The 121,896-nt window shown below is 34.5% G+C and overlaps 1 protein-coding gene and 1 non-coding gene across 13 annotated transcripts; both read left to right on the top strand.

Moving 5' to 3' along the window:
* Nucleotides 1–7,233: 7,233 nt before the first annotated feature.
* LOC105042316 (uncharacterized) lies at nucleotides 7,234–61,544 on the top strand. Of its 12 annotated transcripts, none has more exons than XR_012139618.1 (6): nucleotides 7,239–8,524; nucleotides 10,222–10,297; nucleotides 27,322–27,361; nucleotides 28,910–29,056; nucleotides 31,175–31,305; nucleotides 60,821–61,134. XR_012139618.1 is itself a non-coding variant. In XM_073253605.1 (5 exons), exons 1-5 carry the CDS (start codon nucleotides 8,244–8,246, stop codon nucleotides 31,207–31,209), a joined length of 579 nt encoding a protein of 192 aa, XP_073109706.1. In that variant the 5' UTR covers nucleotides 7,241–8,243; the 3' UTR covers nucleotides 31,210–34,139. The 12 variants fall into 12 exon arrangements, 4 of the variants coding, with proteins under 4 accessions (XP_073109707.1, XP_073109709.1, XP_073109706.1 ...); XR_012139617.1 differs by lacking the exon at nucleotides 60,821–61,134 and adding an exon at nucleotides 43,039–43,866; XR_012139616.1 differs by lacking the exon at nucleotides 60,821–61,134 and adding an exon at nucleotides 33,621–34,139 and having other exon boundaries at nucleotides 7,242–8,524.
* A 33,610-nt stretch (nucleotides 61,545–95,154) lies between these two features.
* Nucleotides 95,155–95,261, top strand: LOC140856736 (small nucleolar RNA R71). Its single transcript, XR_012140340.1, has one exon. It is a non-coding gene; the product is annotated as a small nucleolar RNA R71 (small nucleolar RNA).
* The last annotated feature ends 26,635 nt before the right edge of the window (nucleotides 95,262–121,896 follow it).

Raw genomic sequence — 121,896 nt, 5'->3', positions numbered from 1 at the left:
CTTTTTTTAATGTCTTCCAAAAATAATTAAGAAGCTTAAATTTTTGTTTTCTTTCTAATTTTTTTAATTTTTTATACATACATTTGTTTTCGAACAATTTTTTTTTTCATTTTGAAGAGTCCCACCAAAAATCTAATTTATTTCAAAATTCATGTGCTCTTGAAGAAAATGTTATGAACATATTATTTTTTTTCTTTTTGTTTTGTTCATGTGGAGATCTCAAAAGAAATAAGAATTTTTGGGGTGATTTTTTTTTTCGAGGGTGCAAAACAGTTTTTGTGTGCATAGTGAATTTTTCTTTTTGAACAAAATATTTTTTTCATTTTCAAAGAGTCTCTCTAAAAATCTAAATTAGAAAATATTATGAATGAATTTTTTTATGAATTTTTTTATATAAATTTTTTTTAAGAAAATACAAATGGATATGGTTCTTTCTAATAACCTTTTTCTATAAAAGATTGAGGATAATGAAAATTAAGTTGGGAGGTAGGGGTAAATAAAGTAATTAAGTCCTCGAATATGATAATAACTAGTCTTATGTACCTGATTTTATCTTGATTTGAAGTCACGCAGACACTCTAATCTATGATTGATTAACGATCTAGAGAATTTTTGAAATATTGATGATCCAATTATTAAGAAAATTCAATAATGATCAGGTCTAGAATAGTATAAATTTCTGAGTGATTTTAGAATCGTCTTCTTATCTATTCAAATAAAGAATCTACTTTGTATGGGTATGATTACAAAATATCGATGTATACAAAAACATCCCTAATTTCAAAATAATAATAAAAAATAAAAAAATAAAAAATAAAAAAGAATAAAAAGTAGGTCTTAAGTATATCTCACCGAGTAACAGGGTTCCTTTGCCTAAGTATTGATGTTTGCTTCAAAAGGTGAGAGTACAAAGAGACTTCTTGGTATAATCAGTCTTGACCCGTAGCCTTTTTTGACTCGAGTCAATAAGCTCGAAGGATGTTCTATACCTCATGTCCTAAAGTCAATTAGTTTGGAAGTCATTAGTTGAAACCTTCCTACAAGGATTGGATAGAAAACTTAAGGGGTTAGGATATTGCACTAACTGTATACACTTTAATAAAAAGATCCAATCGTAAGAAGATAAAACACCTGCCCATATTAAAGCTAGAGGATTTAAAAAGTAAAATAGAGAGTCAGTTAAAAAAAAGCTCTAAAATTTTATCTTCTCTATTTAACCATTATTTGAGATGGAATTAATAATCCGATGACGTATCTCTTAAATCTTTGATTGGATATCAACTGACCTTTGAACTGTCTGGTGTAACTTACATGTCTAAACAAGTCGGTACATACTTCTAATCTTCTTTTTTACTCAAGGACCAGTAAAACTCAAGTTGAGAGGTGTGATAAGTACATTATTTAAAATTTAAAAAGATTAAATTCTTGATTAATTGATTCATATTATATAGAATTTGATACTTTTTGTTATCTTTTATAGCAAATCACATAAGCTACAAGTCCGAAGCCCAAAAGCCAAAAGCCAAAAAAAGAAAAAAAAAGTGAAGAAAAAATCAAAATAAGCCATGCGGTGCACGAAAACCAACCGCACAGTCCACGCACAGCCTACAGAATAGTATCGTATGGTTTATGCATGGTGCATGGGCCGATCAACATCGGGCTCATGCACGGCTCATGGCAACAATGTTCCCCGATGTTTATTGTGACATATAGTGCACGTGGGTGCAGGTTGGTGGGCGCATTTGTGCAAACAAGTTCGTACGTGATGCGGTTTGAGCAGACATAGTTCACGCATGCGAGTGAGCTTGCATGGGTGTGATTTGAAGATAGGTTCAGGCAAGCGGGTGACTTCACATGGTCAGGTGTTCGGGTCCTGGTGCATGGATGCGGATCAATTGATGTAGTTGACAATATAGCTATGATTGGGTTCACAAGCTAGGGTTTTGGAATTCTAATCAAAATAGGAAAGAAAGGAAGACGAGAGGATTTGAGAGTTCATGGACGGCCAGGACTCGGGAGGTGCTGAAGGCTATAAAACGAGGGTACTTGACAGAGAGAAAAAAAACAGAACAAAATAGAACGTATCAGTATGAGATTGGTAGATACCAAACAATGTAGACCTCATCGACTCATCGATCTCTTATAAGTGATCGACTAGATGTTGATGCCTGTGACACTGTTCAGATCACATGATGTTATTCAAATTATGTATCTTAGATCGTCAGTTCATGATGCCAAGTATTTGTCACATCTTCAAAAATTGGACATGTCATCAGGTGGACAAAATATGATCCAACACTTTCCAGCCTCTTCTTCTTCTTATGAAAAACATAAAAATCCCATCACCTAGCCCACCTCTCTCTCTTTATCTCTCTCTATGATACTAAATGATGGTGTTGGAGCTAATACTCAATAAATATGGAAAAGAGAGGCAAAATTTCTAATATTTGAAGGGAGTAACAATCGGATTGAGGAAAGAAATCCGGCATCACCTCCAGCCATGTCCACCATGCCATTGATGCTAGCCACCGAAGAGATGGGGAGTTAGCTTGGAGATGGAGAGATGAGCTGGAGAGGTCAGATCAAGAGGAGAAGAGGGAGTCGGCTCGGGAGAGAGAAGTGGGATGAAGGACAGTGCAGGGCATCAATTTTAGGATGGAGATATGGTTAAGTAGCTGAATTTTATCGATACTTTATGACTTCTGTTGATATATTTTTACATCATAATATATTGATGCTATAAAATATTGTATGTTGCCGATGCTTTACAAAAGCATCGAGACCTGGTGAATTTTACTAATGTTTTATGGCTTCCATTCGATGATAATTTGCGTCATAAATTAGTGATGCTTTAAAGTGTCGAGACTTGGCGATGTTTTTTAAAAGCGGGATGTTGATTTGGAATTTGAATTTTACGGACACATTCCCCTAGCATCGAAAAAATTGAGTCAGTATTTTCCTTATTTTATATAATGAAGGGTCTCCAACATGAAATAAAATATATTTTCTATATAACATAATTTGATCCTTTCAGTCTAATGCTGATAAAGGGAAGATTGGAGGAAGAAGGGATATTGTTCTAAAAGAAAATGGGTGAAAGGATGGCCATGGAAATCAACAGAGAGTAGAAGCAAAAAAAAAAAAAAAGATGATGATTGGAGAGACAATATTGAACAACAACCATTGGATAAAGGCTTAGAGAAGATGATGGGAGATGGGTGGTAGGTAGGATTGATGGATGTAAGTTAGAGGAGTCTCCCATCATATTGATTAAGATGCGGTATTTATATACAAGTTGTCAAAATCAAATGCTAATGATAAAAGAAAAATTTCAATAACTATAGAAAATTAAATAATTATAATATAGAATCATAAAATGATAATACACAAAGGTAAGCCCAGTCATGATGGAAAGGTAACCGCATCTTATATTTTTAATTACAGTTATCTTCTAAAAATGACATGTCACCTTTGGAAGGCAATCAAGCTTGATTCAAATAACTTTATCCTTCTAAAAATAAATAGCAATACTGTTATTATTGCCTCCTATGATAATTTGATAATAATTGGTATGCATTGATTCATCATTGATTATAACATCATCGTAGCTAGACATGAGCATTGGGCCGTGCCTAGCATGGTCCAACTCAGGCCCACCAAGTCAGGGTCCAAACAAGCCGTGCCGGCACGGCCTATCTAGTAAACGGACTGTGCTAGGCACGACTTGTTTTGCTCGAACCCCGATCTGGCACGGCTCTAGACCTAGAGTTTGGTGGGCCGTGTCAGGCACGGTACGTGACCCGTCAAGCGCGCGACCTAATGGATAGCATGTGGATCTGATGGACGATTCTTTTTTTATTTTATTATTTTTTTTAAAAAGGAGCCCAGACAGACTGTGCCTGGCACAGCCTGTTTAAGCCCAAACAAGCCATGCCAGGTACGGAATGGCTCGTAACGGCTAATTTAATTTTTTTTATTATTTTTTAAATTGGATAACTGCTAGTTTTTTTTTTATCATTTTAACCAGCCAAAAAAAGCCTAATTTTAGGGATAATTTAGAAAAACAAAAATATTAGGATTCTTATAAATATCCTCCTCCTCTTCCATTTTCACCGTACTAAATCAATTTTTCTCTCCTTCTCTACTACTACTCCTTGTCTTCAAGCAATATTTAGCAAGTGTTCAATATTTAGCAATTAGCAAGTGTTCAAGTACTACAAAAAAAAAAATTAGTCCATCTATTAAAGCCTTGGAGGTCCTTATTAAGATTCTGAAGAGCACAAGAGGAAGCTTACAAAACTCTGCCTATCTCTATTCAATTTCTCTATTTGGTATTTTGATTAATTTATATTATTTACATAACTCATATTTAGATATGGCATCTTTTGATGAGAATCATTTTGACATTCTCTCGATTTCTGAGGGAGAAGAAACTACTGTTCTTGCTCATTCTAAAATCAATACCGAAGGTCAAGACTTTACCTCTTTTTTTCGAAAAAAAATTTGTGCTATATAGAATGATTTTGAAAGAATCATGATAGATGGAGTTTTAAAAGTAAAATATAAAAAATATGTCAAATTATATAGTTATGCTAATAGTGGGAGAACTGACCATTTGAAGAGACATCAAGAGAGTCATATAATGAATGATACTCATCTTCAAAGCACCTTTAATACACAAAGGAGTAATCTTGTAGGTAATTTTACATATAATCATGAAAATCAAAGAAAAATACTGATAAAATAGATAGTTAAATTATTTTTTAGCTTATGTGAGTCTTTTAATTTTAAAAAGTATGTTCAATTAGTCCTACAACCAGCTTATAAAAAAATAGTAGATATATATTTAGAAGAGTTGCTATGATTAATTTTTTTAGTAATAAAATAAAATTTAATTGAAACTCTTTTTACTCTAAATTCAAAAGTATCATTAACTTCTGATATTTGGACAGCATCTGTTGATAGTTATTATTTTATTGCTATTACTGTTTATTATATTGATAATGATTGACTATTAAATAAATATATTTTTGCTTTTCATGCTTTTGATTTTTCACATTCTGGACAACAAATATCTAATGCTATTTACCAAACTGCATGTTCATATGGTATTAATGATAAAATTATGTCTATTATTTTTTATAATATATCTAATAATAATTCTACTATTAGATTGTTGAAGGACTCATGGCATCCCATTCTAAATAGAAATTTATTGCATATTAGATATGCATATTATATTTTAAATCTTTCTGTTCAATCTGGCATACGTGTGATTCAAGATATTATTATAAAAATTAAAAATAAAATTTTTTTTATTCATGCTTCAAGAAGAGCAAGACTTCAAAAATTTGAACAAATGTGTATAGATCATGGTAGACGGTTTAAAAAATTTAGACTTGATGTAGCTACTTATTGGAACTCAATATATACCATGATACATGATGCATTGATTGAAAAATGATTGAAACATGATACATGATACATGATACATATATTAATAATCGTGGATTAGGTTTTACATTGAAAGAAAATGATTGAAACAAAGATAAAATTTTGAAAAAAATTTTAATTAGTTTTTATAATACCACTAATATTATTTTTGATGTTTATTATTCAACCTCTTATTTATTTTTACAACAAGCATATCTTATTAGTCAAAAATTTGCATAATATAAATATGATAATGTTTTAGAGTCTATTATTAATAAAATAAAATCTAAATGGAATGAGTATTGAGACAGGATATGTCCTATGCATAATTTAACTACTGTATTTAATCTATGTATTAAATTAAGTGGTATACTAATTTTACTTGATGCATGTTCTGAAAATATGATCAAGATCTCGAACCTGCTAAAGCTGAGATAAATCAATTTTTTTATGATATTTATGTTTTATATAATGAAAAAGTTCGTGGATCTAGTGCTTCTCATTCACAAATCTTCATCACTTCTTCTAGTACTTCTCGTTCATCATCTGTTTTTTTATTCATTGCACATAAGAGACATACACATACTTTTTCAAGTTCATCTATATCTTAATCTTTTAATAATGAACTTAAATTTTATTTATGAAATAATTATCATTTTGCATATGATGAAAATTAAATAGAGAGTCTTGATGTATTAGCTTAATAGAAAGTATTAAAAATTAATATTCTGTAATATCCGTCATTGTACGTGATATCTTAGTTGTACCGATATCCACAGTAGCATCGAAATCTACTTTTAGTGCAGATCGACGTGTTTTGGACGAAAAAAGAGTAGGATGATCGATAAAATAATTGAGATGCTGCTTTGCTTCAAAGATTGATTGGATACCGAGGTGAGACTTCAAGATAAAAATGGACATAATACAATATCCGATGACGTTGACAATACAAACACCATCGACGAATGACGATCAGTAAGATTTTCAATTATTAATTTATTATATTTATAATTTTTTAATTTTTACTTCTTAATTATTGATGTGGTCACCTCTATTTCTTCTCTCTTCCTCGTTGTATTTTGAAGGTCAAACTTAGGCCCCCTCCTTCTCCTGTATCATTTTGATTGTTATTAATAAATCGATAGGGTCCATGCCAAATCCCCCACCATTATAAGATGATTTTTTATTTTTACAAAAAAATCTAATATCTTATTTAATTTTGCTCAACCTTTTTTAATTTATAAAATATTTTTAAATTAAAAAAAAAGATCGGGCTAGCATGCGGCCTGTGCTGTGCTTGGATCGTGTCAGGTCGTGCCTAGCCTATGGGCCAGGCCAGGCCTGTCACGAGCTGTATCATGTCTGGCCCGCGGGTCGTGCTAGCCCAGACCCTTATGGGCCGTATCGAGTCTGGATCATGGGCCGTAAATTCTTAGCCCAGCTCGATTCTTTTTTAATGGATTGTATTTGATACGATCTATTACTGTAGCAATAGTATGGTCCGATTCGTATTGGGCCGGACCGTATGATGGCGGTCCAGTCCATTATGCATGTCTGATAATAGCCGAGCTAATGTAAACGGTTATTAATTTTTACATCGATATATCTAATCTATGATAGGCGTTGCAGACTAAAAGTCTACGCAACTTAAAAAAAAAAAAAAAAAAGATAGGTACAACCACCCCACCTGCAACCGTCCAACCGGAGAGTAGGGGCGGCTGATCCCTTGCCGTATAAGAAACGACGTAGGGTGGGCGCCATTTCGGTCGTCCTTATCGGCATTAATTTGGCTACAGGCGTGACACACCCGTTGACAAGTCCTTCCACCGGTGCCATCATTTTTTTATTTTTGTTCCGTAGTCGGTGTCACGATTGACGGACCGTGTTCCTCCTGGGATGAACCTCCTCCTTCCCACCCACCATTTGTTTCTTCCTGTCGTCAGTTCCGGCGATCGCCAAAGGCCAGTTTCTTTTTCTTTTTGTTTTGGGTGAAAGCCAAAGGCCAGGGTTTTGAGAGTTTTTTAACGCCAACCAGAACCATCGCCCTCTTTCTTTTTTTTTTTTTTGTTTTTTTTTATGCCATACCATCGCCCTCTTCCTCGAGAATATGGTTTGGGTTGCTGCCGCTGGCGCACCATCAACGGCTTCGGCTGTCTTCAGCTTTAGTTGGACCAGATCCACTGCTCAGCTGGTAGACCAATCCAACCGTGGAGCAGCACACACTGACAACTACATGGTCCATGAACAAAATCACCCAGAGATTCCAACATCTATAATGTTCTTCAGAAGAAAAGAAAATAATTTTTTCACTAAAATTCATTAATTAAGTGCATATTATATATTTATGCAAGATTCATTATTTATAACCTAATCTTCGACTCATATCAGCAACTACATGGAACTATTTGTTAAAGGCCTTCGATTCATTATGTTACATGGAACTAAAATTTATCAAATAGTGAATCAGTTTGCACATACATATCTATAATATTTTTAAATATGCGACCAGACCAAGTATGCTTAAAATTATGGTTATCAATACTGGGTGCAATATTGTAGTTGGATGAGGAGTTCTAAAAGTTCCAGCACCAACCAAAAATTGTTATTTGTTGATGCACATACAAAACTCCACCTTTTTTTTTGCAAATTAAAATTTTATTATTTACCCCGATGAGGATAAATACGCCACACTCCACCAATGGCGACCTATGCTAAAGCATATTAGTATTTTTTACGAAGACTTTGGTCATATACTAGTCAATTGGATATAGGAGCACAGCATCGTCAGGGGAAGGGGATTATAAATAACCATGACCGGAAACGCAAGACGATGCTACTTCCAACAGTATGATCGTGTTCTTGATCGCGTAACTGGTCGGGTTTTCGGGTGGCTGGACTGTGAAGTTGCTCCCCATCTCCAGGGGTCGGCTTCGCTGCCATCGTCGCCTGGCACTAGCAGTCCAATCATCCTACCCGCGGTGTCTCTGCCGTGCCCTCCGTGGCGGAGCATCCATTGCTGCGAACAAACACCAGGCTCTATCCCTTGCCGGTGCCTGCAACCTCCCGCCCCACGCTCTTGGCCCCTGCTACGGTATGAGTTTTGCATCCATAGATTATCCCAAATTGTTAAAGAGGCATATAGTTGCTTAACCCACAAGGTTTATGACAAAATGTTCTTTTATAAATTCTTTTCTTTCCTATGTATATATATTTCTTTATAACGATATATTTGCATGGTTACCCAAGATTTCCCTTTGTAGCCTTCAGTTTCTTATGTAAATCACTGGGACAGCGAATTCTCCAATGTTAATGGGTTCACAAGATTTTGAGGTAATGATAGCAGAGTGTGGCAAAACACTGAAAAAGTATATGGAAATCGTAAAAAGTGTGGGAAAAGATAAAAGGAATCCAATTATAAATATCTTTCCTGATATACCGCAGGAATCCAACATGAATCCCGCTTCCTGATTTCCACGATCACTTTATTCGTTTCCTCACATTCTACATGTCTTACAATTTCCTGTTTTGAAGACTTCAAGATGCACTTCACAATTTTGAATTCGTTTCTATTTAAACAATTTTTTTCATACCAGTGTATATCTGTCCTATTTTTGGTGTTGAATTTTTTTTTTCCAGACATCTGTCAGTGATGAAGAAATGCGACAAAACTTTAATGGGGCATTGAGTTATTCTGATACACTGGATAGGGATTGCATGCCAAGGCATATGCTTGCTAATTAACTAGATGAGAACTAGTACCGCTTGATGATTTGGAAATATAAAAGAGCAAAATATAACAGAGAGATCCAAGAGGTTGGAAATTGGGTAAACCAGAAATTTGTAGATTGCTTTGAACGTCAACCATGATATTCTATTTATGCATGAAATTGGACATATTCATATTCCGTCTGAATGGACGATTATGTACACTAAAATCAAATATAGTTGAATATTTCATTCTTTGCAAGCATGATCTTTGTAATGCTGTACTATAAAACTATGCACAGCTCTACTGGTCTAATTACGCCAATGAAAAACTAAAATTTATCAATAGTGATGGAATAACTAGGTCACATCTGATTTTTCAACAGAGTACTATATGAGATTGCATTAGAGTCAGCAGAAACTGGCATCTAAGAATTGCCTAGTAGTGATATGCTATCTTGCTAAATCATATTAGAGCTTCGACTTTAGTTTCAACCATTAAGTACTTTCATCATTGGAAAATAGTTGCAGTCATGCCAAAAAGTATTCATGATACATTTTAGTTTCAAGCACTGCTGAAGATGATCCCATCCACATGTCCCTGTACAACAAATATCCTTTTTTTTTTTTTTTTTTTGATTTAATGGATAGTGGAGGAAGATGCCTTGCACTGTATTATATAAAAGAATAGAATACAAGTAGAATACAAGGGAAGAGGTGACACAGAAGCAAATGGAAGAATGTAGAACAGGGTTGCTGGAAGACCCAGCATCCAAACATATAACTACAGAAGATTAAGCGTACAGAGAAGAACAGAGTACGAGGGAAGTGGTTACAGAGAAGAACATGGAAGAACGTAGATCAAATGTTTATCTGCTTCAATATTTTAGTTTCAAGTACCACATAACATAGGTCCAAGTTATGTCAAATTTCTAGCTGACAATTACTTGCCAAGCATGATTCCCCATACTAAAGAAACCAAATTTATGCAAGTTTCCACATATGTTTAAATTGTTAAGCTGCATTTCATATCTTTATAAACAATTTAATAAATTCTTGCTGCTACTTATTTGTTGTATGCAGTTCTGGAAAGACCAAGTCACCAATAGAATCTCCCAAAGAGAGGTCCAAATCATGTACCTTTCACTTCATACAAATGGTAGGTCTCTTGCTTTTTGACATACGGTGAAGTTTCTTATAATAAGCATATGTTAGTCTTGAGGATCTATTCTTCTGTGGATAAAAAATTTATCTGAGAATCTATATTTTTCTACGTAAATATTTTTTAGATGATATTTAGATAGAAAAATGATTTACTCATGTTCTATTCCGTATAGAAGAGTGGCTTCGAAATCTATTACCTATATTCTTTCATATTACTATTTTTCTGAATAAATTACTAAAATTTATCCATATTTTTCATAACATCCTTTATATTTTTTTAGATTTAAATAGTATAGATGACCGAGTTATTGGACATGGAATGATAGAGGCATTAGAAATGAGAATGACATATTTTAGGAATAAAATAAAATACCTAATTTATTGGCTGATGGAAAAATAATTTAGCCATCGCTTAGGTAGGTAAGATTTTTTCCTCATTTCATAGAATGCTATCCATAAAAAGTAACTTATCCATTTTGAAAAACGTGAGAATATGGATAAGTTGGTCGATGAAAAAATCGACTAATTTTTCATGATATTTATCCACAAAAAAATGGGCCCTAAAGTTAAAAGAAGCATAGAATTTTAGCTTTTTCTTGTAGAAAATGTATGATTTTAAGCTTTAAACATTTTGAGTAGGTTTTTGTCCCGATTGTAGAACAAGCTCTATCGTTAATATTCTTCAGTTTATATATTTTAGAATCAAATTTCTCTCCTTTTCCTCCCCTAATAGAAGTCTCATATGGAGCAAAACATAAGCAAATATTCTATTTATTTTCCTCAAAATAATGCTTGGCTGAACACTTGAAGAGCAACACACTAGGCTGAAGGTTTCAAAAATACTTCCAAACTAGTCGAATCTGAAACATGTGCACTCTGGAGAGTTGAGACTAATTCTCATTCCAGCTATTTGGTTGGAAGGAGTTTCACTTTCATTCCAATTTCAGAAGAAGCATGGATGCTTTAATCCTTTAAAATTGAATTCCTACTTTTTTGATATATAGTATTCCAAATCCATTCAAATTCTGATTTTAACTCCAATTGCAAATGAAATGTATCAGAGGATATAGGTATTCTGATTTCCATTCTAATTCATTTTGATTCCAATTCTAATTCTAATCACTCCTGCAATGAGACTTGGTCAAAGATAATATATAAGTACAATCGTTCAAGCTATAATTGCTTTATTTGTGCGAAGACTTCTTTTCTCCAAGGAGACTTGGTCAACTGAACTTGTGACAGAGTTCCTTCTTGCCCTGTTAGAAAATGCTGATTTATTTGAGTACCCAATTGCTCCCATCTTTTTCAAAGTTCAATCTGGCTAAAGATTCCTTCCCTGCCCAATAAGAAAACCTCGCCATCAGGCTGATGTGTTTGTGTTACTCAATTACATTCATCTTTAGCAAAGTTCAATTTGACTAGAGGTCCGTGACGGACTCACCGATGCCATCATTTTCCTTTTTTTTTTTTTTTTTGCCCGCAGTGCGTGCCATAATTCACTACCCTCTTCCTTCCTGGTCTTCAGTTTCCGCGACCTCTGTCCTCCCTTCCTTTTTTTTTTTTTTTTTTTTTTTTTTTTTGTGAATATTAGCAACCATCAACGGAATGACACGTGGAAGACAAAGTTCTCAATTATCCGAAGGTGATTTCTTGGACAAAATTTTTGCTCTCTATTTGATTTATTTTTATTTTATTATTCACTTTTCTATATCCATAGGTGTATGTTATCCGTTGCAAGTCCTGATCCTCGGTTGTTTGTTCTGATTAGAGCTGATCTGGGCACAAAAATATCAACTTTTAAACAGGCCCGATCCAAAGCCTGACTGAAACAATGAATATAGCTTAGATTTACAATCCGGCCCTGATTAGCTCTAGCTCTGATCTTCTGTTATTCGGACCTTGATCTTAGAGTAGACCTCCTCAAAAACTATGTAGGCCGGCCAAGTTTGGCATATGTTGAATGGTGAAATTCTTTGTGCACCGCAGGCGGTGTAAAAAATCCGACGTAGAGTGCACTATATTGTCCGATTGATCCACATAGTCATTGATTTCTAACATGTATTTAATGTTTATAGGTCGATTTTTTCGTTTAAAAATTTTGTATGATGAAAATATTTCTATTTTTTGAAAAAAATTATGATACCGAGGTCATATTTTAACCTTAAATGTCATAACATTTTCCCAAAGAATAAGGATATTTTTGTAATTCAAAATTTTCAAACGAAAAAATAGATCTGCAGACATTAAATACGCGTTAGAAAGTAGTTGGACAAAAATATCTTTTTCATATTATGACATCTGAGGTGATATTATGATATCCAAGATCAAAATATATCTCGGATGTCATAATTTTTTTCCAAAAGATAAGGATATTTTTCGTCATACAAAATTTTTAAACGAAAAAACCGACTTGCAGATATTGAATGCGCGTTGAAAATCGATGACTATGTGGACTAATCGGATGAGGAGGTGCATTCCACATCAGATTTTCTATATTGCCCACTGTGCACAAAGAATTTCTCATGTTGAATGAGCTTAGGGTCTGATTGTTTAGCCCGGTTGGCTGCAGAGGACGAAAAGTTTGAGCCCATTCTGTAAGTGAGTTGGACTTTGGTTTGCATTGACCCAACTCGAATCCAATCCAAACTCAATTATTTTAATTAATAAATATATTATATGTTAGAATTTCGTATCAGAACATGCATGTATATTTTAAATTTTTTTTTCTAAACAACATAGCGGAATAGAAGATTAAAATATTTTTTAATCTAAATCATATATATATATATATAAAATAAAGAATATATGGATCTACATCATATGTTGAAATTTAATACATGCTGAATTTTATGCTGAAATTAAATATGTGATTGAATCACATATCTGTTTCGTAATTTTTTTCTTTAAATCTAGATCTGAAAGAGACTAGGTTCTCTCTTAGCCACGCAAATGTCTGACCTCTATGGATATCCACTCAGGATCAGTCTGAAACAGTCCTCTTTGATGTTGATCTTTCTTCTCCAAAAATAATTATTCTGTGAATCTGAATGAAGCCTGAATCGCGATCAACTCTTTGATATTTTTCTTATTTTTTTTTCTTCTCTTGCTCTTCTTTCCTTGATTATGAAGCAACCAACGTCTGGAAACTAGCAAAAAAAATAAAATGCCCAAGCTCCTCTTGGGCGTGGAGACAGAGGATGCCCAACCTTTGGTCATTGGAACTAGAAGGGAGAAGAGAGAGAGGCATGGGGACTCTTGGGAGGCGTGGAGGCTGCTGCAATTCTGATGTTAAGAGCCTTAGAGAAAGTCCCTTTAAATAGGTAAAAAATTTGAATCCTATTCAAAATCAAATAGTCCTTTAATACAAGTCCTACTTGTATTAGGAATCCTTATTGCTTTAGATATTTGATCTCCTTTAGGAGATCCATTAGGCACCAAATATTGGAGTCTTTGCACCCACTTTTTCACATACCACATAGGGCCTAGAGGATGCCCCATGCTGGTCCCATATGCCCTCTCTTAGGTGGACATGCCCAACTTGATCAAATCAAGTGATGCCCCATGCAAACAATCAAGAAAATTGATTAAGGGTTAATCTCTTAATTCATATGATCTAAAATCCTAGGCACCCAATAATTGAAGCCCAATGAATCTAATTCATTTAGATTATTAGTAAGTAATTAATTTAAATTAATCTTATCAAATAAAAAATTCAAATGCAAAAAAAAAAAATGGGTTCAACCATATACTAGTAAGGTTATTCTGAATCCAATAGGATTTTTTTAAATCCAATTGAAACTTCATAAGCTCAATTGCTTATTTCAGATTTAATCCCTTTGTTGTGTGATCCCATAGGTTCAATTCTATCTGGTAGTGAGATATACTATGATCTCTATCATAGTGTCATTGAAACTCTTTTTAATAGATTGGAACGATTCCACTCTAACTCATCAAGGATTGTCGATCCTAAGCAACCTTAGTGAGCTCTCACAATCCACCAGTGACACCTAGCAATATGTAGTGGCAACTCAATAAACTGAAAAAGAATCTCAAGGTGTAGCTCGCATATGATTTAGTCCTTCTATTGTGAGTCCCAACTAGATAGCAGGCAATAGATAAATCATCAAATCTCATCATCAGTCATATGATAGATTTGATCAGCTCAAGTCCATTTGTGATCCTCATAAAAATTCTTTTCCATCAATCACACTGCTGTGGTCACAGACTCTCGGATTTAGCCTATCAAATCTCATAGGACTACTCCTCTCTATCAAGATTGATAGATTCCATCTAGATATATACCCCACTCCCATAGTGGACCAACTGTCACCAACATCTACTACAATGTCTCATCGAGATCATGTTTATGTGTCAATCAAATTCCAGCAGCCTCACTAGGAGCAGTCGTACCATCATTAGTCAAAAGACTATTCACATAACTACAGCATCGAGATAATCACTGACGATTGAATAGAAATCTTAGTGATCTCTTGTATGTTCATGCTCAGTACTAGTTGCTTTCTAACAACTACCTGCACTCGTCGCTCAGTGTCTCTATATTTTAGACCAAAGACTCATCTATCCTGAAAAAAGTGATCTGTGTGTTGGTCTATCCGGATCAATCACCGTCCTCATGATGATACTATGATCGGAAGTATTTAAAAAATTTATATATATCTCTAATTCTTAATACTTTAAGAATATGTATCGAAGTATTAATTTTATAGATGATTCAACGACACCTTACTCTTGAATGAAAATAAAATATACCCTTTTATTGATCAAATTAATGTATTAAGTACAAAAATGTGTTCTAAACTTATTATAATGTGTCAGCCGTATTGACTTCTAAGATATACATCTAACAATCTCTCACTTAGACTAAAGCCAATGTGCCACTAATCTAAGTCCTATCTTCTCAAAGTGGACTTCTATCTTTGGCTGGCTTAATTACTTTATCAGTGAATCAATCATATTGTCCGCAGAGTCTACTTTTTGCATCTCGACATATTTCTTTTCGAGGTAGTCATGTATGATATGAAACCGCCACTCGTTGTGCTTTAATTTCTGATGAGACCTCGACTCCTTAGCAAATGCTATGGCTTCATTGTTGTCACAAAAAAGTGGTATGACATCCGATATTATTATCCCAAGCTCCGTGATGAATTTCTTGAACCAGAAGTCTTCTTTTGCAGCTCTGAAGTAGTAACATATTCAGCTTCTTTGGTCGAATCCACTATGATGGATTGTTTGGAACTCTTCAAGCTGACTGCGCTACCATTGCATGTGAGCATATATCCTGACGTAGACTTTCTATTATCAGGATCAGACATAAAGTCTGAATCAGTATACCCTCGACTTGCAACTCAAAAGTTTCTCTAAAAATCAAGAATAAATTCTTAGTTCTTCTCAAGTACTTAAGGATGTTCTTCACAGCTATTAGTGCTCTTTATCTGAATTCGACTGATACCTGCTCGTGATACTCACAGTAAAGATAATATCAGGTCAAATACACAGTATGACATATATGAGACTTCCTATGGCCGAGGCATAAGGAATCCTACTCATGCATTGAATTTCTTCAGATGTGGTTGGACACATCGTCTTAGAAAGATGAATACCATGCCTAAGATGTAAAAATTATCTTTTAGAATTTTTCATATTGAATCTCTTCAGCACTTTCTCTATATACAGCTTTTGTGATAGGTCTAGCATCCTTTTAGATCTATCCCTATAAATCTTTATTTCAAGAATATAGGATACTTCTCCTACGTCTTTTATGGAGAATTTCTTAGACAATCATCTTTTGACCAAAGTCAGCATGGAAATATTATTCACAATGAGGAGAATATCATCCACATACAATAAAAGAAATGTAATTGCACTCCCACTGACCTCCTTGTATATACAAGGTTTCTCTTCGTTCTTGATGAAATCAAACGATTTGATCGCATCATCGAAACAAAAATTTCAACTCCGAAAAGCTTGCTTTAATCCATATATGGACCTTTGCAGCTTGCAGACTTAGTGATCACCATCATCAGATGTGAAATCCAAAGGCTGCTCTATGTAGATATCTTTCTCAAGATATCTATTCAGAAAGATAGTTTTTACATCCATCTGTCAGATTTCATAATCATAATAAGCTGCAACAACAAGCAGAGTGTGGATGCATTTCAGCATCGCTAAGGATAAAAAGATTTTCTGATAATCAATACCTTCGCACTGACTATAATTTTTTACCACAAACTTAGCTTTATAGATCTCTATCTTATCATTGGCATCTTTTTTTTTTGTAGATCTATTTACACCCAATGGATACTATACCCTTGGATAGATCCACTAAAGTTCATACTTGGTTCGAGTGCATTGAGTCAATCTCTAACTTTATTGCATCTAATCATTTTTTGAAATCGATATCAGACATCATCTCGTCAAAGATATTAAGATCATCACCATGATCCTTATCTCCTATGAGAAATATTTTCTTTACTTCTTTTGTAAGCATGCCCATGTACCTTTTTGAAGATCGGAAGACCCTACTGGATTTATGAGGTGGTGAAGAAACATCAACTACTGGCTCATGGATAATAGATCTTGAGGATCCATAGCTCTTTGCTCTTCAGTGACCTTCTCTTTAAGCTCAACTAACCTTCCACTACCACCATTCTGGATAAACTATTTTTTTAGAAATATGATATTTTGACTCACAATCACATTGCGATCTTGTAAAAAGTAGTAGTATCTCATTGATTCTTTTGGATATCCTATAAAATAAGCTATTATAGATCTATCCTTTAGTTTATCTGCCATCTGTCTCTTGACATAGGCTGGATATCCCTAAGTCTTAAGATAATGTAGACTCGACTTCTTACTTTGTCATATCTCATATAATATTGTAGGAACGGATTTTGATGGAATTTTATTCAATAAATGAATTGTAGTTAATAAGGCATGTCTCGAAAGATATAAGGGTAAATCAGTGAAGCTTATCATAGACCTGATCATATTTAATAAGATCATATTCCTCTTTTCAGATATCTTATTGAGCTGAGGTGTTACAGGAGAAGTCCATTGAGAGACCATGCATTGTTCTTAAGATATTTCAAAAATTTTTGACAAAGATATTCTCCTCTTCGATCAGATTGAAGAATCTTAATGGATTTACTTGTTTATTTTTTTACTTCATTTCTGAATTCTTTGAACTTTTCAAAGACTTAAGACTTATGTTTCATTAGATACATATATCCGTAACGTGATAGATCATCGATAAAGATGATGAAGTAGCTATAACCATCCTTGACCTGCACATCAAATGGCCCACACACATCGATGTGTACCCAGGCAAGTAACTCGGTGGCTCTTTTTCTATGTCCTACAAAGGGGTAACTTGGCCATTTTTTCTCGAAGATAAGATTCACAAGCTAGGTATGACTCTGAATCAAAAGAGCTAAGGATCCCATCTTTTTTCAGTTTGTTTATCTTATCCTCTCTAATATAGTCTATTCTATAATACCACAAGTACTTTTAATTAATTTCATCTCTGGATCTCTTTTAACCTACAGCACTCACTACTTGCTCGTTTAGATTCACATTCACATCAATATGCAAGTGATCAAGACTATTAATTAAAAGACTACATGCAACCAGTTTATTTCGTAAATAAATGGAACAAAAGTGTTTATTGAAATTAAAATTAAAATCATTCTGTGCTAGCATAGACATGAAAATCAAATTCTAACTAGCTACAGGAACAAATATTAGTCTTTCAAATTTAATCTAAATCTTGATGGTAATCCAAGAGGATAAGTGCCAATGACTTCTGAGCAATTTTTGCTCCATTGTCGATCCAAAGCACTATGTCACATTCCCTCAACCCCTTATTTTTTATTAGACCCTGTATTGAAGTATATATATGAGCACTCGAATTAGAATCCAATATCCAACTAAAAGTAGAAGAAACCATAAGTTTAGATTCAATTACAAGCATACCTTCTGAAAGTTTGTCATCCATTTTAGTGTTCAGGCTCTCCAGGCAGAGTGGATAGTTCTTCCTCCAGTGGCCTTCAGCATCACAGTGAAAATATTTTTTCTTTGCTTCAGCCTTCTTTGAAATGTCCTTCTTTGGCTTGCTCTCTTTCTTCTGCTTTCTCATGGATTTACTCTTCTTCTTCCAACCAGACTTTCTCTTGGATGAAGAAGTTCGCTCCATAGCAATAATAGTATCCCTTGAACTCTTCAAGGTTGCCTCAGTAGTGACCAATATGTTGACCAGTTTGGATATAGTGCAATCAAGTTTGTTCATATAAAAATTTATAATAAATTGACTATATGAACTCATAAGGGGTTGCAGGATCAAATCCATCTGTAATTCCTTTTGTATATCAAGCTCCAACTTTTCAAGCTCCTCAATATCCTTGATCACTGTCATATAGTGCTCATAGACTGACTGTCTTTTATACATCTTCAGATTGAAGAGTCTCTTGGACACTTTGAAGTGCGCTGTGCGGCTCTACTCACCAAACAACTCTTGCAGGTGAGTGATCATGATCTTGACAGTGGGCATATGCTCATACTGACTCTATAACTCATTTGACATGGAAGCTAGCATATAGCATTTGACCCGACCGTCTTCATCTGTCTACTTTTCATATGCCGTTCTTTGCACAACAGTAAGACGGTTTGATAACACTAGAGATTTTTGATCAAGTACATGATCTAATTTTTCATAAGAACAATCCTGAGATTTCTAACTAATTTTTATAATTAGTTTCAGTCAAACGATTGGATTCAAGGATGCAAACTAGAGAGTTTGAAGCTGACATAATTTAACTGCGAGAGTAGAGATTCAAGTTAGATTTTGTACTTTAAATTTATATTTGCTCTAAGAACTTTAAGAAGCAAATAATGACTCCTACTATTTTTTTGGATCCCTTCACTTTTTAGATAAGAAACGAAAATCTTAATGCAACAAGTGGATTTCTAGTTGGTGCTGCGGTCCCACCGATGCCATGCATCTCATCTAATAGTTATTGATAACATGCATACTGATGCATGGACAATTCTTTGCCTAGATGCTTCTCTAAGTATTTTGCAGCTTAATACTTGGTCTCTAAATTATGTGGGCTCATCTAACAGTTATTGACCACACTCCTTAGTTAAATCCAACCCACCATTCACAAGTAGGTGCAAAGCCATCATTGGGCCCCTTACCTAATAGTTATTGGGCCCAACCCCATCCTTATCCTGGAGCAACTCTTTGCTAATAGAGTGGTTGCGTATTCCTGGTGCAACTGAACCATTGTGATCAGTCGAAAACAATCAACATCAGTACCATGCTCGCACATCTACAATAGTGGAAGACTTATGGACTTAATATTTATGAGAAGATTTAAGTTTAGGTCTTATCTAATCAGTTATCATATGACCGATTTAATTGGCATGGGCTAAACCTAACTGTCAAACAATCCTATTCAAGACTCAATCTTTCAAATTGACTAGGTAAGTAAAGATCGGTAGGGGTCCCTCCGTTGCTTTTCTTAGACATCAATAAACCGTTAAGGTCAGCAAATGAAACTAATTAAATAATCACCTCTCAATTACTTATCTTAGATACCAATAGATTAATTGATCCAAATAGGTTAGCTTAAGTGAATCAGGCTCAAGCCATCGAGCCAAATTAGATCTTTAGGTTAATCGATTCTACATATGGGATTTAATCAATTTGATTAACAATAATTACATGATCTTAAACTTAATTAATCTAACTCTAATCAATACTTGACTTGATTTGATCAATTACTTAATCAAATTAGACCCATTATATTCAAATAAAAAATTCTAGATGCAATCTAATTACATGACCTAATTTTTGATTTACCTATAACCAAAATTCTCATGCACAAACATAAATTTCAGATTCTAAAATTAAATTTGAGATTTAAATTCTTTGCATAAAAAATAAGTTTTAAATCATGAAATTAATTTTCAGATTTAATATACAAGCATATATCTTTTATATATATATATATATATGTAAAATTTAGATCTAAACTAAAATTCAGATCATTATGTGATATCATATATCTCATATATAAATCATAAAATATATTAAAATTAATTTTTAAACTTAAATATGTAATTATACATCTCATATATAAATCATAAATCAGATCAAAATAATTTTTAGATTTATGTATGTATCTATATATCATATATAAATGAACTAGAAATCTATCTAGAATAAATTTTGAATCTATCAATAACTTCACATATCAAATATATGATCTAAAAATTAAATTTAAAATAAATTTCAAATTCAAAACAATCATCTATACATCATATGTATCAAGAAAGATCAGATTTTGAAACTCTTTTAATTTGTTAAAATCTATGGCTCTAATACTACTGTTGGAATTTTGTGTCAGGACATGCATGTGTGTTTCAAAATTTTTTTTTTTCTAAACAACGTAGTGAAATAGAAGATTAAAATATTTTTTAATTTAAATTATATATGCATAAAATAAAGAACACATAGATCTACATCATATATTGAAACCGAACATATACTAAATTTTATGCTGAAATTAAATATGTGATCGAATCATAGATCTGTTTCACAATTTCTCTCTTCAAATTTAGATTTGAAAGATAGTAGATTCTCCTTTAGCAGCGTAAGTATCCGACCTCTATGGATATCTACTCAGGATCAGCCCAAAGTAGTCCTCTTTGATGTTGATTTTTTTCTCTAAGAACAATCACCTTGTAAATCTGAACGAAGCTTGGATCGCGATTAATTTTTTGATCTTTTCTTCTCTTCTTCTCTTGCTCTTCTTTCCTTGATTATGAAATAACCAAGATCTGAAAACTAGCAAGAAAGAGGAGACGCCCAAGCTCCTCTTGGACAAGGAGATGGAGGATGCCCAACCTTTGGGCATTGGAACTAGAAGGGAGAAGAGAGGGAGAGGCATGGGGACTCTTGGGAGGCATGAGGGCTGCTGGAATTCTGATGTTAAGAGTCTTAGAAAAGGTCCTTTTAGATAGATAAAAAATTTGAATCCTATTCAAAACTAAATAGCCATTTAATATGAGTCCTACTTGCATTAGGAATCCTTATTGCCTTAGATATTTGATCTCCTTTAGGAGATTCATTAGGCACGAACTATTGGAGCCTTTGCACCCACTTTTTCACATGCTACATGAAGCCTAGGGGATACCCCATGCTGGTCCCACATGTCCTCTCTTAGGTGAGCACACCCAACTTGATCAAATCAAGTGGTGTCCCATGCAAACAATCAAAGAAATTGATTAAAGATTTGATCCTTTAATTCATATGATCTAAAATCCTAGACACCCAATAATTGAAGCCCAATGAATCTAATTCATTTAGATTATGAGCAGGTAATTAACTTGCATTATCTTATCAAATAAAAAATTAAATGCAAAGAAAAAATTGGGTTCAATCATATACTAGCAAGATTACCTTGAATCCAATTAGATTTCTCTAAAGCCAATTGAAACTTCGTAAGCCCAATTGTTTATTCCAGATCTAATCTCTTTGTTATATGATCCCATAGGTTTAATTCTATCTAATAGTAAGATATACTATGATCTCTATCATAGTGTCATTGAAACTCTTTTCAATGGGTCGAAATGATTCTACTCTAACTTATCAAGAATTGTCTATCCTAAGTAACCCTAGTGAGCTCTCACAATCCACTAGTGACACCTGGTATTATGTAATGGCAACCCAGTAGAATCAAAAAAGAATCTCAAGGTGTAGTTTACATGTGATTCAGTCCTTCTATTGTGAGTCTCGACTAGATGGTAGATCATGGATAAATTGTCAAACCTTATCATTAGTCAAATGATTGATTTGATCAGCTCAAGTCTATTTGTGATCCTCGTGAAAATTTTTTTTCATCAATCACACTGCTGTGGCCATAAACTCTCAAACTTAGCCTCTCAAATCCATGGAACTACTCCTCTCTATCAAGGTTGATAGATTCTATCTAGATACATACTCTACTCCTATAGTTGACCAACTGTCGCTAACATCCACTATAAAATCTCATCGAGGTCATGTTTATGTGTCAATCAAACTCTAACATCTTCACTTCGAGCAGTCATACTATCGCAGGTCAAAGGACCATTCACACAACTACAGCATCGAGATAATCACTAACGGTTGATTAGAAATTCAAATGATCTCTTATATGATTACGCTCAGTACTAGTTGTTCTCTCACAACTATCCGCACTCGTCTCTCAATGTCTCTATATTGTAGATCAGAAACTCATCTATTCTGAAGGAAGCGATCTGTGCATTAGTCTATTCGGATCGATTACCGTCCTCATGATGATACTATGACTAGGAGCATTTAGAAATTTTATATATGTTTCTAATTCTCAACACTTTGAGAATATGTATTAAAGTATTAATTTCATGAACGATTCAAGGACACATCACTCTTAAATGAAAATAAAACGTGCCCTTTTATTGATCAAATCAATATATTAAGTACAAAATTATGTTCTAGATTTATTACAATATATCAGTCGTATTGACTTCTAAAATATATATCTAACATTATATGATATTATATATATGATATTTCTTAAATATCTTTAGAGTTTTTGTAAATTATATTTCCAACCTAACTCTTAAATCCCTAATCTTGTTGCCTCCTTGCGTCACTTGCACTATCTTCCTGCATCGTCTGCTCCCCATCTTTATATCATGATTTGAAAAGCCCTCCGTCTGGCCCGATGTCCGAAGCTATCGTGTTTGGGCCTAGGAAGCAAGCTCAAAGCCCATGCCGGGTTAGGCTAAAGCCTAGCTAATTTTAGTTACGTATAGGGTTGAAACCATCCTGAATCTCGATCGACCTGTCTGATAAACAGATCTATCAATAGAGGTCTAGAATTGCCTGCATCAAAGAAAAAAATATGTAACCATGGCCATTCATGTAATCCACGTTGGCTGTGATCATCACAGCCCCATGCCATGTGTGAGGCAGCACTCTAAAGCAGTGCATGCCTTTTCACTTGCAAAACATTGATGCCAATAGAAGAATACCTACATTGATGCCAATAGAAGAATACCTTGAAGTACAAAAATTTCCTCGACTCTTTGATACCAGCTTGAAAATTTAACAATTATCTTACAGTTTACACCAATCTCCTTGCATACTTGGCAGGACAATTTTAAGTGCACAAACTATCAATTCATTGTAGCCTTGCATGCATGCTTTAGACTACTCAATAACAGAGAAAATTCTTTTACCCAAAAAAAAAAAAATAACAGGAAAAATTGTTGCGTTCACTACATGCACACTTGGGTTGGGCCACGCCTGGGTGAGTGTGCGCTAAATGGAATCCATGCTTGCACGTTTTGATGATTGGTGGCATGCACCAGTATAGCCTTTTATGTAGTGCGCACACCAGCATGGCTATGCATATAATGCATACAATAATTTATTTAATAACAAAAATTTTTCAAAATAATAATCACATTAAAATTGTCTAATTGATATCAAATAATATGGAGAGCACCGATGCCAATATTTACAACAAGTATACCTCTATCATGTGGAAGATGTCTATGTCATTTTGCAAATTAACCAATAACTAGGGCTAGAAATGAGTTGGATTGGGCCGGGCCATTCCCCTACCAAGCCCGGCCTGAAAATTTAGCTTCAGGTTGGGCTTAGGCCTGAATTTTTTGAAAAATCTAGGGTCGAACCTAATTCGGCCAGCCCACATTTTATCCTATTCTGGTGAAGATGTCATCTTATTGGCATTCAATCAAACATATGATGTGTAATAGGCGATTAAATACTAAAGAAAGCTATCTTGAGAGGGGCTCCCAAGAAGAACCGATAATAAAGAACTACTAATCCATGATGAGAGAGGAGCAAAAGCAGCATCTAATTGGTGTGGGAGTGCCTAAGGCGAACTAATAACGAAGAAAGCCCCTACGAGATGGGCTCCTCTCTCTCAGCTGGCAAAATCCAACAGCCCTTATGAGTGATGGTGTATCCTGTTGGCTAACAAAGTTTAGACCCAACTAAGTTGACTCCATGTGCCAGTCCAGTCTTCATGGTGGTCTAACAAAGGCCATGGCATTAAGAGAGAGAGAGACTTACTGTAGGCTTACGGGCTGCTAGTGGTGGAGGAGGGGGCTAGTGGTAGGCAAAGGCAATAATGGCGATCGGGGAAGAAACCCTAGGTCTGATTTCTGAGCAAGGACGAGGAGTGGAGAGTGAGGGAGAGGAGAATTAGGCCTTCGTTCGGGCTATATTTCAGACTTTATATGGGCTCGAGCTCAGCCCCGGCTCTGATCAAGTTGATGAATATCCGAGCCCAGCTTGAAAAGCAAATGGGCTCTATGTTTTAGCACAAATCTGATCCAAATATTTTTGGGCCTAGCCCAAAGCCTGACTAAAAGTTGACTTGCCGGATGACCAATAAAAACTTCATATTCATGCCCTAGCCAAAAGCTGATGATTAAATGGAAAGAGAATCTCAATTGATGATTCTCTTTCATTTCTGGTACTTATTTTTAATCCTTGTAATTTGACAACCCAACTAAACTTTAGTTTTTTAAATGGTCAAGCCATCACTGATATTTTCTTTTATTTTATATTTTTGAATAATCCTGACATCCTATCGGACCTATTGCATAGTTCTAGCTTGATTTAGGGTGTCAAGCTAGTGGATTGCTCATCCATGAGCTTATGTTTGGCTTGAAATTTAGCTTGCGCTCACCTTGCTTATTCAGTAAATAACTATGGCCCAAGTTATTCTCTAAGCTCAAGAATTAAACGACCTAGCTTAGATGTGACATAAAATTAACTAAAATTTTCAAACAAAAATATTATATAGAGTAATATTTTATATTGATCATTTATAGTAATTTGGTTGGAGGTAATTTTATTTGGAAATACAAACAAATTTTTAATAATGCCCCTAAATAAATAATTAAAGCAATAATATGTTTTCTTATTTCATTTGTTGGGCATTTTTGACCCACTTCCATAACCATAGTTAATATTGGCTATTCGAAAATTGAAATATATTTACATGAGTTAATAAATATTTTTTAATTAATTATACATATAATAGAAATATATTTCTTATTATAAATATATTTAGTGTACTTTGGTATATAAATAAATATATTGATTATTAATTAAATCCTATGTTATATTTGTTGATAATTAATAAATATTTGTTAATTAGTAAAAATGGAGATAATAAAATAATGTACTATTAGGTGGTGCACGGAGCTAAAAAAAGCTAACTAACTAGATGAATAACATGTGCAATATCAAGATGGGTAACAATTAAATAGAATCAACCCCTAATTAATTGGTATCTTTTTTATATTTGGATCACAAAGAAAAAATATCTGAGTCCATGGCCCAACCATTAGCATGAAGAATTGCCAACAGCTAAATTGCATTCGGGATAACTTAGTTCTGAAGTGCAATGGATTATTAATGTATTCTATTAAGATTCCTTGTCAAGTCCTATTTCAATTAGGATTTTATTTTTATTGATCATTAGTTTTAATGACTTTAGAACTCTATTTAATTATTTCTTTTTTGAAGTGTTTAGAGTTTTTTAGTTTTTGAATTTAGGTAGAGTCAAATATCCCACATACATGATGCTCTATTAAAGGGACCTCTAGATTCTTCTTTGTATATGGAAGAGTGCGGAAAAGTGTGTAGGAAAAAGAAATGATATAGATGGATAATCAAACTCAATATGGATCATTTTAATCACTACGGATATCTAGAAGAATCACTAGATTTAATATGGATCTCTTTCACCACTATGAATACTTGATATGGATTACATCGGCTACTATTAGTAGAGCTTGGCATGATCCAAGAAGAAGATTTGCTATATTAGGAAGCTAAATTGTAAGTCAAACTCTAGGAAGCTATAATTTAGTCATATGATACCTAATTAAGATGATTTTTTTTTATAAAATTGGGTATCTATTTGAGATTTAAAACTTTGGGCTAGCCCCAATCGGCTAAATTGAGTCAAGTTTCCATTATTTGGGCTTCGAAATGGGCTAATAAAATTGAAAGTATTTTTGAAAAAGACTTTGACTACGAGTTATTTTTCAATCTGTGAAAAATTGGATAGAACGGTAGAAGGCAAAGCTAATATACAAATCGAGATCTATCTTCAGTAAAGTTTTAATATTTTTTTTATAAGTTTTTATATTTATCATATTTTTTTAGAGATTGAGCCTTATTAAAGTTAGGAAGAAGAGTCTAACTCAACTTATTTAAGAATAAACATCTCTCTAGAAGATAAGAAGAGTAATCAAATCTGAACTGTATAAGGATCGATCTCATCATTATGAATAGAGGTTACACATCTCAGTTTATAAAGGAAAGTCAATTAATGAAAGAATAGAAGACTTAAGTTCTTTCATCATCTTTTAGTTTTTTTTTGAGAAATTCGAATTGAGTAGGTTGAAGAAATTTTTCCTTCTCCCTGATTAGATCAAAGAGAGAAGAAACACTATTTTTGTGTGTAGAGACTCCTTTATGAGGTATCTTTATAAGTTTTTGGCCTTTATTCCTTTTTAGATAAATTTATTTTTCTCTCCCAATATTTTTCTTTCATAATTTTTTTTTGCGATTCTCTACAAATATATTTGTCTGTTTGGTGTTTGTTCTATATCTTAGGTCGGCATGATCGATTTACTTTGGATAGTGTACCATTCTACATAGTATCAGAGCTTTAGATTATGAAAATTGGTGGTCCATGTGTTTGCCATTCTATATGGAACCGAAGCTAAGATTTTGAGATTGATGACCTATGTATTTGTGGCTCTACATGGTGTTAAAAATATAGATTTAGGGAGTAGTTGAGTAATTTGTGGCTTCGATCAAATTTATTCAGAGTATAAATTTTGGAGCAATAACTTGATTAGTGGTGATTCAATATTTGTAGCTCAGTATGGCTGACGATCTTTCAGTAATTTATTTTGCAGTGGTATAAGTATATGGACTCTTATTTTGGTGATTTAAAAGGTGAGACATCATGATTGGTGCTACTACCTTCTATTTTCATAAATTTGAGATACTGAACTTGCTAACATCAATAAGGCTGCTTTTGCTAATCCTGTTTCTCTCTATAAGTTGAACAACACCTGTTATTTATATTGAAAAGCTCTTGTGAAATTTTATTCGAAAGACGAAAATTTTTGAGATATTTTAGATGAGTTAGAAATGAAGCCAACAGGTGAGATTATGAAAAAAATTGAAGTGTTAAATCTCAGAAGATAATATGGATCATCTAAATTTTAGTTGATAATGAAAATTATCTTCTTATTTAGGATGTAAAGGAGCTAATGAAAGCATGAGTATGCTTGTAGCCATTGACTCAAATTCATACCAGATGAGACATCCCAAACAAAAAGTTACTTGAAAAGTAGATTATGGTTCCATACTTCCTAAAAGATCTTGAAGAAGAATAAAAATGATTTATAGATGAATATCTGAAGTAGGGGGAGCTTGATTGATTCGATGTTGGATCAATTTCTAAAAACTCAGAGCATGATAAGGTTGAATAGCTTGAGGATCAATTAAGTACAAAATAAAATTTAGAGCAAGAAAGACTTGATTAGGTGGATATAAGTTTAGAAAAATATCATGATTGAAGGATAAATTGATTTTGAAATTACTCAAGAAGAATCAAAAGGATGCTACAGTTGTTCTGATTATAGAGATCCACGTTGAGGAATCAAATTATGTAAAAGAATCTTGCATTGAAGCTATTTAATATCTAGATATTTCTTATGGAGATTTAGCCAGCTATGAGTATGAAGAGCTGACTAATTTTGAAGTAGCTTCAAAAATCAAGCAACATAAAGATATGCTTGGTAGAGATAATTCATGTCGTACCTTAATACTCGACGAGATTTCTATTTGATTGATTAATTTTGAAGCTACTCCAAAGTTTAAGCTATTAAAATATTCATTATAAGAGGATTTGATTCCTTACTCAGAAGAAAAGAATTGTATGCAAATATATGAAGCAACACAAGTGGGGACATATACATATGACCAATGTTTTGTTTTTGATTTTATTAATTTGCAGATAATGGTTGATGCTCATACTTACTGTAATCGGTAACTTAATATTCGTTGGGGTAAACTGGATGTCCGAAAGAATCCTGGGATCGTGACCATGGAGTTAATCCTGGAGAAAGTGTTATAGGACATTGTTGTCTTCGAATATATATATCAGAAAGACAGGCCAGTACAAGAACTATTATTTGAGCCAATACAAAAATTTCATTATTTAATTGTTAGTACGACAAGTGACTACATATTGCTGCTATTGCGAGAATGATAATAGTGGCTACTATGATGTTTCATGACATCAATAAATTTAGCATTGTTAGCATAGACTTTATAACGAGGGAAAGTATTGGGACTTATTACCAAGTTCTAATCCTAATAGAATTCTATTTTTAGTTGAACATTACTTTTAATGACTTTAGAGCTCTATTTAATTATTTTATTTTAAAAATTTTTAGAATTTGTGTTCTAATGGATTCTGATTTTTGAGTTTAGGTAGAAGCCAAACATCCCACCTCCATGATGCTTTATTTAAAAGATCTTTGGACTCTCCTTTGTGTATGAAAGAGTTTGAAAAAGGATGTAGGAAGAAAGATAGAGGAGGAATTATTTTTACATGTGGAGGCTCCTTACGAGATTTTGGTATTTTTTCTCCCAATATTTTTTTCCACAATTAATTTTCTCACAATTCTCTATAAATATATTTATGTAATTCATGTTTATTCTAGACTTTGGACCGGCATAATCAATTTGCTCAGGGTAGCATGCCTTCTACATATCCAAGCTGCAAATATGACAAGAACTAAGCCAACATCATTAGAATCATTTTCATGCATATGCCCAACATAATTATGGAGTTGCCACAGTCCACGGTTTGCAATATATTATGAATATTTCTAGGCTAACATTTTCATGCATATGCCAAACATTAATATAGCAACTCCATTAATATGATTTGCTCTGATAATGGATTTGAACTTTTTTCTAATTAAATACAATTTTGCTTAACAACCATGACATCTTGCACCAATAAAGTTGCATAATTTATTTAAAAAAAAATAAAATGAGAATAAAATTGTTTGAACGGGCATGGTTCATTTTATGTATTTTTTGCAAATGGTTTTCGAGTTGTATATTTCACCCCAATGAATGATTGATCTGGTTTCGTGACCTCAACTATTGGATTATATTTTATGCACCTTTCAAAGCATGACGTGAGCTGGGTGATTTATGCTATGGATAGATGGAGAAAGTACAATCCAACTGATAAGGTCGCGAAAGAAAATTAACTATTCTTTCATGCAAAAGATATGGTACGAGTTCTTTTGGCCGAGATAAGATGCTCCAACAAAATGCCAACTTTATGTTATACCACTTTAACTGATTTTCACCCTCAATGACAAATAAGGTTGAAATTGGATCGAATATGGAATGGATATCAATATATATATATATTTATATTTATTTTATTTAATAGATATAAATATTAATCAAATGTAAAAATTTATATCCATATTTATTTTAAATGAATATAGATACAAATCAGATAATTGAAGTATGGATATAAATATGGATATAAGTCGGATAATTAAATTTTATAAGTGCAGAATCAAAGATATTACTAAGAAATATTAAGTAAAATTAATAGAATATTAATATAGTTATATATTTTTCTTAAAAATTTTTGAGTGATATATAAATTTAAATAAAATTATAAATAGAATCAGATATTCTGATACGGATGAAATAATTATTATCTATATCTATTTTTTTTTATAGATATGAATATAGATATAGATATTAGTTGGATACTCAAATTTCTATCTATATATCTGGATAGATTTAAATATGAAAATAGATCCGGATGGATATTATCTGGTTTACTTTGAAGGTCTTATTTTATTATTAGCAAATATCTTTTGCTATTTAATTATTTTTTCACTGGTATCGTAAGTTCATTATTAGTTTTTATTTTCCTAACTTATTGGCATCTTTTTGTTTCATGACTATAAGGGTGAAAGTCGTATGGACATTATCTACTCGGATCCATTTTCGTATTTGAATCAATCTAAATATAAACAGAAATTTGAGGATCTAACTAATATCCATATCCATATCTGTCAAAAAGAATGAATATAGACATGGATAGATAATTATCCGATCCATATCCGAATATCTGATCTTTATGTAACTCTGTATAATTTTATGTAGTATTTATTATTTTTTTTAAAAAAATATACAGCCATATAAATATGTTATTAACTTGATTTATTATCTATTTAGTAATATTTTTAATTTTATAATAATAAAATTTAATTATTTAAACTATATCCGTAATTATATATATATACACACACACTTTCAGTATCCAAATTGCATCCCTGTCTATTTAAAATAAATATAAATATAAATTTTTACATTCAAATAATATTTATATTTATATTTATATTCGTCAAACAAAATAAATATGGATGTGAATATATTGATATTTGATCCATATCCGATTTGGTTTCAGTCCTACATAAGCGCCACAATGGGTCGGTGCATGCTCCACAATCTTTTTTTTTTCATTTTTATTTTAATTTTTTTTTTTGCAACGGATTTATATGGGCCCGCAACCTCCTCGTATCGGGCAAGCATGTATGCTTAGTCCACATAAATTTTGCTCAATGTAAAAGATTAAATTTGAGCCATGTGTTTAAAATATCTAAACGGTTGACCAAAGTCAATATGCCTCCACCTTCCCTTCTGGTTCTTCAGGCGAAGTGCTGGGCCGCCATGCTGGACTTTCTTAGCGATGAACCTCGCCGGTACGCGACTTGCTTGCCCTCGGGATAGAGCACGCGGCGCTACCAGAGTGCGTATCCGCGCAATTGTGATTTTGGTCGCAGGTGCGTGTCAAAGGGTTTATATTAGAGTGACGCTATAATATCTGTTATATATTTCGGTCTTCTCCTTGCTTTATTAGATCTGGCGCGCATTAAAAAATATAGTACAGATTGTTGATTTTATTTAAATGTTTAAAATAAATACTAGATTAATTTGGATATTACTAAGTTATAAATCAAACTAATACATGGTATCATGAATTTGGTTTCTGTAAAACGTCTAAAAAATTTGAGATTTTTGGTTTCTAACTATTTACATATTATGGATCGCAAATCCAGAAAATAGCAAATAACCTATTGTGCCGAAACTATGTTGTTTGAAGTAATGCATGTTCCCTTGAAATGAAAAAGTATAAAAATAAAAAGAAGAAAACAATAAGCTCAAGGCTTATGCTACTTGCAAAGTTAGAAAATTAATAAACCAATACTGATTTTATTAAAATACTACTGTAATGCAATGTGAATGTATGATATCAGAAGATGGTTATAAATGAGGATATAAATAGATGAATATATCTAATTCCATGATATCTTTGGTCCATACATTTAAACCAAATACTTAATAACAATATATTAGAAGTTAAGATAAGCAATATACTTCAAAAATAAATAAATATCCAAAATATAGGATTTGTATACATTCGATATCAAATATAGCATCTATCACTCTTTCTAAAACATTCTAGATCAACTCCATGAAGCTTGGCATCCTATGGCTCTGAAAAGAGATAAAATAATGATGTGAGCTAAGTGCTTCGTAGGAATCCCCCATATATACATAACAGCTTTTAGGAAAAACATAATTTTTGAGAAAATAATAAGATTTATATGTCAACAATCTAGTGAAAATAATAAAATTCATAGGTCAACAAATTGGTAATAATAATTGCCTAACAAATCTAATATATATATCTCATGTATAAACAATGATGGCATGCACATTGAGTTTTTTTTTACAATATAGCAGCTCAAATGCATATATTATATCTCCAAAATCACAATTTCAATATGCAAATTATATATCACCAGGTTAGTAGTTCCATTCAACTGTAATTTAGTTATTTATCATTATCAAGTAGCATAGGTCAGAGCCAATAACATTTATTTCTGGCATTTGGACTAATTATGATCACTCTCTAATCTATGAGTAGCAAACCATGGTACTGCATAAATTTAATTAACTAAAGAAAAGAGGAAGAAATCAGATTTCATTGTACACAAAAGTAATTTAACTAGTCGTATGTCAAGTTGCCTAATAATTATATTAAATGACAAGGGTTCTTTTTAAATGCCCTTCTCCTCCCCTCCATGTTGAGTGGTTACCGGTCACCAACATTGCCATCTGCAAGATCGAGATGAAGTGCATGGTCGTCTCCTCTGCCCCTTGCAGCCACTACCACTAGTACTTTTATTGAAATGGAGGTGGAATCGTCATTAGATCTTGCACCTACTAACCTATTAAGAACAAAATTCTCCAAATACCCTCATAAAGTTGATGGTCTAGATATCTTATGCCATTTTATAAAATAATATTAGGAGCACTGTAGCAAAACCTGCCACTCAACCATATTTGATTTTAGGGTACGTACATAATTGGTCATTCAGATGGAATCAATATATATGCCCAATTTCTTGTATAAATGGAATATCATAGTTGATAGAGAAAGCAATCTACAAAATTCTGGTTTACTCAATTTCCAACCTCTTGGATCTCTCTATTACCTTTGGCTCATTTATATTTCCAAATCATCATACAGTAAAGAGTTCTCTTCTTCTAGTAAATTAGCAAGCTGATGCCTTGGCATGCATGCAATCCCCATATAGCAGGATAACTAAGTGCCCTATTAAAGTTTTGTCACATATCTTCATCAGTAACAAAAAGGAAAAAAATCAACACCAAAAAACGACAGTTATACTGGTACTAAAAACTTGCTTAAATTAATATAAACGAATAGAAAATTGGGAAATGTGCCTTGAAGTCTTCAAAGCAGGAAATTGAGGGAACAAGAAGAAAGTGAGCGTTGAAATCAGGAAGTGTAAATTGTATGAGCAAACAGATATATTACAAGTGTGTCTGGAGAACTGTGGCGAAACTATTAGAACCATGCACACTTTTTGTTCAACTCAATCAAGGTATATATGAATGCGAGAGAATGAGAGGAAAGAGCACACGAAAATATATCATTAAAAAAGAAAAAGATTTTAAGAAACTAAAGAAATTATGAAAGACAATTTTGTTATAAACCTTGTGGGTTCAGCAACTATGTGCCTCTAACAACTTGGAATACTCTATGGATGGAAAACTAATACTGTAGCAGGGTTCAAGAGCGTGGGGCTGGAGTTTGCAGGCATCGGCAAGGGATAGAGCCTGGTCTTTGTTCACAGCAATGGATGCTCCGCCGCAGAGGGCACGGCAGAGACTGGACGTAGGATGATTGGACTGCCAGTGCCAGGCGCAGATGGAGGGCTGAGGAAGCGATTGAGCCACCCAAAAACACGGCCAGTAACACGATCAAGAACACGATCATACTGTTGGAAACCATCGTCTTGCGTCTCTCTCCATGGAGGATTAGAGGCTGCAGCTAAGCACCTTTTACAGGCTTTTAAAAGGAAAGAGAGGACAACCATTGTCCGCTAGTAACAGCAAGCCAAACAAGAGGACCAAAGTGTATGGTCATCTGAAAAAAGAGGAACAAAGTGTATTGTTTGGTTAGGACGATTCCCAGGAACCATCTATCTAAAAAAAATAATTGTATAAAAAAATAAATTTTATCATATTTAGATGGTGGAAAAATTGTTTAAAAAATAATATCAAGAAAAATTAGTATGTTTGTTTTGAGGTAATCCTGAGAATATTGTCAAATTTCCAACAATAATCTTGATCAAACAATTCAAGTAAAAATATTTTCTTTTTTAGTCCATTTATTGTCATTTATGGTATGGCTATATTGAATACTGAAATATATTTACATAAGTAAATAAATATTTTTAAGTTAATTAAACATACATTAGAAAAGTGCATGGTACTTGTTTTCTTGCATTGAATTACGAGTGGAGATGATTTGAAAATATCTTTGGGGACAAAAAACCCTTATACTATATTAATATCATATTAATTATATTATAGATATATCAATATATTGATTAATAATATCTATAAATAATATAATTAATATATTAATATACTTGTTGGGTATAAAATACCCACAGACGAAGTCCTCAGCGGAATCGACTACATGACAACTCTGCCCGGACTCCTACGGGAGCCGGGCTCCGTCACCGACAATTTCAACAGCGAGCAGACTCTGTTCGGACTCCTACGGGAGCCGGGCTCCGTCCTCAGCAGAAACAACTACAAGCAGACTTCGTCCGGACTCCTACGGGAGCCGGACTCCGCCGACAACTTCAACCGCAAGCAGACTTCGTCCGGACTCCTACGGGAGCCGGACTCCGCCGACAACTTCAACCGCAAGCGGACTCCGCCCAGACTCCTACGGGAGCCGGGCTCCGTCCTCAACTCCAACCGCTGGTAAGCCCCTGTCCGGACTCCTACGGGAGCCGGACCTCGCCTCTAACTTTAATTGCAGGAAGACTCCGCCCGGACTCTTACGAGAGCCGGGCTTCATCCTCGACTCCAACGGCTGCAGACAGACTGCGCCCGGACTCCCACGGGAGCCGGACTCCGCCGATAACTTCAACAGCAAGTAGACTCCGTCCGGACTCCTACGGGAGCCGGGCTCCGTCCTCAACATCAGCTGCCGGTAAGCCCTGTCCGGACTCCTACGGGAGCCAAACTTCGCCTCTAACTTTAATTGCAGGAAGACTCTGTCCGGACTCCTACGGGAGCCGGACCTCTCCTTTGACTTTAATTGCAGGGAAACTCTGCCCGGACTCCTACGGGAGCCGGGCTTCGTCCTCAACTCCGACGGCTACAGACAGACTGCGTCCGGACTCCGTCCGGACTCCTACGGGAGCCGGACTCTACCGACAATTTCAACAGCGAGTAGACTCCGCCCGGACTCCTACGGGAGCCGGGCTCCGTCCTCAACCTCAGCTGTCGGTAAGCCTTGTCCGGACTCCTACGGGAGCCGGACTTTGCATCTGATCTTGATTGCAGGGGATTCCATCCGGACTCCCACGGGAGCCAGGCTCCACCCACGACCCCAACCGCAAGGAGGACTCTGCTCGGACCCCTACGGGGGGCCAGACTCCGACCGCTGCCGAACTTCAGCCAGCAGCTCCATCACTCCCTGACAGGCCGCAGTAACGGTCGCAACACTGCTCCACTCCCTACGACGGGTCCCACGCGGCTCCATTACTACCTGACAGGCCACGATAAACGGCCACGATCCTGCTCCACCTCCTGCAACGGATACCGCGCGATTCTCCCATCCGCTGGCAAGACGCGACAGCAAACGCCGCCCCACTTCCCGCGGCAGATTCCACGTGGCACGCCCCAGTGATGGCCACAGGTCTACTCCACTACTCTTCGCAGCAAATTCCGCCTGACCCTGGGCAGCCCACTACCAGGCGGTTACAAACGTCGCCATCAATCCGTTACCTCCTCCGCCTATAAAAAGGGGGACCCAGATACGTTATTCTCTAGGCTCATTTCTTATTTCAAAACTCTGCTAAATTCTCCATTCGAGCGCTCCATTCTTGTTGAGGCAGAGAACTGACTTGAGCGTCGGAGGGTCTTGCCGGAGCAACCCCACCTCCGGTTTAGACTTCCCTTGCAGGTCCCGGCGGCGACCGCGACTTCTCCGACTCCAGCTTCTCCGGCGCAAGCGGATTTTTGCACCAACAATACTTATTAATCAAATATTAATTATTAATAAATAATCAACAAATATTTATTAATTATCAATAAATCTAGCTTAAGAGTTATTAATAATTAATATATTTATTTATATACCAAAACATACTAAAATTTATTAGATAAAAAATATGTTATAATATATGTATAATTAGCTTTAGTTTCAATTAAAAAAAAATCACAAATCTATGAACAAAGTTGCCGGTCCAACCAAATTTATAGCATCATCAAGGTAAATAAAAATGAAGATTGCAGGGTCTTTAGACATTTTAATGATAAGGGAGGTGTAGGAAGGTTAAGTACCCCATTTTGAATGACCACATTTGATGTGTTGTTACTCAAAGTGAACATATGTAAATATATTTTAATATTCAAAATAGTCAATATTAATAATATTTATGTAAGTGGGTCATAAATGGCCAACAAATAGATTGAAAAAAATATTGTTATTGAATTATTTATTCAAGGGTATTATTGCAAATTGGACAATATACCCATATAAGATTATTTCTTACCAAATAAAGTAAACTTTTTGGGTACCATTTTTCAAAGTAATCTTCCCATCAACCAAACGTAGTAAAATTCAATTTTTCCCACAATCATTTCGTAGATAAATGATATTCAAGAATTATTAGATTATCTTATAATCTAACATACCCCTACCGAACGAATCTGAATTTGTTTTAAAACAAGGAGAACCTAGGGTGTGGATATTGTAGAAATAGGTTCTAAATTTGGTAGTTAGAAAACTTGTTTTACTCGCTCTTCTTTTTGCTTATATTTTGCTTCATATATGACTGCTATCAAGGGAGGAAAGCATGTAAACTGAACAATTAATAATACCAAAATAGACATAAGCCCATTGTATGGTTATTACTTTGGTAGTTTTCTACAAGAGCAACAAACAAAAGGGGCACGAAAAGAACATAGAGAGAAGAGCCATGGATGTTTTGGATCTCCATGATGGAATTAAAGGGCCGAGACTAGTTGGCACTTGTGTGAGAGATATGGATGCGAAGTTGAGGCTCAAGGCTTGTTGGTCTCCAACAAGAGAGGTACATAGGATCATCTTTCCAAAGGTCTATTTGGATGACTAGACCCATAATCTGATAGAAATTATGGGTTTGCACAAACACAACCATTAAGCTGGGCTAGGCCTATCCTTATGAATATCGAGAGAACCATCATAGTAGGCCTGGCCGAAGCCCATAGAGAGAAAAGAAAGATCTTAAACAAGCCTAGCCCAACCTGATCTAGATGGTTGTGCAGGCCCAAACATTTGATTCCTATGAAATTTTGGGCCCAGTCATCTAAACAAGCCCTAAATAGGAGGAACAATGAAGATCTGTAATCATAAGGAATTATATATACAAGATGTCCTTAATTGGTAAATATGCTTTCAGAGACTTGATTTTAGGGAAAACATGGTTCCCAATATGTTTCATAAAGCCTAAAAATCACATTCTATGAGATGCCAAGATCAACAAAAGTTGTTTTTAACATCTCATCTGAACACAAGCTTTTGTAATAAAAAATTTTATTACTATTTATTTGGTTAGAACAAACCAACAAAACAGTTGATTAGATCCCTTTTGGTCTAGAAAAAATGCTTTTACTTGATAATTTTTCTTGATTAAAGAAATCAGTTTTGGTGTTTGAAAGATGCATGTAAGGGTATAAACAAGCCAAACATGAGCAAGCCAAGTTCTCCTCAAGCTCATCTCGAGATTATACCTATCCAACTTGAGCTTGGCTTGAGCTCAATTCGAGCTAGGAACTCCCTATTCTAGCTTGACTCATGATGCTTGAATTGGGGCGTGATGAATTAAGAGATGAGAAAAGAAAGACTAAAGAGGAAGGAATGGGAGAGAGATTCATCACTACAGTGAAGGACATCGAAGGAGACATGGCAGCAATGGAAGGTGAGGGAGTCATGGTGTGGTGGTGAATGGTAGTCTAAGGAATCATAGTGGTGGCAATGCAGGATGGATAGAGGGATGACATGGAGTATGGCTCTGACAATTGGATAGTGATGGAGTTTGGCACGAAAGGACGATGATTGAGTGATGGCATTGGTGAGAGGAATCACAGTTATAGGGACATAACATGGGAGGAGATTTGAGGGAGATCTTGGAGAGGGGGAAGGGAGTGTTGATGGAGGAAGAAAGGAAGGTTGTGAGAGAAGGGAGGTGGAGTGCCAAATTTGAGTTAGCTTCATTTATTTCTTGAGCTTAGAAAATAACTTGAGCCCAAGTTATTTACTAAATGAGCAAGTGAGTGCAAGCTAAATTTCAAGCCAAACACGAGATCACGGATAAGCAATCCCCTTGCTTGACACCCTTGCTTGATGCACTCAATTAAGCTAGATATGATGGAATAGGTTAATTAGGGTGTCATATTTATTATAAAAAGATAAAAAAAAGGAAAGATCATTGATGGTTATGTCATTAAAAAAAAGGATAAATTATGTTTTTGGTCCCTGAAGTGTGGGTTGGGTTTTTTAAACATCCTTGAAGTTTAAAAAGCTCAAACTTGATCCTTCTATTTTCTGAACCATTTTAATATAGTCCTTTTTCCAAATTTCAGTCATTTTCTCTTATAGAAAGTCTCAACTAGCAATTACTAGTGCTTACGTAGTGAAAACTCATGCTTATGTCGCAAAAACACCTAATTGGAGATGATGTAGTATTAACCAAAGTGACATGGTATTAAGTTGGTGAGATATAATGATCAAAAACCCATACTAGCAAATAATGTGGTATATGGGTGATGATGTAGTATATAGGCAATGATATGATATGACAGATAAAAATTTTTATTTTGATGATGTGGCGCATGGGTGATAATGTGACATATAGCTAATGACATGGCATATAGGTGATGATGTGGCATATACATACTATGAGATTTTTTATCCAAAAATATCTAATCATTGAGTGCTATGATCATCCATATATCTTGTCATCATATATATGCCACATCATCACCTATGTACTGCATTATCACTCATATACTATAAATTATATTTTTTATCCTTTAAGTTTTATAAATATTTTTATATGATTCTTATTGTTTAAAAACCTATAATTAGGTCCTTTAATGTCCAAGTGTGATTTAACATAAAACTAATATGAAGAGATTTTGGGATCAAATTGGTGGTTGTAGAATCGATTATGATTTAAAATGAAATAAAGACAACAATAGTGGGATTTTTCTTTTTCTTTTTTTTGTAAAATGAGGAGCAACTTGCTTCATTAATATAAGAGGGGCAGCAATGACAACAATAGTGGGTTGATAGATGATGACCAAAGGGTGAAGCTTTGACGGCTTCTCCGGTTGGTTTGGTTGGGGACTATTCCTATTCTTGGTTTGGTTGGGGATGATTTCTAAAATTATTTATCTCAAAAAATAATTGCAGAAGAAAGTAAATTTATCATATTTTGTTGATAGAAAATTACTCTAAAAAATAGCACCTAAAAAGGATTACCATGTTTGGTCAGAGATAATTAGATATGAAATATTATCAAATTTTCAACAATATCCTTGAATGAAAAATTTAAGTAATAATATTTTTTTCTTAGTCCATTTATTAGCCATTGATAGCCTACTTATAAAAATGCTATTAATGTTTGTCTATGTTGAATATTAAAATATATTTACTTGAGTTAATAAATATTTTTAAATTAATTATATGTATATTTAAATATATATTTATCATGATAAATAAATTTTAGTATGTTTTGGTCTATAAATAAATATATTAATTATCAATAAATCATATATTGGACTTATTAATAATTAATAAATATTTGTCAATAATTTATTAGTAAATAATATGTCAATATATATTCATATATTAAATTTATTATTATTTCTGAATATTAATAATTAATATATCAATATATGTTTAATATATTAAAATAATTAGTATGAATTATATAATATAATTAATATAATTTTAATAAAATATAAGTGAGGTTATTTTCATCAAGAAAAGATAATTTTGTATTATATCCACTTGGTAATCTAATATGTAAAAATAAATTCAAGATAGTTTGTTGTGGATGAAATCCATTATAAATGCAGTTTATCTCATAATTTCTTTCCTTTCCCTTTTGTAGAGTAACCTATTGCTTGTGACAACATGAATTATGTGTTTCTCACCCACAATATTTGTAGCTATGGTCTTGGGTTTGCTTTGAGTTCCTTTACGTCAAATTTGCAATGATTATGTTTAATGGGTAATTGGGGACGATACTCCCTTGGGGTGTGATCCTATCGAACTTGACTATGCTTGATAAAAATAAATCTTGACATCCATCAATAAGTCAAGAATATGGTGTTTTTATTAAAAGTAGAAGTATTTCTGATAATGTTCTCCTGGCATAGGAAACTATTAATAATTTATGGTGAGCTCCAGTTAGACATAATTATATAGCTCTTGAAGAGATCATATGATATTGATGGGATCTTCTATTTTTTTTTTCTTCATCGGTTAGGTTTTCAAGCTGCTTGCATAATTAACTAGATTAGGGGGTGCATTGAATTTCCTTTTGCAATTTTGGTCAATGAAACTTCTTCTACTTCTTACCATTCTTCTATTGGCATGCAATAAGATTGTCCTTTTATTTATTATTTATGGAGATGCGCACATTTGAGAATGCTCAAGGTGATGGTAGAAATTAAATAATTCATTATTTGTGTATCGGCCTTGTAAGGTAAAACTATTTATATCTCATCTTTTGTTTGTGGATAATTGTATTTGTTTGCTAGGGATACTCTATATAATGCAAGAACTTTATTGGCTATTCTATGGAATTATTATGCAATTTATAGATAGCTAAAGTTTGGAAAATCTATAGTTAAATTTAGCCCAAAAGTTGATACTCTTATCAGCTAGCATATCAAAAATCACTTACATATTAAAGAATGTGATGGTACATGGCAATATTTTGGCATTCTTATCTCTGATAAGAGGTTGTCTTCATTTGATTGTAATGAGATTATGCAAAATTTTTTAAATTAGTTGGATAGTTGGAAGAGGACGGCTCTATCTATGATGGGTAAAGTGATTCTTATTAAGTTGGTCCTTTCTATGTTTCTTGTTTATTTGCTTTCTTATATTATTATTCCACAAGGGGTGCTTTTGAAGTTGGAAAATATTATCAGAAATTTTTTAGGGCTTAACTGCTAACTCTAGAAGGATGCATCTAGTTTCTTAGGATCATGTTTGTCAATCTACTCAGGATGGTGGCTTGGGTATTTTCTCTTTGGTAACTAGAAGTGATGCTCTTATAGCTAAGCATGTTGTGAGATATCTTTTGTGGCAAGATGGCTTTTGGAGTTTATTTATGAGGGTGAAGTATGATTCCTAGTCACTTGCATCTTTTCCAATGTGTCCAAATAGTGCTTCTCCAGCGTGGAAGAAAATTTGTTCCCATGCTCAAGTTATTTATTCTAAAATTAAATGGTGTGTAGGGGATGGTGGATGGTGCATCTATAAACATGCTTAAGGATCCAAGGTTGTTCTTTCTACCTCTAGCTTGATAGCCGACTTGGTTCGATATTTCCGCAATTGAAGGTACTATTGCTAAAGATTTTATCATATCTGAAGAAACAAAGTGAAATCAACCTATTCCTGCACAAGCTTTCAAAATATTAGAGGGTAGAGTTTTGCCTATGACCATACCGCATAGTGAGATTAGAGACAGGTTGAGTTGGGGTCCATCGTTTGGACTAATGTTGAAAGCTTCTGATCTTTACCATATTTTTTATCAAAACCCAACAAGTTCTAAATTTTACTTGGGTTTGGAGATTAAAGGTTCATCCTAGAGTTGTTTTATTTATGTAGAAATTAGTATAGCATTGGTTACCATGTAGGGCTATATTATCTTAGTGTAGTTTTCATATCTCAAATTATTGCAATATTTGCTCGAACATGGAAGAATTTATCTCATGTTATACTTCATTGTAAAGTTGCATCTTAGGTACGTAGACAAGCTTCATTGAGCATTTACCTATTCTTTTATCTCAAACACTTGATGAATTTCTACAATTATTAAAGAGAATTTTTTCACTAAACATTAAAAAGCCAGAACCTAGTTTGGGTTGTTATATTGCCTATAATATGTGGTTGGCAAGGAGTGATCATATTTTTCAAGGTTCAGCATAGAGTTCTAGATTATTTTTTCTTAAAGCTTCATAAATTCCTTTAGCTGGCCAATACAAAGGGATCTTTGACAACAGGGGCAATCTGTGACTCTCCTTTTATAGGTCCTGTGCTTTCTCAACTAATGTATTTTTCTTGAGAACCGCCACCCCCTATTTCCTTATGATCAATTTTGATAGTAGTCTGCGGGATCAAGGTTATTCTAATGGGATCTAGTTTTATTATCAGAAGTATTATTAGTATATTTATTGCAACAAGTGATATTGGGATTTCTAATACCACAGTTCCCATGGCAAAGTTACAAGCTACATAGGAAGGTTTGAATTATGCTATATACATATTGCAAGCATCACAACTTTGCCTGCAAGGGGATTCTATGATGGTTGTTAGATGACTTTCTGGTCCATCTCTTGCTGGCAGTAATCTATATCCATGATCATAGAAATATTGGATAATGGTGTGCTCTTTGATTGCTCTTGATGTCTCGCATGTTTATAGACAAGCTAATAGTGTTTCTGGTTGGATAGCATCTTATCTAGCTAACCATACAGGATCAATATTATGAGTTTCTATGGCTGGTCTTCTTGTTTAGCTTTTCAGTATTTGTTTTTCTGATTCTGAGTGATGTATTCATTCATATTCAGTTTAATTTAATGCATCCATTTTACCAAAAAAATGACAAAAATATTATCAACATGTATTTCTTTTGAGGTGACAACTTTTTCAAAGTTTTATGGATCTTGCTTGCCAGCTTATTCTTCAAATGGATGATCATGAAGTACACTTTTCCCAACTGAAATACAGCTTCTAAACAGCCTTCTTCTGATGTATCAGCAATAGATGTTGTCTTTAATTTCTTCCAACATCAAAACAGAATCTTTGAAATATGTAGCATTATTATAATTTTTTTATTAACTGATGTATGGCAATATATGGAAGGGGTCTGTAAGGACTAGGGAAGCAATGGTGAAACCTATAGTTTGATGGAAATTCAAGTTTAGGCGTGAGTTTTTAATAAATTAATCTGAGCTGTAATAGTTTGATCCAACACCAAATTGATAATAGATGTGATGAAAAACCTAGAGATTATGAAACTAGGGTTTAACTAGTGAATGGAGATCTAGAACAAGCGTACGAAAGGATTCAAGGGCATTGAATGAGTGGTTTGAGAAGTGAGGTCTGTAGCTATAAAATGTTTAGATAATAATTAATGCAACTAGGGATCAATACTAGGAATAAAACAGGAAAAACAGAACTAGCTATGAAGGGAACAAAGAAGAAAAAAAAACAAAATACAGATTGTGGTGAAAAGAATGAAAGAAAATATAAAAGAAAGATACCTGGCTCTCTTTGGAGCCAGATTTAATCTCACACCAGGTCCAGATAAAACAAATTAACATGTTGAAAATATAGGTATAATGTTAGATAACTGAACAACTTTGAAATAGGTTGCATTTCAATTGCTAATTTTAGCACATATCCTTTAAATGTATTGCAGGTCACAAATTATCTACAATTATGTGATATTTCTCATTTTAATGACCACAGACTCTTAGCTTGATACTTCTACGTTAATTCTTGGCAAAATATGAATTTAAACAAGAAACCCTATTGAAAATCCTATCAGCATTTGGAGGCTGAAAAATGACATGCACGGCAGTTTGATTGAGATGCATCTATGCATACTTATTGAAACCTTCTAGGGGTTAATGTTCGATAATGTGTGCGCTTCCCACTTTTGGTTGATATGGTGTTGATTTTTGGCATTTTAAACCTTGGATTTTCATTCTAAATGCTTAATATGAGTGTAGGATGGCACTTCTATTGCTTTTGTATATAAACATTTTCATAATAATTTGGTCATGCCCCGAATCGAGATTGCGAGCCTAGGGGTCATAGTAACCACCGCATACTCAAAGTGAATTCTCTCTATAAGCATACAAGGCATTACAAATATGATCTCAATGTATCATAGTAGAATTAATAATAAATTAAATCTAAAATTTAACTAACTAAAATCAACTTTAATTTTTTACAAAATTTTCAATGATATTCCAATGATCTTACATCAATTAAACCTCAGATAATAATCCTGTAAAACATAATAATAAATCTATGTCTACACTCGATTGATACTATCAACTCTTATCTCTAAACTCACTCTCAAAACAGTACTCATGTCCATGATTAAAAATCTGAATATAAAAAGAAAGAAGAGATAATGAGCTCGACAACCAGATAAGTAATGAATATCTTGATATTTCTGATATTATCATAAGATATGATATTCAAAACCAGATGCCATGAATAAACATAGGAATATATTGCATGCTAGTTTATGAGAATCAAATCCTTTCAAATATTCACATATATATATAATCATAAATCTAATTTGAGACAAATCATATATAACTCAATAGCCTTTGACTATGACCATATTTATATCTTATGGTGGAGTCAAAGTTTAATAATAAAAAAAGTACCAATGTATAACACCTATTGATATAGTCCACTGATTATGAATGAACTCTTATTAGCAAGATCCACTGATTATCAATGCAGAACCCTAATTAGTCGGATCCACTGAATACCAATGTATAAGCCCCATTGATAGGGTCCATCGAATACTAATATAGAATTTTCATTGACAAGATCCACTGAATACCAATGCATAACCTTCATTGGTAGAATCGACTGAACACCAATGCATAAACCCCATTAGCAGAATTTACTGAACATAGTTAGGCTAAAAGCTAAAATCCAAAGTATACAAAAATACTTGTGAAAGATAATATATATGTCATAATTTTGATCAACAATATGCATATTTCACAACAAATTAATGAATCACAATTTTCCAAAAAATAATTTCAAATTTGCAAATAGTTTTCCATTCAAATATAATTTCATAAATTATACATAAAATAAAGACTAATTATTTACTTTCAAAATAAAATTATTTAAATAAAATTTCTTGAAAAGATGGTTCATTATTTATCTCACAGAACACTAAATTGACAGATTCAATTAATCTTAAGGAGATCCTTTAGAACCTATTATTTAAAATATATTTTAATCAAAATTTAACCATCAATATTTTTAGAATAAAAATTAAAATATTCCATACCCTCCTATAGTTTGCAAAGCAATATCACCTAACGTCCCAATCGATCCAATGAAGAAAATTTTATCCGATCATGATTATAATAGAAAATAGATAGTTCAACAAAGATCAACGATGATCAAATCTATTAGTATCTGACAAAAACTAAAGTAGAGGTCGGTGCACTAATTGACAGTCAGAGGTCAATTTGATCAAGTAGCTTTATATTGGCTCTAGAATTGATTTTGATGAAAATAAAATATTTGAATATATATTTAGATACTAATGAGTTATTGAAGTTCTCAATAAAAGATTTCAGGAAGCTAAAGCAATATCTCAAAGAATCTCTTGATTGCCATCTTAAACATCCAAAAGAAGCAAGAATGAAGAAGGCCACACCATGAAAAACCAAATGAAGATGGTCAAGAGCCGACTCCAAGCCTTGAAGAGTCGACTATAATATGTAAATATCAGATTACACAAGCCTCGAGTCAACTCTCTCAGGAAGATAGAGAGCATAATTTTTGAGATCGATTCTTAGATCGACCCTTGAAGACCTCTAGTTGATTCGAAGACATCTCCAGTCGACTTTTGACCTGATTCAAATCGACTCAACTACGACTAACAGTTTCAATGGCTAGTTTTTTAGACATTATAGCTTTGCATAGAAATCCTCTAATGGTTAGTTTTCGGCTCTCAATAGCTAGAAATCCATTTTTGGATATACCAACAAGGATATATGGGCACCAAAGGCATTAATGAAAGAAAAGAAACATATAGAAGGCAAAAGAAAGCAAAACAAAGGCTAGAAATTAAGCAAAAACTTCTTTGAGCATTTAGTGAGCTTTCAAAAAAGATGATTAAATTTCCAACCACATATTTCTTGAGCATTCAAGTGATTTTCAGAAGAACAAAGGATGTATTTATTGTAAAGCTTTCTCACCATCTCAACTAGAGCTTTATTGAGTTTTTCTTTGCTCTAAAAGGACCTTTATTTGTGTTATTCCTTATACTTCAAATTTTTTGTTGTTATAAGTTTTAATTGGGATTGAACTTGAAGATAGGCTAATCCAAGCCTTGAATTGAATTATGTATAAGCCTAGAAGTGGTTTAGGAAAGATTTTGATTAGTGATTCTAGAAAAAACCAACTAGGTTTGATTGTAATCTAGAGAAAATAATTGGACTATAATTTAGAGGATTATAGTCAAAATTCATAAGAGATTGCCTGGAGAGTAGATGTAGATGCCGAGTTTGGTACCAAACCCCTATAAATTTATTTGTTTACTAGTGCATTGCTCTTTTCTTTTATTTTCCTGCTTAGCATCATCTTATTTGCATACTTTATCCAGTCACCACTTCACACTAAAGTTTTTATTTGTGCACTACAAGTTTTAAAGGTGGATGAGATGAAGTAACATGTCGAGAAGCTTGGAGAACATCTCTTCTATTGCTCGCCTTAACCTTTGGATCCATCCAAAGCTTCATCCATCTCTCTTCCACTTGAGGTCCATGAGAACGTCTTTGCGATGGAGGGTGTTGGCATAAGCATTTCATTCGATAGGCTAATTGCTTGTTGGGTGCCATTTGAACTTCTAAAAATCACCACAAATCCAAGAAAAATGACAAAGAAGGAACTATTTGGTAGGGTAGGGTTTCTGCAAAGGGATGGCTAAGGAAATGAAAGTGAAAAAGTGAGAGTGGTTCCTACGGCTTTTTATTAAAAAATCAGATCTTAACATCTGAGTTGACTCAGTTTATAGGTTAGTCAGCTTAGCATGGGTCGACTATAATTTTTTGAATTAGTCAACTAATGATGGATTGACAAGAATTTTAGATTAGCCGACTCAGTCTAGTACAAAAGAAGTTTCAGAAATAGGCTTTCCAAAAATGATGCAATCAATCAAGTCATATTTAATATATATCAAAATCAATCATTACATATTCAAATACATATCCAAATAAGCATGAATTTAATGAATTAATCATTTATAAAATTAATTTGAATAGAATTAAGCAAATCTACCATAAGGATCATAAAGGCCTAATCTTTTCTAATCATGCAATATCATTCTTCACTTAACGGTTAAGTGAAAATATCAGTAATCTAATTATAAAAATTCAAGCATAACTTTATTATTTTGTACATAATCTCTAACAAAATGATGCCTAATTTTTTTATGCTTTGATCTTCAATATTGAATTAAATTTTTAGTTAGATTAATAGCACTGGTATTATTAAATCTAATAAAAATTTTGCTACAGAAAATATCAAAATCTTCTAATTATTGTTTGATCTATAAGAGTTGAATACAACAATGTCTAACAGCAATTTATTTGGCTTCCATCAGATAAAGCTACTAAATTTTATGCTAAACTATGGGATCAAATTAACTCCTAGAAATTGAGAAGTACCACTTATAGTTTTTCTATCTAATCTACATCTAATAAGATCGGCATTAGAGTAACCAATCAAATCCAAAGAAAAATATTTTGAAAACCATAATCCAACATTTTGAGTATCAATCAAATATCTAAAAATTCTTATTAGGACCATAGCCCCAAACCAACTTTCTAAAAAAAAAAATCCTGATAGAAGGTGGGGTTTATTAGCCTTTATCCATTAGGGATAGAACGCCGTATTTATACGTACTACATGCGGACCTAAGGGGCTTCGCACTAGAGTCGATCTACTTCAAGCTAGATTGACCCTAGCAGCAGGTGAAGCAGTCTGTCTTGCTTTAATCCATCAATCTAGAGATGAGCCAATCCCTACATAAAGGTATTGACCCTCCGAGAATTATTGCTACTGTAGGAGTTGGCATGGTGATCTTAAGCCTTGGGAGGCCACAGGAGGAGTCAGGGTGTTGGCTCTGAGAGAATAGGACAGGTGTGGTCCTAGGATTAGGATAGAAGTGGTCCTAGAGTGGAGGCATCTACGTGCTTGAGGTCTAGGTGGTGAGGATCTTGAGGGACTTGGTTGGTACTTTGGAGACTTGGGGACACAAGGTGGAGCAAAAAATCAGAGCCAAAGTTGAAGACTATAGAGAAGTAGTTTCAAGGGTCTAGGTCGACTCAAATTGAGACTAGGTCAACCATATCTTAGAGAAAGGGTCAAATAGAAAGACAGGTTTTAGGAACCTAAGACTGGCATAGTAATTGAGCTGACTTAATTTTAGACTGAGCCGATTTAGTCATAGTAACTGAGCTAGCTTAGTTACGTGGGTAGAGCTGTGTGAATTTTCTGTTTGGGGCTAGGATCAGGTTGATCCTAGGGGTCTTAAGGCCTAGTTTGAGATGTCTTAAGGGAGCTAACCAAGAGTTTGGACTAGAATTAAATCTAAAAGATGAGAGTATGTGAGACAAGGGTGTACATGAGCTCGGTGAGTACTTTCATATATGGGTTAGCCTAGTGAGGTTTTTAGGCTCGAGTTATTTGACCCATTACATTAGTACATATACAGGTCTTGTAATACCAAGGGATAAGAAAATCAAAAGAAGAGCTTTTTTCTCTTAAAAATCCTCATCGTCACTTTCTCTCCTTTACTCTCCCAGGTTTTGCACATCACCCCAAGGGCATCATGCACGCCCCCTTCCCTAGAAGGAGGGCATGTGGTATCAGGGATCAAGCACGGATATAGGGCTTGATGGCATGTTGTCCTTGAGAAGGATCCATCGAAGTTTTTCTAAGATCCATGCAGTGAATGCAGTCCTTTAATAGTTGGTATCAGAGTTAGGTGATATCAGAGTACTGTTAGTCCTAACAATTGGTATCAGAGCCTGGTGATACATGGAAATGAGGGAGAAATCACAAGGGATGAATCAAAAATCTATAGATTTATTCCATGGTATGCCTCAGATCTATCTTTATTTTTGTTGTGGTTTGGCCAATCAGGATCAGTAAATTGAAGGTGGAGGTTGAGAGGCTTGATGGGAAGGAAAGCTTTTCGAGGTAGAAAGTTTGGGTCGTAGATTTTTTGGGCTAACTTCAATTGGATCCAGCCTTGCAGAAAGAAAGATCGAAGGGTGTGATGGTTAGGTGATGATGTTCTCTAATGAAGATGGGCAGTAAGGGGCAGGTTTGGCATGTTGGAAAAGAGATCACTCAAGGGATTGTTGTCGAAGTGGGGCTGAAGAAGCAACTATTCAGCATTCGGATGTGGGAAGGCTAGGAAAATAGTTAGGGTACATTCAGTGGTTCGACCGGTCAGGAGCCTTGAGGGTGAATGAAGAATAGGATTTGATTCTCGATGCATCACTGCTAGTTCAAAGGATGGTGAGTTTCTTTTGAGAGTTTTGGAGGGGTCTGTAGAGTGCAAAGGGTTCGTAACGACAGCAACGATAGTGGAGGTTCAATAGGAGGCTCAATAAGGTTGTGTTGAGAAGCTGATCTTGATTCAGAGTCTATTTTCTTTAGAAGCTCTAGGTGGAGTCATCATTCAGGTGGAGGATGGTTTGGCATAGGTTCAGAGCCGAGGGGTACAGGGATAGGTGTCTGATTCTAGCACCAGCGATGGTGATGCATTGCATGGATCTATGTAGAATTATGGGCATTGTGGATCGAGCTCTAGGGAAACCATGTTAGATGGGTAGTTTGCAGTGAGAGTGGATTTGGATACCTATGAGGAGGCTGAGGAGAGTCTCGAAAGAGATAGGTGGGTCCAGGATAGGAGAGCTACAAACCCTCCAAGAGAAGTTGAAGCGATGATTGGTGTAGGTGCAGAAAGGAAAGACTCAGATTTTTAAGATTTAGTCACTGATTCAAAAGAGTTGGATGAGCTCTTGTTAGTTTTGGAGGAGCTTGTAGGGTGCAGAGGGTCCGAAATGGTTTCAGAGGGATCCACAGAGTATGAAGAGTCCGAAAAGATAGCGATGGTGATCGAGGTGCAACAACAGTTCCAGCAGGACAGCATTAGATGGTTGGCCTCGGATGACTCATGTACAGAGTCGACTTCTATGGCATATATTAAAAGGACTTCAGTTTCAAGTGGAGCATCGAGCAGAGGTGGCTTCATAGTTGGAGAGAGATTTTGGCATGTGTTCAGAGCGAAAGGATGTAAGAGGAGGAGCGATATCCCAGCACCAACACCAGAGCTGCCCAAAGCCAGATGGAGCAGAATGTAGAGATGGAGAGGCATGGCTCTGAGGAGATCGTGTTAGGTGGAGCTTCAGTTGCAGCGAGTGCCGGCATAGGAATGCTGTAGTCTCTCTAGGAAAGTCCAAGGGAACAAGTAATGCAGCTACCAAGCAGAAGGAAACCTGCAACAAACTTCTAGATGGTGCCACAAAGCAAGCAAGAATCTTTCGCGGTAGAGGCAGTCATCCTAAAGGCCTCCAAGAGAGCGCTCAAAAGCTGAAGAAGGTTGGCAATAACAAGGATGTTTGTATAAGGGGCAGTCAGGATATATAGCGATAGTGGAATCGTACAAGAGAATATTGCCAGATGTGCCCAGACTTGGGGGCACCAAGGTGGAGATTGTCAGAGTTTGTGTGGTGCCCCCAAACCTTGGGAGGCCATAGGAGGAGTTAGGATGTTGGCTCTGAGAGACTAGGACAGGTGTTGTCCTAGGGCTAGGACAGAAGTGGTCCTAGGGTGGAGGCATCAATGGGCTTGAGATTTAGGTGTTGAGGACCATGAGGGGCTTGGTTGGTGCTCCGAAGACTTGAAGACATAAGATAGAGCAAGAAATCAGAGCCAAGACTGAAGACTGCAGAGAAGTAGTTTTAGGGATTTGGATCGACTCAAATTGAGACTGGATCGACCATATCTCAGAGGAAGGGCCAAACAAAAAAATAGATTTCGGGAGCCTGAGGCTGGCACAGTAATTGAGCTGACTCAATTTTCGACTAAGTTGACTCAGTCACAGTAACTAAGTTGGCTCAGTCTCAGACTGAGCTAGCTCAATCACACAGGCAGACCTGTGTGGGTTTTCTGTTTTGGATTAGGATTGGGTTTGATCCTAAGGGTCTTAAGGCCTGATTTGAGAGGTCTTAAGGAGGCTAACCAAGGGTTTGGACTAGGATTAAGTCCAAAAAATGAGAGCATGTGAGACATGGGTGTACTTAAGCTCGGTGAGTGCTTTCATGTATGGGTTAGCTAAGAAGTTTTTTGAGCTTGAGTTATTTGACCCATTGTATTAGTATATATACAGGTCTTGTAATAGCAAGGGATAAGAAAATCAAAAGAAGAGCTTTTTCTCCTAAAAATTCTAGCCGTCTCTTTCTCTCCTTCTCTCCCTCAGGTTTTGCACGTTGCCCCAAGGGCATCATGCACACCCCCCTTTCCTAGAAGGGACCGTGTGATATCAGGGATCAAGCTCTGATCTAAGGCTTGATGGTTGCTGTCTTTAAGAAAGATCCATCGAAGGTTTTCTTAGGTCCAAACGGGTGAAGGTGGTCCTTCAATAGTTGGTATCAGAGTTAGGTAATACCAGGATGCTGCTAGTCCTGATAGCCACATCACCAGCCACATAAATTCTTTATGGGACTTCAAAAGGTGTGCATTAGAATATAGTCAACAATCCCCCTCCTAGTGACTATCCAAAGGCCGAACGAGACTCAAACCTGTAAGCTCACTCTGATACCATGTGTTAGGACCGTAGCTCTTAATTAAACTTCTAAAACAAAAATTTTTAATAGAAGGTAGGGTTTATTAGCTTTTATCCACTAGACACAGAATCTCGCATCTATACGTGCTGCGGGCGGACCAAAGGGGCTTCATACTGAAGTCGATCTGCTTCAAGATAGATCAATCTTAGTAGCAGGTGGAGTGGTCAATCTCTCTTTAATCCTCCAACCTAAGGACAAGCCGATCCCCCCATAAGGGGTTGACCTTTCGAGAATTGTTGCCACAGCACCAGCCATATAAATCCCACATGGAACTCTAAAGGATGTGTGTTGGAATATAGCCAACATTCTTTTAACAAGAATTACATTTGATTCTTTAGTATTAAATTGATAATATGCACACATGCAAATATTGAACATAATATCGATCTACTTAGTGTTAAGTAACATAGTGATCAGATTATATCTCTATAAAGCTTTGGATCCATTACTTTATCTTTTACATCTTGATTAAGCTTGCAATTTGAGCTCATAAGGATGCCAATGCCTCTCACATTCACCATAACAAATTTTCTTAAAATCTTTTTTGTATATTTATTTTGGTTTTGAAGATCCACTCATTTGATTGCTCCATTTGGAGTCTAAGAAAGAAGATCAATTATCCTATTATACTCATCTCAACTCATCCTATATTAGCTTTACAATTTCTTCATATAGAAGCTCATTAGTAGCATCGAATATTATATCATCAATATAAATTTAAATAATTAAAAAATTACATCATTTTATTTTAATAAAAAGAGTTGTATCTATATTTTCTCTTTTAAAATTATTTTCAAGTGTAAATTCATTTAAGCAATCATACCATACTTATGGAGCTTGTTTTAAATTATATAAAGCTTTGTTCAATTTGAAAACATGATTAAAAAATTTATGATTTTTAAAATCTAAAGATTATTCTACATAAACTTCTTCCATAATGTATCCATTTAATAATGTACTTTTTATATCTATTTGAAAAAATTTAAAATCCATAAAATATATAAAAATTAAAAGTAATCTAATAGCTTCAAATCTAGCAACTAGTGCAAAAATTTCATCAAAATCAATTTTTTCTTCTTAATTGTAATCTTATTGTAATCAATCTAGCCTTGTTTCTAATTATATTGTCTTGCTCATCTAATTTATTTTGAAAAACCCATTTTGTATCAATAACAGGATAGTTTTTAGATTATTTAACTAAATTTTAAATATTATTTCTTTCAAATTGATTTAGTTCATCTTGCATGACCATTATTTAATTAGCATCATTTTTGGCTTCATAAATAATTTTAGGTTCAACATGAGAAACGAATGCAAAATGATTTAATACTTTACTAATTGATCTCTAGTCCTAATGCCTTGAGATGGATTACTCATAATAAGTTATTTAGGATGATTAGGAGCATACGTCCATTCCTTTGGTAAGTCATGTGTATCTTATTGAGTAGTGGATAGTGGCTCATGCATTTCTTTACTCGCATCTTCTTATTTTTTCTCTTTTTCTTCTAGGTCTTGAGAAAAAATGTCTTCTAGTGACATTTGTTTCATCTTCTTTTCAAGAGTACTTGTATTATCATCTACTTTTATTTTTCTTGATTTGAAAATGTTAGTTTCATTAAATACAATATGAATTGACTCTTCTATAATTAGTATTTTTTTATTAAATACTCTATAAGCTTTGCTAGATAATGAGTAATGAAAAAAAATATCTTCATCTGATTTAGCATCAAATTATCTAGTTTATCCTTACCATTTATCAAAGTAAAATACCGACAACGAAAAAGCTTGAAATAAGAAATATTTGATTACTTTCCTTTGTGAAGCTTATAGAGGGCTTTCTTTAAATTTAGTTTATTGATAATCGATTAAGCACATAGCATGCAGTAATTATTAGTTTTCATCTAAAAATACTTTGAAAGGTTGCTTTCACAAAGCATGATCCGTGGCATCTCTTGAAAAGTTTTATTTTTTTTTTCTACTATCTTATTTTATTGAGGTATTCTAGGTGCTGAAAAGTTATGATCAACTCCATTTTCAGATTAAAATTTTTCAAAAGCATGATTTTCAAATTCTATACTATGATCACTTTTCATTTTCAAAATATTTTAATCTTTTTCACCAATGATTTTTTTAAACAATTTTACAAACATTTTAAATGCTTCATCGTTGTGCGCAAGGAATAAAATTCAAGTGTATCAAGAAAAATCATCAATAATAACAAAATCAATACATTTGCCACTAAGACTAATAGTCTTGATAGGCTCAAACAAATTCATATATAAAAGTTCTAATGGTATAATAGTTGAAATAATATTTTTATAAAAGTTCATATTTTTGAAGGCATTCATTCTTCTTAATCAAATCATTTTGTTTCTCCAAAAGACTTTCATTTTCTTTCTGAAAGTTCTCTTTTTCTTCAATCAAAGAATGATTTGGCTTTTTAAGTTTTTAATTTTTAAAAGATAACCTTTTAAAATCATCAAGTAGCTAGTAAAAGGCATCATGCAGCCCTTCAAAGGTATGTCATTAGAATTATTAATATTTACCTCATCCTCATGTGCCATAAGGTAAAAGATTGCTTTTTCTTCTTTTTCTTCTTCTCCTTCGGAGCTAGAATCTTCATTATTGCTCCAAGTGATCATTATTGCTTTCTTTTTAAATTTTCTAGAGCTCTTTTTGAGAAAGGGGCAATCAACTCTAAAATGTCCAGGTCTCTTACATTCATAACATAGTGTCAGTTGCTCCTTTTTCTTTTCTTTCTTCTTTTCTTTTTCTTTGCTTCCTTTCTCTTTAGTATACCCTTTCTTCTTAGGCCAAATCATTTTCTTCTCATGAATCTTTTGAATCTTCTTGTAATTATGTCCATTTCATCATCATTGTTGGATTCCTCTGATGTATAACTTTATCATCTTCATTTGCCATTGATTTTAAGATAATTATTCTTCTTTTCTTTGCCTCTTCTTATATAGGGATTTGTGGTGCCCCCATAGCCTTGAAGGTGACCATAGGTGGAGTCAGTTCGATAGGCTCCAGATACACTATGATGGGTGCGATCATAGGGTAGGACAGGAGTGGTCCTAAAGTGGAGGTGGTGTATAGTTTTCATAATTTTGAGGTTCAGTGATGAGGACTTCAAGGAGCTTGGTTGGAGCTCTGAATATGTGAAACACAAGGTGGAGCAAAAAACCAAGCGAAGGACTTTTGCCAATAGAGGAGTTGACTCGGATCAGATTGAGCCGGCTCAAGCTCTGAGAGAGCCGGCTCGGATATCAGATAGAGAGCAGCATTTCATAGCACACTAGTGACACGACGTTCTAGACAACTTGAGGTTTGATTGAGCCAGCTTGAGCGTAGGAGAGTCCACTGGAGCTCTAATCGAGCCAACTCAAACTGGGGGAACAGATGCATGGAATTTTTATTTGGGTCTGGGATCAATTTTTGATCCTAAGATCTTAAGGCCTAATTTGATGGGCCTTAAGGGGACTAACTCAAGGGGTAAGTGCATGATTAGACCATAGGTATATATGGGTTTGGATAAGTGCATTTGGATTAGTCTAAGAAGTTTTTTAGGTTTGGATTTTGATCCATTGTATAGGCTATACATATGTAACTTGCTACAAAAAGAATGAATTGAATGTTTTTCTCCTGAAACCCTCATCTCTCTCTTCTCTCTGGTTGCATGCCATATAGGAGGGGCAACAAACTCTAGCCGCCACCTCCAAAGAAGAAAAGGAGGGAGGTACTCCCTTCTCAAGCAAAATCCTAATGCCATCTCTTTTGTGAGAAGTTTGCTAATGTTCTCAAGGTCTCCACATCCTAGAAAATTACACAACAATTGGTATCAAAGCAAAGTTAAGCATGGAGAAGGTAGGAGATGCCAGGAGTTGATGATCAGAGTTGAAGATCTTCAGATTAGCAAAGTTTTCCTATCAAAGTTATTTTTTCTCAAATAGATCTGTGTTGTTTGTGGTTGTGGTTTGAGACATCATAAGTAGTAGATTGAAGATTGACTTTGAGAAGTTTGACAGAAAAAAAACTTCTTGATGTAGAGGACAAAGGTTGAGGATCTGTTGGTTCAGCAGGAGCTGGATCTAGCTTTGGAGAAAAAGGCAGAGGAGATGATAAATTGGGCTTGAAATTCTTTGGAGAAGAGGACCTGTTCACTGATCAGGTGATGTTTGGTGGACTCAAAGCTATATGGCATTTTGGAAGAGAAGACACTCAAAGATTTTTGATCAAGGTTGCACTCCCTGTACCAGATAAGGAATATGTGCAACAAGCTTATGCTAAAGAAACAACTCTACAACCTTCAGATGGAAGAAGGTGGAGATGTACTGGGACATATTCAGTGATTAGACCAGCTGAGTACGGATTTGGCTATGGAGGAGGACAAGTTCCTAATGTTGCTATGCTTGCTACCCGAGAGCTACGATCCATTGGTGATGACTCCATCGTACGGAAAGGAGACCCTAATCTATGAGGAGATAGTGTCAGTCCTTCGGATGAACGAGCAGATGGGGCAGATAGTGAGAGATAGTACGGAGGTTCCCCAGGATGCTATGGTGGTCGGTGAAAGGTCTAGGAGGGGCAAGGATAGATGTGAGGCAGTGGGGAGGTAGATTTTTTCAAAGAGTATCAGGGAGGTTTGGTGCTACATGTGTGGCAGTTAAGCCACATGAAGAGAGATTGTCCACAGAGAAAGAAAGAAAATAAAGGAGGCGCTCCCTTCTCAAGCAAAATCTTAGTGTCGTCTTCTTTGTGAGAAGTTTGCTGGTATTCTCAAGGTCTCTACATCCTGAAAAATTGCATAATATCATCCATATCTGATGATCGTTTATTTTATGAAAAATATGATTTTATCAATAATAGATCATTTGCATAAAAAATATGATAATTTAAAGATAAATAAGGAGCATAAGATCCACTTATTTTGTTTGCCCTAAATCTTCAAAGTTCGTTAGAAGAATCATCTAATCCTATTTAAAATATTAAATCATAATTATTTTTTTAAATTAATTTAATAAAATTAAATAATAAAAAGAGATCATTGATTAGATGATTGGTCTGATAGACCATCTTAGCACTAAAGTGGTTCAGAGTTTTTTTGTCATGGTCAACATAAATCCCTAGAAGGCATGACTCGATATAGGATCTATAGGTCTTCTTGGAGAGAGAAAGTGGATGAAGGGAGAGAAAATAGAGAGAGAAAGTGGAGAGAGAGAATTGGTCTTTTTATTTTTTTTATTTTCTTTCTTCTTTTTTAGGAGAGAGAAGGAGAGGGTAGAGAAAGACATGAGAGATAGGAGAGAGAGACACTTCTCTCTCTTTTCTTTCTTCTTTATTTTTCCTTTCTTTCTTCTTCTTTTTTTTCTTTTCTTTTCTTCTTCCCTTGTTTGGCCAAAGGGGAGAAAATGGGCTAGCGACTCATGGCCAGAGGATTGGTGATGGTGATGTACTATAAGAAAATTGATTATTAGCGACGGTTAGATGCCATCGCTAATAACAAACATATCATCACTAATGGTATTAGTGACATAAGCTGTCGCTGAAAAGTCATCGAAAAAAAGTTCAATGCTGAAGGTGCATATTAGCAACGACAAAAATACTGTTGCTAGTAACAAGTAGTAGCGACAGTAATTAGCGATGGCTTTCTATCACTTATAATATTTTTTTGAATTTAAATTAAAAAAATTAAAAAAATATTAGCAATGGTTTTCTCTATTTCTAATAAGCTGTCGCTAATAGTCCTTTAGTGATGACTTTATCGTCGCAACAGCCATCGCTAATAATAATTTTTTTTTAAAAAAATAATAATTATATTTATTAAAATCTATTATAATTTAATTAACAAAAAATTATATTTACTAAAATCTTTTATAACTAAATTAACAAGCAACATATATTTATGAACATTATAACAACTAACAATTAACTATCACCATCATAAATAAAAAACTAATATTATATAATACATCAAAATTAAATTGTATAAATAAAACTACTCAAATATCAAATATATTACATCAAAACTAAAAAAAAATCAATAAAGATCCTCCTGCTGCTTTTGTACATCCCCTACAGCAGTAGATAGATGAGAGTCGGATATCCCAACATCCTATAATAAAAAAAATATATTATTAATAACTTTAGAACTAAATTAATTAAAACTGTAAAACTAAAGTAATTGATGCATCTTAAGCCTAAGCTGATATAGAAGGATATATTTTGATATACTTCTTCAATTCTCAAATAGATTATTCTTACATATTCTATTTGATGATATAGAACTATAACATCCCCAGTCAGTACTCCATTAGATAGTTAAATTGAATTTTGATCCCCTGGATACTCTCTCCCTTTCACTTGAAGCCTAAACCAGTATAGAAGGATATATTTCGATATACTCCTTCAATTCTTGAATGGATTACTTCTACATATTTCATTCGATGATACAGAGCTATAGACACCTTCGATCTATCCATCAGATGGTTAGATTAAATTTTGATCCTTTGGGTACCCTTTCCTCCCATCTTAAGCCTAAATCAGCATGGAGGGGTATATTTTGATATACTCCTTCAATTTTCGAATGAATTATTTTTATATATTTCATTCAATGATACAGACATATCTGTACCTTCATTCTATTCATCGAATGGATAGATTGACTTTTGACCCCCAAATCTCCTTCCTTTGATTCAAGCTTAACTATATAAAGCTTCTAAATATAAAAATTTAAAATAAGTAAAAAAAATTATTAATACTACTTAATTTATCTGCTATGATGGCTGTAACAACGAGCTCAGCTGATCGTGCAGATATGAGTCTTGAAAAATTTTAACAACCATATGGCGGACGGCGTCTCGAAAGCTCTGAGGTCACTGGCAAAAAAATCTCTGCACGACCTCCTCGATATGTGCATCACCCCACATTTGGATCATCGAGGCCTGAAAGGATGACGTCGAAGACCAACAAGTTACTGGAGGGTTGAAGCTATGTCCGAACCCTATGACTCGACTCCTACTCACCCCTCTAGTGGTCCTGAGCATCCTTTGAGGTCAAGAAGGGATTAAGAGGATGGGTCCTCACCATGCTGCACTATAACACACTCTACGTAATTTGTCTATACTACTTAGAAATTCATTAGTGTTATCATACATATCAGCATATATAAAAATATTACAAGAAAAATAATTTTAGTGATGGCTATTAGCGACGGCAACTTTGCCGTCGCTAACAATAGTTTTTACCGACCACCAATTGCAATAAAAAAATAAACCATTATAAAAAAATTATTTATTAAACTTATTAGTGATGGAAAAAAAAGTATTAGCGACGATATGTGCCATCACTAATACTCATTAGCGACGACACTATCAGCGATGGAATTAGCCATCGAAAAAAAAATATTTATTAAACTTACTAGTGACAGTGAAAAAAGTATTAGCGACGGCACATGCTTATTAGCAATGGCACTATTAGTGATAGAATTAGCCATCACAAAAAAAAAATATTTATTAAACTTATTAGCGATGGTGGGTATAATATTAGTGACGATGACTTGCTGTGGCTAATAAGTAATTTTATTTTTTTTCCTTCCCCCATGTGCCTTTGTTTTCCCCCACGTGCTCGCGTGCCCTCCTTTTCCCCCACCCCCTCTTTCCCCCACCTTCGGTCCCCCCGCCACCCCCCTCTTTCCCCCTCCTTCGGTCCTCCAATCTCCATTTTCCCTCGCTGCATCATCGGATCCAGCATCCCTGAGCACCCGGTCGTCTCCCCAAGTCCTCGGCCATCTCTCGCCTCCCTGAGCCCCCGACCGCCTCCTGCCTCTCTGAGCCCCCGATCGTGATCTCCTAGCTGCCTCCTGCCTCTTTGAGCCCCCAGCCATGAGCCCCCTCCCGCATCCTCGAGCCACCGACCGCCTCCCACCTCGTCGCTTCCCGGGCCCCCGACCACGAGCCCCCGACTGTGAGCACCCGATTGCCTCCCACATCCCAGAGCCTTCGGCCACCTCTCACCTCTCAAAGCCCCTAGCCATAAGCCCCCTCCCACCTCCCACCTCTCTGAGCCTCCGACCGTGAGACACCGGCCACCTCCCATCTCCCAAGGCCCCGGCTGCCTCTCTAAGCCTCCGACCATCTCCCACCTCCCCGAGCCCCCGACTGCGAGTTCGATCTCAATTGCCTCCTGCCTCCCCGAGCCCCCGATCACCTTCCGTCTCTCTGAGCCCCGATCGTGATCCAACTAAGGTAATTGCAAACATCTCTAGTTTCAAGCAAGGGCTTCATGGATTCCACGTTCGCTTTTGGTGACACCACCAATGGTTGCATGTCTATTGGTAGCGAGCTCTTGTTTTGAGATTCAATATTGTCTGTGATTGAAGTGCTTAATTTGTGGATTATTCTAATATTCTTTTCAAATGCAAGACCACATTTTAATCCACCTAGAAAAAAATATGGGGCACCTAAAGATGAGAACCGTCATATTGGTGATCTTGAAAATGTGACTGCTGGCGAAGATGGTATGATCTATTTGTCATTTTCACTTTATAGTGCTGCATTATTATTTTCATAACATTTAAAAATGACAACTTGATATTAGAAGTGGTGTTTTACTTATGCTTGAATAGGTTTACTGAAGCATTATGCATAGTTGGTTACTGGAATACTAGATGTTTATGTGATTTTGGTTTGATTTTTCAAGAACTGTTAATTTTAGCATTATTGACAAGCAGGTTATTTACTTTTTTCTTATGTTTAATATGTTTTTAATGAGATATTTTTCTTTTTATCTTTTAAACTCTTTCATGTTTATTCTCTTTTGCAGATTCTTCTCAATGGACCAAATTCCATTATTGAAAGGGCTATTGTTGTCCATGCCGATCCTGATGATCTCGAAAAGGATAAACTTTACTCCTCAGATATTCATGTTAACTTCATGTTTCATTAATTTTAGGCATTAACATTGAATGATGTGAAACAATTAGTTATGATGTGTTGAGCATCAATTTGTATATATGTTTTATTTTTTTATTTTTTATTTATTGCATCAAAAGCATGCATAAGCTAGCAAGTCATTAAAATCTTCATCTTTGTTAATGCTAGCATCTAATGATTTGTTTGTTTCATTTTTATATGTTGAAACTATGTTATAGTTTTTATAATCATTCTAATTGGTTTATGTCAGTCAGTGCTATTTTATTATCTTGATAGCATGCCCATACATAGTTTTTTAGTATATTTTTTTTGTACCTATTTTTTAGATTTCAATTTGTTAAGATGCTCGCTCATGGAGGTGCTACATCCATATGCCACTCCACCCCTCCTTCCCCCTGCCTGACCCACATGCACACAGTAAAAAAAGACAGAACTATTGTTTGTGTTGGCATCTCTTGTATGCTTGAGCACCACATGGTGACAAAAAAAAATACCACTGTTATGGCCTAATGCATCTAGGTTGTTCATTCTACCCCATTTTAACAACATTACCTAAATATCCAAGGTTTAGTGTCAAAAGTCGGTTTTCTTTCAATGTAGATCGAGTAGATGAAGTTTTCTTTTCAGCTGTTTCAATAGCTTTGTAGAGTTTGCTTTAAGTTCTAAAATCTCAACTAGAAAAAGGAATAGACAAGAAAAAAAAAAGATGTTCAAATCAGATAAAATATAGAAAATAGAAAAATCAAGTTCAGAAGGTACCTTAAATATCATTATAGAGTATATTGATGTATGCATGACAGGTTGTTCTGATCATGCTAAATTAAGAAGACATTAAAATGCATATGATATCATTTAAAAATTTGAGAATAGAATCTAGGAGGTAACAATTCAATATAACCATCAAAATGATAGGTCGGAGGTGTCTATAACTTTGTATTATCGAATGGAGCATGTAGGAACAATCTGTTCGAGAATTGAAATAATATATCGAAATTTATGCCTCTGTATCTACATATATGCTTTCATATCAAAACTTATTAATAATTCAAAAATAGGATCTAGGAGGTATAAATTCAATCTAACCATCCAAACGATGAATCGAGGGTATCTATAGCTCCATATTATCGAATGAAATATGTAGAAATAATCTGTTCAAGAATCGGAGAAGTATATCGAAATATATATCTTCGTATCCACGTATATGCTTTCATATCAAAACTTATTAATAATTCAAAAATAGGATCTAAGAGATAAAAATTCAATCTAATCATCCAAACGATCAGTCGGAGGTGTCTATAGCTTTATATCATCGAATGAAATATATAAGAATAATCTATTTGAGAATCAAAGTAGTATATCAAAATATACATCTCCATATCAATATATATACTTTTGTATTAAAATTTATTAATAATATTTTATTTTTTTTGTTACAGGATCCTAAAACATCTAGCTCTCATCCACCAGCTGTTGAAGAGGACATACAGGAGCAGAAGAAAGATATGGAGGATGATGGCAGAGGATGAGGAGGTAAGTCTATTAATAATTTTTTTAATTTATTTTAAATATCTATTTTTAAAAGCTTCACATGTTTAAGCTTGAATCTAAGAAAGAGATCTAAGAGATAAAAATTCAATCTAAGTATACGTCTATTCGAGGATCAGAGTAGTATATCGAAATATACGTCTCCGTATCGATATATTATTGTCCAGAGATAGCCATCCAAGAGAGAGGATAAATTAGGTTCTTATAAGATTTTAACCAAATTTAAACTCTTAACAAGTATGTGTTTTGAATTAACTTAATCTTAGTGTGGTTGTGAGGTGAATGCAATAAGCTACAGTAAAATTAAGATATTAAAGCAATAAGGAAAAAGTTATAGCCTGTCTCGTGCTTGGAGTTGGCTCCATTTTTCTTGGGGTTGACTCCATCTGCTCTAGGATTGACTCCAATTCTTTAGGGGTTGACTCTTGGATTTCCAAAAAATCAACTTTTTGTCTGTGCTTTCTGTTCAATAGAGGTCGACCTATGGGTCTCTCCTAGCACAGGGGACATCCCATGGGGTGTCCGCTCTATGTGCCATTTTCATGCCAATGAGCTAGTGTCGACCCCAATCTTAGGATTGACTCCAATTTATATTTTTAATATAATATAATTAATTTTATATTTATAATTATGGTAAATAATAATTATTTTATTTATAATAGATTTTAAAAATATAATTATTTATACTATGATTAAAATAGATTTTAAAAAATTTAATTATGATTTTTAAAAAAATAAAAAATTATTAGTGATGGCATTAGCGATGGGATTAATGACGGCAACTGGGATGCCGTCTGTGACCTCAAAGCTTTCGAGATGCCATCCGCGATATGGTCATTGAGATTCTTTTAGATCCATATCTGCATGATCAGTTGGACTCATTGTCACAGCTATCACAGCAAGTAAGCTTATTAATAACTTTTTTTACTTGTTTTAAAATTTTATATTTAGAAACGTCATATGTTTAAGCTTGAGATCGGGAAGAAGATCTTGGAGGTAAAAATTTAATCTAACCATCCAAATGATGGATCGGAAGTATCTATAGCTCTGTATCATCGAATAAAATATATAAGAATAATCTATTTGAGAATCGAAGTAGTATATCCAAATATATATTTCTGTATTGATATATATACTTTCGTATCAAAACTTAATAATAATATTTTATTTTTTTCGTTATATGATACGGAGATATCCAGCTCTCATCCATCAACTACTGGAGAGGACGTACAAGAGCATGAGAAAGATGAGGACGACGAGGAGGATCTTATATAATTTTTTTTATATGTATATAATTTTTAAACTTGTAAAGTAGATTTATAAAATTATAAAATTAATATTTTTAATATAATATAATTAATTTTTTATTTATAATTATGTTAAATAATTATTATTTTATTTATAGTAAATTTTAAAAAATAATTATAAAATAGATTATAAAATATTTAATAATAAATTTTGAAAAAAAAATTATGAGCGATGACATTAGCCATTGCTAATAGTTTTTTAAAATCTTAATTAAAAAATAAAAAATTATTAGTGATGGTATTAGCGATAGGGTATGCCGTCACTAATGCAATCGCTAAGTATCATTATTAGTGATGACAAAATTATCATCACTAATAATGATAATTAGCGACTAAGATATTTTCATCAATTTTTTAGCGATGGCAAAATGAGTATTAGTGATAACAAATAGCCATCGCTAATAGTTAGTTTTCTTATAGTAAAATTTAATAAATAATCTTTTAAGTTACCGTGATCTATCTGGATCTAAAATCTAAGTAATCATCGGTCTTCCTACACTGGTGTATAGCCTCCCACAACTGCAGCTGCCATGTCTATAATAAATAATAAAATTAAGTTAATAACAACAAATGTATGATCAACTAAATATGAGATTGATATAAGTTTAGAATTTTTATCAATCTATCAGCCATAATATGTGTGCCAACGAAGTCATTGGTGATTAATCAGCTCCACTAGTCACAGAAGGCCTTCCATACATCCACTGCATCCAGTGATCCATGAAAGATTTTCAGTCTGATGGTGACTTAGACCTGTAGAACTCAATGATGAATTGCTTGAGATGGTACAACCCATCCTATAGCCTACATGTGGTGACCTTCTTGAAGGTTTGACAGTCGGCCTCCTCATTCTGAGGAGTCTCGAATCGATAGATGACTGCAAATAAAAGATAGCATGTATTAATAAATAAAATATAAATATATCATGAATTTAAAAATTAAACATCTTTGACTTATTACGAATGTCACCCGTACAACATCACGAGCCCAAGACGGCCAACTGGAGAACTCATTCATCAGTCCTAGCATCAATCATTGGATGATTCTAGTAACTACATGAGACACCCCAGGCCTCCTAAATATCCTACAAAATAAATTTTGAATAATAAATATTGATTCTAAAATAGTTAAAAATTTTTAAACATATTCTTCAAAAATCTAGTACTTATGAATGGCTGTGAATGTGTATGACCTCTCTATCCTCTAGTTGAGCTAGAGGTACTACGAGCCGAGCAAGTCCTTTACCATGGCACTGAGGTTGAGAGCTGGCCACTGCTCCGTGTGACTGTGGGGTAATTGGTGACCCCACATAATCTGAACCTGAGAGTAGCAAAAAATCATAAAAAATATTATATTAGATAAAAAAGATAAAATAACCTAATAGAGAATTTTTAAAGTGTTAGAGTTTATCCCGTGGTGTGGGTGCCGCAAAACCATATGAGCTGGCCACACGAGAGATCTCTCCTTTGGAGCTCTATCCTCGGCTAGCACAGCTCTATCCTCTAAGAGTAGTAATCCTGTAATCTCTAAAAGTAAAAATAAATAGATTTATAAATTAGTTATATAATTATGGCAAACAATATAATAATTAAAATGATACAAGATAAGTATGGAAAGTAAATAAAATAAGCACACGACAAAGACAAAAATGGCTCCATCTACCCTGGGGTCAACTCCATCTATTCAAGAGTTGACTCTATCTATCCTGGGGTTAACTTCTGCTGCATGTTAGTCTTCTCTAGCATGCCAGAGTTGACTTCTTTATCCTTGGGGTTGACTCTTTCTTTTTTGGGGTCGACTACTCATCCGTCTCTTCAGATATTTGTTATCCTTCAAATTCTTCTTCAGATTCTTCCTCTTTCTCCTCTTCTTCCACTTCTTCCTCTTCTTCATCTTCTTCGATAGGATTGTCCTTTAAAATAAACTCAGTGTAATCTACATCCTCATGTTGGCCATCATGTAGGAAAATTCCTGGAGCATCCTACTCTACATCTATTAAAGGCTGATGAACTCCTAATATTTCATCCTTTTGAAAGTATTCTGATAAATAGGGCTCTTCTTCTTCTTCGAGTTCATAATGAATGTCTTAAGACTTAGTTTTATATATAGCCCACCAATCTTTTCTTCCTCTCTCTCTCTTGATGGAAAAAGAGTAAAATACACTTGAACAACTTGTTAAGCTAGCACGAAAGGGTCGTTGATATATGCTTTTGATCCATGTTTGATTTCAATAAGCCTGTATCATGGATCAACCTTCATACAATTATCGTTATCAAATCATCGACACTTAAATAGAATAATACTATTACCTTTAAGGTAGGTCAACTTGATCACTTCTTCAAAGATTTCATAGTAGTCACTCTCTGCCTCTTTCCACGAGCTATCTTTTATATACATACCACTATTCATTATACTATTATAATGTCCATATTACTGGATGTGAAATTTAAAACTATTTACGTTACAGCCATTATAATATGTTATGTATTTTGTGGCCTGTAATCTAATAGTTTTAGCTTCTTAGATATAGATTCATCTCTTTGCATGACCTATATATTATAAAAGAATAAATTAGGAGAAATTAAAATAAATGAAATGACATTGATCTCTTACCAATTGATAAAATCAATTTGCAAAGTTTTGTGAGCACTGAGTAGAAATTGGTTCCTCGCTTATTCTCAGATTGTTCCATCTCAGCATCTCATTATATTTTCTATACATACATAAGATAAGTATAGGATAATAATTGATTAAAAAGTTGAGATTGTGATGGATACTTTCTCAATATATGGGTCGACCTTCTTACAGTTTAGCAAAACATATATCTCTACCTGTCAAATTTCAATATTAGTTAATATCCAACGAACCTCGTGCCCAAATTCATGAGCGGGATAAACAAATATTGAGATCTCTGCCTTTGATCCCTCGCCACCACCATCATTATTTCGACCCACTTGATTTAGCTTTATCTATACACTAGGGTTAAAGTAGTATCGGCTCAAATTAAATTTTTTTTCAATTATATAAGTCTCCATAATAGAATCTTTGACTCTAAACTTGTTTTTTACTTTCTTCTTGAGACTGTAAATGTATCTTTCAAATGGATACGTCTACCTATACTATACTAGTCTTCTGACTCTAGCTTCATATTGCAAATGAATCACGAGGTGCTCCATGGAGTCGAAGAAATTAGGAAAGAATATCTTCTCCAACTTATATTTAATCTCTACACTGCTAGTCTCAAGACTGAAAATATGATCTATGGATAATTCGATAGTATAAATATCTCTGAAGAAAAAACTAAGTTTGGTCAAAGTACTCCATATGGGGTTGGAAAGGAGATCATGCATGCCAAGCCAATGGGAGTAATCGTTACATGAAGATATGGCAATCATGATTCTTTAGCCCATAGAACCTGCAATCTTTGATATTGATGCATCGAGCTAGATTACTTGCATAACCAAATGAGAATTTAAGATTTTTATACTATTCACATATGTCCTTCAACTACTTTCTCGTTAAGGTGTAAGATGCTTTCGGCTTCAAAAATTTTTTCAAAAAAATCTCAACTAGCTCTAATAGAGGATGCTTGCATATGTTCTTTATATTTGCTTGGACCTTAGGGTTGTCTTTTGTTTTGCTCTTGACATTCATAACAGTGTAGAAAATATTGTTGAATAATATGCATGATGTCAAGATTATGATGGATCAAATTGGTACACTAGTATGGCAATTCTCAAAAGATACTACGCTTCACCCAGTTATAAATTCTACCGAACCCCCATGATTTTTGCTTGTCAAATAGTATGTCAAATTGGACTTCATCTAGTTGGGATATCTTCTGAAACACTTCCATACTACTGAGTCATGGGGGTGCCTCATCCTTCTCTATTTTATTCCTCCTGAAACTATCCCATTATTTTCATAAAAGATGATGCTCAGAGAGAAATTAATAATGACAATCAAACCAGCAGAACTTACGACCATGCTTTTATATTCTCTATGCAGTAGAAATATGCTAGCTTCCTATGAGTGCTCCATCCTGATAGTATCTCATAAGTAGAAAAATCACTAATGATCTACATAAATATAGTCTTCATTATAAAATTCTGCTTCTTTGATACATCAAAAGTACATATTGTTGTGATCAGAGCTACTCTGATACTAATTGTCGTTGCGATATCACTTGCTCTAGCACCACCTCTTGTGAAGATCAGTCATGCGGAACATGGATTTCTCAAGTTCAGGATTGGTTCGTAAGTCCAGGATCGAAACATCGGTGACAATGTTAATACAATAGAAAAAAATAAAATAAAATAAGAAATACAATAAAATACGTAGATTAAGTCAAGACTTATCTCCACGGGGCATGCAAGCTTCACTATAAGAAAAAATTTACAAGAAGAGATCACACCCTCAACCCTCGTACACCAATCTCTCTCTCTAAATAAGAAGCACTTTTTGACGCATGTCATAGCACATTAAAATTAATCTTACTCGCTATGTAGATAGGTGAGTCAGGATCATATCCACAGAGATCTTAGTTGATTATTTTAAAAATATAAAAAAATTATAAAAAATTAAAAAAATATAAAAATTATAATAAAAATATTTTTTTATTGATCAAATAAAGAAGCATACTAAAGAAAAAAAAATAAAAGTGTGATATAAGATAATTAAACTAAGTTAATCTTCTAGCTGCGTCCGATGGTAGATGTGCCTCCTTAAATCTTTCATCTTTCTCCATGCAGATAATGGTAAGATGGCTAGAAGGCTTGGTCTAGGAACTCCAAAGAAGAAAGATAGATGAAAGTATGAGAATATGAAAAAGAAGGATAGCGGCATAGAATTAGGACCTCTTCTAGATTTGATAAAAGGCGAGCTAGGGTTAGGATCTCTTCTAAACTTCTTGAAATGTGGAGAAAGGATCTATGGAAGAATATGGTGGTGGCAAGGAAGAAGAAGAGGAGTTGCTAGGGTTAGTACCTCCCCTAGACTTATGAAGAAGAAAGAAAATGGGAGAAAAAGGAGGGCAGTAGCTTGAAGAGAGCTTTTGGGGTATTGGCTTGATTGAGGAGAGAAAGAGGAGAGATGATGAACCCCACAAGAGGGCATTCATCATCTATAAGGGCTTTAGGTTGTTATTTATAGAAAGCATAGCGCATGGAGGGATTCCTTGTTGCATGAGGTTTTGTGTGTCAGAAATAAGAGAGGGCATGGGAAAGCATGAAGGGCGTGTAAGAAAGAAAGGGGTAACGTGAGAAAAAGAAAGGGGTAATGTGAGAAATGGCATGGAATCACTATGGGTAGCAACAAAAGAGCTCCTTGATGTGGCATCAAGTTGCTTCTAGGGTTTTGATGTGGTGCATCCCTTGATAAACCTTGGATCTTGATGCATTTGCTTCTTTGTTCTTGATTTTTAAGTCATGTTCATACTTGATTCTATATGAAAGGTTATCTTCTAATCTGGACCATTGAATCTTGAGAGCTTGCATCTAATCCCTTCATAAGTAAGTCACGTTCATACTTGAAAAGGAGCTGGTTGCCTGGTTCACTCGAATTTGATCCAATTTGAGGTTAATTTGAATCGTATGAATCCAAACTTTCCATCACCTACAAAATAAAATAGAAAGCATCAAATTTTTAATAAATAAAGAGTAATTAAATAGAATTGTGTGCCTCTAATAATTTAATTTAAGTATTCATCACACCCTCCAACTTAGCTTTTGCTCATCCTCAAGTAAAATATTAGTAGTATATATCAAATTATCTTTGATTTGAAAGTTATCCTAGACATTCCTAATGGTAGTGGATATTCGGTCAGACTATTAAAGAGATACTTCATGGATTACTAATTTGATCCAGTTAGTGGCTAAATATTAGCCATAAAAATTATTGAAGATCTTTTTTTATCAACTTCCTACTTTTTAAGTCTTCTAACTTAATGTGAGCTGGGTTTATTATCTTCTTATAATATAGTTTCTTCATTATTTATTTTTTTTATTATATTTTTTTCAAAAAGAGTCTAGTGCAATGTCTTAGCCTCTTGAGCCTTCTGGTTGACCGTTGTAGTAAGTTTTCAGTCAATGACTTTCAAACCAATTAGTTTTAGGATATTAGATGTAGAACAGCCCTCGGACTTATTGACTCAAGTCTAAAAAGAAAAGCCTATGAGGTAAGACAGACTCTATAGCAATCTCTTAGCATCTTCACCTTTTGACATGAACCATAATACTTACTTAGGCAAAAGGGTCTGATTACTCAGTGAGACAATATTTTTTTTTATAATAAAAATATTTTAAGAGAAACTTTTGCATACCTCGACCTTTTCACTCATATTCTCATGAAGCAGATTCTTCACTGAGATAGGTAAGAAGAGGATAAAAGTATTTTAAGAAAAACTTTTACATACTTTGATCTTTCCATCCATACTTCTATGAAATAGATTCTTCATTGAGATAGATAAGAAGAGGATTCTGAAATTACTATATAATTTGGTCTAATCTAAATCCTATCATTCATTGGGTTTTCTTAATAATTTGCCCCTCAATACCTCTAAAACTATCTAGACCGTTAATCATTCATTAATTAGAGTGCCTGATTAACTTCAAATTGAAAAAAAATTTAAATACATAAAACTAATTATTTCTGACCATACTTGAGGACTCAATTAAATTAATTATTTTCTCTCAACTTAATTTTCATTATCTCCAATGGAAGAGGAGGATCATAATAAAACATAACATGAAAGGATACCACTTGAGTTTGATGTGTGCATTCACTGTTGAGAGGTCCTTCATTGTTGGACGTGCTGTGTTCTTGACTCCAGCTAGCACGAATGTGGCTCTCCCCCCAACTTGGTTAGTAGCATCATTCATCCACTCCACTATAGAGTTTCAACTTGGCTAATTATGTTTTTAAAGATTCCTACAAAATGAAAAGAAACTAAAAAAATATTGTATAAGCTGGGTTGCTAAGTTTAACGTCTTCAACCAAACTTTTATTAAGACTACTCCTATGAAATTGAGTTGCCTCCCAATAAGTGCTAAGTTTAACGTCTTCAGCTGGACGCTATGAGAGAGTCCCACTTATAACCAACTTGGGTATATCCCTCAAGATTTTAAAAGAATGAGGCCAATCAGGAGGTCTTGTCATCATGACAGTAAAACATCCGTAGAATGCTCTACGATGATTAATCTAGATCAATAGAGTGTACTGGGCAAGCATGCAATATCAGGGTCTAAAAATATGATCATAGTCTTCATGATGATTAGAAAGAGATTGTATTTGTTGGATCGAGATTGAGGGTGGTAGTTTAAGAATTTCTTTAATTATATCTTATTTTACTGTAATTCTTTTCTCGGGTATGATATATCTCGACATCATCTCTTTTTGATCTATAGCATGATATTTTTTTCAAATTAATATTAAATCTATCTCCATACATCATTTTAACACTATAGAAAGATTTTAAAGATAGTCATCGAAAGTAGTGCCGACTACGAAAAGATCAGTCATAAAAATTTTAATATCTTTATTCATCATTCCAGAGATATCCCATCTGATAGCTTCTTTATGTGCTTTTAGAATATCTATAAGATGGGCTTCCTGGTTAGGGATCATTAGAAGGGTGTCAATGGTTGCATCAAGAAGTGGCTTCAGTTCTAAAGTAGGTGGTGATTCTAACAAGAGAGTTACTAAGGGGTCAGATGATGGCTCATATTTTTTGATCTAAAATAGGATAGTTTTGGGATAGGGTGTATCAACTAGATCATTTACTTTCGTAATATACTCATCTACATCAAAATCATCCACCCTAAAGTGAGCTAGATAGGGATTTAATGAATCTTAAGGGAGAATTATCAGTGTAGCTTCCTTTATTATGTTATTCATTTATGGTCCTTAGAAAGTCTCGATTAATTTTATCATTTCATCAATTTATCCTTTCTTTCCATTAAAAGAAATGGGTGATTGTAGGGCACTGGGAAATGGGATAATAGGTAAGTAAAGTGATGATGGAATAGGTTCATCCCCTTATTCTGATTTCTCCCTATATATTGCTACCTTAGTTGAATTATATGTGTTGGTCTTTTTGGTTGTGTAGGACTGTTCTATGATCATTTCATTCATAAGAGCCATAATAGATTATTCAGAAAAAAGTTATAGGAATATTAAAATTTTTAGCCAGGTATTATCCCTTAGGATTGCTCTCAGGCTGACTAGGCAGCTCTTCTTCCCCCCTACTGAATGCGATTACTAGTTGATTGATTTGAGTCTCTAGCTTAGCGATGGATTACATGTGAGAGTGAAGGATTTGTCAGATGCCTTCCTCGAAAGAAGGGCTATAATTGGGTACAGGCTGCGAGATATGCTGGTGCTGGCTATAGGATGGATTTCTATACTGTGATTTTTGATAATTATGCCCCTACGGGATCGGGTGCATATGGGAGTGAAGGGTCTGAGCATTGACTTCTATCTTGTCTAGTACTTACAGAACTTTCTCTTCAAATAATGGGCTATAAGGAGTTAGAGAAAGTTGATATTGTAAATAGAGCATATTGTAATCAGGCACATCTACGAGCATAGATCCTTATAGTATCAGGGTAACCACTGGTTGTGGTTTTCATAAAAAATTTAGTGGAACCCTCCAACATGGATTGTACTTGTTAAAGTATGAGTTATTTTCTGATTCGTAGGCTACTTGGATTTGATCTTGATGAACTTGCTCATACTTAAACTCAAAAAATTGATGCATGACTAGGCATTCAACTTGTTGTGGAGGAAGAAAAAATGCAAAGAAAAAATATCTAATAGCCAGTAGGTGATCTAATTTATGGGACAGCTCATTCTTTCTACTGTAGAAATCTATATTTCTAGCACAGATCTAATTTATCAGATTGTTCTGATAGTTTTTATATGCAATTAAGAGGTCTAGATTAGAACAATCCCCTTCTGATTTTCTTTTTTTTTTAAAAAAAGAAAGAGGAAGAGAAGAAGAAAAAGAGAAGAGGATGAAAGAGAGAAGTTCTAAAGATAAAAATCCTAAGAAAATCTTAGACCTAGAGAGGATAGATGAGAAGGTTGTTTTTAATTATTTTTATTGATTTTTCAAACAGGTGATGCAATCAAACCAACTCTATCATAGGATTACCTTAGATCTAGACAACTCCTAACTGTTCCACATGCACCATCAAGCACTCCAAGTGTGAACCAACCAACCAACAGGCCAGGTAAGTGTAAGGATGGTGGGGGTCTCCCCGTTATTTTTCTTAGATACCAAGTTGGCCATGTCAGCGAATGAAATCAATTAAAGAATCATCTTTTTTTAGGACATAATCTCTGAATCACTTTTTTAGACACCAACTAATCAACTAGGTCCGATCTGATTCAACTATCGGGGTCACTTATCCTATTGAGTTTGAGTTCCTTAAGGGCTGGCATCTAATTAATTTTAATTAAGAGACTTAGATTAATGTGATGTAGGATGGTGGTTTGTGGGCCAAGGGAGGGTGATGAAATTTTCACCTTATGTTGTTTATGAGTTATGCCCTTAAGATATTTTATAGAAATATATAATGCAAAAAGAGAGAATGTCCAATACAAGTAAAAAGCTTTTAAAGTTTAATTAATTTTTCTATTTTAGTTAAGTATTGTGTGGTGTCTTTGTTTTCTTTTTATGTTATGTTATCTTTAAGCAAGAAAGAATAAGTGATAAGCTTTAAATTAGGTTAATTAAGTATGAGAAGATCTAGAGAGTCTACAAAAAGAACTAAATTAGGGTAAGAATATAAGGCAACTAGATATCCCATGATTAAAGCAAGAAATTGATTCTACTATTCAAGGTAGTCAATTAAAAGATAGAAATATATTTTTTTTATTTAGAAAATCTATTAGAAAGGAAGTAAATAAAACATAGGTCTAAAATAGGTAGAAAGTCAAATCTATATAAAAGGTAAAAAATTATTTTACTAGAAAGGCTGTAAAGCAATCTAAACACTACTATAGAAAAAGAATACGACAGCGGTCGACAATCGCTACCTAGCCAAAAAAATAGCTGCTATAGTCTACGACAGTGGTTTCACAATTGCTGCCACTATCACCATCACCGTAAGTTCTATGGCAGTGGTTGTTACAAAGGTTTATAGCCGCTGCCATATATCGGGTATCGCAATCGAAATTGCTACCACTGTCACTGTCACTATTGGTTTATGACAGCGATTGTTGCAATGATTTATATAACTGCTACCATATTTTGGATATCACAGCAGTTGCTCAACTGCTGGTCTGGATCTATACAGTGGCTAGGTAACTACTGTATTATCTAAAGCAGCAGTTATCCACCTATAGGAGTGGTTATTCAATCGCTACTATATTTGATCTATAGTAGTGGTTGAATAATCACTGCTATAAAAGCTATAGCAGTGGTTATTTAACTGCTGCTATATCCAGTCTATAACAGCGGTTGAATAATCGTTGCTATAGAAGCTATAGCAGTGGTAGAGCAACCGCTGCTTTAAACTCTATTGCAGCGGTTAAGAAACTGCTACTATAGACTACGGTAGCGGTTGTGCAACTACTGCTATAGCTCTATGACAACAGTTGGCACATACCACGGTAGTAGATAGAACGAATATAGTAGTGGTTGTACAACCACTATCGTGGGCTATGGTAGCGATTTTCTAACCCCGACAATAGTTATGAACTGCTGCCGTAGTCTTTTTCCATAGTAGTAATTTTGATTTATTTAAATTTGTCATTATTTACTTGATAAACACAGTTCAATATATAATTACTCAAACTAAAACTTGCAAAAATCAAAAATTTTGCATAAAACTCAATAATAATACAGAAATATATCTCAAATATTTAAATTATATTACTGATCAAATTATATTATAATACTTTTTAAATAAAAATAAAATACATCAAAAATCTTCTAAATCAAAATCCTCCTCTCCAAGCAACTTGTCATCATCAGGAGGGATTGGAGCAGGAGATGGAGGGGCTAGAGTTGGAGCTGGAGGGGCTGAAGCTGGAGCTGGAGGGGCTAGAGCTGCAACGCTAGACAACATATCCTAAATACTCAAAAAATCAGCTCTAAAATGAGTGAAAAGCGGACTCACCATAGCGGACACAATGCTCTATAGCTGAGATGCACACTCCTCAGCTTGAAATGCACGCTCTTGAGCCTGAGCTACCTACGCCAAGGTGTCGTCAAGTTGCTCCCGATTGATGATCCTGAAAGCATGTGAGACCACGCTCGAAGCAGATCAGTAACTCATCGGCATATATTCGGGCCTGCAATGAATCCTCCCAGAGTGCTCTGATCCCAAGACCTAAGATAGATGGTCAGGGGGCCAGAGGTGTCCGAGCCCTCACTCTTAAGCACGTCTAACTGCTCCTGTAATTGTAAACTCAAATGAAATATTATAAGAAATGCTATAATACTAATTATACTCTAGTTATATATTACTTATAAAAATCCTCCCGATCGAGGTGTTCATCGGCCTATCTATCTTATCCGTACGACTTGATCAGAAGATGGCACTATGGGTGAGCATCTCCCTTCTCTCATCAACTATAACAATCAATCAGCTTGTTAGAAACATACAAAAGAATAATAATTTAATAACTTATAAACTAAAGGATCAGAATTCATTACCTCTCTATGCACACGACTGGTCATAGACTTACAGTCGAGAGTGTGCATGTACTCCTAAGCAGCCCGATTTTTTCGATTCTGACGAGATACAGCCTAAAAAGTACTTAAATCACATAAGTTAAAATCAAATATAATTATCAATATAATAAAAAATTCACAAGTTACAAATTAAATCTAAAAAGTCTTAGCTCCTCCAATGCCTGACCGTCCCCTCCCATTGACTCGGGGGACAATCCTGGATCCAAGGAACAAGCTCCTTCTCAGTGTCTCTACGGTGCTTTAGCCATCCTCTATGGAGTTTGACCTTATAGTTCCAGTACAACTCTCTAATCTTCTACAGTCGGACATCTCGAGCCCTCTTATGATCTGAAAAGTCATACCTCCTCTTCACAAAGTTATCAGAAAAATCAGTTACGAAATTATTCTAATCAAACATAGTGTAAACATATCACATGCATATATATAATTAAGATAAACTTACCCAAATTTTCTCCCACACCTAGTCTTTGACCCGAGGATCCATCAATCGCCAGTCTGTGGGCAGTACAAGAATGATGTCAGACCACCTCATAAGCACTTTGAAAAAGAAATGCATCTCCCATATGGTCTCTCCTATTGGCCTCCCCTTCTGATCGTACTCCATCATGACCTAATGCTGGTGGTTCCACACATGCGGCATGCATGTGGGACCGTAAAATATCCTACTGGATGATGTACCTATAATGAAAATACATTATGAATATATAAGTATGTACAATAACTATATAAAAAATAAATAAATAAATAATTGATATAATGAAAACCTACTCTCACTGAGATTGTGCGATATAGACACGATGGAGCTAGATCGGTGGGTGGAGTATATGCCGAGACGTGGATGCCAGTGGAGGCTCAGATGTGTCGATGAGAGGAAGATGTGTTTACAAAATTGAAGTCAACGTCGATGCGGTGGGAGGAGTATGTGCCTTCAAAATTGATGTGGATGCGGAGGCGGAGCTCCATGTAGCCTGTTATTGCTCCTTGAATTAATTTTGATGATTACAAAGTATTTGAGGGGATTACTAATGATTCTGGCATGGAAAAAGACTTATTGCTTTTCATGAGCAAAATTATAATTTTATCAATACCTGATTCAGAAGCCTCAAGAGCAAGAACAAAAGACGTGCAGTCTACTGGAGAAAATTTCAATATTTTTGGAAGTATATTTTACAAGAAAATCATATTTTTATTTTTGAGTCGACCCCATGAGTCGACTCATGGCTTAAAGAGATGAACGGTACACTGAAATTTTGGCTGACACTCTCTGTGAGTCGATCCTATGAGTCGACCCATTGGCATGAGTCAACCCTATGAGTTGACCTCTGCTACTTTGCAGGCCAAAATTACAGAATGGTCATTTTCTGTTCTGTTCCACAGAGGTCGACCCTATGAGTCGACCTATGAGCATGAGTCGACCCTATGAGTCGACCCCTGTGACGGAAAAATTCCACAACGGCTAGTTTTTAATCCATTTCAATTGCATTTAATGCTCATTTAATGTGCTCTAATGGCTCTATTTCAGCCCAGATTACTCTCCACCATTATTTGAAGATATATAAAGGGACTTAAAGGAGGGAATCAAGATATAGAAAATAGAGAGAGATTTTTGAAAGAGGTTCTTCAAGTATTCTTTTCAACCCTAAGTAAGAGCCCACTTAAAGCATTCAAGAAGCTTTTAATTCAAGTCCACCAACTCAAGCGCTCATTCAAGTCTCCAACTACCTTGAGAAAATTGGAAAGAGCTTTCTTCTATTTAAGTAAAGTGTATTTAAAGCTTCATTCGCTCATTAAAGGAGCTTCATCTGTATTTTTTATGTAATTAATTGTAATACTCTCTTTGAGTTATTATTTTTGTTTTGGAAGGGTTCCAAAATGTGGAAAGATTGATCCGAACCTTGAATCGGATTGTATTGGGTTGGCTTGTACCCGAAAAATAAGTATTCTAGCTTGAAATAGCTAGATTCGGAGGTTCCGACGAGTGTATTCAAGTTGAATACAGTTTAGTGGATTGGAATTCTCAAGTAGGAGCTTGGGGAGTGGATGTAGGTGCAAGATTGGCACCGAACCACTATAAATTCTCTTGTTTGTGTTGTGCTTAATTGCTCTCCTTTTAGAACTTCTTTATTCTCTTGCATTCTTGCATTCAACCATTAGCCTTGGATCAATTACACTCTCCTTACTTATCTTACTATTGTTAAATAATCCTCATAAATTGTAAGTTAAGTTTAAAATTTTTAGAAACCCAATTCACCCCCCCTTTTGGGTTGCATAGCTGGGCAACAAGTGGTATCAGAGCTCGGTGCTCTAGCCCTATTTTGATTTAACCAATCTAAGAGTTAAAGATCTATGGCAACTCAAGTCGGCACTTCTCTAGCTGAGGGGCAGTCCACTAACCAACCTTCACTTTTCAATGGGTCCAACTATACCTATTGGAAAGCTCGGATGAAAATCTTCATTCAAACACTTGACTATGATATGTGGAGTATCATAGTAAATGGTCCTCACACACTCACTAAAATTATTAATGGTGTGGAATCAACCAAATCCGAAAAAGAATAGAATGAGGTTGATAAGAAAATGGCTCAACTAAATGCTAAAGCCATGAATATTTTGTATTGTGTCCTAGATGCTAATGAATTCAATCGTATATCAACATGCATGTCTGCTAAAAAAATATGGGATAGATTACAAGTAACTCATGAAGGAACTAATCAAGTAAAAGAATCCAAAATTAACATGCTCGTGCATAAATATGAACTTTTTAAAATAGAGCATGATGAATCTATAACTGAAATGTTTACTCATTTTACTGATATTATAAATGGTCTGAAAAGTCTTGGTAAGTCTTATTCTAACAGTGACCTCGTGAGAAAGATTCTTAGGTCATTACCAAGAAATTGAGAAGCCAAAGTGACCGCCATCCAAGAAGCCAAGGATCTGAATATCTTACCCTTGGAAGAGCTTCTAGGATCACTGATGACACATGAGCTGAGCATGAAACAACATCAAGAAGAAGAAGTCAAAAAGAAGAGGACAATCATCCTTAAATCCACGGCTCAACTTGATGAAGAAACTGATGATACTGAAAATGAAGAGCAGGATGAAGAAATGGCTCTCATCACTAGAAGGTTTAAAAAATTTTTGAGGAAAAAGAAACAAGGAATGAGGAAGAGGCCACCCACAAAAGAGGAATATAGCAAAGAAAAGGATAAAGACCAACCCCTTATTTGCTACGAACGCAAAAAACTGAGACATTTTAAGTCTGAATGCCCACAACTGAAGAAGGGTCCCAAGAAGTACAAGAAGAAGGTCATGATGGCTGCTTGGAGTGGAAGTGATGAGTCAAGCTCCGAAGAAGAAGACTCAGATGAACAAGCCAACTTGTGCCTTATGGCACATGAAAATGAGATAAATTCTGAAACTCCTATTGACTTTACCTTTGAAGAACTTCATGAAGCTTTTTATGATTTAATTGATGAACTAAAGAAGCTAGGGAGAAAGAACAAAGAGTTAAAATTAAAGAATCAATACTTACTAAAACAAAATGAAAGTATTTCTAATGAAAAATTAATTCTGTCTCAAAAAAATCTGAACTTAAAAGATGAGATTGCCAAGCTAAAATCAATGGTTGAAAAATTCACCTTAAGTTCAAATAAACTTAATATGATACTTGAAAATTAAAAGGTCGTTTATGATAAAGCTGGTCTTGGCTACAACCCCTTAAAGAAATAAAAATTTTTAAAAAATATTTATGTAAACTCTTCAAGCAACAAGTTTTCAAACATTACTTGCTTCAAATATGGTAGAGTAGGACACAAGTCATACACTTGTTTCTCTAACAAATCCATAAATTCTAATATAAAGAAAATATGGGTTCAAAAAGGAACCATTGTGACTAACCAAAAAGGATCCAAAAAAACTTAGGTACCAAAAGTCAAAACTTGATTCTTATATATAGGTGTGTCTTGCATCCCAAAGAGCAAACCGGAGATGGTATCTTGATAGCGGGTGCTCAAGACACATGACTGGTGATGAATCTCAATTCATCACACTTGTTGCTAAAAATGGAGGGATGGTCACTTTTGGAGACAATGGCAAAGGAAAGATCATTGGTATGGTAACATTGGTATCACTCCCTCTAAGTATATTGAAAATATTTTATTAGTAGATGGTTTAAAACATAATTTATTAAGCATCAGTCAATTTTGTGATAAAGGATACAAAGTCATTTTTGAAGCTTCATAATTAAATCAAATCTTTTAGATCTAAAAATTAGCATATTTGATATGTTTAATTTAAGTTTAGTTCTAAAATTAGAATAATTAAAAATTTACATCAAACTGATATAAAGTTATCCTGATATAGGGTTTACCCCCTATATTGTAAAGATTGTCCTAGTTTGATGTGAATCGATTTTTGAAAAAGATATTTTTAAAATATTTTTAAAATATTTTAATCATTATTTTAGATTTAATTATATATATATTTGATATGTGTAAATTTAGTTTTAGATCTGAAATTTGATGTATATGTGATGCATTTTTATTTAGATTTGAAACTACATATATTTGATATATGAAACTAGTTTGCATTGTAACTAGTCCTATTAATGAAGGCATTAAATTTGTTGGGCATAGACATGACAATATTTATATGGTAGATTTGAATGATCTATCCAAAATAAACATGCAATGTCTAGTATCCTTAAATGCCAAGATTAATGAGACTAGTTGGCTTTGGTATCGTAGGCTTGCACATATTAGCATGCACTCACTTTCAAAACTCATTAAGAAAGAATTGGTTATTGGTTTATCCAAATTGAACTTTGAAAAGGATAGAATTTATGATGCATGCCAACTAAGTAAACAAACAAGAGCTTCATTCAAATCCAAAAATATTGTTTCAACTTCTAGGCCATTAAAACTATTGCATATGGATTTATTTGGACCTATTAGAACTACTAGTCTAGGAGAAAAATGATATGATTTTATAATTATTGATGATTTTTTTTATTTTACATGGGTTTTCTTTTTGGCACACAAGGATGAAACTTTTCAAGTTTTTTTTTAAATTTTTTCAAAAAGTCACAAATGAGAAAAGTTTTTCAATTCAAAATATTCGAAGTGATCATAGAACCGAATTTGAAAATCAAGATTTTGAGAAGTTTTGTGATAAAAAAAGAATTGACCATAATTTTTCAGCACCTAGGACACCCCAACAAAATGAGGTAGTAGAAAGAAAAAATAGAACTCTTGAAGAAATTGCTTGTACCATGCTATGTGAAAGCAACCTTCCAAGATACTTTTGGGCGGAAGCTATTAACACAGTATGTTACATATTAAATCATGCTTTAATTAGATAAATTTTAAAGAAAACTCCCTATGAGCTTTGGAAAGGAAGAAAATCAAACATTGCATATTTTCATGATTTTTGGTTGCCGATGTTTTGTGTTAAATAATGGTAAAGAAAGACTAGGAAAGTTTGATGCAAAATTCGATGAAGCAATTTTTCTTGACTACTCCTCTTCTAGTAAAGCTTTTAGAATTTTTAACAAAAGAACCTTAGTAGTAGAGTCAATACATATTATCTTTGATGAAACTAATGATCTTCCTTCAAGGAAGAATGAAGATTTTGATGATGCAGATCCTCTTATAGAAGGGATGAAGGAGATCACTCTAAAAGATTCAACAATTCAAGATGATGAAGAACATGAAGACAAACAAGATGAGGAAGGTGAAGAACGATAAGAACAACCTCAAGGTACAAACAATCTACCTAAAGAATGAAGGTATGATCACAATCACCCCAAGAAACTAATCATTGGTGATCCTACACATGGTGTAAAAACTCGCTTTTTACTTAGAGATATATTCAATTATTTTGCTTTTGTCTCACATCTTGAACCTAAAATCATAGATGAAGCTGAAAAAGATTATAATTAGATTAATACAATGCAAGAAGAACTTAATCAATTTGAAAGAAATAATGTATGGACCTTAGTATCAAGACCTAAAAACTACTCAATAATTGGCACAAAATGGATATATAGGAATAAATTGGATGAACATGGAAATGTGATAAGAAATAAGGCAAGATTAGTTGCAAAAGGTTATAATCAAGAAGAAGGAATTGATTTTGATGAGATCTTTGCACCTGTTGCTAGATTAGAGGCAATTAGACTTCTACTTGCATATGCTTGCTTTATGAAATTTAAATTATTTCAAATGGATGTTAAAAGTATCTTTTTAAATGGATATATTGCTGAAGAAATTATGTAGAACAACCTCCAGGTTTTGAAAATCATACTTTTTCTAATCATGTTTTTAGATTAAATAAAGCTTTATATGGTTTGAAACAAGCACCCAGGGCTTGGTATGAAAGGTTAAGCAAATTTCTACTTAATAATAATTTTTCAAGAGAAAATATAGACACAACCCTTTTCATTAAAAGAAATCAAGATGATATATTAGTTATACAAATATATATTGATGACATTATTTTTGGGTGACTAATGAAACTCTTTGTCAAGATTTTGCAAAGCTCATGCAGGAGGAGTTTGAGATGAGCATGATGGAAGAACTTACATTCTTCCTCAGACTCCAAATCAAACAAACAAAGGAAAGAATCTCCATCACCCAAAGCAAGTACACAAGAGAATTACTCAAAAGATTTGGAATGGAGAACTCCAAACCGATTGGCACACCCATGAGCCCAACATGTAATCTTGACAAGGATGAAGAAGGTAAAAGTGTAGACTTAAAATTTTATAGAGGCATGATTGGTTCTCTACTATATTTAACTGTTAGTAGATCTGATATCATGTTTAGTATTTGCCTGTGTGCTCGCTTTCAATCAAATCCAAAAGAATCACACTTAAATGCAGTTAAAAGAATCCTTAGATACTTAAATGGTATACAAACTCTAGGATTATGGTATTCTAAGGACTCACTAATTGATTTAATAGGATATTCAGATATCGATTTTGCTGGATGTAAATTGGATAGAAAAAGTACTAGTGAAACTTATCAATTTTTTGGAGTTAATTTAATCTCTTGGTTTAGCAAGAAACAAAATTCGGTAGCTCTGTCTACAGCCGAGGCTGAATACATTGCAGCCGGAAGTTGTTGTGCTCAAATCTTATAGATTAAGCAATAACTCAAAGATTTTGGTATCAAACTTAATGAAACTCCCATAAGATGTGATAATATTAGTGCTATAAATTTCACTAAAAATTTAATTCAACATTCTAAGTCAAAATATATTAAAATCAGGCATCATTTCATAAGAGAACATATCCAAAATAAAGACATTATTTTTGACTATATTTGTACTAAAAAATAATTAGCTGACATCTTTACCAAGGCCTTAAGTGAAGATAGATTTTGCAAAATTAGGAGAGAACTAGGAATCCTTGATCCATCTGCTTAGGTGTCTCTTTGATTCTAAGGTATCTATGCCAAAAATTCTTTTAGCTTAATTCTCATCTTTTCTTTTGAGCTCAAAAGCCCAAAATAAATATTCTCATGATCAATTTTTGGGTAAACATCCTTCCCCTAATATTTTGAATTTTTTTAAAATTATTTCATCATTTTTCTGAATTTCTTTGTGCCATGAGTCGACCCCCAGGGTCGACCCTAGGGTAAACTTGTAATATTGACTAAATCCTTTGGGCGCTTTCTTTTTGTGGAAAACCTCCCTTGAGTCGACCCAACTCCTCATCTTCTTCCTTCCACCAAGCCAAAAGACTCCCTCTCTTCTTCCTCAAATCCAAGTTTTTCCCAAAAAAAAACTCTTCTCCCATCATCTCTCACCCTCTAAATCACCCTCTTGGAACCCAGCTCCTCCCTTTTCTCCCTCTTCATTTGGAGCGAGTCGAGCTTATCCTAGACTCTACCCGTCTTCTCCAAATCGGCACTCCTCTTCTCCAAAATCATTATCCTTCCCCTAAAAACCTTTTATCTCTCCACACATTTGCTCTCCTAAGTTCCTTGCTAGCTCTGGTTGTGCAAATGGCTCCGAAAATGAAGCTTCCACAGAGGAGGAAATCAGTCTGTGGGTTGGAAGAAAGTGTGCGTCGGAAGAGACAAGCAACCGAGATCACGTCAGCTTCAATCCCTGCTCCTGCATCTGCTCCTGCTATAACTCGATCTCCAATCAGCCCCAGTAAGGTACCCCTTTTCGATAGGAAGGTAGAACCCGGCAAAAATATTGATTTCAGATTTTTTGAAAAGGAGGGATTCTCTATCGGATCAAATATTAAGGACCAAGGTTGGGAATTCTACTGCTCCCTAAAAGAAAATACTTATGTGGATCTTGTTAGAAAATTTTGTCTGAATTTGGGATACAGCAATGAAACAGTAAAATCCACAGTAAAGGGTATAGAAATTAGCCTTGATCCTATGCTTTTGGGGGAAATTTTTTATTTACCCTGTGAGGGATACACAAACATGGAACTCCCAGTTAAAGAGGAGGGAATAAATGTAATTCTAGGAAGAACATTCACGGGAAGCCTAAACAAATTAGAGGCCAAGATCCTTTCCATTGAGATGAGGCTACTACACCAAATGGTAACTAAGCTATTTTTCCTTAGAAGTGGTAGACATGATCTCCTCTCTGGCTGGGACATCTGCATTATGTATCATGTTATTACTCAAACCCCCCTGAACCTTCCGGCATTGATGATTGAAGCTATGAGAGAGACCTTGAATAGGTCCAAGGCATATTTGCCTTTCGGTATGGCTCTCACTTTAGTATTCAGGAGGTTTGGAGTTAGCTTTGAGGGGGAGGCAGTTGCTAGGCTTTCTCACTCTGACACTATCAACCGCCATACTCTGCACTGCATGGGATTTTCCAAGACTGATGGTGGTTGGACAAAAGGTGTGGAAGAGAGAGCTAAGGATAGAACAGAGGAGGAAAGACCATCATCACCTCTCTGTGATCACAGGGCTGTATCTTCAGATATTCAGTTTGTTTCTGACCATGAGGCTGGATCGTCGAGTCTATGAGGAGGCACACTTCAATCCAGCAGTCGGACAGCAGAATACATCCCTCAGAGATCAGATTGGCTGATGATCAGATAGAGATGATATCTCAGCACGTAGCTTCCATACTATCTCGTCAGATGGGTACTTCAGCTTTTGCTCAGGGATCGATATCTCACGATGTATCTGATCAGACACTGATTCTCCACATCTCCACGGTGTTCCAGATAATTTCTGATCAGTCAGTATGCATCGAGCAGCTTGAGGGTTGTGTAGTGAGACTGACTGACAGAGTATTCGACTTGCAGAGGCAAGTACTGGCTCTAGCCTATCCACAGCCACATGAGGACATGACTGAGGTCTCAGATCTATCTGCGGAGGCAGCCAGACTGCGAGGAGTCTTGGAGAGTGGCTTTGATTTTCTGAGGAGAGAGATCAAGGGCTCTAGTGAGCATGCTTCCACTCAGTTCACTGCACTGCTACAATCTATTTCGAGAGCTCTGAACCTTCTGGACACCATCAGACTCTCTCTTGTATCTCAGTCCTTTGCTTCTCAGGCTTCAGGATCTTCTCACCCCTCCACTCGTGCTGGCACCTCTACCCGTGGCAGAGGCAGACGCGGTCGAGGTCGAGCTCGTGGACATGATCCTTCATCTCCTCACCCCATCTCTGATTCATCAAACTCTGATCCATCCAGTCATGATATCTACTAGATTGAGTGTAGTCAGTCTTTTCTTTAATTTTTGTCTAGGATCTATCTTGTAGGCCATGTAATGCAATGTTGACTAATTAACTCTTGGATAGTTTCTATCCATGTCTTTTGTACTCTAAGTCAACACTTATGTATTGAAACATCTTTGTACTCACTCATCTTTTGGATCTATATATATATACACTTTGACTTTCAATGAATATCTCTGAATGTGATCAACTTGGATTACTTTTAATTATGAAAAACTTGAATAGCAATATCTTTTAAATGAGCAAATTGATCTATCTTTTATGATTGCTATATTAAGGGGGAGTAAAACAATAAGCAATACTGAAACAAGCAATTAAAGAAAGAAGCTAAAGAAGTAAAATTGATCCCATCAAAAGGAAGGAATAGAAAATATTTCCAAAAAAAAGGGGGAGTAGAGAATCTCAATTGATGCTGTCAGAAAGGGAGAGTACAGAATCAAGATTGATGAGATTGAGCAAAAATCCAAAAATCGAAATCGAAATTGAGATTGAGCAATAAGAGTAATACAGATTGAACTATAAGCAAATTTTAAATTTATAAGCAAATTTTAAATTTATAAGCAAATTTCAAATTTACAGCAAATTTCAAATCTGTCTTTCGTTCTAATACTTGGCTATGATATTTAAGTGATGCATCTTTATAAATTTAAAATTCATGTTCAATGCTTTATATATATGCTTTTGCTCAAGTATTTTATCATCATCAAAAAGAAAAAGATTGTTGCTCCTTGAATTAATTTTGATGATTACAAAGCATTTGAGGGGATTACTAATGATTCTGGCTTGGAAAAAGACTCATTGCTTTTTAGGGGCAAAATCATAATTTTATCAATACCTGATTCAGAAGCCTCAAGAGCAAGAACAAAAGACGTGCAGTCTACTGGAGAAAATTTCAATATTTTTGAAAGTATATTTTGTAAGAAAATCAGGTTTTTATTTTTGAGTCGATCTCATGAGTCGACTCATGGCTTAAAGAGCTAAACGGCACGCTGAAATTTTGGCTGGCACTCTCTGTGAGTCGACCTTATGAGTGATCCATTGGCATGAGTCGACCCTATGAGTCGACCTCTGCTGCTTTGCAGGCCAAAATTACAGAACGGTCATTTTCTGTTCTGTTCCACAGAGGTCGACCCTATGAGTCGACCCATAAGCATGAGTCGACCCTATGAGTCGACCCGTGTGACAGAAAAATTCCGCAACGACTAGTTTTTAACCCGTTTCAATTGCATTTAATACTCATTTAATATGCTCTAACGGCTCTATTTCAGCTCAGATTACTCTCCACCATTATTTGAAGATATATAAAGGGACTTAAAGGAGGGAATCAAGATATAGAAAATAAAGAGAGATTTTTGAAAGAGGTTCTTCAAGCATTCTTTTCAACCCTAAGCAAGAGCCCACTTAAAGCATTCAAGAAGCTTTTAATTCAAGTCCACCAACTCCTCAAGCGCTCATTCAAGTCTCCAACCACCTTGAGAAAATCAGAAAGAGCTTTCTTCTATTTGAGTAAAGTGTATTTAAAGCTTCATTCGCTCATTAAAGGAGCTTCATCTGTATTTTTTGTGCAATTAATTGTAATATTCTCTTTAAGTTATTATTTTTGTTTTGGAAGGGTTCCAAAATGTGAGAAGATTGATCCGAACCTTGAATCAGATTGTATTAAGTTGGCTTATACTTGAAAAATAAGTGTTCTAGTTTGAGATAGCTAGAGTCGGAGGTTTCGATGAGTGTATTCAAGTTGAATACAGTTTAGTGGATTGGAATTTTCAAGTAGGAGCTTGGGGAGTGGATGTAGGTGCAAGGTTGGCACCGAACCACTATAAATCCTCTTGTTTGTGTTGTGCTTAATTGCTCTCCTTTTAGAACTTCTTTATTCTCTTGCATTCAACCATTAGCCTTGGATCAATTACACTCTCCTTACTTATCTTGCTATTGTTAAATAATCCTCATAAGTTGTAAGTTAAGTTTAAAATTTTTAGAAACCCAATTCACCCTCCCTCTTGGGTTGCATAGCTGGGCAACACCTGTCGAGGGACGAGGGTGAAAGCTAGATGGTATTTCAGTACCATTGTGACTTGCAATATTAATGAACATTAACAAATATAATGTATTGTGGAACAATAATATTAATAAAGTATAAATAAATAAACACTATCATATATACTAGGATATTGAACTCATTGCCTACTGGCATCTACAATATGGACATCACCACGCTCCTGATAAATGTATCTGGGATCTTGACAACACCAGATAAGTTTTGTCCTAGTGGAATACTTTGTATGCATGATCCAACATTATCATCAATCTCAATATCATCAAAGATATGCTTAGGCACCATCCTCACAACAACACCCCATTGAGGCTCCAAGGGATCACTAACGTAGAAGACTTGACTAGCTTGGGAGGTAAACATATATGGTTCTTCAGTGCGGAGATGGTATTGCATGTTGATGAGAGTAAAACCGCACTCATCAGTCTTCATCCCTGATCGAGATAAGTTGTCAAACCAATCGCATTTCATCAATGCAATCTTTCCTTTAAAATAGTAGTCTAAGATGACTATCTTCTCCATGATCCAATAATAGCTCAAATTCTCCATACGAGACTGTGAATCCCTCGAGCTAGCATAACACCCAGTGGTGGCACTCAACATCATGCCACTATTTTGTCTTATTATATTTTGGACTCGATTGTGAATATTGAACATGTTGCTGTTGATGATGAGCTGTTTATACTCACGCACCATACGATTAAATTTTATTGATAGAGCACCCACTTCATGACTCACATCACCAAGCGATAATCTCCACACGTAAGAAAGATGACACCTATTTAGTAAACATGTTCAAATAGGATGTACAGGGCAGGAATATGTACTCGCTTACATGATCTTTGAACCATTCAGAAAACTTTTTGCCATGCATTTTTTTTTTCTGCATGCTTAGAGCACCGTATTTTACTCTTATGATCTCGTTGTGTTTGCTACATAAAGAACAAATTTAGAGTTACTAGTGCAATGAGATATTTTTTTTTAAGTAATGAGAAATAAATAAGACTGAGTGACTCACCTTATATGCAGCTTAATGACATCATAATTGAACAACATATATGGATGCACCTTATTCTTTTCCTCAAGGCTCAAATTAATGAGGTGGTATGAAGTGAGAAGTCTACCTGGCTGTGGAATGGACTCAAATGCAGGCTCAATTGTCTCATTCTGATCATCCTGATTCCTCATTGATTGATGATGATATGTTTTGAGCTTGTTTAAGTACATAGTATAAAAATCTATACACTCTTGATCCAAATAACTTTCTGCTATGGATCCCTTCAGGCGAATCATATTCTTTATATAAGATTTCAGCATTTGAATATTCCTCTCGATGGGATACATCTATCGACAGAACACTGGATCTCCAAGTACAACTTCTCCCATTAAGGTGCATGGTGAGATGCATCATAACTATAAAAAATAATGATAGAAATATCTTTTTCAGATCACATAATATAATCACCACCCTTGCCTTCATTTTCTTCACATCTTTCTTAAGAAACCTCTTTGTACAAATATCTTTATAAAAGTTGTAAAGATGAATAATAGCCATTCTCATATTTTTTGGTAACACATGGTGAACAGCTATTGGGATCAACTCCTGCATCAACACATGGTAATCATGAGTCTTCAATCTATCAAGTCTCACATCCTTATTGTTCACACACTTTGATATGTTGCTTGAGTACCTATCTAGAACCTTTATGTTCTCCAACAGATGAAAAAATATGAACCCTTTGGAGGCATTCATAATATAGCATGCATGAGGGAGCCTCCACTGTTCTCCCCCTACCGGCTTTAATTGGAGTGATCTCCTAATACCCCATTCTTGCAAGTCAAACCGAAAATTCAAATCATCCTAGATCTTATCCTTTATGTTTAGGATCATTACATGTCATCTGCCTTTGATCGATGCTTTTTTTTCTTACCACCAATCAGATCATTGTTTTCAAATTCAACACTGAGACCATCCAACTCTCTCAATACCTCACTCCTAGACATCTGGCTAGGTGCCTCATCTATTGGAATTTCATCAAGGGGCATGCATATATGTTTTACATTTTTATTTTCTAAACAACATAGTAGAATAGAAGATTAAAATATCTTTTAATCTAAATCATGTATACACAAAACATAAAATATAAAGATCTACTTCATATGCTGAAACTGAACATATAATGAATTTTATGCTGAAATTAAATATGTGATCAAATCACATGCCAGTTTCATAATTTTTTTCTTCAAATCTGGATCTGGAAGAAGGTAGGCTCTTCTTTAGCCAGACAAATATCAGATTTTTATGAGTATCTACTCAGGATCAGTTTAGAATAGTCTTCTATGGTGTTGATTTTTTTCTCCAAGAACAATCACCTTGTGAATTTGAACGAAGTCTAAATCGCGATTAACTCTTTGATCCTTTCTTTAATCTTTTCTTCTCTTCTTCTCTTACTCTTTTTTTCTTGATTATGAAGCAACCAAGGTCTGTAAATCAGCAAGCAAGGAGGGACATCCAAACACCTTTTGGGCATGGAGATGAAGGATGCCCAAGCTCTTTTGGTCGTTGGAACCAAGGGGAGAAGAGAGGGAGGTGTGGGGGGATCTTAGGAGGTATGGAAGCTGCTGAAAATCTAATCATAAGAGTCTTAAATAAGACTTCTTTAAATAGACAAAAGGTTTAAATCCTATTCAAAATCAAATAGCCCCTTAATATAAGTCCTACTTGCATTAGGAATCTTTGTTGTCTTAGATATTTGACCTCCTTTAGGAGATCCATAAGGCACCAACTATTGAAGTCTTTTCATCCATTTTTTCACACGCCACATGGAGCCTAAGAGAAGCCCCATGCTTGTCCTACACGCTCTCTTTATATGGGCACATCCAACTTGATCAAATCAAGTGGCGCCCCAATGCAAACAATCAAAAAAATTGATTAAATGTTTGAACTCTTAATGCATATGATGCAAAACCCTAGGCATCCAATAATTAAAGCCCAATGAATCTAATTCATTAAGATTATTAGTATATAATTAATTTGAATTAATCTTATCAAATAAATAATTCAAGTATAAAAAAAAAATTAGGTTCAACTATATGCTAGTAAGGTTATCCTAAACCCAATAGGACTTCTCTAAATTCAATTGAGACTTCATAAGCCTAATTATTTATTTTATATTTAATTTTTTTGTTGTATGACCCTATAGGTTTAATTCTATCTGATAGTGAGATATACCATGATCTCTATCATAGTATCATTGAAATTTTTTTCAATAGATCGGAATAATTCTACTCTAACTCATCAAAGATTGTTGATCCTGAGCAATCCTAGTGAGTTCTCACAATTCACCAATTCACCAATATGTAGTGTCAATTTGAACTTATTCTTCTTTTATGTCTAAGAAGAGATTTCAAAAAGAGTTGGAGCAATCGCAAAAGCATAATCAAGAGATGAAGAATGAGATTGTAAACATTACGACATAGATGAAGCATCAACAAAAAAATTTGGAAGCTTTATGTGCATCACAGAATATCTCTTTATCAGATTTATGACGTAAGTTACTTAAGTTATTTTTTTAATATGTCCCTAAATCTTTTTTGTAAGCATAATGAAATAATATATATATATATATATTTTGTTATTATAATATATAGGTAATTAATTGATTATGTTTTTCTTTTTGATAGGGATTCCATGACTCAAGAACTTGTGAAGATATGGTTTTGAGGACATGCATGGCAGAGGAGCTTTTTGCATTTTGGATTATTGATACGATCACGATGCTGTCGTTAGGATATCATAATTATCAATCAAATTTTGACTTCAATAAAAATTAAAAATATATAGAAAGTAGTGAGTCGGATCGAATCCACAAAGAAGACAGAATTTTGATTTAAAATCTTTGATTTTACAAAAAAAATAAAATTTTAGAAAAAGTAATTTAAGTTCGAAAATAAAAATTAAAAGTATGAAAAATAAATCGGATACTAAGATCTATTAACTAGATCCTAGCATCTACTTGCAATAAAAATAAATAATAAAAATTTAAAAAGTATAAAAATAAATTGGTACTAAGATCTACTAATTAGATCCTAGCATCTACATGCAAAAAATAAAAGGCAAAAATTTAAAGTGCAGAAAAATAAATTTTACATTAATTAAAATTGAAATTCAAGTATAAAAAATTAAAAAAAAAATAAAAAAAAATAAAAATAAAATTATAACAAGAATCTAAAGTTGATCAGTCAAGCCTCATCGGAAAGATGGTTGATGACCTCTCCATCTTTCATCATACTCTGTAGAGCGAACCAACTTCTCTCCTTCTTTTTCTTAGATTTCTAAAGCTATTTTATTTTTTTTATTTTTTTTATACTTTATACTCAATTTTTTTTCTCTCAAAGCTTATTCCCAGACCTCCTATTTATAGATGAATTTTTTATAATTTTTTGATAAGAAAAGGAGTCCTAAAATCCTTAGAAATCATATTAATCTCCCTAAAAATATTTTTGATCATCGGATCAGCTTTGGACCACCCAGATCTGATCAAAATCCATAGTTTTAATCCTTATCAAAGTCAGATCGAATGTCAGCTGTTGGATCTAGATTCTGATAAAGTTTTGACCGTCGGATCGTGCAATTTAAATCCTTAACACAGTCGGGAGCATTCTCAGCCGTCCGATCGCATGATGGATCACTTCTGGGCCATCGGATCGTGTAAAAACCCCTCTTTATAAATCGATAATGGATGCTGACCGTCGGATCTGGGTCAGGATGAATTTCAGCCATTGGATCGCACCCAGAATCTTTCTCTCACTGTGAGCCGTGCCTGTGGACTGCATGAAGTTTTTTGTGGACTGCACCTTGGCTCTGTGGACCAACCGATCGGTCCACCGAACACCGAAGGCTATTTTTTTTATTTTTAGAATATTTTGGCTCTATTTTTGCTTCGATTTTTTTGCCTGAAAAAGAAAATATATGCATTAAATTTTTCAAAAATTTCTCATCATTTTGGTACTTAAATTACTCAATTAAATTAACATCTATTTTTTATAAATATATCTAATTTTATATTTTTTTAAAATCATTTATTTTTTAAAAAATTTAATAAATTCATGAAATTAAGATTTTTAAGAAGATGTTAGCATCATAAATTATCAAAAATATCTATAATAAATATAAAAATATACCACTTATCACACTCTCCAATTTAAACTTTGCTTGTCCTCGAGTAAAGAAAGAATTTAGAATCAAGTACCATTTAACTTAAAATCTTAAATTTCACCAAACAATTTTTAAAAGGACCACTGATGTTCAGTAGAGTGTAAATGAGGTATGTCATTGGGGTATTAATACTAGTCAATATGAGAGTTATACTAAGAACACTAAACTTTTTCTGAATTTTTTCAAATTATCACTATCTTTATCTCCAAATCATTCACCTTCACATGGATAAGTATATTATTATTTTCATCCTTCATTTATTGATTAATTTTTTTTTTTAAATATTGTACTGCTATTGAGTGTCTTAACCCTTTAAGCTTTTTGTTTGACCCATGTAGCGAGTTTTCAGTCAATGACTCCCAAACCAGATGGCTTTAGGGCACTAGGTATAAAATATCCCTCGAACTTACTTGCTCGAATCAAACAGGCTACGAGTTAAAACTAGCTTTACAACAAAGCTTCTTTGCCCTTCATACCTTTTGACGTGAAACTCAATGCTTGTTTAGGCAAAGAGGCCCGGTTACTCAGCATGAAGTACTTGAATTTTTTATTTTATTTTATTTTATTTAAATATATGAAGAAATGTAGAGTTACTTTATAAAAGTCCATAAGAAGTAAACTCTTCTTTGATGCTGGTAGAAAGATTTAGAAATGCTCAAAAAAAACTATTTAAGTTCTAAACTTAACTCTTTATTGAGTTTTCTTAATACTTGATTCCTCAATATCTCACAAACTCTCTGATCTGTGCATCAATTTTTTTTAAAAAAATACTTGGTTTAACTTGATTCTTAAGTATAATCAGATGCTTAAAAATTAAATACTAACTTACTTGAGGACTTAAAAAAAAAATTTTTATTCTCCCCCCAACTTAATCAACATTGTCCTCAATGGGTAGAAAAAATGAACGGTGCATGTAAAGAGAAAGAAAAGGAGAGATATCACCTGATCCATAAGTCTTTTCAAAACTGATTCTCTCCCCAACTTAGCCAAGATTATTTTTAGATCCCTACAAAATACACAAAGCAAGACTCGATTATCCTAAATAAAATGCAAAAGAAAGCAAAAACAAAAGCAAAAATTGAAAACTTGAAAACTGAGTTGCCTCTCAGGAAGTGCTAAGTTTATCGTCTTCAGTCAAACCATGCTGATTCTCACCTATCCCATGTCGAATATTGGATTGACAAATTTCAATGGTTTTGGATTGTCAATCTTAAGAAGATGGCTTTTGATAAATTTTAATATTTTATTACCAATCTTCAAAAAATATTTCACATCTCTATTTTTAATTATAGTAAGATAATTCACAAACTCATTCACAGATCTTTGTTTATCAAGAATTTCTCTTGTTTGTTCTTCTAAAATACTCATGAATTGAGTTTTTGGGTTAGGAGTTAAGTTCGATACAATGGATACTGGAAGGGTGTTACTTAATTTTAAACATATATATTCAGATGTGATCAAGGATAATTTCAATTCTGGAGGGGATGGTGATTCTAAAGAAGAAGAACCAATTTCTAAAGCTGAAGCAAATAAAATTTTTGGTAAATATATCTCAGGTAACTCATCTACTATCTTCTCAGTATCAATTTTGAGCTCAGATTCTTCTATCGGATTAGTCTTAATACTAACATGTTCTTTCAAATTTACATTTCAGCTAGCATCAGTACTAGCCTCACTCACCTAGTCTTGGTATGAGTCCTTAAGAATTTTATCTCTTGTAAGCTCAGAGATTACTATATCAATTTCAAATTGAGGATTCTTAAGTGGGATATTGAATTGATGACTTGATCCAGGTAGTTGGTGGATGGATGGGTCATTTTCAAAATTCGATATTGGTTTGTTTGGCAATTGACCTAGTTTTCTCCTCATAGTAGACTTAGTTAATTGATCTATTTGTGCTTCTAACATGACGAGAGATTGCTGTTGGGTCATGATCATTTGTTGAAATTGGCTAAATCTATCGTCGGCTAGATTGATCTATTGAGGAGGTGGGTATAACGGCTGATTGTAATAAGATGATTGAGTAGGCTGACTAGGCTAACCACTATTATAAGCATAGTTTTGATATTGGGGCCTACTCTGAAAGTTTTGCAAATGAAGAATTTGGATCTGAGCCTGAGTCTGTTGGGGTCTCCAAAAAAAATTAGGATGGTTTCTCCAATCTTGGTTATATGCATTTAAGAATGGGTCATTGATAGGATTAGAGTAACCTTGGGCAGCTTGAACTTGTTCTTGAATGAAAGATGAAAACTGTACAGCCGTGAGATATTTGCTCACATGATGGGCTAGGCTAGCACAAATAGAATAAATCTCCTGATAATTAGGTGGTGGTGTGTATTGTGCAGGAGATTGTTGACCTAATGCTAGAAACTAATCAAATTTCTGGACAAGAAGGTCGACTTTATTTAATCTTTGGGCTATTAAGTTCAGATCGGCCTTAGGGCTAGAGTCTGTTTGCTTGATCTCAAAAGTTTCTGCCCGCTTTTGGTGAGGCATTGATCTTTCATATGAGGATAATGAAGCATGATTGATTGAATTTTCACTCAAAGTTTCAAATAAACTATAGGCTTCATCCTCACTTTTACTTATGAATGCATCCCCCATAAGATACATCTACCATCTGTCTGTATTGGTCACCCAAATTCTTATAAAAAGCTTGAACAATTTACCACTTAGATAGACCATGATGTGGGCATTTTCTAAGAAGTTCCTTAAGTCTCTCCCATGATTCATGAATTTGTTCTCCTAAAAGCTGAGCAAATCCAGTAATGGCTCGCCTCATGGTGTTAGTTTGACCTATGAGATAGAATTTTTTAAGAAACTCATGCTGCATTTCAGCCCAAGTTTGGATTGGTCTCCCTATTGTGCCAAGCTAGTACTTGACTTTGTCTTTATGTGAGAAGGGGAATAAGGTCAATCTAAGTGCATCATCAATAAAATTTTAAATTTTCACCGTGGAACAAATTTCTAAAAACTTATCCAGATGCTTGTAAGGATCTTCATTAGTATTCATCTGGATTGTGATCGACTTGATTTCATAGTGGCTTGTAAGGATATCAGATAAGTGGATACAAGTCGATGGGTTATAGATAGAAGGAATAAAATATTCTTTCATCTGTCTAGGTGGTTCTCTAGGATCTCCAGCCATCTGATTTTCAGATTTAATATGAATCAACCGTTCAATCTCAAGATATCAGGTCCGAATAGAGAGATCTTCTACCTTGCATATACCAGTGCAAACCCTAATATATGACTCAAGTTTTATTTTTGTTTCATTTTTTTTAAGAGAAAAAGGAGAGAGAAGAAAGAAAGAGCCCTAGACCTAGATATGTAAGGTGGGAAGAATTAGTTGTGGTTTAGTATTAATTACAATCAAGTTAGCAAACAATTAAACCTAGACACCTATGAGTTTTTTAGATCTAACAGTTTGATGTAGAGTGGCTTAGTTTAGATACAAATTGAGTTTGTTCTCACTTTAACTAGCCAGGTAAGAGGTGAGATTGTGGGGGTCCCCCCGTTGTTTGCCTTAGATACCAATTGAATTGGCCAGGTAAGCTAACAGAACTAATTAAATAACCACAAATCTACTTAGGCTGAGCCTTTATAACCTCTTGCCTTAGACATCAGTTTCAGGAGTGAGTCCGGACTTACTTTGTACTTGACTTGACCACAATACTCAGAACTGAACTCAATTAATACTAGGGGCCAATGTCTACTTGATTTTAGTTAGGCTAGGATTAATGTGGGATGCTGGTTGGTTGTTTTTGGGCCAAGGGAGGGTGATGAAATCTTCACCTTATCTTATTATGGGTGTTGTCCTTAAATTGATTTGAGATGAATATGCATAACCAATTTCAAACAAAGAGTTCTATGCAACTAAATTAGATGCATAAAACTAATAAAACTTGAAAGCTTATCTTGTCTCCAACGATCACCAAAAATAAATCTACAATAATGAATACTTCTAAAAATTAAGTTTCTACTCTTGTCATACAATTTTTATTAGATTTATGTAGATGAATTTTAGGTTAATTAAAAAAATAAGTAATTAATACTAAAAAAAATAGTTAAGACTAGGATTAGGATTGATCTCACTAACTTGGAAGCTTTCTATCTCCTTTTTTTTTTTGAAATTTTTGAATTTTTTTTATAAAAAGATAAAAAAAGTTAGTAAGCAATAGTCAAAAAAAAATCAAAAAAGTCAAATATTAAAATTGATGTCTTCCTCAATAATAGTGCCAAAAATTGATACGATCGCAATGCTGTTGTTAGGACACCATGATTATCAATCAAATTCTGACTTCAATAAATATTAAAAATATGTAGAAAGTAGTAAGTTGGGTCGAATCCACAAAAAAATCAAAATTTTGATTTAAAATCTTTGATTTTATAAAAAAAATAAAATTTTGGAGAAAGTAATTTAAGTTAAAAAATAAAAATTAAAAGTATGAAAAATAAATCGGATACTAAGATCTATTAACTAGATCCTAGCATCTACTTGCAATAAAAATAAATAATAAAAATTAAAAAAATATAAAAATAAATTGGTACTAAGATCTACTAATTAGATCCTAGCATCTACGTGCAAAAAATAAAAGACAAGAATTTAAAGTGCAGAAAAATAAATTTTGTATTAATTGAAATTGAAATTCAAGTACAAGAAATTTAAAAAAAATAATAAAATAAAAATAAAATTATAACAAAAATTATAAGTTGATCAGTCAAGCCTCGTTGGAAAGATGGTTGATGACCTCTCCGTCTTCCATCATACTCCATAGAGCGAACCGACTTCTCTCCTTTTCCTTGGGTCCCTAAAGCTATTTTATTTTTATTTTATTTTTTTCTATATTTTCTACTCAATTTTTCTTCTCTCAAAGATTATTCTCAGACCTCCTATTTATAGATAAATTTTTTATAATTTTTTGATAGGAAAAAGAGTCCTAAAATTCTTAGAAATCATATTAATCCCCTAGAAATATTTTTGGCCATCAGATCAGCTTCGAACCATCCAGATCTGATCAAAATCCATAGTTTTAATCCTTATCAAAGTCGGATCGAATGTCAGCCGTTGGATCTAGATTTTGATGAAGTTTTGACCATCGGATCGCATAATTTAAATCTTTAACACAGTCGAGAGCATTCTCAACCGTCCGATCGCATGATGGATCACTTTTGGGCCATCGGATCGCGCAAAAACCTCTCTTTATAAACCAGCAATGGATGCTGACCGTCGGATCTGGGTCGGCATAAATTTTAGCCATTGGATCGCACCCAGAATCCTTCTCTCGCTGTGAGCCGCACCTGTGGACTGCACCCTGGCTCTGTAGACCGACCGACCGGTCCACCATACACCGAAGGCTATTTTTTTATTTTTTAAGATATTTTGGCTCTATTTTTGCTCTGATTTTTTTGTCTGAAAAATAAAAAAAAATATGCATTAAATTCTTCAAAAAATTTTCATCATTTTGGTACTTAAATTACTCAATTAAATTAATATTTATTTTTTATAAATATATCTAATTTTATATTTTTTTTAAATCACTTATTTTTTAAGAAAATTTAATAAATTCATGAAATTAAGATTTTTAAGAAGATGTTAGCACCATAAATTATCAAAAATATCTATAATAAATATAAAAATATATCACTTATCACATCGACTTATGAACTCATTTGTTTTGTTATAGATAATTAAATAATAAGTTTGTTTACATTTGGTTAGAGATAAATTGGTAGCTTAGATAAAGACTTATTTATTTTTTGGTAGAGATATGGTTTCTTAGTACTTTTAGTTGGAAATACTATCTCTTTGAATGCCTAGATAATTCAATTTTTGGATTATAAACTTTGTGTATGGAGTTGTTGAATGATTTGTTGACTGAAAATGGATGATTTACTTGATATTTAAATATATACCATGAAATGTAATATTTTATATAGATTATAATTGAACTATCAATGAAGCAAAACTTGGCCATCGCAAAATATCCTTTTTTGCAATATTAGCAAAATCGTTCCATGATGTTTGAAAAATATCACCAAAGATCCTCATTCTTTCTGTGATGTTGGCAAAACATCGCATAATCAGCCACATTTCATGATGTTTGTCAAACGTCATGAAAGATATTTATTCTACAATATTAGTGAAACACACTCAATCAACCTACATTTTGCAATGTTTGAGAAACATCATAAAAAAAATTTTTTCCATGATGTTTGTAAAACGTCACTCAATCAAACTATATTTCATGATGTTTGGGCATACGTCACATTTTTGATGTCCTTTCCATGATGTTTTATGATGAATATTGTGATTGGCCATTAGCGACGCAGCTAGCACGATGATCTTGGTGATGTTATGCCAAACATCATGAAAAGACTTTAGCAACATTTTGAAAGACTTTTGGCCATATTTTTTAACATCGCAAAAAAAAAATTTTCTTGTAGTGTCAAGACGATCACTGACGATCAAGTAAAAATTCAAGTGATCTCTTATATGGTCACATTCAGTACTAGTTATTCTCTAACAACTATCTACACTCATCGCTCAATGTCTCTACATTATAGATCAGAGACTCATCTACCTTGAAAGAAGTAATGTGTATGCCAATCTATTCGGATCGACCACCATTCTCATGATGATACTATAATCGGGAGCATTTAGAAACTATATACATGCTTCTAATTCTTAATACTCTGAGAATATGTATCGAAGTATTAATTTCATAGATGATTCAAAAATACATCACACTTGAATGAAAATTAAACTTATTCTTTTATTTATCAAATTAATGTATTAAGTATAAAATTATGTCCCAGATTCATTACAATGTGTCAGCTAGATTGGCTTCTAGAACATACATATAATAATCTTCCACTTGGATTAAAGTCAATTGACCACTAATCTAAGTCTCATCTTCTCAAGGTGGACTTTCATCTTTGGCTGGCTCAATTACTTTGTCAGCAGATCTATCACATTATCCGTGGAGTCTCTCTTCACACCTTGATATATTTTTTTTTGAAGTAGTCACATATAATATGGAACCGCCGCTCGATGTGCTTTGATTTTTGATGAGATCTTGGCTCCTTAGCAAATGCTATGACTTCATTATTGTCGCAATAATGTGGTATGACATTCGATGTCATAACCCCAAGCTTTATGATGATTTTCTTGAATCAGAAGCTTTTCTTTGCAGCATCTGAAGTAGTGACATATTAAGCTTCTATGGTCGAATCCGCTATGATGGATTGCTTGAAACTCTTTCAGCTGAATGCGCCACCATTGCATGCAAATACATATCCTGATGTAGACTTTCTATCACCAGGATCAGATATGAAGTCTGAATCAGTATACCCCTCGACTCACAACTCAGAAGCTCCTCCAAAGATCAAGAATAAATCTTTAGTTCTTCTCAAGTACTTAAAGATATTCTTAACAGTTATCTAGTACTCCTCATCTGAATTTGACTGATACCTGCTTGTGACACTCACAGCAAGAGCAATATCAAGTCAAGTATACAGCATGACATATATGAAGCTCCTTATGATCGAGGCATAAGGAATCATACTCATGTACTGAACTTTCTCAGATGTGGTCGAACACATCAACTTGAAAAAATGAATGCCATGCTTAAGAGATAAGAGTCCTCTTTTAGAGTTTTTCATATTGAACCTCTTTAGTACTTTCTCAATATACAGCTTTTGTGGTAGGCCTAGTATCTTTTAAGATCTGTCCTTCTAGACCTTTATTCCAAAAATATAGGATATTTTTTTTAGATTTTTTATGAAGAATTTTTTGGACAACCATCTTTTGAGCAAGATTAGCATAGGAATATCATTCTCAATGAGAAGAATATCATCCACATATAATACGAAGAATGTTATTGCACTCCCACTGATCCTGTTGTATATACAAGATTCTTCTTCATTCTTAATGAAACCAAACAATTTGATCACTTCATCAAAATAAAGATTCTAACTTTGAGAAGTTTACTTTAATCCATATATGGATCTTTACAACTTGCAGACTTGGTGATCACCATCATCAGATGTAAAATCTAAAGACTGCTCTATATAAATATCTTCTTTAAGATATTCATTCAGAAAGATAGTTTTCATATTTATCTATTAAATTTTATAATTATAATAAGCTGCAACAGTAAGCAAAGTGTAGATGGATTTTAGCATGGCTATGGATGAGAAGGTTTTCTGATAGTCAATGCCTTCATGCTAACTATAACCTTTTGCCACAAGTCTAGCTTTATAGGTCTCTACCTTACCATCTGTATCTATTTTCTTTTTATAGATTCATTTACACCCAATGGGTACTATATCTTTGGATGGATCCATTAAGGTCTATACTTGGTTTGAGTGTATTGAGTCAATTTTTAACTTTATTGCATCTAATCATTTTTTGGAATCGATGCCAATTATCGCCTTGTCAAAGGTATTAAGATCACCACCATGATCCTCATCTCCCATAAGGAATATTTTCTTTACTTCCTTTGTAAGCATACCCATATACCTTTCAGGAGATCAGAAGATCTTGCTAGATCTATGAGATCGTAGAGGAACATCAACTACTGACTCATGAATAATGAGTTTCTGAGGTTCCATAGCTCTTTGCTCTTCAAAGATCTTCTCTTCAAGCTCAATTAATCTTCCACTACTACCATTCTAGATAAACTATTTTTCTAAGAATATGACGTTCTGACTCACAATCACATTGTGATCTTATGAAAAGTAAAAGTAACATCCCATTGATTCTTTCGAATATCCAATAAAATGAGCTATTAAAGATTGTTGCTCCTAGATTGATTTTGATGATTACAAAGCAGATTGAAGGGATACAAAATTTTAAAATGAAAAAGTCCTTATGCTCTTCAAGGGCAAAATCATAATTTCACTAAAATCCTGATTTGATAGTATCATTTGGTAGAACAAATGATTTGAAATCTATTGGTGAAAATTTTATTGTGTTTGGACTTATATTTTTGAAGTTATGAAGGTTTGAAGTGCATGAGTCGACTCATGAGTCAACTCATGGCACTGTGAGCTGATTGGCACGCAAAAATTCTCCTTGGCATGCTAGTTTTCTGGCTTGGCACGACCTGTGAGTCGACTCATGAGTCGACCCACAAGGCATGAGTCGACTCATGAGTCGACCCCTGCTAATTTGAGCCAAGAAATTTCAGAAAAGCATTCTCTGGTTTTTGCAACAGAGGTCGACTCATGAGTCGACCCCTGAAGCATGAGTCGACTCATGAGTCGACCCCTGCGACGGGAAATGTCAGCAACGGCTATTTTTTTTGCCCATTTTAATTGCCATTTATGCTTCCTAAAAATCCTCTAACGGCTCTTTATCTGCCTAAATTATTTTCTCTTGCTTCTAATGCTACAAAATGCTTAATTTGATGAAAGAAATTACAGATTAAATAGCGGATCAAACGTGAAATCAAATGTGAAGAGAAAAAGAAGAAAAAGAGAAGAACAGAAGAGAGGATCCGAAATTTGCAAGAAAAAGCCTGAGATCAACGATATATCCATAGAGAAAAAGAGAGAGGATCCACAATATACCAGAGAGATTGTGAAAGAGAAAAGGAAGATCTTTCAAGGAGAGAATTCTTCACGCCTATCGTTTCAAGCTTGATCTAGAGATCGTTCAAAGCTTTCAAGAGATCTTCAATCAACAATCAACCTCTTCTCAAGCGTTCAACCGTTCATTCATCTTGAGAAAATCTGAAAAAGGGGTTCTTCATTTGAGTAAAGCTTTTATTGTTATATTTGCTCATTTAAGGAGCTGTTATTGTATTAATCTGTGCTCTAAATATTCTTACTCTTTGTGAGTTTTTGCTCTTGTTTTTGGAGGATTTCCAAAACAAGGAAAGGTTGATCCGAACCTGAAATCGGAGTGTTTTGGATTTGCTTGTACCCGGGAAATAAGTGTTCTAGCTTGGGATAGCTAGGGTCGGAGTTTTCGACGTCTTGTATTCTAGCTTGGGATAGCTAGTGTCGGAGTTTCCGACGTTTTGTATTCGGGTTGAATACAGAGGATAGTGGATTGAAATTCCCAAGTGGGATCTTGGAGAGTGGATGTAGGTGCAAGGTTAGCACCGAACCACTATAAATCCTTGTGTTTGTGGTGTGCTTTATCGCTTTATCTTATTTCTTTATTATATCCTTGCAATACTACTTTAGGTAATTAATATTGATTTAAAGCCATTGTTTTGTTCTTCATAAGTTACTTGTTGGGCTTAAAATTTTTAGAAACCCAATTCACCCCCCCTCTTGGGTTGCATAGCTGGGCAACAAGTGGTATCAGAGCAGGTGCTCTAGCCCTTCTTTGATCTAACAATCAAAGAGCCAAAGATCTATGGCAACCCATGTTGGAACTTCTCTAGTCGAGGGGCAATCAACAAACCGACCTCCACTTTTCAATGGGTCTAATTACACCTATTGGAAAGCTCGGATGAAGATTTTTATACAAGCACTCGACTATGATATGTGGAGTATCATAGTGAATGGTCCTCACACACCCATCAAGATTATAGATGGTGAGGAGTCAACCAAACCCGAGAAAGAATGGGATGAGGTTGACAAGAAATTGGCATAATTAAATGCCAAAGCTATGAATGTTCTTTATTGTGCACTAGATGCTAGTGAATTTAATCGCATTTCTACTTGTGCATCTGCTAAAGAAATATGGAATAGGTTAGAAGTTACCCATGAGGGAACAAATCAAGTAAAAGAGTCTAAAATAAACATGCTTATACATAAATATGAATTGTTCAAAATAGAGCATGATGAGTCCATAACTGCTATGTTTACTCGTTTTACTGATATAATCAATGGTTTAAAGAGTCTTGGCAAATCTTATACTAACAGTAAACTTGTAAGGAAGATTCTCAGGTCACTGCCAAGAACTTGGGAAGCCAAGGTGACTGCCATCCAAGAAGCAAAGGACTTGAACACTCTACCTCTAGAAGAGCTTCTTGGATCCTTGATGACTCATGAACTTAGCATGATGCAACATCAAGAGGATGAAATCAAAAAGAAAAGAACCATTGCCCTCAAATCCACAACTTCACCTGATTATGAAATAGATGACTCTGAAGATGAAGATCAGGATGAGGAGATGGCTCTCATCACCCGGAAATTCAAGAAGTTTCTAAGAAAAAGAAAACAGGGGATGAGAAAGAAATTCACAAAAGAGGATCAAAGCATAGAAAAGGAGAAAGATCAAACCCCTATATGCTACGAGTGCAAGAAGCTAGGATATTTCAGATCCGAATGTCCTCAATTGAAGAAAGGTCCAAAGAAATTCAAAAAGAAGGCAATGATGGCGACCTGGAGTGCGAGTGATGACTCAAGCTCCGACGAGGAAACCTCAACCGAACAAGCCAATCTATGCCTGATGGCACATAAAAATGAGGTAACTTCTGAATCCACTAGTGAATTTACTTTTGAAGAATTGCATGAAGCATTCTATGATTCAATTGATGAATTAAAGAAACTAGGGAAGAAAAACAAAGAGCTGAAATTGAAAAATCAGTCCTTAGTGAAACAAGCTGAAATTCTTTCAATTGAAAAATTCACATTGATTCAAAAAAATCAAAACTTTAAGGATGAAATTAACAGGCTGAAATCTATAGTAGATAAGTTCACCTTAAGTTCAAACAAGCTAAATATGATCCTTGATAATCAGAAAGCTATATATGATAAGGCTGGACTTGGTTATAAACCCCTGAAGAAACAAAAATTTTTGAAGGATATTTATGCAAATTATTCAAGCAAAAAGCCTACAAATATTACTTGTTTTAAATGTGGAAGAATAGGACATAAATCATACACATGTCTTATTAACAAATATGCAAACACAAAGAAAATATGGGTTCCAAAAGGAACCATTCTGACTAACCTGAAAGGACCCAAGAAAGCTTGGGTACCTAAGACAGAAACTTGATCTGTGCTTGCAGGTGTGTCTAGCATCCCAAGAAGGAAACAGGAAATGGTATCTTGACAGCGGATGCTCGAGACACATGACTGGTGATGAATCACAATTCATCACGCTTGATGCTAAGGATGGAGGGATGGTCACCTTTGGAGATAATGGCAAAGGAAAGATCATCGGGATAGGTAACATTGGTATCACTCCCTCCAAATACATTGAAAATGTTTTACTAGTTGAAGGTTTAAAGCATAACTTACTTAGCATTAGTCAATTCTGTGATAAAAGGTATAAAGTAAGTTTTGAATCATCTGTTTGCATTGTGACGAGTCCTATTAACGATGGCATTAAATTTATAGGACATAGGCATGGCAATGTTTATATGGTAGACTTGAATGATTTAACTAAATTAGACATGCAATGCCTAGTTTCCTTAAATGCTAAAATAAATGAGACTCGTTGGCTGTGGCATCGTAGACTTGCACATATTAGCATGCATTCTCTTTCAAAATTAATCAAAAAGGATTTAGTTCTTGGTTTGCCAAAATTGAATTTTGAAAAGGATAGAATTTGTGATGCATGCCAATTAGGTAAACAAACTAGAGTATCATTTAAATCCAAAAACACTGTTTCAACCTCTACACCTTTAGAGCTCTTACATATGGATTTATTTGGACCAACTAAAACCACTAGTCTAGGAGGAAAACGATATGGATTTGTAATAATTGATGATTACTCTCGTTTTACTTGGATTTTCTTTTTAGCTCACAAAAATGAAACTTTTCAAATTTTCACTAAATTTCATCGAAAAGTCACTAATAAAAAAGGGTTTTCAATTCAAAATATTAGAAGTGACCATGGAACAGAATTTGAAAATCATGAATTTGAAAATTTTTGTGATGAAAATGAAATTGGCCATAACTTCTCTGCTCCTAGGACACCCCAACAAAATGGGGTAGTTGAAAGGAAAAACAGAACCTTAGAAGAAATGGCCCGTACCATGCTCTGTGAAAGCAACCTTCCAAAATATTTTTGGGCGGAAGCTATTAACACAGCATGTTACATTTTAAATCGTGCTTTAATAAGATAATTTTTAAAGAAAACCCCCTATGAACTTTGGAAAGGAAGAAAACCAAATATTGCCTATTTTCATGTTTTTGGTTGCCGATGTTTTGTATTAAATAATGGCAAAGAAAAACTTGGTAAATTTGATGCAAAATCAGAAGAAGCAATCCTTCTAGGTTACTCCTCCACTAGTAAAGCATTTAGAGTGTTCAACAAAAGAACCTTAGTAGTTGAGGAGTCCATACATGTTGTCTTTGATGAATCTAACGATCTTCCTTCAAGGAAGAATGAGGGTGTTGATGATGCAGATCCACTAATAGAAGGTATGAAGGAGATCACTCTGAAAGATTCAGCAACTCCAGAAGACAAGGATCAAGAAGATGAACAAAATGAGAAAGGTGAAGAAATTCGAGAACAACCTCAAGGTACAAATGACTTACCCAAGGAATGGAGGTATGTTCACAACCACCCTAAGGAATTAATTATCGGTGATCCTATGCATGGGGTAAAAACACGTTCTTCACTTAGAGATGTACTTAATCATTGTGCTTTTGTATCTCAACTTGAACCTAAAACTTTTGAAGAAGCTGAAAATGATCATAACTGGATTAATGCTATGCAAGAAGAACTCAGTCAATTTGAAAGAAATAATGTTTGGACCTTAGTGAAAAGACCTAAAGATTATTCAATAATTGGCACAAAATGGATCTTTAGAAACAAATTAGATGAGCATGAAAATATAATTAGAAATAAAGCAAGACTGGTTGCTAAGGGATATAATCAAGAAGAAGGAATTGATTTTGATGAAACCTTTGCACCTGTTGCTAGATTAGAAGCCATTAGACTTCTACTTGCTTATGCTTGCTTTATGAAATTCAAATTATTTCAAATGGATGTTAAAAGTGCATTTTTAAATGGATATATTTCTGAAGAAGTATATGTAGAACAACCCCCTGGATTTGAAAATCATGCTTTTTCCAATCATGTTTTTAGATTAAATAAAGCTTTATATGGTCTAAAACAAGCACCTAGAGCATGGTATGAAAGGCTAAGCAAATTTCTACTAAATAATGGTTTCTCAAGAGGCAATGTAGACACAACCCTATTTATTAAAAAAAACCAAAATGATATGCTAATTATACAAATTTATGTTGATGACATAATTTTTGGGTCTACTAATGAATCCCTTTGTCAAGACTTTGCTAAGCTTATGCAGGGAGAGTTCGAGATGAGCATGATGGGAGAACTCATCTTCTTCCTCGGACTCCAAATCAAACAATCAAAAGAGGGAATCTCCATCACCCAAAGCAAGTACACCAAGGAACTACTCAAAAGATTTGGAATGGAGAACTGCAAACCAATTGGCACACCAATGAGTCCCTCATGTAAGCTTGACAAGGATAATGAAGGTAAAAGCGTAGACTTAAAATACTATAGAGGTATGATTGGCTCATTATTATATCTAACTGCAAGTAGGCCTGATATCATGTTTAGTGTTTGCTTATGTTCAAGATATCAATCTAATCCTAAGGAATCTCATTTGAATGCTGTTAAAAGAATCCTTAGATACTTAAATGGTACACAAACTATAGGGTTATGATACTCTAAGGACTCACAAATTAATTTGTTAGGATATTCTGATGCTGATTTTGCTGGATGTAAATTAGATAGAAAAAGCACAAGTGAAACTTGCCAATTTCTTGGAGTTAACCTAATCTCATGGTTTAGCAAGAAATAAAATTCGGTGGCACTGTCTACGGCTGAGGCCGAATACATTGCAGCCGAAAGTTGTTGTGCTCAAATCTTGTGGATTAAGCAACAACTCGAAGATTTTGGAATCAAACTTAATGAAACACCAATAAAATATGATAATACAAGTGCCACAAATCTATCTAAAAATCCAATACAACACTCAAGATCTAAACATATTGAAATAAGACATCATTTCATAAGAGAACATGTTCAAAACAAAAATATAATTCTTGAATATGTTAGCACTGAAAATCAATTAGCTGATATCTTTACAAAGGCCCTTAGTGAGGATAGATTCTGTGAAATTAGGAGAAATCTAGGAGTTCTAGATCCATTTGTCTGAAATTTCTCAATTTCCAAAGAATAGATGTCAAAAACTCTTAGAGCTCAATTTTCCACATCTATCCTGGTCCCAAAAGCTCAGATTTATCACTCTAAAAACTTATCTTTGAGCAAAATTCTTTCTCCCAAAATTTCGAATTTTTTTGGAATTTATTTGCATTTTTCCTGAATTTCTGAACTTCATGAGTCGACCCCCATGAGTCGACTCAATGGCAAACTTGTAAATCCCACAAACTTCCCACGGGCTCATTGTTTTTTAAACGGGAACCCTGTTTGTGAGACGACTCATCTTCTCATCGTCTTCCTTCCGAAAGCCATTCTTTCCAACTCTTTTTTGCTCCAAATCCAAGGATTTATCTCGAGACAATTCTCCCTCCTACTCTCCACCAAAAATCGCCTCCTTGAAAAGGATTTTTCTATGCTTTCTCACAGTGATTGGCGCGGGTGGAACATGCCCTAGAACTTCACCGTTCATTCAAAATTCACTTCTTTTCTCCACCAAAATTCTTCTTTACTCTTTTGTGATCCCTCCTCCACTGAATTCAAGTCTTCTTGTCTGCTACTTTTTGGATATGGCTCCAAAGATGAAACTTCCCCAAAGAAGGAAATCAATCCGAGAGCCTGAGGAAATTGTCCGAAAGAAAAGGCATGCTCAGTCTTTCAGTGTTCCCGATCCAGTTTCAGTACCTGCTCAAGGTCCCTCTCAATCCTCCATAAGCCCCAGTGTAAATCTTCTTTCTGATAGAAAAGTAGAAACCGAGAAAAATATAGATTTTCGGTTCTTTGAGAAAGAAGGCTTTACTTTTGCTACCAAGATCAAAAATCAAGGATGGGAACTTTATTGCTCTCTTAAGAAAGTCACCTTTGTTGATCTAGTCAGAGAGTTCTACCAGAACCTAAATTATGGAAACGGGTCTGTGACTTCAACTGTAAAGGGGATTGACATCTGTTTGGATTCTAGGATATTGGGAGAGATACTTCAGTTGCCTAGTGAAGGATACTCATATATGAAACTCCCAATTAAAGAAGAAGGGATCAGAATTATCTTAGGAGAAGATTTTTCAGGAAGTTTAAACAGATTGGAAGCAAAGCTACTGTCCATTGAGATGAGGGTCCTGCATCAGATTGTGACAAAACTATTCTTTCCTAGGAGTGGTAGACATGACTTACTATCTGGCAGAGATGTATGTGTCATGTTTCATATCATCACTCAGACCCCCCTAAACCTCCCTGCACTTATGATAGAGGCCATGAGAGAAACTTTGAACAGATCCAAGGCACACTTGCCTTATGGTATGGCCCTTACTAGAGTATTTAGGAGGTTTGGAGTTAGCTGTGAGGGGGAGACACCTACCAAGCTCTCACATGTGGAACTTTCAACCAACACAGCCTGCACCGAATGGGAATTACAAAGACTGTTGGTGGTTGGATCAAGGGCTCTGAAGAAAGAGCTGAGGAGAGAGCTGAGGAAAGAGCTGAAGACAGAACTGAAGGCAGAGTAGAAGAAGAAGGTCCATCTTCTCCTGTACATGACTTCAGGGCAGCTTCACCAGATACCCAGTTCATTCCTGATACTGAGGCTGGCCCTTCTGAGTTTACTAGGATGCCCACACCAGTGTATCAGCCAGAGAGCAGAGCACCTCCATCAGAGTTCAGACTGGCTGATGATCAGATCGAGCATATATCTCAGCGTGTGGCTTCTTTGTTGTCTAGCCAGTGGAGTAGTACTTCTTTTGCACCTGGAGCTACTTCTTCTGATCAGACCATTACTCCCCACATCTCCACTGTATTTCAGATGATTTCAGATCAGTCCGTCAGGATACAGCAGCTTGAGGATACAGTCTGGAGACTTACTGGCAGAGTTCTTGACTTACAGGGGCAAGTTCTTGCATTGGCCCATCCCCAGCCACAGGAGTCTACTATTGAGGTCACAGACCTCACTGCAGAGGTTGGAAGGCTCAGAGGAGCATTAGAAGGTGGATATGAGCTACTGAGGAAAGAGATCAGAGGATCGAGTGAGCATGCTACCACCCAGTTCACTGCTCTACTTCAATCTGTTTCCAGAGCACTGAACGTACTTGATTCTATCAGACTCATGGTATCAGCCCTAGTATCTCAGCGTTCTCAGCCTCCCAGTTCATCTCGTTCTCCTACTCGTGGCAGAGGCAGACGGGGTAGAGGACGCACTTCTGATCCATCATCTTCTCATACCATATCTGATGACTCCGATCCATGATTTGTCTTGATCATTGACTTATCTTGATCTTTACTAGGTTCTAGGAGTTAGTATCTTGTTCTAGGATCTATACCTTGGGGCCATGTATTGACATTTAGCTGGTTGAATTTTATGTATTGAAACAATTATGCTATTAATGAAATCATCTTTTACCTATATCTTTGTAATGATTATATTTTGGTTATATTTCAATCTCTGATACATCTATTGAAATATTATCTTCTCCTTGTTGTTGTTTGCTATTGATAATTGCTATATTAAGGGGGAGCAAACATCTGTGAAAAACTCTAAAGAGGAAGAAATTAAAGAATATTTTCAGAAAAGGAAAAGAAAGAGTTAACTATGGTTGATGATGTCAAAAAGGGGGAGAAATTAAAATTAAACAAAAATTGAAATTAGACAAAAAGCAAAATCCTAAATTATGAGAAAAAGGGAGAGAAATTAAATTAAAACAAATATTGAAGAAATTAAACAAATATTGGAGAAATTAAACAAAAACAAGGATTGAAAGATTAAACAAAACTTTGAGAAATTTTGGTATCAAAATTTGGTATCAGACAGAACTTTAACAAAAAGTTATCCATCAAAAGCAAAATCATGAGTACAATGCAAATAAGTATTTTTTTATATATAAGCTCTGATATTCAAACTTGCTTTTGAAATTTTACTCACCTTGATACATCAATAAGAAATTTGTTTTACTCTGATACATCCTACAATTTCTTTCAACTTGATCTGATACATGCTAACATTTGATCCGATACAGTGTGAAGGTTTCTCTAATATATTATAACATTTGCTCTAATACTGTATGAAATTTTTTCTGATACATTAAAAATTTTCTTGCTCTGATACATTATAAAATCTTTTCTGATATCATTGTAAAAATTATTTTTGCTCTGATACATAGAAAAAGTTATTTATCTTCTCTTGCTCTGATATATCTTGAACTCAAAATGATCTAATACCCTTTTCAAATCTTTAAGAAAATGGACAAACTATTTTTGCATTTATATTACATGCCAAAAGAATCATACTCTTTTCAAGCATATACACCTATAATGGATTCTTTTGAAATTAATGCATTAACATAAATATTTTTATTCATATGTTTTGTCATCATCAAAAAGGGGGAGATTGTTGCTCCTAGATTGATTTTGATGATTACAAAGCAGATTGAAGGGATACAAAATTTTAAAATGAAAAAGTCCTTATGCTCTTCAAGGGCAAAATCATAATTTCACTAAAATCCTGATTTGATAGTATCATTTGGTAGAACAAATGATTTGAAATCTATTGGTGAAAATTTCATTGTGTTTGGACTTATATTTTTGAAGTTATGAAGGTTTGAAGTGCATGAGTCGACTCATGAGTCAACTCATGGCACTGTGAGCTGATTGGCACGCAAAAATTCTCCTTGGCACGCTAGTTTTCTGGCTTGGCACGACCTGTGAGTCGACTCATGAGTCGACCCACAAGGCATGAGTCGACTCATGAGTCGACCCCTGCTAATTTGAGCCAAGAAATTCCAGAAAAGCATTCTCTGGTTTTTGCAACAGAGGTCGACTCATGAGTCGACCCCTGAAGCATGAGTCGACTCATGAGTCGACCCCTGCGATGGAAAATGTCAGCAACGGCTATTTTTTTTGCCCATTTTAATTGCCATTTATGCTTCCTAAAAATCCTCTAACGGCTCTTTATCTGCCTAAATTATTTTCTCTTGCTTCTAATGCTACAAAATGCTTAATTTGATGAAAGAAATTACAGATTAAATAGCGGATCAAACGTGAAATCAAATGTGAAGAGAAAAAGAAGAAAAAGAGAAGAACAGAAGAGAGGATCCAAAATTTGCAAGAAAAAGCCTGAGATCAACGAAATATCCATAGAGAAAAAGAGAGAGGATCCACAATATACCAGAGAGATTGTGAAAGAGAAAAGAAAGATCTTTCAAGGAGAGAATTCTTCACGCCTATCGTTTCAACCTTGATCTAGAGATCGTTCAAAGCTTTCAAGAGATCTTCAATCAACAATCAACCTCTTCTCAAGCGTTCAACCATTCATTCATCTTGAGAAAATCTGAAAAAGGGGTTCTTCATTTGAGTAAAGCTTTTATTGTTATATTTGCTCATTTAAGGAGCTGTTATTGTATTAATCTGTGCTCTAAATATTCTTACTCTTTGTGAGTTTTTGCTCTTGTTTTTGGAGGATTTTCAAAACAAGGAAAGGTTGATCCGAACCTGAAATCGGAGTGTTTTGGGTTTGCTTGTACCCGGGAAACAAGTGTTCTAGCTTGGGATAGCTAGGGTCGGAGTTTCCGACGTCTTGTATTCTAGCTTGGGATAGCTAGTGTCGGAGTTTCCGACGTTTTGTATTCGGGTTGAATACAAAGGATAGTGGATTGAAATTCCCAAGTGGGATCTTGGGGAGTGGATGTAGGTGCAAGGTTAGCACCGAACCACTATAAATCCTTGTGTTTGTGGTGTGCTTTATCGCTTTATCTTATTTCTTTATTATATCCTTGCAATACTACTTTAGGTAATTAATATTGATTTAAAGCCATTGTTTTGTTCTTCATAAGTTACTTGTTGGGCTTAAAATTTTTAGAAACCCAATTCACCCCCCCTCTTGGGTTGCATAGCTGGGCAACAAAGATCTATCCTCTAATTTATCAGTCATCTATCTCTTAACATAGGTTCGACATCTTCAAGTCTTAAGATAATCTAGACTTAGCTTCTTACCATGCCATATCTTATATGGTGTAGTAGAAACTGATTTTGATGGAATTCTATTCAATAAGTGAATTACAGTTAATAAGATATATCTCCAAAAATATAAGAATAAATCAGTGAAGCTCATCATGGATCTGATCATATCTAATAGGATCCTATTCTTCTTTTCAGATATCTCATTGAGCTAAGGTATTTCAAAAGGAGTCCATTGAGAGACTATATCGTTGTCCTTAAGATATCTTAAAAATTTCTGACTAAAGTATTCACCTCCTCGATCAGATCAAAAAATCTTAATAAATTTATCTGTTTGTTCTCTACTTTATTTTTGAATTTTTTAAATTTTTTAAAGACTTCAAACTTGTATTTCATTGATACACATATCTGTACCATGATAGATCATCAGTAAAGATGATGAAGTAGATATAACCACTCCTAACCTACACATCAAATAGCCCACATACATTAGTGTATACCAAAAAAAATAACTCAATAGCTCTTTCCCCATGTCCCATAAAGAGTAACTTGGCCATCTTTTCTTGAAGGCAAAATTTACAAGTTGGGTATGACTCTGAATCAAAAGAGCCAAGAATCTCATCTCTTTTCAGTTTGTTTATCCTGTTCTCTTCAATATGGTCTAGTCTATGATGCCATAAGTACTTTTGATTAATTTTGTCTCTGAATCTCTTTTGACCTACGGCACTTACTATTTGCTTATTTAAATTTATATTCGCATCAACATACAAGTGATAAAGACTGTCAATTAAAAGATCACATATAATCAATTTATTTTATAAGTACATGAAATAAAAGTTTTTATTAAAATTAAAATTAAAACCATCCTGTACTAGCACTGATATAGAAATCAAATTCTGGCTAGCTATAGGAACAAAATAATAGTCTTTCAAATCTAATCTAAACCCTGATGGTAATCGAAAAGGATAAGTGCCAATAGCTTCTACAGCAACTTTTGCTCCATTACTGACCTAAGGATCATGTCACCTTCTCTCAACCTCTTACTTTCTATTAGATCCTACATTGAAGTACATATATGAGCACTCGAACCAGAATCCAATATCCAACTAGAAGAAGAAAAAACTATAAGGTTCGATTCAATTACGAGCATACCTTTTGAAGGTTTGTCACCTTTTTTGGTCTTTAGGTTTTCTAGGTAGAGTGGACAGTTCCTCCTCTAGTGGATGTCAGCATCATAGTGAAAATAATTTTTTTTTGCTTCGGCCTTCTTCGGAACATCCTTCTTTGGCTTGCTCTCTTTCTTTTACTTTTTCGTAGATTTATTCTTCTTCTTCCAACCCGATATTTTCTTGGATGAAGAAGTTTGCTCGATAGCCCCTTGAACTCTTCAAGATCTCCTTAGCAGTGACCAACATATTGATCAGTTCGGATATAGTACAATCTAGTTTGTTCATATGATAATTTATAATAAATTGACTATATGAACTCGTAAGGGATTGAAAGATCAAATCCATCTGTAATTTTTTTGTATATCAAACTCGAGCTTCTCAAGCTCCTCAATATCCTTGATCGCTATCATATAGTGCTCATGAACTGACTGGCCTTCATGCATCTTCAGATTGAAAAATCTCTTGGATACTTCAAAGCATATTGTGCAACTCGGCTCACTATAAAACTCTTGTAGGAGAGTGATCATAACCTAAGCAGTGGGTATATACTCATACTGACTTTGTAACTCATTTGATATGGAAGTCAGCACATAGCACTTAATCCAACTATCTTCATCTATCCACTTTTTATATACTATTTTTTGCTCAGTAGTAGGATGGTTTGGTAATACTCGGGGTTCTTAGTCAGGTACATAGCCAAATTTTTTAGAAGTCAAGACAATCCTAAGGTTTCTTAGCCAATCTTTAAAATTTGTTTTGATCAAATGATTGGATTCAAGGATACGGGCTAAAGGGTTTGAAGCTGATATGGTTTAACTACAAGAGTAGAGATTCAAGTTAGATTTTTATACTTTAAAGTTATATTTGCTCTAAGAATTTTAAGAAGTAAATAATGACTCACACTATTTTTTTGGATCCCCACACTCCCCGGGTAGGAAGCAAAAATCCCAAAGTGACAAGATTTCTAGTGGGTGCTGTGGTCCCACCGATGCCATGCACCTCACTAAATGTTATTAGTAATACACACACTGATGTATGGATAACTCTTTACCTAGATACTTCTCTAAGCATGTTGCAGCAACTTGATTTCTAAGTATGTTGTAGTAACTTGATCTCTAAGCAAATAATGACTCTTACTATTTTTTGGAATCCCTACACTCTTCGGATGGGAAGCAAAAATTCTAACACGATGACTGAATTTTTAGTGGATGCTGCGGTCCCACCGATGTCATGCACCTCACCTAATAGTTATTGATAATACACGCAGCAATGTATGGACAACTCTTTATCCAGATACTTCTCTAAGCATATCGCAGCGACTTGGTCTCTAAGTTATGTGGGCTCACCTAACAATTATTGATCATACTCCTTAGTTAAATCCGATCCACCATTCACAAGTAGGTATAAAATCATCATTGGATTTCTCACTTAATAGTTATTGGGTCCAACTTCATCTTTATCCTGAAGCAACTCTTTGCTAATAGAGTGATTATATATTTCTGATGCAACTGAATTACTATAACCAGCTGAGAACAATTAATACCAGTATCACACCCGCACATCTGCAATGGTGGAAGACCTATGGACTTAATATTTATGGAAAAATTTAGGTTTAGATCTCATTTAATCAGTTATTATATGATCGATCTAATTGGCATGGACTAAAGCAGACGACAAAGCCACCTTATTCATGACTCAATCTTTCAAATTGACTAGATAAGTAGAGATCGATGGGGGTCTCCCTGTTGCTTTCTTTAGATACTAATAAATTGATCAGATCAGTAAATGAAACTAATTAAATAATCATCTCTTAGTTACTTACCTTAGACATCAATAGGTTAATTGATTCAAATAGGTTAGCTTAAGCGAATCAAGCTCAAACAATCAAGCTGAATTAGATCCATAGGTTAATCGATTCTATATATAGAATTTAATTAATTTGATCATAATAATTATATGGTGTTAAAACTTAATTAACCTAATCTTAATCAATATTTAACTCGAATTGATCAATTATTTAATCAAATTAGACCCATTATGTTCAAATCAAAAACTCTAAATGCAATCTAATTACATGACTTAATTTTTGATTTTTTCATAGTCAAAATCCTCATGCACAAACACAAATTTTAGATTCTAAAATTAAATTTAAATCTAAATTTTTTATATAAAAAATAAATTTTAAATCATGAAACTAATTTTTAGATTTAATATACAAGCATAAATCTCATATATGTATGTAAAATTTAGATGTAAACAAAATTTAGATCATAACATGATATTATATATCTCATATACAAATCATGAATCATATCAAAACTAATTTTTAGATCTAAATATGTAATCATATATCTTATATATGAATTATAAATTAGATCAAATTAATTTTTAGATTTATGTATACATCAATATATCACATATACATAAACTAAAATCCTATCTAGAATAAATTTCAAATCTATACATGCCCTCACATATTGAATATATTATCTAAAAACTAAATCTAAAATAAATTTAAAATTTAAAATAATTATTTATATATCTCATGTATCAAGAAAAATTAAATTTTAAATTTTTTTTAAAAATATATATGTCAATTTCATGTATATGAAATCTGTGGCTCTGATACCATTGTTGAAATTTCATCAAGGGGCATACATATATATTTTAATTTTTTTTAAATAATATAATAAAATAAAAGATTAAAATATTTTTTAATCTAAATTATATATGCATAAAATATAGAATACAAAGATCTACTTTATATGTTAAAATTGAATATATGCTAAATTTTATGTTGAAATTAAATATGTGATTAAGTCACATACCTGTTTCGTAATTTTTTTCTTTGAATCTAGATCTGAAAGAAGGTAGGCTCTCTCTTAACTATACAAGTATCCAACTTCTATGGATATCTATTCAAGATCAGTCTGAAACAGTCTTCTATGGTGTTGTCTTTCTTCTTCAAGAATAATCATCTTGCGAATCTGAATAAAGCTTGGATCATGGTCAACTCTTTGATTTTTTTCTTGATCTTTTTATTCTCTTCTTCTCTTACTCTTCTTTCCTTGACTATGAAACAACCAAAGTCTAAAAACCAGCAAATAAGGAGGGACACCCAAACACCATTTAGGCATGGAGATGGAGGATGCCCAAGCTCCTTTGGGCGTTGGAACGAAGGAGAGAAAAGAGGGAGGCATGGGGTGATCTTAGGAGGCATGGGAGCTGCTAAAAATCTAATCATAAAAGCCTTACAGAAGGCTCCTTTAAATAGACAAAAGATTTGAGTTCTATTCAAAAGCAAATAGCCCTTTAATACAAGTCCTACTTGCATTAGGAATCCTTATTGCTTTAGATATTTGACCCCCTTTAGGAGATCCATAAGGCACCAACTATTGGAGTCTTTTTATTCACTTTTTCATATGCCACATGGAGCTTAGGGGATGCCCCATGCTAGTCCTACATGTCCTCTTTATGTGGGCACGCTCAACTTGATCAAATCAAGTGGTGCTCCAATACAAACAATCAAAGAAATGGATTAAGGATTTGAACCCTTAATACATATGGTCTAAAACTCTAGGCACCCAACAATTGGAGCCCAATGAATCTAATTCATTAAGATTATTAGCAAGTAATTAACTTAAGTTAATCTTGTCAAATAAGTAATTCAAGTGCAAAAAAAAAAATTCAACCATGTGCTAGCAAGATTACTCTGAACCCAATAAGATTTTTCTAAACTCAATTGAGACTTCATAAGCCTAATTGCTTATTTCAGATCTAATCCCTCTGTTGTGTGACCCTATAGGTTCAATTCTATCTGATAGTGAGATATACCATGATCTTTATCATAGTATCATTGAATTTTTTTTTAATATATCGAAATAATTCTACTCTAACTCATCAAGGATTGTTGATCTTGAGCAACCCTAATGAGCTCTCACAATTTACCAATGACACCTAGCAATATATAGTGGTAACCTAGTAGAATCGAAAAAAATCTCAAGGTGTAGTTCATATGTGATTCAGTCCCTCTATCATGAGTGTCGACTAGATGGTAGGTTATGAATAAATTATCAAACCTCATCATCAGTAATATGATAGATTCATTTAGCTCAAGTCTAATTATGATCCTCATAATTTTTTTTTATTAATCATACTACTGTGACCACAGACTCTCGGACTTAGCCTCTCAAATTTCATAGGACTATTTTTTTCTATCAAGATCGATAGATTTCATTTAGATGCATACTCTACTCCTACAGTGGACAACTGTTGCCAACATCCACTACAAAGTCTCAATAAAGTCATGTCTATGTATCAGTCAAACTCCAGTAGTCTCACTGCAAGTAATCATACCATCATAGGCCAAAAAATTATTCATATAACTATAGCATCGAGACAATCACTGACGATTAAGTAGAAATTCAAATGATCTCTTATATATCATGCTCAGTACTAGTTATTCCCTAACAACTACCAACACTCATCGCTCGGTGTCTCTACACTATAGATCAGAGACTTATCTATCCCAAAAGAAGTGATCTGTGTGTCGGTCTATCTGGATCGATCATCATCCTCATGATGATACTATGATTAAAAGTATTTAAAAATTATATACATATCTCTAATTCTCAGTACTTTGAGAATATGTATCGAAGTATTGCTTTCATGGATGATTTAAGGACACATCACACTTGAATGAAAATTAAAGTTGCCCTTGATCATATCAATATATTAAGTATAAAATTATGCCCTAAATTTATTACAATGTATCAGTCAGATTAGCTTTTAGAACATACATCTAACATCATCTTCTTCAACAGTGCCATCGAAGGAGCATGCATCCCTTATGTATGGATGGTTTGAACGAAGGAAGCGTTGATGCCCCATAAAGCTAAAGCTCCTCTGATATATCAACCTTCTAGATCGAATGTGTTTTCTACAAAGCAGGCATGCTAGCTCACCTGTCATGCTCCAATTCGACATTAGGACATGAGCTGAAAAATTATTTATTATCCATATAAGTACCGTGCGTATAAAAAATGACTCATTCATCAAAGCATCAAAAGTTGAAATACCCTGAACCCACAACTGTTTCAGCTCGACAATAAGAGACTGCAAATAGACATCAATATCATTTCCTACCTCCATCGGTCCAGGGATGAGCACTGTCATGAAAGTGAAAGATTTTTTCATACACATCCATGGTGGGAGATTGTAAACAGGAGTAAATACTGACCATACACTATGGTTGGTATGCATGTTCTTGAATGGGTTGAAACCATTCGCATGACAAGTCCAACCTCATATTGCTATCTCTTATGCAAAATTGGGATGTATTTCATTAAACTTTTGCCATGCCTCTCCGTCGGTTGGATGCCTCAATGCATCATCTTTTGTTTGCTCCTCTTCATGCTATCTCATGTCCTTCGATGTCATTTCCAACATAAATAACTTTTGTAATCTTGATATCAAAGAAAAGTGCTACATCAACTTTTGAGGAACATAGGTCGATGTGTCATCTTTATTCTATTTTCATCTTGATACACTGCACCTCGTGCACTTATTTTGGTTGGCATCTCCCTCCCAATAGAACATGCAATCATTAGGACATGCATATATCTTGTAGTAAGTAAAGCCCAACTATTCAATAATCTTCGATGTCTCATAATTATTTTTTAAAATTTGTGTATATCTGAAAGAATGTGTTCACTCCATTATTACTGAACCCATTGGAGTATTTCGCATGATACAACTAGATTAAAAACTCAAGCTTCACTATCTTTTCACATCCGAGATACAACAGAATATTAGCATCCTCCATCAACTTACGGACCTTCTCCACATCCTCACTGTTTGTCATTCTACCAACCACAGGATCAAGCATGGACATAGATGCACCATCATTGTGGCCAACAAATGAAAAGATATCACGAACTATTGGTTTCACTCCTCCATCATATTGATCACCTCCTTGTGGCCTACCATCATCATGTTGATCCCAATAAATTTTATAGCCAGATTTAAAGTTATAAATAGTGAGGTGATCATTTACATTTTGATGAGGTAGCCAAGGCCCATCCACACACTTCTTACAAGAATATTAGATAAGTCCATGATCTCTAAATTTTTCTATAGTAAAATTAAGAAACTTTTGAAGTCCAGCCTCATATTCTGATGAGAGCCTACTCAACTTCATCCACCCCATATTCATTATAAAAATGGTGATACTGTAATTAAATTATGTGTGGAAATGAGACACAATACCATAATAGTAAGATAATTTGATAGTAATTGCTTATAATTTGCACACGCATACTAATGCTTAGAGTTCATAACATCATTACACAGGAAAATAAAATAATGCTTAATGAATCCTAACTCCATCAACTCCTTCCTAACAGGTGTGGTCCTATCCCTTTCAAAAATGTATTATTTTTATTGTTGCCATAGCTTTGTTCTTTGTTCTATATCTAGAAAAAATTTGGCAACGTCTCCCTATAGTTCCTCAAGTACATGATATAGATGAATCATATTTTAACCACATCTAATATGTATCTGGAGAATAAATGAGATAACTACGATGAATTTTTTTATAATAGAACAAAAAATGCCATTACACAATAAAAAATTGATGTATTTTTAAACTGTCCAAATGGAGAATTCAAGAGCTGTTCATAGAGTCCATTTTGGGGACCCTATGATCGACTCTTGAATGGGAGTCTAAGGTTACATCAATACATATATTAAATCATGATCCAGATTCAAACTGGATCCTGACCAGAATCCTGACCCAGATCCGGCTCAAAATCCAATGGCCCAAAATCTACCGGCACGGCCCAAAATCTACCAACGGGGGTTCTCTTTAAATATTTTTAATTATAAAATTATTATAAATATTATTATAAATATTATAAATGATTATAAATATTATTATAAAATAAAATTTAAAAAAAAATTCATGCCTATGCTGTAGGGAGGGGGTCGCACAGAGCTGGGAGGGTCGCCGGGGCCGAGGCCAAAGGGGCTCGGGGCTGAGGGAGGCTGGGCTGAGAGAGGTGGGGCTGAGGGAGCTGAGGTTGAGAGAGGTGGGGCTGAGAAAGGTGGGGCTGAAGGGGGCCGATGGAGACAGGGCCAAAGGGGGCCGAGCGAGGTGGGGCCGAGGGGGCCAGGGTCGAGAGAGGTGGGGTCGAGGAAGGCAGAGCCAAAGGGGGCCGAGGGAGGCAGCGTCAAAGGGGGACGAGGGGGTCAGGACTGAGGGAGGCGGAGTCGAAGGGGACTGAGGGAGGTGGGGTAGAGAGAGGTAGGGCTAAGGGGGGCCTAAGGGGCCGGGGCCGAGGGAGGTGGGGCTGAGGGGGCCGGGGTCGAGAGAGGCAGGTGATGAACACTTGAATTAAGTCACTAGAGGTACATATTTCTATTTAATTATACTTTATATATTAAGAATTTGATACTCTCTAGTCTATTTTAAAAGTAGTTAGGAGTTTGGGTCCATACAAATTAAATTGGACTCAAATCGAATCAGATTTAAGTGAACCAGGTAACCAGCTTCAATTGTAATATGAACGTGACTTAAAGATCAAGAGTCAAGAAGTAACCTCTCCAATGAAGGGCTCAGATTAGAAGATAAGGAACCAAGTATGAACACGAGTTAAAAATGAAGAGATAAGAAACAACTTCCAAAGATCCAAGGGCTATCAAAGGATGCATCACATCTAAACCCTAAGAAGGAGGAGAGAGATTTTGATGCCCTATCTCAAGATCCCATGCTCAACATGATGTGCTCCCCCAAATTTCTTTTATCGTGGAAGAAAGAGAGGGAGAGAAAGCAAAAATGTGCCTAAGAGTCTTCATGCTAATCAATTCCCAATGCCTTAAAATTTCTCCACCCATCCTTTCTTTCTTACATGTGAAACCAACAAAATTCCTCCATGCCATCTAAAGAAGATCGCCTTCTCTTTTCACACTGATTTTTCCTATGCCCCTCCTCTTAATTTTCTTTCATGCAACAACCTTTGCCCTATCTTTCTTTCTTACATGCACTGCCTCCTTTCCTCTAATTCCCCATGCGCCACAAAGTCCTAACATTAGAACCCGCACTTCTCCCTCAAAGATCTTTCACATGCCTCTCTTCTTTCAAGCGACACTATTTCTTAAACACCCACAAACCTAGTGCCACACTCCTCTCTCTATAAATAAAATCCCAA

Source organism: Elaeis guineensis, chromosome 3 (genome assembly GCF_000442705.2).
Source record: "Elaeis guineensis isolate ETL-2024a chromosome 3, EG11, whole genome shotgun sequence".
Lineage (NCBI taxonomy): Eukaryota > Viridiplantae > Streptophyta > Magnoliopsida > Arecales > Arecaceae > Elaeis > Elaeis guineensis.
The sequence above is the reverse complement of the archived record's forward strand: the minus strand, read 5'-3'. Positions and strand labels throughout refer to the sequence as shown.

Excerpts from the sequence above, each read along its gene's own strand:
- LOC105042316 (XM_073253605.1), top strand. The coding sequence starts at position 8,244 with ATGACCGGAAACGCAAGACGATGCTACTTCCAACAGTATGATCGTGTT. Across the intron at positions 8,525-10,221 it reads CGCTCTTGGCCCCTGCTACG|TTCTGGAAAGACCAAGTCAC; the intron begins GTATGAGTTTTG and ends TGTTGTATGCAG. Across the intron at positions 10,298-27,321 it reads CCTTTCACTTCATACAAATG|TGGTATAAGTATATGGACTC; the intron begins GTAGGTCTCTTG and ends TTTATTTTGCAG.